This window comes from Coenobita brevimanus, chromosome 65 (assembly GCF_032717465.1).
Source record: "Coenobita brevimanus isolate Jiangsu-jjx chromosome 65, ASM3271746v2, whole genome shotgun sequence".
NCBI classification, from domain to species: Eukaryota; Metazoa; Arthropoda; class Malacostraca; order Decapoda; family Coenobitidae; genus Coenobita; species Coenobita brevimanus.
In genome coordinates, this window is record NC_137018.1 from 19659573 (window position 1) to 19801297 (window position 141725).

The window sequence follows — 141725 nt, forward strand, 5'->3', positions numbered from 1 at the left end:
TTTGTATATAGGGATATGGTTTTTGTACATATGTAAATATGTCAATACACTTTTATAGATTTGTGTGAACCGCAGGAGGAGGTTACATTAATATAATTGTGTATTATTTTTTCTTTTGTTCAGGACCAGTAAATTTGTATTTGTTCTTTTTACGTTTTTTTTTTTTTACATAAATTTGATAATTATTTGATTATTTTGTAGTAGTATAGTAATGAGTCTACATGTGATGTATAGATGGAAGTATTTGTCCTGGTACTATCCATGTATACTGATGTATTCTTTATTACTTATTGTTTCATAATCATGAATAATAACTTAATATTGGTATGAAATAGATGCAAATATTTCATATCATTATTTTGGCTTTCATGATTATCGATTCTTGCTGGCCGAATGCCCCTTCAGGGTGATGGAAAAAAAAAAAAAAAAAAAGAGAGAGAGAGCTGATAACTGGCGACAAGAGCAGACCAGCCAGACCCCGGTGCAATAGGGAGTTACCGCCGTCTCACCTAGTCAGGGACACCAGATGATGACGCCGTATAGGAGGACCTGACGGTGGGGATGCAGAGCCTTCTTGACTTAAGCGATCTATACGACGGCCCTGTGCAAGAATCTGATGTTACTGTATGCATACCGTCTGGTGCTTGTGTCAGGTCAGCTAGGAGGGACCAGCAACTCCAACATTTTTCCATCAGACAACGTCGCCATAACTATGAAAGTCATTTACTTCTACCCGTGTCGGGAACGAGAAATGAGACAGGAGACTACTACAACCTCTAGGAGGCCATGCAGAAGCGCGGTAAGATCCATTTTTGTGTTTTCTTTGTTTGGCCATAGAGTTTTTGTATAATTTTTAAGCATAATGATTAATACTTAATCACCTCATTTCCTGACATCCTTGACTTTCAATCTGTACCTCTATGCCACTCCTTCCCGTATCCCACGAACCTAAACCACAACCACCAACATTACCAACACTACTACCACTGCCATACTACCGCTACAGCCACTACCACAACCAATGAAGCTACTAATACCACCACTACTACTATGACCACAACCGTCACCACGAATACCACCACCAACGCTGCAATTACCACCACCAACACTAGCTCTACTACCACCACCACAATACCACTAGCACTATCATCACTACCATTACTACCACGACCACTACTACAACTACAGCTACAACTACAACAGCTGCAGCAGTACTAAGTACAACTACAATACAAAATACAATGAAACTACATTTCCCACTGCAGCTACCCCACTTACTACTGTTGCACCTGTAGTTACTACGACGAATACTGCCGTAACTGTTAATTATGATGTTGATAATAATAATAATAATAATAATAATAATAATAATTATTATTATTATTATTATTATTATTATTATACTTATTAATAATGATAATAATGATAATATTTATTATTATTATTATTATTATTACTAATTTCTGGAGAGATCAATGTCAATCCTAAGCTTTGAAACACTTGATTACAATTTGCCAAGAATCAGATGATTAATTACACTCGTCAAGGTAAGCCCAGTTAAATCATTAATCTGCTCTGTAATTCTCCCAACAGTTATGCTGTTGTCTTACTCCCTGTCAGCACCTATTCTTTCCCCGCAGACAGACACCTACACTGACACACTCCTCTTCTCTCCCTCCTGCTTCCAAATGCTTTGAAACCTGCTTAGTGGAGTTCGGGTTCATATCTGAGGGAGAGAGAGGACTGGCAACGCGAAGTGACAAACTCGGGAGTGGAACTAACTGTACGTGAAAGAGAGGGAGGTAGGAAGGTAGACAGGTAGGTAGGTAGGAAGGGTAGGTAACAGGCAACGGGCGGGGAAGGTGGAGAGATAGGCAAGGAGGTAGGTGGGGAGGTCTGTAGAGGGGGGGGTAGGTAGAAATGTAGGAAAGTGATGAGGCAGGTAGTGAGTCGGGTGGTTGGGTAGTTAGGCAGGTAAATAGACAGATAAGTTGGGAAGTAAAAAGGAGGAAAGCAAACAGCAACAGACCTTATGGTCCTTTTGAAGCTGTTTGTTACAGAGTAGACTATGACTACGATATCTAATTCTACATGCTGAAGGATAACGATAGCAAAGCAAGAAGGCTTCCCCCACCTCCAAACCTTCCAACTGAAACAGGCAGGAAAAAGTGAGAAAAACCGCCATGCAGTATGGAAAGACTGACATGGAAATATCATAGGAAAGACTGCAAAGGAAAAGTTACATTCCATAATTCTTTATCAGGTTATTCGACGATATTATCTGAATAACCTGAAAGAGAAAGTAATAAAGTGAAATGAAGAATCAAATAAATAACTCACGCATGACATTATGTACATGTACGTTGAGTTAATGGGGCGTCTGTGGACACAGCATGGAAATTGCACAGTGCACAGTGTGGTTGTTCAGGAGTGGTGCAGCAGCCTTGCTTTTAAGGTAGGCAGCAGTCAGTCAGGCCCCAGCTCTGTTCACTCCACTGAGACAAGGAACTTTCCCATGTGGGACAAGCACACAAGTTACCTTTTGCAGCAGTGACCCCTGGTACATTAAAAAAAATACCGATGGTGGACACTTAACTAACAGGGACCCTCAGTGATCCACAGCCCATCACAGGTCGAAAGTAAGAGTAGTGACCATTAACTCAGGGCTATCTGTGCATATCCTAGTCTGTGCTTATACTATATTTGCATTCAGTAAATTGATCCAGGATTTGGAAAAATATATATATATTCACAAGTTTTTTATTCGGGAGTAAACATATTAAGCTGGGGGTTAGACAACAGATACTTATCCAAGCGACATTTAAAGGTTAGTGCTGTATTACAATTTACTATATTGGTGGGCAATTTGTTCAATATATTTACAGCTCCATGAAAGAAGGAATGCTTAGCCTCATGCGACTAGAATCGTTTGCCAATTAGTTTATGCCCATTGCCTCTAGTAAAATTTGAGTGTTCAACTGTGAAGTATTTATCGACAGCAATGTTATCACGTCCTTTGAATACTTTGAATACTTGAATTAAATCCCCTCATAACCTCCGTTTCGTTAGGGTAAAGAGATTCAGGGCTTCTAAACGTTCCTCGCATCTTTCTTCCCTCAGTCTAGGTATTATCTTTGTCATCCTTCGCTGTACTCTTTCAAGTTTTTCCATATCCTTTTTATAATATGGTGACCAAAATTGAATGCAATACTCCAAGTGCGGGAGTACTAAGGAATTATACAAAGTGAGGACGATATTATCAGATTTATATTCAGATGCACTACCTATGTATCCAATCATTTTATTGGCTTTTTCACAGCTTCTGTACATTGTTTGCTTGGTTTCAAATCGTTTTTTATTATAGTTCTTAAGTCTTTTTCATGGTTTACCCTATCAAGCTGTACATTATTCATGTTACAGCTAGCTGTTACATTTTTACTCCCAATGTTTAGAACATTACATTTAATGATACTGAAATCCATTTGCCATGCTTTGGCCTAGTTAAACAGTTGGCCAGGATCTCTCTGAATTGCCTGCCTTTGCAATGCCATATCTGCTGTGTTACCTATTTTAGTATCGTCAGCAAATTTTGAAATCTTACAGCATAATCTTTCATCAGTATCATTTATATATATCAAAGAAAGAATAGGACCTAACACTGAAGCCTGCAGCAGTCCACTTGTAACGTTTATCAAGTCTAACTCTTTTCCATTTCTTACAACTCTGCTTTCGTCAGGTGAGCCACCCGAGAACAGTGCCACTGAAACAATCTGCCTTTAACTTCTGAAGGTCTTTTGTGTGGAACTTTGTCAAAAGCCTTTTGAAAATCGAGATAGACAACATCATCAACAGATTTAGTCTCATCGTGCATGTTCAGTATATCACTGAAAAAGTCCAACAGATTCATGAGACAAGAGCGATTATTTCGAAAACCAGGTTGCGAATCTTTGATGAGATTGTTTGTTTCTAAGTGTTTCACAAACAATACTGATGCAAAGAAAGTATTAAGAATTTTCGCCATTATAGTTTCATCATCACTGTGCTCTCCATTACCTGTGATTAAGGGACCGATTGTTGGAGTTATTACCTTTTTGCTTCTTATGTAACTGAAAAATTCTTTGGGATTTGATTTTCTGACACTTGCAATGTGCCTCAAGGTTTTTGTTAATGCATTTAATTAATTTTGGCTTCCATCGAAGGGCATAGTATATATTTTTATCACTTTGACTCTTTGTGGTACTGTAATATTTATAGGCGGAAGTAGTGGAAGCGATGAAGAAGATTAAGTTGGGAAAGGCCCCAGGAATTGATGGAGTGTGTGATGAAATGCTTAGGTATGGGGGTGAGATTGTTGTGGAGTGGATATGGAAGTTGTGTAGACTGGCTTGGGAAGAGTGAAGGGTTCCAGAGGACTGGAAATCAGGTATAATTGTTCCTTTATACAAAGGAAAAGGGGAGAGAGAAGTATGTGGTAACCATAGGGGTATTTGCCTTCTTAGTGTGACTGGTAGAATATATGGTAGAATACTCATTGATAGGGTTAGGCATATGACAGAGGAGCTAGTTGGAGAAGAACAAGGGGGATTTAGGAAGGGAAAAGAGTGTGTAGATTAGATATTTGTTCTAAGATGTTTAGTGGAGAAGTATCTAGAGAAGGGAAGGAAAGTGTATGCTGCCTTCATGGACCTGGAGAAAGCTTATGACAGAATAGATAGGCAAGGTATGTGGCAGGTATTAAGAATATATGGAGTGGAGGGGAAATTGTTGAGTGCTGTGAAGATTATGTACGAGGGAGCTAGGGCTATGGTGCGAGTGGATGGTGAGCTGAGTGAGTTCTTTGATCTCAGTGTGGGACTGAAACAGGGTTGTGTGATGTCTCCATGGCTGTTTAATATATACATGGATGGGGTTGTAAAGGAGGTGCAAAGTAGGGCAGTGGATGTGGTGGTGACCCTAATGAAAGAGGGTGAGATTTGGAAGATTCCGGTGTTGCTGTTTGCTGATGATACAGTATTGTTGAGTGAAGATGAATGGGAGTTGCAAGGTTTGGTGAATGAATTTGGGGCAGTGTAGGAGGAGGAATCTGAAAGTTAATGTAAACAAAAGTAAAGTTATGGTGTTTGAGAGGAATGAAGTCACAGAGTGTGCAGTGAGGTTGGATGGTGAGGATATGGAGAATGTGAGTGCATTCAAGTACTTGGGTAGTGTGATGAGTAAGGATGGAACTTTGGGGGATGAAGTGCGTGAAAGGGTACAGCAGGGAAGGAAGGTTGTTGGTACACTGAGAGCAGTGATGAGAAATAGGGAGGTGAGTATGGAAGTTAAGAAGTCACTGCATGATAGTACTGTGATCCCTACCCCGACGTAGGGAAGCGAAGCGTGGACCTTGCAAGAGGGGAACAAGTCAAGAGTGAGAGCAGTGGAAATGAGTTACTTGAGAGGAACATGTGGAGTGACGTGGGGGGACAGGTTGACGAATGAAGAAGTGAAGGAACGCTGTGGGGTGGATGTGGATGTGGTTGAGAAGATTAGGAGAAATACACTGAGGTGGTTTGGACATGTGGAGAGAATGGAGAATGAAAGACTGACTAAGAGGGTGTATGTAGGTGAGGTGGAGGGAGGGAAAGGGAGGGGTAGACCAAGGATGAGGTGAAGGGATGGAGTTGAGAGGTATATGAGGGGGGGGTGAGTTGAGGGGAGGGTAGTCAAATGGTGGGTGACAGAGCGACTTGGAGGCGTTTTGTCTGCGGCCACCCTTTGCGGGATTAGGTCGTTGGGCTATAGATAGATAGATAGAAGATTTTTTTTTTCTTCCAGACAATGTTTACTGTTGGAGTTCCAACATTTGGGTTTAGAATTTCTGGCAGGCCTTCTGTTGCACTTTGGAATACATAACCTGACTGCACTATTGAGAGTTTCTGTAAAAAAAAATTCCATGTGTCATTGATATCTAAAGTTTTGACAATGGGATGCCAGTCACCTGCACCTACAAATGTCTTTATTTTCTTAAAATTTGACCTCTTAAAGTTGGGCACTTTCTCGCAACTGGCCCTGACATTGTCTTCACTGAATATAATATTAAATGTAACTATGCGATGATCACACTTGTACTAAATTCTTCTCCTACAATAATGTTACTCACTAAATTTTTTGATGTGGCAAAGACAAGATCTAGGATGTTAGCTCGACGTGTCGGGTAATTTACAAATTGATACAAAGAACTTTCCTGCAAGTTTGTATATAGGTCTAACCCTGTGTGTGAGGATAGTGCTTCTCCCCACTTGGAACTGGTAAATTAAAATCACCAAATATTACAGTGCCTGAACACAAGAGATGTCGACAATTTGTAGATTACATTGTCAGTGTTGAGTGGCTGACCGGGTGTACAATAGATTAAACCAAGAGTAATTTTATGACAAGATTCATTTCTAAGCTGAATATAAGTAATGTCAATGTTTTCAATACATGGCTTGGTAATTATGACTGGATGAAATCCTGATTTAATATATAACAACACAACGCCTCCTGCTCAGTTCTTCCTTTCACTGGTGAAAATGTGATAGCCTGGTAAATTAAACTCTGCTAGAAAATCTCTTTGCTCAGTAATTATCCACGTTTCTTTTATGCCAATTACATCTTCAGTAAAGACAAGGGCCTCTAAATCAGAAAATTTATTACACAGACTATGTGCATTTACCAGAAGAGCTTTAACCCGCCACGTGCCAGTGCCATTTTAAAATGGTCTGACATAATTCCACGGCCAGTGCCATTTTAAAATGGTCTGACATAATTCCACGGCCAGTGCCAGTGCCGTTTTAAAACTGTTTGAAATAAAAAACTTCACTGTGACTGCATTTTTCAATATTAGCGGGTAAAAATTGGCAGGCATGTAAGGTAACTGTTCATCTACCATCCCTCAGGCTGTCAAGGCCATACACTTACTCGCTCCCCCGCTCATGCTCTCTCTGCCTCACTCTGCCTGTGTGCCTCACCCACTGCTGTACATAGTGAAGGCTTTTTGTAAATATTTTCATGTAAGTGTAAGTTGCAAATATTTTCTTGTAAGTGTAAGGATTATATAGTGAAGTCAAATTGTAAATACCTTGTAAGTGCCAGGACTGTACATAATAAAGTCAGGTTGTACCTATCTTCAAGTATGTGTAAGATAATGCATTCACAGGGAGAAAGACACGCAAATTGTGATAGATGCTGAAGTAATAAGTAATCAGAAAAGTGTACTGAACATTGCTGTACCTTCCCAGCATAAATATCTGAGTATACCTTACATAGAAAACGGCTTTCTCTCACATACGTGGTGAGCGTGTGAGAGCAGCTATACCTGTACGTGAGTATGCAGGACTCGATAAAACTCATTTCCGAGCCTTGGTGAGCATTTTAACCCTTTAACCGCGGGTGTCATCCCAGAATGACATTGCAAAAACTGGACCAAACCGCGGGTGTCATTCTCGAATGTTTGTGAATATTTTGAATACCGCGCGTTTTTTCCGTGCACCAATTGTTTCAAGGGAGAGTAGCTATTAACTTTTCACTCCAGCCGACCCCCACCTCCCTCCTCCCCCCCCCGGGCCCCTACCTCCCACCCCCTGGGCCCCCCACCCCACCCCTGACCAAACACGCATCAGTATCTGTCCAGCTGTGTGAGTGACAACACTGCTGATGTGGCAGTGAAGTGCGGACAATTACAGTGCCTTTTACCTGCCTCATTGAACACAGAGTGGGTGTTTATCATATGTGCAGTGTTCATATATGTTTATAGTATTATTATCAGAATGAGGTTGGCATTTGGTAATGGTGTGTGAGCGATAAATAGTGATTGCAACACCCCTGATGTGGCAGTGAAGTGCGGGCAATTACAGTGCCTTTTACCTGCCTCAGTGAACACAGAGTGGGTGTTTATCATATGTGCAGTGTTCATATATGTTTATAGTATTATTATCAGAATGAGGTTGGCATTTGGTAATGATGTGTGAGCGAAGGTAATGGTGTGTGAGCGAAAAATAGTGATTTTAGATCGCTCACTTCTAATGGCACTGCCCATCCAGTGATAGTTAACGAAATCATGAAACCTACATCATTGCAAAGCCGAAGGTTAGTACTTTCTAATGGTACCTCATTTTTCGCTCTAGATTTATTCTGTGCAGAGTTATAAAGGTTTAAAGTTTGTTTACATTTTGGCTGGAACCCCCGCGGGAGAGGCCATTCGGGGCAAAACAATGCCCGCGGTTAAAGGGTTAATGGCGAATTCGTTGTTTCCACATCAAAATCTATCATTTTAGCCAAAAAAAAGGTAAAAAATGGCCGGCACTGGGGTGACCCAGAAGGCTAAAAATAGCCAGCACGTGGCGGGTTAATATGTTTATGATGATGGGAGCCTCCATTACATACTGATTTATCTGATGCATGATATCTGCATTCGCCTGCCCTGAGGTTTATTTTTTCTCCAGAAAAAAAAACTGCATCACAAAGCAAACGACTGAGACAGGCAGAACCAACGGCTTTCAGGTGTGGTCCATCACTCGCAAATAGTTTTCGCTGCTCGTAGTGAGGAAGTAGCAGAGAGTTAGGTAGGAAACTAGATATGGAGGCACGAAAAGTAAGAGGTAGGTATAGGAAGGCACGGTAGGTAGGGTAGGTAAGCAGTGTCATGAATCAAATTCACGACATTTCCCTTTTGTGAGAAGCCACGAACTATTAGTGGAAAACTCACTGTTTATCGTTCAGTTAACCGCTCATTCGGACGGAAGCTTTGTCAAATCAATTTTTCAGTGTCATACGTTATCATCTTTGCATGAGACATTGGCGCTTCCGCTGAGCGATTTGTTTTGGGCGCATTTCGCTCACTCGACCATTAGAAAAATGCGGCCTACTGCTCCCCCTTTTTTCCCACGACTTACGCAGTCCAGTGTTTGCTCTGACGGAGGAAGGATCTGTGCTCCAACAAGTGAGAAGTCAGCCAGGCTCTACTTAGACCACAGTCTCCAGTGCTCCTACCTTGAATTGGGTGATACAAAGCATTCATCGACCAGTATTTCATTTTTGTATTTTCCTAGTCTTAAGAGTTTAATTAAGGTGTTTTTTTTTTTTTTTAGGTGTAAGTATTTAGCTTTTGCGTGAGTGAGTGAGTGCGATCTCATTAATTTGATTTTGAATTGTAACGTTAAATTTATTTTTGTAATCAATAAATTTAACAGTTTTTTTCCTTGAGCTTAATGTAATGTAAACTCTTGTTTCATTTCTCCATAATTAAGCTTAATTTCTATATAGCTCCTAGCTTGCATAAACGTTTGCCTTTCATAACTGGTACTTAGACCAGTCTTGTATTAAACTTAAAATCCGTTGTGCCTTCTAGGAGTTAAGCATCAGCAAGAACCTGATGTTAGTATTAGTTATTTATTGTCAGGGGTTAAGTAACTTTCTCCAGAGGCTACAGTACTAATGAACAGCAATTGAGTGATTAGTCTCTGCTGTGTACTGTCGAGAAAGTTTATAAATTCTCGTTCTTAGAGAATCGTTGCTTGATTTAGCAAGACAATCATTGTCCCTGCTCTTTAATATCAATTAAATAACATTTAAGCATTTATTTTAATAACCCCGCGATATTTTAAAAACCCCGTGACAATTGGCGACCTCATTCCAGGATATTAGCTCCTAGCTCTAAAGCTATTCACGAGATAGTGCTCACTCGTTCATATTTAGGTATTTATCATTAAAGTTTATAGGCACAAGCTTACTGGTGTTTACCGTTAATTTAGCAAGTGAATTTTTGCTTTATTAATCCATAGAGTATTTAACTCTATTTAGTACTTTATTTTTGGTAACGCCAGACGATTTTATTCGCTCCTGGGTAGCCCCGTACCCATTGTGTTAATTATTGAGTTCTCAGTTATTTGCATTTTTGCTTTAATCTTTGCCAGTTAACTAGATAAGACTGGTCACCACTAGCTTGTGTCTGTATTCTTTATTTGTGTTATTAGCATTCGTTTGCGAAGCAGTCAGTACTCAATTTCGGTTTGCTTAGTAAACTGAGCTAGCATCATGGCAGCCAGTGCTTATGTACAGGAAGCCAAAGATATGGGTCTCACAGACCCAGAGAAAATACAGAGTTACGTTCTCTCACGGTTTAATTACGAGCAAGAACGTGAGAAAGATGCTCGTGAACGTGAGCGAGAACAGCGCGAATACGAGCGAAAATAGCGCGAACACGAGCAAAAACAACGTGAGCTCGAGTTAGAAAAAGAGCGACAACAGCGCGAACACGAGCTAGTACAAGAGCGAGAACAGCGCGAATACGAGCGTGAACAACGAGACAGAGAACGAGAACACGAACGTGCCGAGCGAGAAGCACGCGAAAAACATGAACTTGAAGTGCTGAAGCTCAAGCGAGATTCCTTGGCTTCAGACACGTCTGGTGCAGTTGGTCCAAGCTCCACGAGCGTTCCCCCTGCACATGTCCTGGCGACCCCACGCATCAAGCTTCCTTCATACAAGGAAAGCGAGCGAATCGAGCCATACATAGCTCGTTTTGAGGACATGGCAGACATGTATCAACTGGATGAGGCAGCTAAGCGGCTTCAGTTTCTTAGCCTATTTGAGGGCCCTGCCCTCGATATTCTCCACAGAATTCGTGGAGACAATCTCACATATGAGATGATGAAAGCTGCACTCATTAAGGCGTATGGTCTCACAGTAGACGACGCCAAAGTTCAGTTCATGCGAGCTCGTCTCCAAGACAAGGAGACAGCTGTTCAGTTCCTTGATCGTCTCACAGCTTACTTAAATGAGTGGATGGAGAAAGATGAAACTCCTTCCACACGTGAGGGGATAATTGACCTTATGCTGCGTACACAGCTAGAGAGGTCGTGGCCTGCTGAGCTCATAGCACAGCTTAAGATCTGCCAGGTGAAAGATGCCAGCCAAATGGCAGAAAAGGCTGACGCATTCTTTACAGCATACGGGTATCAAGCTCGTAAGCAAAACACCTGGAACAGAAACCCTGATAAATCTGGGAAATCGTCTCAGACCGAATCCCAGCACCAAGGCCGTTCTCAGAGTAATGGCCAAGGTCCAAGCAAACCGCAGCAGGACCAGGGGCAAAATACACAGCAGCCTGTTTGGAAGCGGTACAACAAGCACCCCAACCAGCAGCAGTTCCCCAAGCAGCAGCAGCAACACAAGGACAAGCCACGTAACCCTCAGTCAGGTCAATTAGTGTATCGGAGGCAGGAGGCAAATGCAGCCTTCATTCCACAACAAGTACCTGGGGGTGCCATCTCTACCAGTACAAGTACTTCCCAACAGTTCACAAGTCCCCCTCCGACCATGAACTCTCCTCAGACACCTAGTTCCCAGGGCGCCACGTTTGCTGCATCGGTTGTTCCGCAGTCTCATGAATGACTGGCTGCTACCTCCTCAGACCCTTCCACCAGCAACACTGCCTTTCTTGTTCAGCCAGGGTCTGTGGGAGGTGTTTCTGTAAATGTTCTGAGGGACAATGGTTCCTCAGGTTGCTCTGTTAAGCAGAGTTTAGTTCGGCCTGATGAGTATACAGGTCGACAGATCCAAGTTAGACTTATTGATAGATCAGTGAGATTGTTCCCTGAGGCACGTATCCAGGTGGCATCTCCATTTTATACTGGTACGACACTTGCAGTTGTCATGCCAGAACCTCTATTTGACGTAATAGTAGGAAACATCACGGAGTCAAAAATAGTTGCACCGAAGATGTCGCTACTCAGACTTCGGCTGCTGCGATAACACGAGCCATGGCCAAGGCTCCAAATCGCGTCACTCCGTTGACTGTCGCAACGCCGCAAGATCTGATTCGTAGTCAAGATGTTGTCCAAGAGCAACAGACTGACTCGACACTTGCCTCAGTGCGCAAGAAGCTGGAGGGTAAAGTGATCAAGTATTCACGGGGAGGACAAGCCAGGTTCCTTCGTAAGCGAGGACGGCTGTACCGTGAGTCACAGACACCCCAGGGTGAGGTTCGACTGCAGTTTGTCGTTCCTGCAAAGTATCGCCGAGCAGTGTTTGAATTAGGTCATTGTTCAGCGATGGGAGGTCACATGGGTCAAAAGAAGACCTCTGACCGCATCCATGCTGACTTTTTCTGGCCAGGAATGGGACGGGAAATAACGAGGCTCGTACGTTCCTGTATGTGTGTCAGCGTACCACTGACCGGGGACGTGTCCGTCCTGCACCATTGAAGCCAATGCCTATAATCTCTGAACCGTTCGAGAGAGTAGCAGTTGACACAGTTGGGCCAATCTCCCCTAGGGCTAGTGATGGATCAAAGTATATCCTCACTATAGTTGATTTCAGCACACGGTGGCCTGAAGCCGTGGCCCTTAAGAATATAGAGGCCGTCACTGTTGCTGAGGCATTAATTGAAGTGTTCTGTCGTGTAGGTATCCCTAAGGAGGTCTTAAGCGACCGGGGTTCGCAGTTCACTTCAGCAATGATGAACGAAGCGTTCAGGTTGCTGTCCATCCGAGGCTTACAAACTACGCCGTATCATCCCATGTGTAACGGGTTGTGTGAGAGGTTCAATGGAACTCTCAAGAAGATGTTGAGGCGCATGACCGCCGAACAGCCAAAGGAATGGCCGCGGTTCATTGCTCCTCTTCTATTTGCTTATCGAGAAGCCCCACAGCATTCACTGAAATTCTCACCCTTTGAACTGGCGTATGGGAGGTCGGTCCGGGGCCCACTTCAAGTCCTTCGTGAGTTATGGGACGATGAAGAACCCGACCCTGACGTCAAGACCACCTACACCTACGTCCTTGATTTGGCTGACCGCCTCCAGTCGACGTGCGAGTTAGCTAAGGAAGAACTGATCAAGGCGCGTGAAGTTCAAAAGGCTTATTACGATAAGAAGGCAAAGCTTCGGAAGTTTAGTCCAGGCGATAAATGCTTGGTATTACTCCCCACTGCACAGAACAAGTTGTTGGCGCAGCGGAAGGGTCCATTCGATGTAGTAGAGCGCATTTCAGACCTCAATTACATAATACAGATGGGGAATCTTCGTAAAAGGTTCCACATTAACATGTTGAAGGCTTATCATGAGTCAGACCCCGAGGAGACTGGCCTACGAGTAGCTGATGATAGTGACCAGCCACTGGAAGAAACCGGGGCAGCTGCGGTGATCCCAGCTGATGACCATGATGACGATCCCTTAACCGCTCAGTCCCGTCAGGAAGAGACTGTCGGAGATGTTTTACTTAACCCTGACTTAGCAGTAGGAGACCAAAATGCCTTATGGTCACTGCTCTGTCAGTATGCTGTTTTCTCAGACCAACCTAGACTTGCAAAGGTTGCGTGTCATAAAATTGAGCTGACCAGCAATGCTACTATAAAGGTTAAGCCATATCCGATTCCCATGCGACTACAGGGTGCAGTAGATAAGGAAATTGCTGACATGGAGACTGCAGGCATTATCGAAAAGTCCTCATGTCCCTACTGTAGTCCGATGGTAGTAGTCCGCAAGAAAGATGGTGGAGTCAGGATTTGTGGCGACTATAGAAGGCTCAATGCAATCACCAAAGTGGATGCTGAGCCAATGGGTGACCATATTGCCATCTTCTCCAAACTGGCAGGGTCACGATATTTCACGAAGCTCGACCTAGCGAAGGGTTTCTTCCAGATTCCCCTTCATCCTGAGAGTCGTCAGTTCACTGCCTTTGCTACTCCTGGGGGGTTGTAACAGTATAAAGTCCTTCCATTTGGACTTACCAATTCCCCAGCAGTAGTCAATCGTGCCATGAGTCAAGTGCTCCATGGTATTGTAGGAGTAGAGATGTTCATTGACGATGTCCTCGTTCATTCCGCCACTTTGGAGGAGCACCTCAGACTCTTGGAAATTGTCTTCAGTAGACTCCAGAGTTTCAACATGACTGTGAAGCCTACCAAATGCAAGATTGCTCACAGTGAGGTGGAGTTCCTCGGTCATATTGTTGGCAACAATCACTGCAGGTGTCAGGGTGACAAGATCAGGAAGGTTAGAGAAGCCCCGAGACCCGTGACCAAGAAACAGGTTAGGGCATTCCTTGGCCTAGTGGGATATTATAGGAGTTTTATCCCCAACTTTGCTCTCATTGCCCAACCGTTGTACGAAGTGCTACGGAAATATGCTCCAAACACCATTGAATGGGGAGAAGCGCAAGAGAGATCTTTTGCCACCCTCAAGAATATGTTGTGCAAGGAGCCTATCTTGCAGTTGCCTGATTCCAGCAAACCTTTCATACTGCGCACTGATGTTTCACAAGATGGAGTAGGTGCCGTATTGATGCAGGAATCGGAAGGTGGAATCTTCCCAGTGGCATACCACAGCCGTAGGCTAAAACCCGCAGAGAGGAATTACAGTACTGTTGAGAAGGAACTCTTGGCTGTGGTTGATGGTGTTAAAAAATATTATTATTATTTATTTGGGGATCATTTGTTCTGGAAACTGACCATATGCCACTCACTAGTCTTAGCACGACCAAGACAGCTAATGCAAGATTGACACGCTGGACACTGTATTTACAGCAGTTTAACCTTGTTGTGAGATACATCAAGGGAAGTGATAACGTAGGTGCAGACCTGATGTCTCGCCTGCTAACTGCTGACTAACATGGGCAGTTGTTGTATGCTGGGTTCCGTGATAGGCATCCTCAGAGATTTGAGTAATCCAAGGACCAGCCTAGTTCCCAGTCAAAAGTGTAGACCTGATGTCTCACTTGTTGGCCCCACAGGACACAGTATGTCCAGGGCCTGTACATACACGTGTACTGTAGGTTAAGGGGGAAGTGAGAACTCCGCAGAGGCGACTTGAGGCTATGGAAGACCCGAGTTTGCACAAGGATTCTCAGCTCCCCGATGCTAATATAAGTACTGTAGGTTAAGGGGGAAGTTCGAGAGAGAACTCTGCAGAGGCGACTCGAGGTTATGGAAGACCCGAGTTCGCACAAGGATTCTCAGCTCCCCGATACTAATATAAGTACTGTAGGTTAAGGGGGAAGTGAGAACTCCGCAGAGGCGACTTGAGGCTATGGAAGACTCGAGTTCGCACATGGATTCTCAGCTCCCCGATACTAATATAAGTACTGTAGGTTAAGAGGGAAGTGAGAACTCCGCAGAGGCGACTCGAGGCTATGGAAGACCCGAGTCTGCACAAGGATTCTCAGCTCCCCGATATTAATATAAGTACTGTAGGTTAAGGGGGAAGTTCGAGAGAGAACTCCGAGAAGCGACTCGAGGCTATGGAAGACCCGAGTTTGCACAAAGATTCTCAGCTTCCCGATACTAATATAAGTACTGTAGGTTAAGGCACAGGTTGAGGACCCGTGTGCAGTTCGAGGCTATGGAAGACCCGAGTTTGCACAAGGATTCTCAACTTGCTGACAGTAATCGTGTGCTATAATTAATGGCGACCTCGAATGTACGAAGCTTAGGCTGTCACTTGTATTTTTCAGCCAGAGCGTACTTTTCGTAGCATGTACTGATTGCTAGGCAGAGAGAGTAATTGTAACTTAATAAGAATTTTGTCTCATTGACACTTTTGATGCTCCACCTTAATTGGTTTTGCAGGTACAGCAATGGGTGTAGCAGTTTTGCTGTGCGGGCCAGCTGATCGTCTGCCGCACGCTGCCGCCTCTTCTTCTCTGCCTTCGTCGTCGCCATATTATTATTTACTATGTCATTTTACACGTAGGTACAGTTACACTACAACTGTCACACCTACACCGTGTATTACATACACCACGCTACACAACAATTAGTTGTCAGTGTAAATGTAGCGAATTTTCGCTCAGTTTGACCTGAGTACAGGATTTTCACCGTCGTCAAGGAGTTTTTCCCTCAAGCTTGCTTCTATTAACGTAAATACGAGGTTTTTTTGCTCACTGGCGACTGCGACTTTCTCCTGTAGCAGGATAGGACACACACCGCAGTGTGAATCTTGTGTGACTGAGTTAGGATGTGTACATATATATATACATATTCCACAAATTTTTTCCCATAAGGAAAAAATTTAATTTTGTAGGGGCGTAATGTCACGAATCAAATTTGCGACATTTTCCTTTTGTGAGAAGCCACGAACTATTAGTGGAAAACTCACTGTTTATCGTTCAGTTAACCGCTCATTCGGACGGAAGCTTTGTCAAATCAATTTTTCAGTGTCATACGTTATCGTCTTTGCGTGAGACATTGGCGCTTCCGCTGAGCGATTTGTTTTGGGTGCGTTTCGCTCATTCGACCGTTAGAAAAATGCGGCCTACTGCTCCCCCTTTTTTCCCACGACTTACGCAGTCCAGTGTTTGCTCTGATGGAGGAAGGATCTGTGCTCCAACAAGTGAGAAGTCAGCCAGGCTCTACTTAGACCACAGTCTCCAGTGCTCCTTCCTTGAATTGGGTGATACAAAGCATTCATCGACCAGTATTTCATTTTTGTATTTTCCTAGTCTTAAGAGTTTAATTAAGGTTTTTTTTTTTTTGGCGTAAGTATTTAGCTTTTGCGTGAGTGAGTGAGTGCGATCTCATTAATTTGATTTTGAATTGTAACGTTAAATTTATTTTTGTAATCAATAAATTTAACAGTTCTTTTTCTTAAGCTTAATGTAATGTAATCTCTTGTTTCATTTCTCCATAATTAAGCTTATTTTCCATATAGCTCCTAGCTTGCATAAACGTTTGCCTTTCATAACTGGTACTTAGACCAGTCTTGTATTAAACTTAAAATCCGTTATGCCTTCTTGGAGTTAAGCATCAGCAAGAACCTGATGTTAGTATTAGTTATTTATTGTCAGGGGTTAAGTAACTTTCTCCAGAGGCTACAGTACTAATGAACAGCAAATGAGTGATTAGTCTCTGCTGTGTACTGTCGAGAAAGTTTATAAATTCTCGTTCTTAGAGAATCGTTGCTTGATTTAGCAAGACAATCATTGTCCCTGCTCTTTAATATCAATTAAATAACATTTAAGCATTTATTTTAAAAACCCCGTGATATTTTAAAAACCCCGTGACAAGCAGGTAGAAGGTTGATAAGTAGGGAAAAGCTCCAAGAAGAAGAGCAAGTTATGCTAAAGGTATAATTTGCAGGTTAATATCTCACTGTTTAAAGGATCTCATTGTCTAACAGAGTGGATGCAAATCCCATGATCATCGTCTTCGGGTCCCTTGCATAGCAACAAGCAGTTGGTATTTATGTATGTAAAATTATATTTGTTTTCACACTCAGGAGCATAAAGAAAACAATGGAGTCCCTTTCAAATACCTGTTTATTAATTTCTTAATTCTTCATAGAGATATACTTTTTTCTTTTTTTATGCAAGGAAGGAGACAGCCCAGGGGCCTGCAAACTATTCTCTCCAAGAAAAGAACAAAAACAAGAAAATAGAGAGCCAGGTTCAAGATCCATTCATCTCGAGATGATCGGACACAGTACATTTGAAAGACTGGAGATCTTAGGCAGTAGAAAAAACAGACAGAGGGAGACAGTTCCAGAGCTGACCTGTTGTATACATGAAAGACTGGGGGTAGAGGTTAACTCTTGCATTAGAGAGCTGGACAGAAAAGGGATGAAAGTTTGCAGCTCGACGGGTGCTACGTGCCCACTGTAATGGTGGGAGGATGCAAACAGACAGTTCAGGGGAACAGTGACCATTGAAGAAGCAATAGAAAAGAGATAAAGGTGCAACAGTGTGGCAAAGAGACAGAGGTTGAAGGGAGCCCACAAGAGGAGGAGAGTTAATGAGATGAAAAGCTTTTGACTCCACCCTGTTGAGAAAAGCTGTGTGTAAGGAGCCTCCCCACACATGAGAGTTGTATTTTACACAGGAGCGAATAAAATGCGTGTATAAAGTCAACAACTGTGCAGGGGTAAAGAAGGTACAGAGTCGGCTTAGCACACGTAAGCTCTTGGAAGCAGATATCACAAGAGAGGTAATATGTTCTATCTAAGATAAATCTCGAGAGAATAAAACTCCAAGTATGTTTTAAAATAATGTAGGATTGAGCTGGATATTGTTAAAAATTAGAGGGTACTCCTGTGGAAGATTTTGTCGGGTTGTAGACGTAAGAATTGAGTTTTAGATGCATTAAAAAAAACAGTGTTATTTTTACCCCAATCAGAGATATGAGCCAAGTCAGACATTAGTTGTGCCATAGCCTCATCACTTGTCTGTTGAAGTAACTGCTGAGATGGGCGCTGCAGGAAGCATTTGGGAAGGTAAAGGGCGTCTGAGTGGATTGGGTTAGATGTACAGCTTAGGTCACTGATGAATGAAAGGAAGAGAGTTGGAGATAGGATAGAGCCCTGAGGAACACCACAGTTGTTTCCTATGCTTTATCGGAATTCTTTTCTTATATGACCTTAAATGTTAGTTTCAGCCGAACACACTGGTCTGGTGGAGGCAAATTGGTTTAATCCAGACAGCTTTTAACCCCTTCATCCTAAAACCGTTAGTCTTACTTCATTCTTACTATTTCCAGATTATTTTATTTAAGTTAGGAGAAACCTTCATGACTCGATAAGTTATAATTATAAGGCTTACAATGAAGCTGTTACCACCAGAGATTCTACCATGAATATAATCGTCCAGTTGAAGCAAGAATAAACAACAAAAATACGTCATCGTGATGAAGGTGTTCGTTGACTGCCAGGAGTTCTCTTAGCTGAGCAATGGCGTTTAGTGTTTGCCTGAATATGTAAAGGTGTCCTTATCAGCAAAAGGATTAATGTAGTGAGAGAGAGAGAGAGAGAGAGAGAGAGAGAGAGAGAGAGAGAGAGATTTAAGGAAGGATGGGGAGAAGAGACCAGAAGTAAGTCTAACAACCGTGACAGAAAGAAGGTGAGAAGGAACGAACGTGAGATAAAGAGAGAAAACAGACGAAGTCCAAGTATCTAAGCAGGGTAAACGCTGTCGATGTAGTCCTGGAGGCGCTGACAGGCCTCGTTGTTGGAGGTATCAGAGGACACCATGTCACAGAGGCGGCTCTTGAGACAGTCCTTGTCACAGCTCCACCCAGACGGCACATCAGCCCAGTCGTTGTGCGTGTTCCTGCAAGAGGGGCAAGGACGTAATTTGCCTTTGGGGCATAGAGGTGATGTGGCTTTGTGAGGCGGAGTTTGGAGTGTGGCTCTTGTGATGTGAGGGGGGGTGCAGGCACGTGAGATGTGGTTCTGTGATGTAACTGTGGAATGTGATAGCATTGTGTGTTTGAGGTTTCCCTGCGGATGAGAACTAGGACATGGGATGTGTCGGTGGAATATGACTTTGTGATATAACTATATGATGTTATGTGAAGCAGTCATCATCATTCATCATCACCTTATTATCCTTTATATCTTAGGACACATATTAGAGGAGATAGGGTTTCCGATATAAAGTTAGCATTATGCTTCAAAATTAAATTGCGAAGGGAATGGAAACCCCCAGTTTCAACGAAAATATCTGAAGAATGTGACGAATACAGAAGAATGTGACGGGCCTCTTTGTTTTGTTACTGACAACCTTTTGCAAAGTAGGATGCAGTCTAATCACATCTCCACAAACTTACACAATACTGTAATTAAAGGCTTATCTTCTTCGCCTTTTGAGTTTAGAACACAGCCCTATGATATCGTTTACAGCACATTGGGCCGTATTTCGAGTGGCATAGGGGACCTTGTAACTCGTCTTCCTTAGCGATTTATTTTTCATATAAAACCTAACTTTCCTCATACATTATATTGAAATCGTGTTAATGTAGACATAAAGTGCATCCAAACCATACAAAGGGGTTGTGTAATGTGCACAACATGTCACTAAGACAGGGAGGGGTGTCACAAAATCTCCAGTGCCAATCAGAATACGACCTATTGTTGCTTCACTATTGATTTTGGAGAGGACGATGATCCCAACACTCGCTCTGGAAACTCATGCTAACCTCCAATGACACTCAGGCAATATGTAGAAAATATAATCTCTACCTCATACTCAGGTATGTGGTGTGTGTGACACTTCCAGACGGCAGTATTCTTAAAATTTAAATGGCGAAGGGGAAGGCAAACTACCTTTTTTACGACAATTCTCAAGCACTTTACGAAAACAGAAAGTTTTAGGATTCTTTGCACTGTACCTGACTGCACTCTGTGATGTGAGATGCACATTAATCAAGTCTAGTAATGACAGGCATCCCATAAATGACCGTCAGAAACTGAGGATTTGCATTCCCTTCCCGAATTAACTCTTAAGAATGTGACCTTGACAATGGGGAAAGCACGTGCACAATTTCTGACAGACCTCCATACAACACCATTGAGTATAAGATTTAATCACCCACCATTCACCATAACAGAGTGTTATTAGCAGTCATATGCAGAAACCAAACAGTTATACTATAAAAGCAGTTCTCTCTCTCTCTCTCTCTCTCTCTCTCTCTCTCTCTCTCTCTCTCTCTCTCTCTCTCTCTCTCTCTCTCTCCTGGGGAAGGGGGTAGGAATACTTTCCATGTAGCACTGCTTGTCTTTGCAGCTAAAAGGGGCCTATTTGTCTCCAATCTTTCTTTCCTCACTGTCCTCTTCTGTTTATCTATCTTCCCTCTCTTCATGATAATTTCCTGTCTCTATCTATCTATCTATCTATCTATCTATTGCCAGACGCCTTAATCCCGTAAAGGGTGGCCACGAGCAAATTGCCTCCATGTCGTCCTGTCCCCCGCCATTTCACTACCCTGCTTCCAGCTCACACACCCCTCTCTCATATACCTCTCCACTCCATCCCTCCACCTCCTCTTTGGTCTCCCTCTCCCTCTCCCCCCTTCCACCTCACTCACATACACTCTCTCGTCAGTCTCTCACTTCATACTCTTCACATGGCCAAACCACCTCAATGTGTTTCTCGTAACGCATCCTATCACGTCTTCCCTTATTTATTTTCCCTTTCCAGCTATCACATCACCAGATAGTTAGGACCTCCTGGTGGTGTTGTTAGTCCTTTTTTGTCATCTAGGGACTGTTGCCTCCCCACGTGTTTGCCGTGCGTGGCGTCCCGCAATACTACGAAACAGGAGTACTGGAGGTTGAGCAATGCTGCACGCTGCGGCCTGCAGCTAGCAACACATCTCTTTGGTTCCTTATTCTGGCTAGACAAGCGGGCTGGTTGGGCCCGACTAGGTCAGTCGGCTGGTCACTTATTGGCTAGGGTCAAGTGGGCACTGGGGGGCCTGGTGGCTCCTATTGCCCTGGAGTCACCCTTGTCCGGGTCCCCCCAGTAGTTACTTGTATATACTCTCTCACTACCTCAGGGGACCCTAGTGGTGTTCTCCCTGGCATCTGACCTCCCTTGTTGGGCTCCATGGTGAGTGGAGGGGTGAGGGAATTAAGTTTTCTTTATATATATATGGCTTCTTTCATCATCCGTACCTCTGCTTCTACCATCTCATCATCCTCTTCCCGCCCCCATCCCTCCACTGTTGCTTTACTTGATGTTTTTAGTCCCCCTTCATGGACTAAATTTTTCAGTGTCCCTGCCTCTGCCCCTATTGCCGATGATGACCCAAAGATTCATATTCGGCTGTTATCCTATGTGGGCCAAGACGTCTCCTTCCACTCCCGGTTTGATGGTTCCCGACTTATCACCGTCCAATATGAGTGTCAGGCTTCCCATATGTCCAGTTTAACAGATTCTTTGGAGGTTTCTATCCCTACCAAAAAGGACAACTGCTTAAATTCTAGTTGTGGCTCTATATTGGTCCCACCTGAAGTCAAGTTTTGTGACTGTCTTTTCTGAGTGTAGTACTCCAAAACATCTTGGAGTTCCTAAACCTTTCCATCACCTTTGTGTCCTGCTTCACACTCCCTGTGACTGCTCGTCGCCAATGGCCGGTGAATACAGCCCGTGTAGGTTTTGCCAGTCGTGCTCTCCCCACTCGTGTTAATGATGGGGATGTCCATCTTTCTATAAAGGAACATATTTCTCCTCTGCGCCAATGTCAGTCATGTTGACGTTTTGGTCACCCAGTGAAGTTCTGTAAGTCTGGCCTCATCTGCCCTCTTTGTGGTCAGGTTGCTCATGCCAGGGATGCTTGCTCTGCTACTACTAGGTGTTGTCCTAATTGCCATGAACCACACTCGGCTTTGTATAGTGGTGCTCAGCCTTTCGTTTTGAGTCTGATGTTGCTAAACCGCGAGCACAGCTGGGCCTTTCCTTGCGTGAAGCCTGTCGCGAGGTTCGTCTTCGTGGTTTTTCCATATCTGACTCACATTCCCAGTGTCTACAACTCTCTTGTCACGTCACTCAGGTATCCGTTGTTTCTTGGTCCTCTGGAGTATCATCCTCTCCCTCTCCTGCCATTCCCTCCACTTCCTCTGCTTCCACTTCTCTTGCTTTTTCCATGTCTCCAACTGTTTCATGTTCTTCTTCCCTCCCTCTCTCTAACTCTTTTTCCATCCTGGATTCTTTTGTCCCTTCCTCTTTCCCCTCCTCCTCGCCTTCACAGTTTCTGTCCTCCACTTTCTCCCTCAGGTCTCTGTGTTGTCTCCACCTCGTCCGAAGTGCCCCAATAGTGAGGTCCATTCTAATCCTCCTTCGCAATCACCTGCACCCTCTTTCAATTTCTTGGACACCTCCTCACAAGCGTTCCTCCTGTACGACCTCCGTTGCTCTTCCTGTCAGTTGGGGTATGGTTGGCCATTCTGTTTCCTTTCTGTCCCCGGAGATTCCCATTCTGCAGTCATGCCCATTAGACTCCGCCATTCCAGAAGGTGGTGATTTAATGGACTTGATCCACGAATATGTCCATGGTTCTGCACAGTCACTCATGCCTGGCTTATCCAGTCCTGAGCTTGTTCCTGCTCCCAGGTCCTCTCTATCTTCGGTTTTCTCCGTAGTTCTCTCTGTGGATGCTCATCCCGTTCCATCTTCCTTACCCCCTTCTTCTGTGTCCTGTTACATCATCTGCTGTTTCCTCCTTACCTTCCCCTTGCATTACCTCTAAGCCATCCTGTGTCTCAGGTTCTTCCCAGGTCCACTTCTACTCTTCCTGTTTCTAAACATCAGTCTGCCTCTCAGCCTAGGGCTAAATTTGGTCTTGGGTCAGTGTCCAGGTCTGTTGGTAAAGATATGCCTGGGGTTACCCTTCTTGGCGGGGTGGCAAGCCCCTCCTTCAGTCGCTATTTAGTTTCAAAATCTCACCCTTCAGTTTCTGCTTCTCGATCTTTTTTTTTGTTTTCCCTATCCACACCATTTTCACAGGCTCTTTATCTTGGGTGGTTTGTCTTTGTTTTCTTGTTTTTTGCCTTCTGAGTTTTCTAGTTGTGTGTATTCTTGTTTAATATTATGTCCATTTTACGAAGTTTTAGTGTTCAACGCAATGATTTCCATTCTTTGTTATTCGTTCACTAATTTGCAGTAGTTTATTTACAGGAAACTCGCCTTACTGAGCCTCCAATCCCAATTCCTGGCTATACTTTTATTAGTTCTCCTCATTCTGTTTTCAATACTTCTATTTTAGTTCCATTATACAGTTCCGTATGATGTCTTGTGCATTTCTGGCTTGCTCCCGTGCACTCTGGCACCTGTGTTCCTCAGTCGTTGGGTACTGGTTGTGTCGTTTTATTTTTCTCCTTTGGTAGCTATTAATTTTTGCATTGATTTGCGGATTTTTTAAATTTCTTCTCCCTCCTCCTTTTCTTTTACTGGGTGATGTTAACTCTTGTAATTTCCTGTGGGATGATACAGTGATCAATCCTCGTGGTCGTTTGCTTGAAGCTTTCATTTCCGCCCATAATCTTTTCATTCTTAATACCGGTGACTACACCCACTTTGATGCTCGGACTCATTCCTTCTCTTGTACCAATCCTTCGTTAAGCTCTCCTTCCCTTGTCTTAGTCTTTGGCTGGTCTGTTTTAAAGGATTGCCAGTGTAGTGACCGTTTTCTGTTGTGAATCCATCTTACTACATACTCTTCCGTTCCCCGTCCCCAACGTTGGTGTTTTGATAAAGCTGATTGGCCAACCTTCATCTCTCTTACAGCCACCTCATCTCCTTTCGTGGTGGGCGATATCAACTGTCTCATTGCTACTTTTCTTGATACCGTGTTTCGAGCTGCCCATGTCATGATTCCTTCACGTCCAGTTGCATCCTTCGGTGGACTCCAGAGTGTTCCATCCTAACTGGAGGAGCTATTGTTGGAAGTGTCATACTGGTGATCGTTTATACCATCTGCCTTCTTTCGCTATACAGTTAAAGAGGCTAAGAAATCAAGTTGGTGCTCTTATGTTTCTACAGTTAACTCCTCTCCCACTCAAGATGTATGTTCACATGCCTGTAAGATTGCTGGGAAACATAAGTCCTCCCTTGCTTCTGTTCTCCACATGAATGGTTTATCTGTTGCTGATTCGCACTGGTTGCTGATGTGTTGGGCTCATTTTAGTCATGTTAGTTGTGGCTCCCACTTGTCTCCAGATTTCCATACTCTTCGCTCAGTTACGGATCAAGTCTTGCTCAGCTTTAGTCTGTCCACTGCAGAATCCTACAAAGCGCTGTTCTCTTTCAGAGTTGGGGGATGCTATCAGCTCTTGTGAGATACGTGTGCAGGCCTTGACGGGATCCATTACAGGATGCTTAAACATCTTTTTTGGCCACTTTACGTTTCCTCTTGTCATTGTATAATAAATTTCAGAATGAGTGAGCATTCACATCAGCTTGGAGCATTGCCATGATTGTTCCTTTCCTTAAACCCTTCAAAGCTGGTCGCCCTCCACAAGATTATCGTCCGATTGCTTTGATGAGTTGTCTTTGCAAAGTGGTGGAATGCACGGTCAGTGTTCACCTGATGTCTATCTATCTATTGCCAGACGCCTCAATCCCGTTTAGGGTGGCCACAAACAAATCGCCTCCGAGTCGCCCTGTCCCCCTCCATTTCACTGCCCTGCTCCCAACTCACATCCCCCTCTCTCATATACCTCTCCACCCCATCCCTCCATCTCATCCTCGGCCTCCCCCTCCCTCTTCCCCTCTTCACCTCACTCACATACACTCTCTTCGTCAGTCTTTCACCCTCCATCCTATCCACATGGCCAAACCACCTCAGTGTGTTCCTCATAACGCTTCCTATCACATCCCCATCCACACCACAACGCTCCTTTATATCCTCATTCGTCAGCCTGTCTCTCCATGTGACTCCACAGGCTCCTCTTTAATAACTCATTTCCACTGCTCTCACTCTTGACTTGTGTCCTTCCAACAACGTCCAAGCTTCACTTCCGTACGTTAGAGTTGGTATCACAATACTGTCATGTAGTAACTTTTTCACTTCCATGCTCACTTCCCTGTTTCTTATCACTGCTTTCAAAGAACCAGCAACCTTTCTTCCCTGCTGTACCCTTTCAAGCACTTCATCCTCCAAACCTCCATCCTTACTCATCACACTACCCAAGTACTTAAACGTACTCACATTTTCCAATTTCTCACCATCCAACCTCGCTGTACATTCACTGACTTCACCTCTCTCAAAGACCATCACCTTACTCTTCCCTACATTCACCTTTAGATTCCGTTTCTTACACACTCTCCCAAACTCATCCACCAAGCCTTGCAGCTCCCCTTCGTCTTCACTCAACAACACAGTATCATCTGCAAACAACAGTACAGGGAGTTTCCAAACACTATCCTCTCTCACCAGGGCCACTCCAACATCCACTACCCTACCTTGTACCTCTTTTATTACCCCATCCATGTACAGATTGAACAATCATGGAGACATGACACATCCCTGTTTCAACCCAACTTTCAAAGAGAAAAATTCACTTAGTTCACCATCCACACGCACTGCAGCCTTCACACCATCGTACATACTCTTCACAGCATTCAACAATTTCCCATCTACTCCATATATTCTTAACACTTTCCACAATCCTTGTCTATCCACCCTGTCATATGCTCTCTCCAAATCCATGAAAGCCGCATACAACTTCTTTCCCTTCTCTAGAAACTTTTCCACTAAAGATCTAAGAATGAATATCTGATCTACACAACCTCTTCCCTTCCTAAAGCCTCCCTGTTCTTCACCAACTAATTTCTCTGTTCTTTCTCTAACTCTGTCAATAAGTATCCTACCATACACTTTTCCTATTATACTAAGAAGACAAATGCCCCTATGATTACCACACACTTCTTTTTCCCCTTTTCCTTTGTACAAGGGAATAATTATACCTGACTTCCAATCCTCCGGGACTCTACCTTCCTCCCAGGCCAATCTGCACATCTTCCACATCCATTCTACTACTATCTCTCCCCCATGCTTCAGCATTTCACCACACACTCTATCAATTCCTGGGGCTTTCCCCGATTTAACTTTCCTCATTGCTTCCACAACTTCTATCCTACTGATTTCTTCCTGTCTTCTCACCTCCTTCCTTCTCCCAGCCATTCCCCAGCCACTTATACTCGCATTACTTCCATCCTCTATGTTCAACAATTCCTTAAAGTGTTCTCTCCATCTGCTCATTTTTTCTCCCTTCTCCATTAGTAATCTACCATTTTTATCTTTCACTCCCCTGCTAACTTCACTTCCACCCTGTCTTACTCTTTTCACCTCTTTCCAGAACATTTTCTTACAGTCCCTCCACTTTACACTCAAATTCCTTCCAAATTCCTCATCCACTCTCTTCTTCCTTTCTCTTACTAATCTTTTCACCTCTCTCTTTCTTTCTACATATAACTCTCTCTTCTGCCTCTCAACTTCTTCCACGCCCCTATTTCTCACCCATTCATTGTATGCTTTCTTCTTTTGTGCCACAGCCTGTTTCACCTCTTCAGTCCACCACGCTGTTCCTTGCACCCCCCTCCATCTTCTCTTCCTTCCACACACCACATAACATGCTGCACATATTTCTTCTGTAAATATCCTACACACACCTTCCACGTCTCCCATCTGCTCCAATTCATATTTGCCCAATCGTTCCTCCACTTCTCTCTTATACTCTGCCTTTTTCTCATCCTCTTGTAACCTTTCCACTCTCCTTGCAACTCCTCCTTCCTCTCGTCTTTCCCTTCTTCTATTCCTCCATCTTACTTGAATTCTAATTCTGGCCACCACCAAGTAGTGGTCAGAAAGTCCATTCCCCCAACCTCTATAAACTCTTGCATCCATTACACATCTTCGCATCCTTTCATCCACACACACATAATCAATCATTGCCTTCCTTTCATTCAGTTCACCACCCACCCTTCTCATCACTCGCCATGTATATCTGTGGATCATTTTATGCCTGAAGAGGGTATTGGCTATCACCAACCCCCTCCCAGCACAAATGTCCATTAACGCACTCCCATTCTCATCTATCTCAGCAGGCACACCCCACTTACCAACTATTCCATCCACCTTCACATTGCCAACTTTACCATTCATATCACCAATCAAAAACACTCTCTCATTCCTTCCAAACTTTTCCATGCACACTTCTACATTTGTCCAGAACTCTTCTCTCACTCTTCTAGCACGATCTTGCGTTGGTGCATACACACACACAATCGCCCACATTTGTATTCCAACTTTCAACTTTACCCACACAATCCTTGACCCAACTGATCCATACTATCTTATGCTCCTCTTCCATCTTTTACTCACAGCTATACATACTCTTTCCTTTGCCCTCTCATTCTCACCTACTCCTGCACATATATCCCATCCATACTCCCATTCTCTCACACTTTCTCCTCTCCATTTTGTTTCAGTTATTCCACATACATCCACTTTCGCACCCTCAGGCACTTGGACAATCTCTCTCTCTTTCACCTCATCATTCGCTCCCCTTACATTCCACGTTCCGATAACCATGTCCTTTGTCTGGCCCTTGGTCGTCATCGTTTGGTCAGTCCTTGTCCGAGGCTTATTGTTTGTTTTTTTAGTTAGTTGTTTACCGGGGAGGGGTACTAACCCTCCGTCAACCCCTTTAGTCGCCTTTTACGACAAGCAGGGATACTGGGGGAGTATTCTTGAAAAAAACCCCTACCCCCAGGAGTAGGGGCAAGTTTTATCACCTGTTCAGTTTGCTTTCCGTAAATCTTGTAACGCTCTGGATCCTCTGGTCCAGTTAGAGACGTTTATTCGGCCTGCATTTTCACGTCGTGAAACCGTCCTTGCAGTTTTCTTTGATCTTGAAAAAGCCTATGATACTACACGGAAGTATCAAATACTCCATACCCTCTGTTCTTTTGGTATTGTTGGTAATTTAGAGGTTTTTATTCAAAACCTTTTAGCCAATCGGACGTTTCATGTCCGAGTTTGTAATACCTTATCTGCTTCTTTTCGGCAGTTTGAAAGTGTTGCTCAGGGTTGTGTTCTAAGTACCACATTTTTCATTGTTGCCAGTAATGGTACTGTTTCATCCTTCCCTTCGGGTTTTTGTTCCTCCTTATATGTTGATGATTTATTCTGCTGGTTCTGATCTGGTTGTCCTTCACCGTCTTCTCCAGTCCACGATTACAGAGGCTGCAGGTTGGGCAACAGTTCAAGGTTTTCAGTTTTTTAGTAACAAGACTTGTTCTGTTTACTCGTTGCAGCACTAACGCTCAGCCACCTCTTTTCCTTTATGGTATGTCCCTCCCTTATAGGCAGGTCATCAGTTGCATTCTTAGGTCTTGTTTTTGACTGTAGGTCGACGTGGAATGCTCACATTTCTTCTTTGAGGGTATCTGCCTTGCAATGTCTTTGCCTTCTACAAACCTTATCGCATGTGTCCCAGGGTGCACATCGTAAGACACTCCGCTGTCTTCATAAGGTTCTTATTTTATCGAAGTTGGATTATGGCTGTCAAGTTTATTCTTCTGCCTATGTTCGTTCACTGTGTCTTCAGATTCTGTTCATCATCTTGGTCTCTGTTTAGCACTTGGTGCTTTTAAATCTTCTACTGAAAGCCTGTATGTTAAATCAGGGATCCCATCTCTGTTTCGTCACCGGACACTTTTCTGCCTCCATTATTTAGTCCGGGTTCATCAGTTTGTAGGTCCGTCAGTTCTCCGCTTGCCTGCCTGTGTTACAGATTACTATTCCATTCACTCCCACCCTAGCCCTTCCTTTTCTGTTCGTGTTCAGTCTCTTCTCGCTTCTTCCCCACTTCAGATAAAGTTTTTTTTTGTTTCATCCAGCAGCCATTCCACCTTGGCTTTTACCCTGTCCATCAGTTTATTCCTCCATTTTGCCGGCTCTACATCCTCTACTTCTTCCTCCGTTCTCAGCTCATCTTTTGGCTCATTTACATGAACATTCTTCTGCTGTCCAGGTCTATACTGATGGTTCTAAATTGTTGGAGGGTACAGGTTTTGCTGTCTCCTTTCCTGGCTGCTCTTACATAATATTTATACAGTTTACCTTCTGTAGTTTCTACTTTAACTGCTAAACTTCATGCCTTGTTAGTTGCCATGCGGCAAGCTTTTATCTATCAATCTATGCCATTTGTCTTGTTTTCTGATTTTCTCTGTCCCCTTCTTCTGTTGCGCTCGGCCTCTCGGTCTCACCCTGTAGTTCTGCAGATCATAGAATGGCTGTTCCAGTTGTCTGCAAAGCACAAGTCTGTCCGGCTTTGTTGGGTGCCTAGTCACGTTGGTGTCCCAGGAAATGAAAGTGTTGAGGCCTTGCCTCCCTTTCCATTTTGCCCCTGTCACTGACTTCTTCCCCGCCTTCTCCAAAGTTTTGTCCCATCGATGCCAGTCTTGCTGGTCCCTTGCTATAAATGCTAAACTTCGTGCTGTTAAGCCCTCCGTTGTTCCTTGGTGCAGCCCTTGTCATCGAAACAGCGGTTGGGAGGCTGCATTTGCCCGTCTACGGATTGGCCATTCCCACTTCATCCATAGCCATTTAATATTCTGGATCCTCCTCTGATCTGTTGGAGTTGTGACACCCCCTTGTCTGTTTGCCATATATTTTAGATTGCCATCTTTATGGGGCTGTTCGTCATCAGTTAATCCCATTTCTATTTGATCTTGGTCACCCCCCCACTTTTGGGAGATGTGTCAAGTGAGTCCCAGCCCTTTTCTGTACCACGTTTGATGTTTTTATCTCGTAATTTTTTTTTTTCATCTTTAGTTTATTCATTTTTGCTTCTCTTCGTTCCTTTTAGAGACACTTCGTATTCTTTTTCTTTTCATTTAGTTTGTGATTTCTTGTTTTTATAATAATTTCCCCTTTTTTTTTGTGGTTTCACATCCCCCGTTTTATTGTATCTTTCTCTTCTAACTGTAGTGCCATATTGTCCTTGCTCCCTTGTGCTAGATTTTTAATTATTCCTATTCTCTCTCTCTCTCTCTCTCTCTCTCTCTCTCTCTCTCTATATATATATATATATATATATATATATATATATATATATATATAAATATATCTGTAAACTTGCTAGATCCGTAATCCTATGGCAGTCAGAGGAATATCATCACAACTTCGCTAAAATCTAATCAATTCAAGCCATATATCCCATAGTACAGCCCACAAAGTTTGGATACAATATGCCCACCTGATTCTGAGATACTCTTGTTACACACATACACACACAGATGCAAGCGATTACATTATCTCCTTGTTAGGCGGGCAATAATAAGCCAATGGAGACAAATGGTCTTTGGGGCAGATAGATCCATGGGGAAAATAGGTCCATGAAAATAGGTTCAAGGAAAATAAAGCTTCGAGTGGGAAAATAAGGCCATGGTGGGAATATTACATGGAGAAAACAGGCTGATATTGAAAACGTCTCCATGCATTTATACTGGTCCATGGGGAACATACTGCAATGCATAAAATAGATCTGTTAGAATCTAGAAAGCACTCAGAGGATGCATATCTTAGCCAATGCCATGCCATTGCAAACGATCCGAATCCAGATCTGTGGAGATACTGTGTGGAATGCATAGAATCCGGATCCACCCACAAATTTAATCAATTGTTCCTTGACCCATGGCCCACTCTTCCACAAAATTTTATTGAAATTCACTGAGAACTTTTGAAGATATTGTGTCGACAAACAAACACACAATCATAGGTGAGTACATAACCTCCTCCAACTTAGTTGGCGGAGTTAAAAACAGGTCAGTTGGAAGAACAGAAGTGTTTGTAAAATATTCCTGTAGGAAAAACAGGACGAACAGGTCCATAGGGGGAAAAGAGGTCTATGGGAGGGAAAAAAGGTCTGTATGGAAATTGAGTCCATTGGGTTAAATATGTCCTTCGGGGGAAAATATGTCAATAAATGAACAGGTGAGTTGATCCTTATGGGACATAGCCGGGGACTTATCTCTGCGCTGTTGCTAGTAAAACAGCTCGTATGCATTTTGTAAGATCTCTAATAAAACCATCTTGCATCATCAAATACACATGTGATACTACTACTACTTTTGTTGCTGCTGCCGCCACTGGTGCTCCAAACGCCAGAACCAGACATACAGTAGAACCAACACCATGACCCACACCACAATGACCACCACTGCCACCTTCCCACCACCACTACCACAAACACTACCACCAGCACTGCCATAATCAACACAACCCTTACCACCACCACAACTACCACCATGACCACCCCTTATCACCATGACCAGTACCATTACAACCACTACTCCATCACCACCAATACCACGACCACTACGACCACCACAGCCACCCCCACCAATACCACTACCACCATCAGTAGCAGCAACAACACCACCACCATCATCACTACCACCAACACCACTACCACCATCCTTACGACTACCACTGCTACCATGACAATCACAACCACCATCACCACCACCATCACCACTACCACCACAACCACTGCTACCACCACCATTATCACCATTGTCACTATCACCACTACCTTTGCCACAACTACCACTGCCATTACCATCACTACCTTTGCCACAACTTCCACTACCACCACCACAACCATTACCACTTACCACCACCACAACCACTACCATCACCATAACCACTACCACTGTCACCACCACAACCACTACCATCACCATAACCACTACCACTGTCACCACCACAACTACTACCTCTACTGCCATCACAATCACAACCACTATCAACACTACCAGTAGCAAAATAACTATCATGGCCACCACCACAACCATAGCCACTACCACTGTCATGACCACCACCACCATGACCACTGCCACCAGCACCACCATGACCACTACCACCACCACCACCATGACCACCGCCACTACCATGACCACCACCATCACCATGGCCACCACCACCACCATGACCACTGCCATCACCACTATCACGACTGCCACCACCACCACCATGACCACCAATACCACCACCATCACCACCACAACAACAACCACCACAACATCACTACCACCATCACCACCACCACCAGCACTACCATCACCACCACCATGGTCACTACTTTACCGTGACATCCACCACCACCATGGCCACCACCACCAGCACCGCCACCACCATCACCACCACCATCATCACTATCACCACCACCACTACCATCATGGCCACCACCACTACCAAGACCACCACCATTACCACGACCACCATCACTACCACAACCACCATGGGCACTATGACCACCATCACCATCCCAACCATCACCGCCACCATAATGACTACCATCACCACCACCATCATGGCCACAACCACCTCCACCACCATCACCACCATCACCACCACCACCACCACGACTGCAGCCATCACCATCGTCATGACCACCACCACCACTACCAATACAACCACCATGACCACCACCACCACCACAACCACCACCATGACTGCAACCACCACCACTACCATCACCATGACCACCACCACCACCATCACCATGACCACCACCACCACCATGACTGCCACCACTACCACCACCATCACCATGACCACCACCACCATCATGACCGCCACCACCACCATGGCCACCACTACAATCATGACCATCACCACCACCATGACTGCCACCACCATCACCACCACCACCATCACCACCACCACCATCACCATGACCACCACCACCACCATGACTGCCACCACCACAACCACCATCACCATAACCATCACCACCACCATGACAGCCACCACCACCACCACCATGACCATCACCACAACCATGGCCATCACCACCACCATGACTGCCACCACCACCACCACCATCACCATGACCATCAACACCAACATGACCATCACCACAACCATGACCATCACCACCACCATGACTGCCACCACCACCACCACCATCACCATAACCATCACCACCACCACCACCACCATGACCATCACCACAACCATGACCATCACCACCACCATGACTGCCACCACCACAACCACCATCACCATAACCATCACCACCACCATGACAGCCACCACCACCACCACCATGACCATCACCACAACCATGGCCATCACCACCACCATGACTGCCACCAACACCACCACCATCACCATGACCATCAACACCAACATGACCATCACCACAACCATGACCATCACCACCACCATGACTGCCACCACCACCACCACCACCATGACTGCCACCACCACCACCACCACCATCACCGTCACCACCATCATCATCACCACCACCATGACTGCCACCACCACCACCACCACCATCACCGTCACCACCATCATCATCACCACCACCATGACTGCCACCACCACCACCACCACCATGACTCCCACCACCACCATCACCATGACCATCACCACCACCATGACAGCCACCATCACCATGACCATCACCACCACCATGACTGCCACCACCACCACCACCACCATCACCGTCACCACCATCATCATCACCACCACCATGACTGCCACCACCACCACCACCACCATGACTCCCACCACCACCACCACCATCACCATCACCACCACCATGACAGCCACCACCACCATCACCATCACCATCACCACCACCATGACAGCCACCACCACCATCACCATCACCATCACCACCACCATGACAGCCACCACCACCATCACCATCACCATGACTGCCACCACCACCACCACCATGACTGCCACCACCACCATCACCATGACCATCACCACCACCATGACTGCCACCACCACCACCACCATGACTGCCACCACCACCATCACCATCACCATGACTGCCACCACCACCAACACCATGACTGCCACCACCACCATCACCATCACCATGACTGCCACCACCACCATCACCATCACCATGACTGCCACCACCACCATCACCATCACCATGACCATCACCACCACCATGACTGCCACCACCACCATCACCATCACCACCACCATGACCATCACCACCACCATGACTGCCACCACCACAACCACCATCACCATCACCACCACCACCACCATGACTGCCACCACCACCACCACCATCACCATCACCACCACAACCACCATGACTGCCACCATCACCATCACCACCACCACCACCATGACTGCCACCACCACCATCACCACCACCATCACCATCACCACCACCATGACTGCCACCACCACCACCACCATCACCATCACCACCACCACCACCATGACTGCCACCACCACCACCACCATCACCATCACCACCACCACCACCATGACTGCCACCACCACCACCACCATCACCATGACCATCACCGCTACCATGACTGCCACCATCACAATCACCACTATGACCATCACCACCACCATGACTGCCACCACCATCACCATCACCACCATGACCATCACCATCACCATGACTGCCACCACCACCACAACCATCACCATGACCATCACCACCACCATGACTGCCACCACTACCACCACCATCACCATGACAATCACCACCACCATGACTGCCACCACAACCATCACCATGACCACCACCACTATCATGGCCACCATCACTACCATGATCAAAACCACCACAATGATCACCATCACCAGTACCATGACCACCACCACCACCATAACGACGGTCACCACCACCATGCCCACTACCACCACCACCATGGCCACCACCACTACCATGATCACCATCACCACCATGACCACCACAACCACCACCATAGCCACCACCACTACCATGATCACCATCACCACCATGACCACCACAACCACCACCACTAATATGGCCACCAGAATCACCAACACTACCATGACCACCACCATCATCACCACCACCACTAATATGGCCACCAGAATCACCTTCACTACCATGACCACCACCATCATCACCACCACCATCACTACCAGTACCACCACTACTACCACCACGGCCACCACCATTACAATGACCACCACGACCACCACCGCTACCACCAACACTGTTGTCAACACTACCACCACCACCACCACTAGCACTACCACTACCACCACACTACTATACCTCATACCAATTAATCTGGCCAGGCATGTATGGCAACACTGTTCCGGCCGAGATTCTGATTGGCTGGAGGTGTTTGTTCGATTTCGTTGTTGCTAAAACTGATACTCTTTTTATTATCAGATGTGATACTGAGTTTGTCGACAATACAATCGTCAAAAGCAATAAGAAATCCGTTATATACTTATCAACAATGAAATTTTCGTAGGAAGACAGATATATTGAGTCAACAAAGTATTATAACAGTCCAAATCAAGGTCAGCATTCGAACAATTCCTTTAAATCTCTGACACTCCGTAATATAACAGAAAATTAAGGAAACCTGCTTAATCTAAGCGTTGGTATAACTCACATTTAAATTTCAAGATCAGTCCGCACCCTTAAATCGTGCCACAACTCTGAATAATTAAAAATTCGAATGAAAAGACGAGTTGTGCGGGGAGGGAGGTTTGAAAAAATCGCGAAAAATCAAAGTAGGCTAAAGGAAAACTGTTTCATTATATATCCTCTATTATCACAGTACGGACTGATCTTAAAATTTAAATGTGTTATACCAACGCTTAGGTTAAGCAGGTTTCCTTAATTTTCTGTTATATTAAGAAGTGTCAGAGATTTAAAGGAATTGTTCGAATGCTGACCTTGACTTGGACTGTTATAATACTTTGTTGACTCAATATCTCTATCTTCCTACTAAAATTTTATTGTTGATAAGTATATAACGGATTTCTTATTCCTTTTGACAATTGTATTGTCGACAAACTCAGTATCACATCTGATAATAAAAAGAGTATCAGTTTTAGCAACAACGAAATCGAACAAACACCTCCAGCCAATCAGAATCTCGGCCGGAACAGTGTTGCCATACATGCCTGGCCAGATTAATTGGTATGAGGTATACCACCACCACCATCACCACCACCACTACAGTTACCACCATCACTATAACACGTTTGAACTACAACTGCAGCTGCAATAACACAAAAATCAACTCTAGTACAAACTGCTATAAAATTAAATTTCCAACTACAACTACCACAGTTACTACTATTGCACCTATAGCTACTACAGCTGCTATTACAGGTACTACAACTAATAATAATAATCATCATCATCATCATCATCATCATAATAATCATAATAATAAAATAATAATATTGTCTGGAGAGAGCAGAGCCAGTCCTACGTTTTGAAACGCTTGATTATAAAATTTTACTAAGAATCAGATGATTATATACACTCATTTTAAGAGAGCCCAGTTAGAGTATGAATCTGATTAGTAATCCCTCCCAATAGATATACTGTTGCCTTACTCCTTGTCAGCACCCTTTCCTTCCTTGCAGACACCCACAATAAAGCCACGGTCACACACAAGTGACTCAAGGTCCAACCGCCGCGTGACTCAAGGTCGTGTCTTAGTTGGCTCCCATGCCTCCCAACTGGCCCCGAATCTGCTCTGCTCACGACTGCCTAACGACCGCGTCACGACTGCCTCACGACCGGTTGTGACGTCCTCAAGAACACGACAAGATTACGAGGCGACCGCGGGGCGATGGAACTACGAGTCTTCAAATTTGAAATTTAACAAAATTTTGTCAGCCACATCTGCGACACGACTGCCCACGAAAGCAAGACGACTGCGTGGTGCATTTGGGGAATGCATGCCGACCCCCCAGTGACCCCCCCACGACTGACCCATGGGGCAGGGCATCACACCTGGACCACCAATGACACCCAGCATGGGGTGGGGCATCACACCTGGACCACCAATGACACCCAGTGTGGGGCAGGGCATCACACCTGAACCACCAATGACACCCAGTGTGGGGCAGGGCATCACACCTGAACCACCAATGACACCCAGTGTGGGGCAGGGCATCACCCCTGAACCACCAGTGACACCCAGTGTGGGGCAGGGCATCACACCTGAACCACCAATGACACCCAGTGTGGGGCAGGGCATCACACCTGAACCACCAGTGACACCCAGTGTGGGGCAGGGCATCACACCTGAACCACCAATGACATCCAGTGTGGGGCAGGCATCACACCTGAACCACCAGTGACACCCAGTGTGGGGTGGGGCATCACACCTGAACCACCAATGACATCAGTGTGGGGTGGGGCATCACACCTGAACCACCAATGACACCCAGTGTGGGGTGGGGCATCACACCTGAACCACCAATGACATCCAGTGTGGGGCAGGCATCACACCTGAACCACCAGTGACACCCAGTGTGGGGTGGGGCATCACACCTGAACCACCAATGACATCCAGTGTGGGGCAGGGCATCACCCCTGAACCACCAATGACACCCAGTGTGGGGCGGGGCATCACACCTGAACCACCAATGACATCCAGTGCACCACCATGGACCTCTCCTGTGTCTAGTCAGTTAATGAGGGACACGCAGTCGTAATGTTTTTTTTTTTGTCAGTGATGGCATCATGACACACATTGACTGCATCACGATGAATCCAATTGAGCTAGGACTGCTTAACGAGTGATGTACGACACTCCTGACAGCGACGAAAGTGTGACACGACTTTTGGCAAGTCATGAGGCCCGACAAGCCGTCCCAGTGGCTCACGAGCACCTAAAAGGGCCAGGGCTTTGCCGGCGAATCAAGGGACGATCAATGAAAAAATGCATTATGACCTTGACTCGCACGGCGGTCGGACCTTGAGTCGCATGTGTGTGACAGGGACTTAACACACTCCACTCCTGTCATCTCCATCTTTCATTGAAATACTTCGAAACGTGCACAGTAGAGTTAAGCCCTGGTCACACACAAGCGACTCAAGGTCTGACCGCCATGCAATTCATGGTTGTAACGCATTTTTCATCAATCATCCCTTGATTCGCCAGCAAAGCCTGGACTCTTTCAGGCGCTCGTGAGCCACTGGGATGACTCGTCAGGCCTCATGATTTTTTAACGCTTCCGATAAAAAATCATGGCCACCTCACGACTTGCCAAAAGTCGTGTCACACTTGCATCGCGGTCGGGAGTGTAGTAGGTCGGTCGTTAAGCAGTCCTAGCTCAATCGGATGCATTGTGATGAATGTCGTGATGCTGCCACCAACAAAAAAAAAAACATTATGACTGCGTGTCCCTCATTAACTGACTAGACACAGGAGAGGTCCATGGTGGTGCACTGGATGTCATTGGTGGTTCAGGTGTGATGCCCCGCCCCGCACTGGGTGTCATTGGTGGTTCAGGTGTGATGCCCCACCCCATGCTGGGTGTCATTGGTGGTTCAGGTGTGATGCTCTGCCCCACACTGGGTGTCATTGGTGGTTCAGGTGTGATGCCCTGCCGCACACTGGGTGTCACTGGTAGTCCAGGTGTGATGCCCCACCCCACACTGGGTGTCATTGGTGGTTCAGGTGTGATCCCCTGCCGCGTGGGTAGGTCGTGAGGGGGTCGTGGGGGGGCCAGGGTGCATTCCCTAAACACGTCATGCAGTCGTCTTGCATTCGTGGGTGGTCGTGTCACGGTTGTGGCTGACAAAAATTCGTTAAATTTCAAATCTGAAGACTCTTAGCTCCGTTGCCTCGCAGTCCCCTCATGATCTTCTTGCGTTCTTGAGGACGTCACAGCCGGTTGTGAGGCAGTCGTGAGCAGAGCAGATCTGGGACAAGTCAGGAGGCGTGGGAGCCAAAGATATGACCTTGAGTCGTGCAGCAGTCGGACCTTGAATTGCTTGTCTGTGACCGTGGCTTTAGGGTTCATACCTCAGAGAGAGGAAAGACTGGGAACGCTAAATGACAAACTCGGGAGTAGAGACCCTATAGTTACAGAGATATGACATCATCATTTTGATTCCTTACAGGGTATGGCATTGCTTCTGCAAATGCCAAACGTTGCTAGAACAAAAAAATAACTGGACGTTAATCTTAATAATTTACATTTCATGGGCATGCTTACCCTCTTAAATATTTCCATATTGATTCTAAAAACATACATAAACTATACATGTTGGTCATATGATCTATTGAAATGGAATGTTTAATTACCCTTATTCTTACTTTCACCATCTCATGGCTAGAACAAAATATCGTTTCCTTGTATTCGATTTTTTCTTTATTATACTCGCATGCAGATTAACATAGACATATGTGCTAGCAAATCATTATAAAGACCTGGCAAGTGGCAACTTCATTCCACGATGGTAAGCACTTCATGGGAGACTTAAATTTCGTATGCTACCTAGCTGGGGAGCCTCACTCGGTCCTGAGCCCGAAATAGTAACTTAACTATCGCGAATGTTAACATGTCTAAGTAAACTTATGAGTTGTGGTAGGTCCATAGACCACCCGCCACTAAAATACTCGTGAAATAAAATATCGCATATATGAATGAGTACTAATAACTGTGCCTTCAATAAGCACGTGCGAGTCTCCTTGCAGTATGTTAAAGGCTCAAATTTATAAAATTTTAACTTCGGAACTGTCGGTAAAAAGAACGATGTTATAATGAATAATAATTAGACCCTAATATAGACCGGCTACAGTGTTCAATAAACCAGATAAGTCAGTGCGAGTCTACAATCATACTGTATATCATAAGATTATAAAAAATAATTAGGTTATTCCTAATAGTTAGGATTCCTCTAAATAACATTTTAGTAATTTCAGTGATGTATGTTATTACTAGATCTCGCAGTTCGACACGGGAATAAAAATAATTACTACAAATATACTAACCAGGTGGACCGCAGTGAGAGGTACACCATGGCATTCAATTCATTAGCCAGTCAGAAACCATCTGTACTGTCGCGTCCCTTACTATTTAGGGTTTCTGCTCAAGAGTGGAGCCAACTCCACTTGCTTGTGGAGTGAAGGAGGGAAGCGGGAGGGGGGGTAGGGAGTTTGAGGTTGGACGTGTGCTTGTTTAAATTCAGTCACGTGATAGAACGGTGACTGCTGATTGGTCGAGCAAAATTTCCCCACCAAATTACCGGGCCGGAGCGAAAGGTAGCGGAAAGGGAATCAAGCACAGCGTTTGTGCATAGCCCTTTCAGAATGGTCATCGGCCTTCCAGCGACATCGTACCATGCTGTCGTTCAGTGGTCGTTAGTGAAACCACCCCCACGAACATTTTAATGGACCACCCTGCATATTATATGGAAACATTACTATTACATTTACAACACCCACATCTCCAGGTCTTACCACTCATAGGTCTGCAAGAGTGAGACATCCTGCACCATGTTAAGGATGGTCTGGTGGATATTGGCAGGGGTCATGGAACTTATACCGTAGGAGTCACGGGCGGAGTACCTGAAACATTAACAAGGACGTGAGTTTATTGTCCAGCATGTGAACACTTAAGTCTTAAAGTTTAATTGCCTTTATTAATATCCTGAGCTTATGAGGACCTATGCCTGAAGCATATAGGAGTCACGAGGGGAGGAGAGTATCTGAAACATTGACGAGGACATAAATGAATACCTGGAGCAAGTATGGATGCCTATATTAGCATGCAGACTTTTAGCTGACTAAAATCGCCAAGTGGTAGATGACATAAATTACTACAGAAGATAAGACCATGAAAGAGTTAACACCTGAAGCATATGTGTCTATAATAATACCTGATGCATACATGGAACATAAACTGCGTGCCAATATTAATATCTGTATATGACTGCCTATATCGATACTTGTAGCATATATTAAATGTCAACATCAATATCTGAAGAGTAAAGAAATATGTGATGAGTACCTGCATCAATATTAATTCCTATAATAATGCCATGGGTCTTAGTTATAAAGAAATGTAACAAATTATTACTATAAACAGGTCTCCAAAACTCTTTTTTATTATCACAAGTCGTTTAGTTACTTTAAGTGTAGAGAAGTGTTTGGTAGCTGTATAGGCGAGGACAAACGTATCTACAAACGGTCTTACACACGACTTAAGTTTAGGACAGCATACAATTACGGTCCCTGGACGATATAATACAACGACCCACCTGATCTTATATTCGGGAGTACCACCTTCTGCATTAGCCTCTGTTAGGTTCATGTTGTAGGACACGGCATCTATCACACTCTGGGGGTGCAGGGGGTAGATATGAGACAGAAAGACAGACAGACAGAGAAAATTGAACTGAACTGAAAAAAGGATTCCTAGCACCAGGTATAAAAGACTATGGCACTAATTCAGAGCAAAGAAATATGACTGGCAATGGAACAGAAGAGGGAAAGGAGATGTAGAAGTGGTTTGGGCGAACAAATTGTTTTGGCGTTGAAGTGGTCTTGCCGATGAAGTGGTCTTGCCGATGAAGTGGTTTTGGCGTTGAAATGGTCTGGAAGTAGGTGTGGTCTTGGCTTAGCTGTGGTCTTGGTACAGAAGTGGTTTTTAGCTTCGAAATGGTTTTGGCGTTGACGTGGTCTTGAGACTGAAGTATTTTGGGTGTTGAGGTGGTCTTGGTGCTGAAGTGGTCTTGGCTTAGAAGCGGCCTTGGCGTTGAGGTGGTTTGGCGTTTAAGTGGCTTAGCGTTGAAATGGCTTGGAGTTGAAGTGGCTTGGCAAGGAAGTGACTTGGTTGGTCAGCTAGAAGATGAGCTTGAAACAGGAAGGGAGAAAGGATTGACAATATTCGTGCCATGAAACCAAATGGCTGATCTGATAGGAGTAGAGGGGAATTAAAAGTAGGAAGAAAATAAAAATAACAAGAAGAGGGGTAGGACGGAAGAGAAGAAGAGGACAGTAAAGACTGAAAAACTGGAGACAAAAAGGCCCCTTTCAGTCACCTCTTACGACAAGTGGGAATGCGGAGGAAATATTCTTTCTACCCCTCCCCAGAGAGAGAGAGAGAGAGGGAGAGAGAGAGATGGTTGACATACCCAGGTAGCTTCAGCGTGTCCCCCATCCACCGTATACACCTTGAAGGCCGGATGATGAAAAGTTTCCGTCGTACCTGCAATAGTTACCCGTCTCAATAACATATACCGCAAATTTCTTTCATGGCGGCCTCTTCCTGTTCTTCTTGATAACCTAAATAAAATTAGTTTTTACACCTGCGATTGAGAAGCAAGAGGAGGTATTATGTTTTGTCTGATGTGTGTGTGTGTGTGTGTGTGTGTGTGTGTGTGTGTGTGTGTGTGTGTGTCAAAGAGTTTCATAAATAGTTTTTAATCTCATTTTAATCAAACTATGTGGAGTGGTTGAGAGATAACCAAGGAGTTCACGTGTATTTTGGGGAACAAGAGTCAAACATTGCCTCAGAGCTCCATCAAAGCTTGACCTAGGAAAACTTAAACAGCTTATAGTCATCTCAGACCTAAATTGTTGGAAAGGTTGAGAGGCAAGAACAAAGGGATTCGAGTCTGAGAACAATCTGTCAGAGGTGAAGGTCACAGAGCGTTATCAAAATTCAACCCATGTGTCTGTGTGTGTACAAACCAGCTAAAACAGTTTTAACCTTGTTTGATCCAGGTTTACTGGAACTGGTGAGAATCACCTAAGGGGTTGACCAACTGTCCCGAGAACAACAGATAATGTCAGGATAAGGTCACATAGCTAGATCACTTTAAAAAGTTTTATCTGATTTAGATCAAACTTTGTGGAAGGGTTAGGGTAAAGGGAAGGATGAAATAATTCGATTTTGAGACCAACTTGTCGAAGGTCGAGGTCACAGGGCAAGGTGGGAGTTCGATCCATGTGCCTGTGTGGCACCAAAATAACTAAAGCAGTGCTGATGTGATTTGGACTAAACTTGATGGAAGGGTTGAGAGTCAGTCATGGGACTGACCTATAATTTTTTTAGAACAATATGTCCAAGTCTTGCAGTGAGGTCAACTTAAACAGTTTTTATCCAGTTTAAACCAAATTTAGTGGAAGGGTTCAGGGTGGGGCGAGAATAAAGGAAATCGGTTTTGAAACCAATCAAATGTCAAGGTCACAGGGAAAGGTCAGAAGTCAAGTTCATATGCCATGGTCAGTTCAGATCATATTAATCCGACCTGAACCAAGCTTAATGAAAGTGTAACGAGTGAGGCAAGAATGAAGTAATTCAGTTTTGAGACCAAATACCTGTCTCATTCCAGTCCCGCCAAGTTTCATTCCAAACTATCTTATACCTGTGAATAATTCCACATCCCGAACCTGTTCCACACCTTTTCCCCCAGGCATATAACACACTTGTCCCCATCCATGCCTCCCCCCAAACCTGTCCTCACCTGTCCTCATCCGTGCCTCCCCCCAAACCTGTCCTTCATCTGTCCCCATCCATGCCTCCCCCCAAACCTGTCCTTCACCTGTCCCCATCCATGCCTCCCCCCAAACCTGTCCTTCACCTGTCCTCATCCATGCCTCCCCCCAAACCTGTCCTTCATCTGTCCCCATCCATGCCTCCCCCCAAACCTGTCCTTCACCTGTCCTCATCCATGCCTCCCCCCAAACCTGTCCTTCACCTGTTCCCCATCCATGTCTCACCCCAAACCTGTCCTTCTCCTGTCCCTCCGACTCCACCCCAAACATTTCCAACCCCTGCATCTCACACACTTCCCCACCCCCTCTTCCTCCTCACATCTAACCCACACCTGGCCCTCATGCCACACCCACCCACCTGCAGGGCATATGAAGGACACAGCGACGGGCCTGGTGTAGTCCTGCGGGTCATACATCACCTCCCATCCGTCCCAGTGAGTGTGACCGAAGAACATGGCGCGAACTGTGGACTCGTACCTAGGGAAAAGACGATTCTGTTTTGTGTTCCTTAGTTGTGATGAAGAACACGAGGCAACAATAGTACATACTGACAACCAGACCTTTGTCACCCTTTTGGCGATCCTGGAGGGCTGGAGCCAAACAAGCCCGGGGCTAGGTAATTCAGATCATAAGCCGTCCTACAAACATGGGCCATGGCGTCATTTAAATAACGAAAAACAACGCTCGTATCTTGGACTCAGACTATGGTAGGTTAGCGCATGCTCTCCTCCAACTTGGAACCGCTTTCAGACAAAAGTATGATAGCGTTAAGACAAGGAGAGTACCTAAGCATTCCTCCTACCTACGACACACAACTGTAGATCTGCGATCGAGGTCACTGTTATTACTCTCGGGTAAAGGAAAAACTATAATAAAGACGATTTTGCCCGAAGTTCTCGTGGTCAGCCTCAAAACAGAACTCGTGATCTTTAGGCAGTGCGCTGTAAGACAGGAAAGTAAACTGAAAGTAAGAAGAGGATTAGTGTGTATCTTGGTATATGACTTCTGTTTACTGTTCTTAGCATAATAATGCGAAAGATCAGTTTTTGTACCTAGATAACACTGCTTCTGTCTACTAGTCTATTGCCACGATTAAGAGCAAAGAACGTGAAGAAGGTCTGCTTAACATGCGAAGCTCATAAATGCAGATGAATAATCCGAGCATCCTACAATAAGCAAAGGATAAGCTGACTCGTATCTGAGGATAAACATTCTGTCAATACTCTGCTATCTCCCGTGCGAATTATTTTACTTGGGACAATGGTGGTTTGCCTGGGCTTAAGGGCACAAACATTGCTTGTTGTGCCATAATGCAGTCTCTAAATGAGCACCAAGATTCATTCACACTGCCTCATTCCGAGAGAGAGAGAGAGAGAGAGAGTTTGACATATTTACCATCTATTATACCTTATGGTTCCTTCTAGGTGACCGGGCCTTAAATTTTTTGAGTCTAATTACATTTCAAGAATAGGCTAGCTTAGCAGAAGATTACGGTAACACTATACATCATCTACACTGACTTTACAAATATTCATCCCTTTGCCGTTTATCTCCCTGGCTCAGCGACAGAATGAGACAATACTTTGGCTTTACATCGTTTCATCCCAAGGTGGAGAGGTAGCAGTTTTCGATCTGAATAAAGTATAACAGCTTCTCAGCCACCTGCCTCACCTGACAATAATCTGATTCAGGACGTGACTCCAGGTGTGTTCGCAGCCACCGCCTATAGGGATGTGACCGAGGATGTGCACCAGCTCCCCCGATGCCTCAGCTGCAGCTAGGGTGTCCACCAGCCACTGCAGTTCACCGGTAGGGTCAGCGTTCTCCAGCAACAGCCACCTGGGGAAGGGACGGAGTGAAGAAGGGAGTGTAGGAAGGACTGTGATGGCATCAACTTATTACCTCCGCCAAGGAGGTTGTTTTACCCTGCGTTGGTTTGTTGGTTTGTTTGTCTGTCTGCTCGTTGGCAGGCCATAGGCCTAGGAACAACTTATTAAATTTGCGGAAGGATTAGGATCCGGATCCAGAGTATCCCGCACAATATCTCCAAAAGTTCTCAATGAATTTAAATAAAATTTTGTGGAAAAGTGGGTCATGGACCAAGAAAGAATTAATTGATTAAATTTGGGGGTGGATCCGGATCCAGATCCTGACCCTATATCCCCGGATCCGGATCCGGATCCTTTTTAATGGCAATGGCATTGGCGGAGGTATGCGCTCTCTGAGCTCTTTCTTATACTGAAATTTTATTAGCAGTACTTGTATAAACGTGCTTGTTTATTGTTAGACTCATTAATACCATTGTACATAAGAAGGTCAGCTAAAAAGTTCTGAGCCTCAGTAGGAATGAAATATGCCACACCATTAAAACTGCAGGTATTAATTTCCCCTTCCTGCTGTTTACCAGATGCATTTGAACCAAATAAATCAATTCATTTGTGCCAGAAAATATTAAGATCAAACGTTGCTCAAAACTCACAAAAGGCATACTGTTCCATCAAGGCAACCCACCAGTTCACAAGTCTGTGGTCGCCATCATGGCAATGCATGTCAGTATCTCTAAGCTCATGAGTTAGTGTCAGTATCTCTGAGCTCATGGGTCATCTAGAAATTGATGGTAACTTGGTAAGCATTATGAAAATGACAATCACTTCGTTTGCTAAGGAAGCGTAGGAGGAAACTTTCTTCGCCAGCAAGATCCCGACACTGAAGCACCCATGGCACAAGCGTGTGAGCCTCAAATGAGACGACAGTGAAAAATAGCAGAAAACCAGCACAGAAGACCAAGTGTGTTCTGATCAGTTTCAAAACTTTTCAGTCGATCCTCGTGCATATATGGAGCTATCGTGGCTCAGTGGTTACCGTGTTCGTTTCCTAGTTTGCAGTGCCATGAGTCTCGGTCTGAATCCAACCATGACGGTCATTAAAGCGGATGTTGGTAGTAAGTTCTTTTCATACGCCAGCATATGTCTGCACTCCGTCATTTCATACCAATGACATTAGTAAACTCTGACATGCACAAACACTGCCATTATAACACTCTAGTTTTTCCAATGCAATGTTTTTTCTACAAATACCCCTTCCCGATTCGTACTTGGCCACCATGAAGAAGGGCAAAATTTTGACTATCTTTATCCCTCTGAGGTGAAGGTTTAGTCCTGCAGTGGACCTCAAATGCACAAACAGACATTATTGTGGATTATGTCATAAGGGAAAAGCCATGAGTGTATGATTGTTCTCTTCCTTTCCCGGTAACAACACCTGAACAGTAGGCATTAATTCTTGACCTCTCCAGTCCGATTAGGTCTCTTTCATTTTATTCCAGTTATCTCTAAACGATTTCATTAAGTTCAGGAGAGATTTCTTTGACCAAAGGGGTTAGCTACAACCTTCATTAATCCATTCAGTGATCTGGGCTTCCCACCCCCCCTTCTAAAGAAATTGTTTATTCATTATCAGGAATGAAAGTAGAAATGACGTCCCCTGATTGAAAATCCCTACTTGCTACGAGAGACATTCTCTAACCTAAATAAGAATCGTCTGATGGTAAGGTATATCTTTAAAAATTTCATACTTTTTCTTTTAGGTCTCCGACTCTGGGTATTGGCTTCACAGCCAGTTCTCAAGGTCCATTAGTCCTCCAACATAGCATACACCTCTACATGCTACTGGCTTGAGAGAACGGAAGCCTGAGGTGTTCTGGGGAGCTGGAAAGGTAATCAATTTTCCGGTACAAGTGTTCTGTGTACATGATTCTATACGAAACTGAACGACTGGCAGACCTGCTGTGGTGGATTTGGCCAGGGGAGTATTTAAAAGCCACTCCAAAGATGGACTAGTTCAGCTTTGTTGTGTAACCCAGTGAAACTATGTATAATGGACGTGGCATAGCTCAGTGTATAACAAATGGTCAATACCAGTAATTTTCAGTGGTGGGGTATCCCTGCCAGTGGCCAATAATTGGCCCCTCTAAGCTGATTTAGATCAACTCCAGCGGTAACCCCTTGGAACCCATTGCAAAATGTTCAGCAAGACCCCAGATACAAGGAATGGCCACTGCCAGTAGTTTCCTGTGGTGTGGTGCCCCTGCCAGTTGGTCCCCAAGTTGCCCCAGCCATGTACTGACCTAGAACAGTTCATGAGGTAACCCGATTGAACCCACAAAATGTTCAGCAGTTCACCAGATAAAATGAATCGCCACTGCCAGTAATTTCCAGTGATGGGGTACCCCTGCAGGTTGCTATAGGCCTAACCTGGTTTCGTGATATATGATACGACAAGCCCTCCACTTAAGAGTTTATTTCTTATTTATTATTGAAGTTCAAATTTTGGACTTATCACGTACACATATCTGTAAATGGATTTTTTTAATGCCTACAGGGAATCCATAAGCCTATCAATGTGAATTATAAAGAATAACTCTCCGTATAATAATGCCTTAAAGATCTCAATCTTCCTGAATATGCTTATAGTTATACTTGTCTTTGGCATTATCATCACAGAAGACATTCTAGTGATATACTTCTTCATATCTGTAAGTATAGGTCAGTTGTGAATTTCAGCCCCACTAAGATAGGCTGGCAATTCTGTTGTATAGATTCACCAAAATCATGCAAAGTTTAATCTTTTTTATTCTTATCTAAGGAATTTACAAAGAACAAGAAATTATAAACCATATACGTAACGCAATCCAATTAAAAAAAAAAAAAAGATGAATGCTTGATGAGCAGCACAACTGAACTGTGATACAGAGTGCTTATAATTCTGTCAGAACATCAGTTGATCTGTGGTTAATTTACAAGGTCCATGACGAAGACCAGGCCACGTATGAGCTGAGCCTGCCCGTCGTCCGATATCAGGATGGTCTCCTTGGAAGCATATAACAATAATTTCAAGTTTATTTTTTCTAAAGAATCTGCTAGCCAATGCGAAGAAGCTTGATTGTGCTGGTGTCCTGCGGAACATTTTGCAATGGGTTCTGAAATATCGACCATGGCAACTGAGCACCACCGAGACATAGCGACACCTCCCCCAAGAGGCGACCACGGAGGGGTTCTGAGGGCACTTGCGTTGCCAAGGCAGTAGGGACCTATGTCCCCGACTACCTTGTGCCCTTATTCCCTGGAACGGACCCAGCAGGAGTGTCGCAGTCCAAGTACATTACCCTCCAACTGAACCAGCCCTAGACAGGTTCAGGGTGGGGCTGAGGAGTCAGTCCAGAGCAGCACCCCCCTGATGGCCTCTAACCGCACAATAAAAGAGACGGCCTCTAGCCATTCAAAACAAGTGATGGCCTCTAGCCACACACAGAACGTGACGACCTCTTACTGCACAATAAAAGAGACAGCCTCTAGCTGCTCCAGTGCTGCCAACCTCTCCCCCTTCTCCTGTAGAAACCGGTGACAGCCTCCAGCCACACTTGGGGAGAGAAAGGTACGCCCCCTCTCCATCTGCAGCTGCCTCTGGGAGTAGGACACCGGTGATGGCCTCCAGCCACACCAGCAGGCAGGTGACGGCCTCCGCCCACACCTCGACTGCACGTCATTCCCCTTGCAGGACGTTGGTGATGGACACCAGCCACATCCGTGGTCAGGTGACGGCCTCCGCCCTCACCTCGCCCATGGTCCTGTTAGGAAGTCGGGCCCCAGTGACGGCCTCTAGCTGCACCGACAGGGAAGGGACAGCTTCTAGCCGTCCTCCCCCTGTTGCCCACGGGACCTCAGCGACGGCCTCCAGCTGCACCAGGGAGAGACACCACCACCAAAGTCTTCACCCCCTGAGACTTCCCCAACGGAGGACAACCCTTGCTCAGATCACCCCTCCTGTACCCGAGCGGGACGTTCCTTCGCTCCTCCTCACAGAGGAAGCCCCCAGGAGGAACCTTCCTGCCTGGAAGAAGTGTGGCAAGGTCCCGTGCTGTCCCCGGGAGTGTGTGCCATCCAGCCAGTACCCAAGGGAGATGACCAGCTGACGGACTCCTGCCAGAGGCGACACTGCGGCCGACCCTGACAGCAGCCTGACGGGAGAAAGACTGCAGATGCCAGACTCCCCATGGCGTCCCTGTAACCCCAGGGCACGACCCCCCCAGCCCTAGACAACATTGACCTCCTCCCCAGGGGGGGCACAGACAAGCGCACCTACTCGCACTGTTTGGCCCGAGCCCCTAGGACCAGACTGCCCAGCCAGGTCCAACAAGTAGAAGGCCTTCCACCACGCCTGACCGCAGCATGCAGCAGACGACGTCACCTTTGAGGGTCATCCCGTGGCTCTTGGGAGAAGGGATTCCAGACAAGGACCCTTCCAACACCTGGCCAACACCCGGGGACCACCTGGCTCCTGCAGCCTAGCTGGATTCCTCCAGCCTACCCAGTGTAACAGTGACTGCTCAGTACATATTGTGACTATAGTGCTCTTGTTGTATACAGTGCCAGACTAATGCTCTAGTGACTACATAGTGCACCGTGTGTCTCTGTACTCATACTGTGTACTTGTGTTTTACTAGTGCTGCTACCACTGCACAGTATACGGTGAGACACTTGTATTCAGATTGGTACTTGAGCCCAAGTAACAAACTGTGTGAAATCTACCATCACTTTGTTACAGTGTCCGCTCAGTGTCCTTACGACTGGATAGTATCCTGCATGATACCAATACCACATAAACCAGTCAGGGTCCTCTAGTCTGTCTAGTACTTTTGATAGTGAATAGTGTATCATGTATAACTCCCATCCCTATTGTATGTTGATGGTTGTAATTTAGATAATACACGTGTAAGGTTGTTGTCCAGAGTTTTTATGTCCTGCACTTCTTGTTGTGTGTTCTAGCCCCGGCTCTCTAGCTGGTGTTTGTAGGACGATAAGTCGACCTAAAAACACCTAAGGCAGTCTTTTTCTTTGTGTGGCTAGAGTCCATCACAGGGGTGCTGCTCGGGACTGACTCATTAGCCCCACCCCGAACCTGTCGAGGGCTGGTCCGGTTGGAGGGTAATGTACTCAGACTGCAACACTCCCGCTGGGTCCGTTCCGGGGAAGGAGGGTGCAAGGTGGTCAGGGACATAGGTCCATACTGCCTTGGCAATGCGCGCACCCTCAGAGCCCCTCCGTGGTCACCTCCTGGGGGGGGTGTCTCTATGTCCCGGTGGTTTTCAGTTGCCACGGTCGATATTTCACCACCGTCTTGGGAGAAAAAGTCACATCCCCGTGGCTGGAGGTAGTACGTGTTGGTGGTGGTGGTGCTGTGAGCGGGTGTCAGGTGCTGGAGGAGGGTGGTCCAGTGTGAGGTGAGTAGGTTCAGGTCCTGGTGAGGGGCATAGGTGACAGAGGGTGAAGGCTTGATGTGTTGTGTGGAGGAGTCAAAGGAGATAGTGGGGCCCAAGGACGCGTTGCTTACCTCTGTAGGTTGGGGCTCAGGTGACATGCCATATCTTCATGGCTTCTGGTGGCCAGTGTTTTGGTGTACCTCAGCTGAATGCTGGGAACCAGTGAGGTGGTGGAGGTTTTATGCAGTCACTGAGGATAGGTGCAGCTGTTTATCCTGGGGATAGGGGTGGGTGGATATTTCCACTGGACTTGGTGTAGCATGAGTGTTATGGGGGCGGTGTTGGGGTTGTGAGGGGTAGGGGTGGTTTGATCTGATGGTGGAGGCGAGGTGGGAGGAGTAGGGGAAGGTGTGGTGGAGTATCTGGCTGGTGGGTGTGAAAGATGGCCAGAGCATGTGATGGTGGTTTTGGGGGTGGGGGTGGGTGGTGAGGTAGGGGTGCGGCCTCATGGTGCCGAGGTTGAGCGTGACATGCGAGTGTTTGGGGAGGGGGTGGGTGGTGAGGGAGGAGTGGGGCCTCGTGGTGTCGGGGATGCGCGTGATCTCTGGGTGTTTGATGACGGGGTGGTGTGGGTAGTGGTGCCAGGCGGTGTTTCGGGTGTAGGATTGGTTGTGGGTGGAGAGTGAGGTGTAGTGGGTGGGGGGGATGATGTGGAGGTGGAGGCAGCAACGGGTGGTGTGCAGGGCTGTGGGTGCGCTATGGAGGGAGGTGGATTTTAGGTCCCCGGATCAGGTGGACGGATTTGCGGCAGCGGTGAGATGGTGGCTGAGGAAGTGTGAGGTGTAGTGAGGGAGTGGGCTGGCGGGGAAGGAGTAGGGGAGGAAGGCAGGGAGGAGGAGGGTGTGAAGTAGCAACTGTATGCGTCAGATGGAGGATCTGGGGTGGTGGGTGGTGGTGAGATGGTGCGGGTGATGGGGGGAGTGGGGTCCTGGCGTCGGGTGGTGGTGGTCAGGAACGGGCGCACATGGCAATTCCAGTATGTACGCTGTGTGTTGTGATAGTCTATGGTGTCCTGGTAGGAGTTCGGGACATGAGTGATGGTGTATGGACCCATAAAGCACGGGGAGATTTTGCTGGGTGTGGGTTGCTTTACCACCACTACTGAGTCACCTGGCCTGTAAGGGCCGGATGGAGCGGCATTCAGCTGAAGATCTAGATTTTTCAGTAGGTGATGCAGTCCCCTCTTGAGGTGGTGGAGAGGGTCAGACGTGGGGGACATGGTTGGGGGCTGCAGGTGCTGTCGTAGTGGTAGGAGGAGGGGGCTCTCCCCACATACCCTTTCAAGGGGAGGTATACCGTCGTCCCGGGGGCATTAAATTTTAACATGGGCCGCCCAGTCCTCATTTTTGGTTTCCTCTATTCGGGTTTGCACCTGGTTCATGAGGGTGTGATGGCTCCTCTCACATATTCCATTCCCTTGGGGCCAGTATGGGAAGGAGTATAAGAGGCAGTAGCCAAAGATGTTTGCGAGTTCTTGCCACATGGTGCTGGTGAACTCGGGGGCACTGTCCAAGTGCATGGCTTGGGGAATCCCAAAATATGGGAAGACGTGGTGGACAAGGGCGTCAGCCACAGCGACTGCATGGTATTCCTTGGCTGGGCAGGCAATGAGGAATTTTGAATGGGTGTCTGTGAAGGTGATGATATACCTGTAGCCAGATTTGGGTGATAGGGGGCCCACTACATCCACAGATAGTAATTACCAGGGGGTGTGAGCAGTGATGCTCCCCAAAAGGCCTGGTGTGTGGGTGGTATCCTTGCCTGGTGCGCAGGCCTGGCAAGACTGGGCAACTTGTTTGGCTAGGTTGGAGGGGTTAGGGGTCCAGGAGGCATCGTTGAATACCTGTAGCAGTTCTTTGATGCCCAACTGAATACCATTGTCAGAGTGGAGGTGCGTCATGGTGTCCAAGGGGGTTTTGAGGTCGAGCACTATATGTCCTGACTGGGTATATAGGTGGTCACCCTGCTGGTGGAGTTTAGAGAACAGGTGTGGTGGCAGCCAGTAGGGGCAGTCTATGTTGCACTATTGTTGGAGGAGTTCAGATTCGCTGTAGATCGAGTTGATTGGCTGTCAAGATAGAGTGTCGGCGTTGGTGTACTCTTCTAATATTTCCCTCCATCTAATAAGTTGGGCATTGTGTGTGTTAGATTGCCGTAGCCATTGGAGTGATTGGTGGTCGGTGATGATAGTGACATTTGTACCCAACAGGTGGTCCCAGAAATGTTCTAGCACCCAGATGATGCCCAGGCACTCTTGTTTGGTGGTGGCGCAGTTTCTTTTGGCCTATTTGACTGTGCGGCTGGCACAGGCAATGATGTGCTTTCGCCTTTCCTGTATCTGGGCGAGGACAGTGCCAATTGCTATCAATGATACATCCTTATATAGGCAGAAGGACAGGGTGTAGTCGGGGAAGGAGACGATCGAGGTGGCGTTGAGTTTGCTCTTTATTTCGTGGAAAGCGGCTCTCCATTCGTTGGTCCAGGTAAAATGCTCACCTTTTTTGGGCAAGTCATGGAGGGGCTTGGCAATGTTGGCAAGCCCTTTCATGAAGCACCAATAGTACAACATGAGGCCCAGAAAGGCGCGGACTTCGTAAATGTCTCGCGGTAGGGGGAGGTCTGTGATGGCACTCAGCTTGTCGGGGTCGGGTGATATTCTGTCCTTAGAGATGCTGTGCCCCAAGAAGGTGATGGTTCATGGGGCCAGGACGCATTTGGAGGGCCTGAGCTTGAGGTTGGCCTGGTGGATGCATAGAAAGACTTTCCTAGGCGTTGGAGGTGATTGGCCCATGTTCGGCTGAAAATAATTACATCGTCCAGGTATTCCAGGCAGATTTCCCAGGTGAAGCCACTCAGGACAGACTCCATTAATCTGGAAAAGGTGGCGGGGGTGTTGCAGTGTCCAAATGGTAGAACACTGAACTCACAGTGTTTTCCATTGCTAGTGGAAAATGCAGTTTTCCCCCCGTCCTCGGGGTGTACAGGGACTTGCCAATACCCTGACTGGAGGTCCAAGAGGCTCCATAGAGGGAGTCGAGGAAGTCGTCTATCCTGGGAAGAGGCATGGCGTCCTTAGTGGTTACGTCGTTCAATCGGCAGTAGTCCATGGAAAAACGCATGGTGCCATCTTTCTTCTTGACGAGGACAATGGGGGAGGACCATGGGCTGATGGAGGGTGATACGACACTGGCATTGAGAATTTCCTGGACCTGCCGGTCTTCCTCAGCCAATTGTTTTAGGTTTTTCGCCAGGATGGTTAGTGAATGGGTGGTCCAGTGACATGTATTTCATGCATCAGGTAGGTGGTGTGGCCGATGTCAGTAGGGCCTGACACAAAGTGGTCTTGGAAGTCCAGGAGAAGGCGGCAGAGGCTGTCCACCTGGTGGGGTGAGGGATGTTCAGGTATGGGGGGCAGGGTGGAGGGAGGGAGTGGGGGGGGTGCAGGGTTCGGCCTCCTCCATCTCTCCTTCCACTAATCCCTTAGGTAGCGTGAGGGGGATGGTGGAGATGCTGGCTATTCTGACTGCTGCAATGTGGGGGGAGAGGAAGGTGGGGGACGGCAGACAGACCGAGAGGGTCCCGGGTGGTAGGTCAGGGGAGAACAGGACGGAGGCACCAGCAGGCCTGTTCAGATGTAGTCAAGCCTCGTGCTGAGGAGGGATCGTTAGGGTGGATGCAATAGTCACTGGGAATGTGGGGTGTGGGTGGTGGGCTGGAGGAGGAGAAAGATGGGGAAGGGGGGCGTTGGAGAGGAGGGGGGTCTGCATGTGCACAGGGGCTGGGGCAGTGGGAAAGGGGTCTGGGGTCTTCTGGAACTGGAGCCTCCACTTGTGGCAATCGATGTTCGTGGATAGCTTCTGCAGGATGTTCAGTCCCAGATAACCATCATCCGCACAGCAGGTCAAGTCGAATACAATAAACTTGTGCTAAGTAGAGACTTATTGGTGGATGTCAGTGCGTAGGGCCTGGGTTTCCCCCTTGGATAGGAAGGGGGCCATCCCCTGTGTCCACAAGATGCTCTGATGCAGGGAAAAGCGGGACAAAAGTCGACTTATGACGGAAGTAAAAGTGACTGTAGAGGCAGGATCTGGCCACTCCCGTGTCGACCAGCAACATCACTTTTACCCTGTTCAGGAGAGATTTCTTTAACCAAAGGGGTTAGCTACAACCTTCATTAATCCGTTCAGTGATCTGGGCTTCCCACCCCCCCTTCTAAAGAAACTGTTTATTCATTATCAGGAATGAAAGTAGAAATGACGTCCCCTGATTGAAAATCCCTACTTGCTACGAGAGACATTCGCTAACCTAAATAAGAATCGTCTGATGGTAAGGTATATCTTTAAAAATTTCATACTTTTTCTTTTAGGTTTCCGACTCTGGGTATTGGCTTCACAGCCAGTTCTCAAGGTCCAGTAGTCCTCCAACATACCATACACCTCTACATGCTACTGGCTTGATTGAACGGAAGCCTGAGGTGTTCTGGGAAGCTGGAAAGGTAATCAATTTTCCTGTACAAGTGTTCTATGTACATGATTGTATACGAAACTGAACGACTGGCAGACCTGCTGTGGTGGATCTGGCCAGGGGAGTGATTTAAAAGCCACTCCATAGATGGACTAGTTCAGCTTTGTTGTGTAACCCAGTGAAACTATGTATAATGGACGTGGCATAGCTCAGTGTATAACAAATGGTCAATACCAGTAATTTTCAGTTGTGGGGTATCCCTGCCAGTGGCCAATAATTGGCCCTTCTAAGCTGATCTAGATCAGCTCTATCGGTAACCCCTTGGAACCCATTGCAAAATGTTCAGCAAGACCCCAGATACAAGGAATGGCCACTGCCAGTAGTTTCCAGTGGTGTGGTGCCCCTGCCAGTTGGTCCCCAAGTTGCCCCAGCCATGTACTGACCTAGAACAGTTCATGAGGTAACCCGATTGAACCCACAAAATGTTCAGCAGTTCACCAGATAAAATGAATCGCCACTGCCAGTAATTTCCAGTGATGGGGTACCCCTGCAGGTTGCTATAGGCCTAACCTGGTTTCGTGATATATGATACGACAAGCCCTCCACTTAAGAGATTATTTCTTATTTATTATTGAAGTTCAAATTTTGGACTTATCACGTACACATATCTGTAAATGGATTTTTTTAATGCCTACAGGGAATCCATATGCCTATCTATGTGAATTATAAAGAATAACTCTCCGTATAATAATGCCTTAAAGATCTCAATCTTCCTGAATATGCTTATAGTTATACTTGTCTTTGGCATTATCATCACAGAAGACATTCTAATGATATACTTCTTCATATCTGTAAGTATAGGTCAGTTGTGAATTTCAGCCCCACTAAGATAGGCTGGCAATTCTGTTGTATAGATTCACCAAAATCATGCAAAGTTTAATCTTTTATATTCTTATCTAAGGATATTACAAACAACAAGAAATTATAACCCATATACGTAACGCAATCTAATTAAGAAAAAAAAAAGATGAATGCTTGATGAGCAGCACAACTGAACTGTGATACAGAGTGCTTATAATTCTGTCAGAACATCAGTTGATCTGTGGTTAATTTACAAGGTCCATGACGAAGACCAGGTCACGTAAGAGCCGAGCCTGCCCGTCGTCCGATATCAGGATGGTCTCCTTGGAAGCATAGAACAATAATTTCAAGTTTATTTTTACAAAAGAATCTGCTAGCTAATGCGAAGAAGCTTGATTGTGCTGGTGTCCTGCGGAACATTTTGCAATGGGTTCTGAAATATCGACCATGGCAACTGAGCACCACCGAGACATAGCGACACCTCCCCCAAGAGGCGACCACGGAGGGGTTCTGAGGGCACGTGCGTAGCCAAGGCAGTATGGACCTATGTCCCCGACTACCTTGTGCCCTTATTCCCTGGAACGGACCCAGCAGGAGTGTCGCAGTCCAAGTACATTACCCTCCAACTGAACCAGTCCTCGACAGGTTCAGGGTGGGGCTGAGGAGTCAGTCTGGAGCAGCACCCCCCTGATGGCCTCTAACCGCACAATAAAAGAGACGGTCTCTAGCCATTCAAAACAAGTGATGGCCTCTAGCCACACACAGAACGTGACGACCTCTTACTGCACAATAAAAGAGACAGCCTCTAGCTGCTCCGGTGCTGCCAACCTCCCCCCCTTCTGCTGTAGAAACCGGTGACAGCCTCCAGCCACACTTGGGGAGAGAAAGGTACGCCCCCTCTCCTTCTGCAGCTGCCTCTGGGAGTAGGACACCGGTGATGGCCTCCAGCCACACCAGCAGGCAGGTGACGGCCTCCGCCCACACCTCGACTGCACGTCATTACCCTTGCAGGACGTTGGTGATGGACACCAGCCGCATCCGTGGTCAGGTGACGGCCTCCGCCCTCACCTCGCCCATGGTCCTGTTAGGAAGTCGGGCCCCAGTGACGGCCTCTGGCTGCACCGACAGGGAAGGGACAGCTTCTAGCCGTCCTCCCCCTGTTGCTCACGGGACCTCAGCGACGGCCTCCAGCTGCACCAGGGAGAGACACCACCACCAAAGTCTTCACCCCCTGAGACTTCCCCAATGGAGGACAACCCTTGCTCAGCTCGCCCCTCCTGTAGCCAAGCGGGACGTTCCTTCGCTCCTCCTCACAGAGGAAGCCCCCAGGAGGAACCTTCCTGCCTGGAAGAAGTGTGGCAAGGTCCCGTGCTGTCCCCAGGAGTGTGTGCCATCCAGCCAGTACCCAAGGGAGATGACCAGCTGACGGACTCCTGCCAGAGGCGACACTGCAGACTGACCCTGACAGTGGCCTGACGGGAGAGAGACCGCAGATGCCAGACTCCCCATGGCGTCCCTGTAACCCCTGGCCACGACCTCCCCAGCCCTAGACAACATTGACCTCCTTCCCAAGGGGGGCACAGACAAGCGCACCTACTCGCACTGTTTGGCCCGAGCCCCTAGGACCAGACTGCCCAGCCAGGTCCAACAAGTAGAAGGCCTTCCACCACGCCTGACCGCAGCATGCAGCAGACGATGTCACCTTTGAGGGTCATCTCGTGGCTCTTGGGAGAAGGGATTCCAGACAGGACCCTTCCAACACCTGGCCAACACCCGGGGACCACCTGGCTCCTGCAGCCTAGTTGGATTCCTCCAGCCTACCCAGTGTAACAGTGACTGCTCAGTACATATTGTGACTAAAGTGCTCTTGTTGTATACAGTGCCAGACTAATGCTCTAGTGACTACATAGTGCACCGTGTGTCTCTATACTCATACTGTGTACTTGTGTTTTACTAGTGCTGCTACCACTGCACAGTATACGGCGAGACACTTGTATTCAGATTGGTACTTGAGCCCAAGTAACAAACTGTGTGAAATCTACCATCACTTTGTGTACAGTGTCCGCTCAGTGTCCTTACGACTGGATAGTATCCTGCATGATACCAATACCACATAAACCAGTCAGGGTCCTCTTGTCTGTCTAGTACTTTTGATAGTGAATAGTGTATCATGTATAACTCCCATCCCTATTGTATGCTGATGGTTGTAATTTAGATAATACACGTGTAAGGATGTTGTCCAGAGTTTTTATGTCCTGCACTTCTTGTTGTGTGTTCTAGCCCCGGCTCTCTAGCCGGTGTTTGTAGGACGAGAAGTCGACCTAAAAACACCTAAGGCCATCTTTTTCTTTGTGTGGCTAGAGGCCATCACAGGGGTGCTGCTCGGGACTGACTCATTAGCCCCACCCCGAACCTGTCGAGGGCTGGTCCGGTTGGAGGGTAATGTACTCGGACTGCAACACTCCCGTAGGGTCCGTTCCGGGGAAGGAGGGTGCAAGGTGGTCAGGGACATAAGTCCATACTGCCTTGGCAATGTGCGCACCCTCAGAGACTCTCCGTGGTCGCCTCCTTGGGGGGGGGTGTCTCTATGTCCCGGTGGTTTTCAGTTGCCACGGTCGATATTTTACCACCGTCTTGGGAGAAAAAGTCACATCCTCGTGGCTGGAGGTAGTACGTGTTGGTGGTTGTGGTGGTGCTGTGGGCGAGTGTTAGGTGCTGGAGGAGGGTGGTCCAGTGTGAGGTGAGTAGGTTCAGGTCCTGGTGAGGGGCATAGGTGACAGAGGGTGAAGGCTTGATGTGTTGAGTGGAGGCGTCGAAGGAGATAGTGGGGCCCAAGGACGTGTTGCTTCCCTCTGTAGGTTGGGGCTCAGGTGACATGCCATATCTTCATGGCTTGTGGTGGCCAGTGTTTGGTGTACCTCAGCTGAATGCTGGGAACCGGTGAAGTGGTGGAGGTTTTATGCAGTCACTGAGGATAGGTGCAGCTGTTGATCCTGGGGATAGGGGTGGGTGGATATTTCCACTGGACTTGGTGTAGCATGAGTGTTATGGGGGCGGTGTTGGGGTTGTGAGGGGTAGGGGTGGTTTGATCTGATGGTGGAGGCGAGGTGGGAGGAGTAGGGGAAGGTGTGGTGGAGTATCTGCCTGGTGGGTGTGAAAGATCGCCGGAGCATGTGATGGTGGTTTTCGGGGTGGGTGTGGGTGGTGAGGTAGGGGTGCGGACTCATGGTGCCGAGGTTGGGCGTGACATGCGAGTGTTTGGTGAGGGAGGAGTGGGGCTTCGTGGTGTCGGGGATGCGCGTGATCTCTGGGTGTTTGATGACGGGGTGGTGTGGGTAGTGGTGCCAGGCGGTGTTTCGGGTGTAGGATTGGTTGTGGGTGGAGAGTGAGGTGTAGCGGGTGGGGAGGATGATGTGGGGGTGGAGGCAGCAACGGGTGGCGTGCAGGGCTGTGGGTGCACTATGGAGGGGGGTGGATTTGAGGTCCCCGGATCAGGTGGATGGATTTGCGGCGGCGGTGAGATGGTGGCTGAGGAGGTGTGAGGTGTAGTGAGGGAGTGGGCTGGCGGGGAAGGAGTAGGGGAGGAGGGCAGGGAGGAGGAGGGTGTGATGTAGCAACTGTATGCGTCAGATGGAGGATCTGGGGTGGTGGGTGGTGGTGAGATGGTGCGGGTGATGGGGGGAGTGGGGTCCTGGCGTCGGGTGGTGGTGGTCAGGAACGGGCGCATATGGCAATTCCAATATGTACGCTGTGTGTTGTGGTAGTCTATGGTGTCCTGGTAGGAGTTCGGGACATGAGTGATGGTGTATGGACCCATAAAGCACGGGGAGATTTTGCTGGGTGTGGGTTGCTTTGCTACCACTGCTGAGTCACCTGGCCTGTAAGGGCTGGATGGAGCGGCAGTCAGCTGAAGATCTAGATTTTTCAGTAGGTGATGCAGTCCCCTCTTGAGGTGGTGGAGAGGGTCAGACGTGGGGGACATGGTTGGGGGCTGCAGGTGCTGTCGTAGTGGTAGGAGGAGGGGGATCTCCCCAAATACCCTTTCTAGGGGAGGTATACCGTCGTCCCGGGGGAATTAAATTTTGACATGAGCCGGCCAGTCCTCATTTTTGGTTTCCTCTATTCGGGTTTGCACCTGGTTCATGAGGGTGTGATGGCTCCTCTCACATATTCCATTCCCTTGGGGCCAGTATGGGAAGGAGTGTAAGAGGTAGTAGCCAGAGATGTTTGCAAGTTCTTGCCACATGGTGCTGGTGAACTCGGGGGCACTGTCCAAGTGCATGGCTTGGGGAATCCCAAAATATGGGAAGACGTGGTACACAAGGGCATCAGCCACAGCGACTGCATGGTGTTCCTTGGCTGGGCAGGCAATGAGGAATTTTGAATGGGTGTCTGTGAAGGTGATGATATACCTGTAGCCAGATTTGGGTGGTAGGGGGCCCACTACATCCACAGATAGTAATGCCAGGGGGCGTGAGCAGTGATGCTCCCCAAAAGGCCTGGTGTGTGGATGGTATCCTTGCCTGGTGCGCAGGCCTGGCAAGACTGGGCAACTTGTTTGGCTAGGTTGGAGGGGTTAGGGGTCCAGGAGGCATCGTTGAATACCTGTAGCAGTTCTTTGATGCCCAACTGAATACCATTGTCAGAGTGGAGATGCGTCATGGTGTCCATAAGGGTTTTAGGGTCGAGCACTATATGTCCCGAATGGGTAAATAGGTGGTCACCCTGCTGGTGGAGTTTAGAGAACAGGTGTGGTGGCAGCCAGTAGGGGCAGCCTATGTTGCACCATATTTGGAGGCTTTCAGATTCGCTGTAGATCGAGTTGATTGGCTGTCAAGATAGAGTGTCGGCATTGGTGTACTCTTCTAATATTTCCCTCCATCTAATAAGTTGGGCATTGTGTGTGTTAGATTGCTGTAGCCATTGGAGTGACTGGTGGTCGGTGATGATAGTGACATTTGTACCCAACAGGTGGTCCCAGAAATGTTCTAGCACCCAGATGATGCCCAGGCACTCCTGTTTGGTGGTGGCGCAGTTTCTTTTGGCCTGGTTGAGGGTGTGGCTCGCACAGGCAATGATGTGCTTTTGCCTATCCTGTATCTGGGCGAGGACAGTGCCAATTGCTATCAATGATACATCCTTATATAGGCAGAAGGACAGGGTGTAGTCGGGGAAGGAGACGATCGTTGTGGCGTTGAGTTTGCTCATTATTTCCTGGAAAGTGGCTCTCCATTCGTTGGTCCAGGTAAAATGCTCGCCTTTTTTGGGCAAATCATGGAGGGGCTTGGCAATGTTGGCAAGCCCTTTCATGAAGCACCAATAGTACAACATGAGGCCCAGGAAGGCGCGGACTTCGTGAACGTCTCGCGGTAGGGGGAGGTCTGTGATGGCACGCAGCTTGTCGGGGTCGGGTGATATTCTATCCTCAGAGATGATGTGCCCCAAGAAGGTGACGGTTCATGGGGCCAGAATGCATTTGGAGGGCCTGAGCTTGAGGTTGGCCTGGTGGATGCGTAGAAAAACTTTCCTAGGCGTTGGAGGTGATCGGCCCATGTTCGGCTGAAAATAATTACATCGTCCAGGTATTCCAGGCAGATTTCCCAGGTGAAGCCACTCAGGACAGACTCCATTAATCTGGAAAAGGTGGCGGGGGTGTTGCAGAGTCCAAATGGTAGAACACTGAACTCACAGTGTTTTCCATTGCTAGTGGAAAATGCAGTTTCCCCCCTGTCCTCGGGGTGTACAGGGACTTGCCAATACCCTGACTGGAGGTCCAAGAGGCTCCATAGAGGGAGTCGAGGAAATCGTCTATCCTGGGAAGGGGCATGGCGTCCTTAGTGGTTACATCGTTCAATCGGCAGTAGTCCATGCAAAAACGCATGGTGCCATCTTTCTTCTTGACAAGGACAATGGGGGAGAACCAAGGGCTGATGGAGGGTGATACGACACTGGCATTGAGCATTTCCTGGACCTGCCGGTTTTCCTCAGCCATTTGTTTTTTTTTTTTTTGCCAGGATGGTTAGTGAATGGGTGGTCCAGTGATATGTATTTCATGCATCAGGTAGGTGGTGTGGCCGATGTCAGTAGGGCTTGACACAAAGTGGTCTTGGAAGTCCAGGAGAAGGCGGCAGAGGCTGTCCACCTGGTGGGGTGAGGGATGTTCAGGAATGGGGGCAGGGTGGAGGGAGGGAGTGGGGGGGTGCAGGACTCGGCCTCCTCCATCTCTCCTTCCACTAATCCCTTAGGTAGCGTGAGGGGGGTGGTGGAGATGCTGGCTATTCTGACTGCTGCAATGTGGGGGGAGAGGAAGGTGGGGGACAGCAGACAGACCGAGAGGGTCCCGGGTGGTAGGTCAGGGGAGAACAGCATGGAGGCTCCAGCAGGCCTGTTCAGATGTAGTCAAGCCTCGTGCTGAGGAGGGATCGTTAGGGCAGATGCAATAGTCACTGGGAATGTGGGGTGTGGGTGGTGGGCTGGAGTAGGAGCTGCAGGAGAAAGAGGAGGAAGGGGGGTGTTGCAGAGGAGGGGGGGTCTGCATGTGCACAGGGGCTGGGGGGCTGGGAAAGGGGCCTGGGGTCTTCTGGAACTGGAGCCTCCGCTTGTGGCAATCGATGTTCGTGCATAGCTTCTGCAGGAGGTTCAGTCCCAGATAACCATCATCCGCACAGCAGGTCAAGTCGAATACAATAAACTTGTGCTAAGTAGAGACTTATTGGTGGATGTTGGTGCGTAGGGCCTGGGGGTTTCCCCCTTGGATAGGAAGGGGGCCATCCCCTGTGTCCACAAGATGCTCTGATGTAGGGAAAAGCGGGACAAAAGCCGACTTATGACGGAAGTAAAAGTGACTGTAGAGGCAGGATCTGGCCACTCCCGTGTCGACCAGCAACATCGCTTTTACCCTGTTCAGGAGAGATTTCTTTAACCAAAGGGGTCAGCTACAACCTTCATTAATCCATTCAGTGATCTGGGCTTCTCCCCCCCCTTCTAAAGAAACTGTTTATTCATTATCAGGAATGAAAGTAGAAATGACGTCCCCTGATTTTGAAAATCCCTACTTGCTACGAGAGACATTCTCTAACCTAAATAAGAATCGTCTGATGGTAAGGTATATGTTTAAAAATTTCATACTTTTTCTTTTAGGTCTCCGACTCTGGGTATTGGCTTCACAGCCAGTTCTCAAGGTCCATTAGTCCTCCAACATAGCATACACCTCTACATGCTACTGCCTTGAGAGAACGGAAGCCTGAGGTGTTCTGGTGAGCTGGAAAGGTAATCAATTTTCCGGTACAAGTGTTCTGTATACATGATTGTATACGAAACTGAACGACTGGCAGACCTGCTGTGGTGGATTTGGCCAGGGGAGTATTTAAAAGCCACTCCAAAGATGGACTAGTTCAGCTTTGTTGTGTAACCCAGTGAAACTATGTATAATGGACGTGGCATAGCTCAGTGTATAACAAATGGTCAATACGAGTAATTTTCAGTGGTGGGGTATCCCTGCCAGTGGCCAATAATTGGCCCCTCTAAGCTGATCTAGATCAGCTCTAGCGGTAACCCCTTGGAACCCATTGCAAAATGTTCAGCAAGACCTCAGATACAAGGAATGGCCACTGCCAGTAGTTTCCAGTGGTGTGGTGCCCCTGCCAGTTGGTCCCCAAGTTGCCCCAGCCATGTACTGACCTAGAACAGTTCATGAGGTAACCCGATTGAACCCACAAAATGTTCAGCAGTTCACCAGATAAAATGAATCGCCACTGCCAGTAATTTCCAGTGATGGGGTACCCCTGCAGGTTGCAATAGGCCTAACCTGGTTTCGTGATATATGATACGACAAGCCCTCCACTTAAGAGTTTATTTCTTATTTATTACTGAAGTTCAAATTTTGGACTTATCACGTACACATATCTGTAAATGGATTTTTTTAATGCCTACAGGGAATCCATATGCCTATCTATGTGAATTATAAAGAATAACTCTCCGTATAATAATGCCTTAAAGATCTCAATCTTCCTGAATATGCTTATAGTTATACTTGTCTTTGGCATTATCATCACAGAAGACATTCTAATGATATACTTCTTCATATCTGTAAGTATAGGTCAGTTGTGAATTTCAGCCCCACTAAGATAGGCTGGCAATTCTGTTGTATAGATTCACCAAAATCATGCAAAGTTTAATCTTTTATATTCTTATCTAAGGATATTACAAACAACAAGAAATTATAACCCATATACGTAACGCAATCTAATTAAGAAAAAAAAATATATATGAATGCTTGATGAGCAGCACAACTGAACTGCGATAGAGAGTGCTTATAATTCTGTCAGAACATCAGTTGATCTGTGGTTAATTTACAAGGTCCATGACGAAGACCAGGCCATGTATGAGCTGAGCCTGCCCGTCGTCCGATATCAGGATGGTCTCCTTGGAAGCATAGAACAATAATGTCAAGTATATTTTTTCAGAAGAATCTGCTAGCCAATGCGAAGAAGCTTGATTGTACTGGTGTCCTACGGAACATTTTGCAATGGGTTCTGAAATATCAACCATGGCAACTGAGCACCACCGGGACATAGTGACACCTCCCCCAAGAGGCGACCACGGAGGGGTTCTGAGGGCACGTGCGTTGCCAAGGCAGTATGGACCTATGTCCCCGACTACCTTGTGCCCTTATTCCCTGGAACGGACCCAGCAGGAGTGTCGCAGTCCAAGTACATTACCCCCCAACTGAACCAGCCCTCGACAGGTTTAGGGTGGGGCTGAGGAGTCAGTCCAGAGCAGCAACCCCCTGATGGCCTCTAACCGCACAATAAAAGAGATGGCCTCTAGCCATTCAAAACAAGTGATGGCCTCTAGCCACACACAGAACGTGACGACCTCTTACTGCACAATAAAAGAGACGGCCTCTAGCTGCTCCAGTGCTGCCAACCTCCCCCCCTTCTCCTGTAGAAACCGGTGACAGCCTCCAGCCACACTCGGGGAGAGAAAGGTACGCCCCCTCTCCTTCTGCAGCTGCCTCTGGGAGTAGGACACCGGTGATGGCCTCCAGCCACACCAGCAGGCAGGTGGCGGCCTCCGCCCACACCTCGACTGCACGTCATTACCCTTGCAGGACGTTGGTGATGGACACCAGCCACATCCGTGGTCAGGTGACGGCCTCCGCCCTCACCTCGCCCATGGTCCTGTTAGGAAGTCGGGCCCCAGTGACGGCCTCTAGCTGCACCGACAGGGAAGGGACAGCTTCTAGCCGTCCTCCCCCTCTTGCTCATGGGACCTCAGCGACGGCCTCCAGCTGCACCAGGGAGAGACACCACCACCAAAGTCTTCACCCCCTGAGACTTCCCCAACGGAGGACAACCCTTGCTCAGCTCGCCCCTCCTGTAGCCAAGCGGGACGTTCCTTCGCTCCTCCTCACAGAGGAAGCCCCCAGGAGGAACCTTCCTGCCTGGAAGAAGTGTGGCAAGGTCCCGTGCTGTCCCCGGGAGTGTGTGCCATCCATCCAGTACCCAAGGGAGATGACCAGCTGACGGACTCCTGCCAGAGGCGACACTGCAGACCGACCCTGACAGCAGCCTGACGGGAGAGAGACTGCAGATGCCAGACTCCCCATGGCGTCCCTGTAACCCCAGGGCACGACCTCCCCAGCCCTAGACAACATTGACCTCCTCCCCAGGGGGGACACAGACAAGCGCACCTACTCGCACTGTTTGGCCCGAGCCCCAAGGACCAGACTGCCCAGCCAGGTCCAACAAGTAGAGGGCCTTCCACCACACCTGACCGCAGCATGCAGCAGACGACATCACCTTTGAGGGTCATCCCGTGGCTCTTGGGAGAAGGGATTCCAGACAGGACCCTTCCAACACCTGCCGACACCTGGGGACCACCTGGCTCCTGCACCTAGCTGGATTCCTCCAGCCTACCCAGTGTAACAGTGACTGCTCAATACATTTTGTGACTATAGTGCTCGTGTTGTATACAGTGCCAGACTAATGCTCTAGTGACTACATAGTGCACTGTGTGTCTCTATACTCATACTGTGTACTTGTGTTTTACTAGTGCTGCTACCACTGCACAGTATACGGTAATACACTTGTATTCAGATTGGTACTTGAGTCCAAGTAACAAACTGTGTGAAATCTACCATCACTTTGTGTAGAGTGTCTGCTCAGTGTCCTTACGACTGGATAGTATCCTGCATGATACCAATACCACATAAACCAGTCAGGGTCCTCTAGTCTGTCTAGTACTTTTGATAGTGAATAGTGTATCACGTATAACTCCCATCCCTATTGTATGCTGATGGTTGTAATTTAGATAATACACGTGTAAGGTTGTTGTCCAGAGTTTTTATGTCCTGCACTTCTTGTTGTGTGTTCTAGCCCCGGCTCTCTAGCTGGTGTTTGTAGGACGATAAGTCGGCCTAAAAACACCTAAGGCCGTCTTTTTCTTTGTGTGGCTAGAGGTCATCACAGGGGTGCTGCTCGGGACTGACTCATTAGCCCCACCCCGAACCTGTCGAGGGCTGGTCCGGTTGGAGGGTAATGTACTCGGACTGCAACACTCCTGCTGGGTCCATTCCGGGGAAGGAGGGTGCAAGGTGGTCAGGGACATAGGTCCATACTGCCCTGGCAATGCGCGCTCCCTCAGAGCCCCTCCGTGGTCACCTCCTGGGGGGGGTGTCTCTATGTCCCGGTGGTTTTCAGTTGCCACGGTCGATATTTCACCACCGTCTTGGGAGAAAAAGTCACATCCCCGTGGCTGGAGGTAGTACGTGTTGGTGGTGGTGGTGCTGTGGGCGGGTGTCAGGTGCTGGAGGAGGGTGGTCCAGTGTGAGGTGAGTAGGTTCAGGTCCTGGTGAGGGGCATAGGTGACAGAGGGTGAAGGCTTGGTGTGTTGTGTGGAGGAGTCGAAGGAGATAGTGGGGCCCAAGGACGAGTTGCTTCCCTCTGTAGGTTGGGGCTCAGGTGACATGCCATATCTTCATGGCTTGTGGTGGCCAGTGTTTGGTGTACCTCAGCTGAATGCTGGGAACCGGTGAGGTGGTGGAGGTTTTATGCAGTCACTGAGGATAGGTGCAGCTGTTTATCCTGGGGATAGGGGTGGGTGGATATTTCCACTGAACTTGGTGTAGCATGAGTGTTATGGGGGCGGTGTTGGGGTTGTGAGGGGTAGGGGTGGTTTGATCTGATGGTGGAGGCGAGGTGGGAGGAATAGGGGAAGGTGTGGTGGAGTATCTGGCTGCTGGGTGTGAAAGATGGCCGGAGCATGTGATGGTGGTTTTCGGGGTGGGTGTGTGGTGCCGAGGTTGGTCGTGACATGCGAGTGTTTGGTGAGGGGGTGGGTGGTGAGGGAGGAGTGGGGCCTCGTGGTGTCGGGGATGCGCGTGATCTCTGGGTGTTTGATGACGGGGTGATGTGGGTAGTGGTGCCAGGCAGTGTTTCGGGTGTAGGATTGGTTGTGGGTGAAGAGCGAGGTGTAGTGGGTGGGGGGGATGATGTGGGAGTGGAGACAGCAACGGGTGGCGTGCAGGGCTGTGGGTGCACTATGGAGGGGGGTGGATTTGAGGTCCCCGGATCAGGTGGATGGATTTGCGGCGGCGGTGAGATGGTCGCTGAGGAGGTGTAAGGTGTAGTGAGGGAGTGGGCTGGCGGGGAGGAGGGCAGGGAGGAGAAGGGTATGATGTAGCAACTGTATGCGTCAGATGGAGGATCTGGGGTGGTGGGTGGTGGTGAGATGGTGCGGGTGATGGGGGGAGTGGGGTCGTGGCGTGGGGTGGTGGTGGTCAGGAACGGGCGCACATGGCAATTCCAATATGTATGCTGTGTGTTGTGATAGTCTATGGTGTCCTGGTAGGAGTTCGGGACATGAGTGATGGTGTATGGACCCATAAAGCACGGGGAGATTTTGCTGGGTGTGGGTTGCTTTGCTACCACTACTGAGTCACCTGGCCTGTAAGGGCTGGATGGAGCGGCATTCAGCTGAAGATCTAGATTTTTCAGTAGGTGGTGCAGTCCCCTCTTGAGGTGGTGGAGAGGGTCAGACGTGGGGGACATGGTTGGGGGCTGCAGGTGCTGTCGTAGTGGTAGGAGGAGGGGGATCTCCCCAAATACCCTTTCGAGGGGAGGTATACCGTCGTCCCGGGGGCATTAAATTTTGACATGGGCCGGCCAGTCCTCATTTTTGGTTTCCTCTAGTCGGGTTTGCACCTGGTTCATGAGGGTGTGATGGCTCCTCTCACACATTCCATTCCCTTGGGGCCAGTATGGGAAGGAGTGTAAGAGGCAGTAGCCAAAGATGTATGCGAGTCCTTGCCACATGTCGCTGGTGAACTCGGGGGCACTGTCCAAGTGCATGGCTTAGGGAATCCCAAAATATGGGAAGACGTGGTGGACAAGGGCGTCAGCCACAGCAACTGCATGGTGTTCCTTGGCTGGGCAGGCAATGAGGAATTTTGAAAGGGTGTCTGTGAAGGTGATGATATACCTGTAGCCAGATTTGGGTGGTAGGGGGCCCACTACATCCACAGATAGTAATTGCCAGGGGGTGTGAGCAGTGATGCTCTCCATAAGGCCTGGTGTGTGGGTGGTATCCTTGCCTGGTGCGCAGGCCTGGCAAGACTGGGCAACTTGTTTGGCTAGGTTGGAGGGGTTAGGGGTCCAGGAGGCATCGTTGAATACCTGTAGCAGTTCTTTGATGCCCAACTGAATACCATTGTCAGAGTGGAGGTGCGTCATGGTATCCAAAGGTGTTTTGGGGTCGAGCACTATATGTCCTGACTGGGTTTATAGGTGGTCACCCTGCTGGTGGAGTTTAGAGAACAGGTGTGGTGGCAGCCAGTAGGGGCAGTCTATGTTGCACCATTGTTGGAGGAGTTCAGATTCGCTGTAGATCGAGTTGACTGGCTGTCAAGATAGAGTGTTGGCGTTGGTGTACTCTTCTAATATTTCCCTCCATCTAATAAGTTGGGCATTATGTGTGTTAGATTGCCGTAGCCATTGGAGTGACTGGTGGTCGGTGATGATAGTGACATTTGTACCCAACAGGTGGTCCCAGAAATGTTCTAGCATGCAGATGATTCCCAAGCACTCTTGTTTGGTGGTGGCGCAGTTTCTTTTGGCCTGGTTGAGGATGCGGCTGGCACAGGCAATGATGTGCTTTTGCCTTTCCTGTATCTGGGCGAGGACAGCGCCAATTGCTATCAATGATACATCCTTATATAGGCAGAAGGACAGGGTGTAGTCGGGGAAGGAGATGATCGGGGTGGCGTTGAGTTTGCTCTTTATTTCGTGGAAAGCGGCTCTCCATTCGTTGGTCCAGGTAAAATGCTCACCTTTTTTGGGCAAGTCATGGAGGGGCTTGGCAATGTTGGCAAGCCCTTTCATGAAGCACCAATAGTACAACATGAGGCCCAGGAAGGCGCGGACTTCGTGAACGTCTCGCGGTAGGGGGAGGTCTGTGATGGCACGCAGCTTGTCGGGATCGGGTGATATTCTGTCCTTAGAGATGATGTGCCCCAAGAAGGTGACGGTTCATGGGGCCAGGACGCATTTGGAGGGCCTAAGCTTGAGGTTGGCCTGGTGGATGCATAGAAAGACTTTCCTAGGCGTTGGAGGTGATCGGCCCATGTTCGGCTGAAAATAATTACATCGTCCAGGTATTCCAGGCAGATTTCCCAGGTGAGGCCACTCAGGACAGACTCCATTAATCTGGAAAAGGTGGCGGGGGTGTTGCAGAGTCCAAATGGTAGAACACTGAACTCACAGTGTTTTCCATTGTTAGTGGAAAATGCAGTTTTCCCCCTGTCCTCGGGGTGTACAGGGACTTGCCAATACCCTGACTGCAGGTCCAAGAGGCTCCATAGAGGGAGTCGAGGAAGTCGTCTATCCTGGGAAGGGGCATGGCGTCCTTAGTGGTTACGTCGTTCAATCGGCAGTAGTCCATGCAAAAACGCATGGTGCCATCTTTCTTCTTGACGAGGACAATGGGGGAGGACAAGGGCTGATGGAGGGTGATACGACACTGGCATTGAGCATTTCCTGGACCTGCCGGTCCTCCTCAGCCGATTGTTTTGGTTTTTTCGCCAGGATGGTTAGTGAATGGGTGGTCCAGTGATATGTATTTCATGCATCAGGTAGGTGGTGTGGCCGATGTCAGTAGGGCCTGACACAAAGTGGTCTTGGAAGTCCAGGAGAAGGCGGCAGAGGCTGTCCACCTGGTGGGGTGAGGGATGTTCAGGTATGGGGGGCAGGGTGGAGGGAGGGAGTGGGGGGGTGCAGGGCTTGGCCTCCTCCATCTCTCCTTCCACTAATCCCTTAGGTAGCGTGAGGGGGATGGTGGAGATGCTGGCTATTCTGACTGCTGCAATGTGGGAGGGGAGGAAGGTGGGGGACGGCAGACAGACCGAGAGGGTCCCGGGTGGTAGGTCAGGGGAGAACAGGACGGAGGCACCAGCAGGCCTGTTCAGATGTAGTCAAGCCTCGTGCTGAGGAGGGATCGTTAGGGTGGATGCAATAGTCACTGGGAATGTGGGGTGTGGGTGGTGGGCTGGAGGAGGAGCTGGAGGAGAAAGAGGGGGAAGGGGGGCGTTGGAGAGGAGGGGGGTCTGTATGTGCACAGGGGCTGGGGGGGTGGGAAGGGGGTCTGGGGTCTTCTGGAACTGGAGCCTCCGCTTGTGGCAATCGATGTTCGTGCATAGCTTCTGCAGGAGGTTCAGTCCCAGATAACCATCATCCGCACAGCAGGTCAAGTCGAATGCAATAAACTTGTGCTTTGTAGAGACTTATTGGTGGATGTTGGTGCATAGGGCCTGGGTTTCCCCCTTGGATAGGTAGGGGGCCATCCCCTGTGTCCACAAGATGCTCTGATGTAGGGAAAAGTGGGACAAAAGCCGACTTATGACGGGAGTAAAAGTGACTGTAGAGGCAGGATCTGGCCGCTCCCGTGTTGACCAGCAACCTTGCTTTTACCCTGTTCAGTCTCATCTTGTCTGTGGCCCCCGCCACCACGAGGAGGTGCGGGGGCAGGCCTAAAAATTCAGCAGCAGTGAAATCTCGTCTTCCTCCGGCTCCATTTCCCTGAGGTCAGTGTCCCCGATTGGTGCAGCGGCGTCCTTGGGGCCCTCGTCATCGAGGGAGGACACCTTTAATTGTCTCTGCATGACTGGTTTATGCCTGGCAGCCTTTAGTTGTTCTCTGATGTGTTGTGGATATCTATGGCTGCAAGCAGTGAATTCCCACAGGTTGATGGAAATTAAATTCTGGTTCTCCTTGGGGTTGGGGGTCTTGTTGGTGGGGTGCGCCCTGGGTAGGTTGGGTGTTTGCATGGGGTTGGTGTGGGTTGAGGGCGGCTGCAGTTTGTTGTGTAGCACTGGTCTTTGGTTGGGGAATTTACTGCCAACGTTGATCTGTTGTGGGGTGGAGCTGGAGGTTAGGAGGCATCATATGAGCTGGATCTCTTGATCTAGGTCTCCTGTAGGGTCGTGTAATGTAAAATGTTCCTTGACCATACTGGGGAGAACTCTTAGCAGTGTGTTGAATGTGTGTTGTTCCCGGATTATTACATCCGTTTCCAGGTACGCGGCAGTGACAAGTTCGCCTGGCCTGGATGAGTGTGTCATCCAGGTTTTTGCCATAGATTAAACTGTCGAGTTCTGAGAGTGCCACAACTCTTCCTAGTGATGGCATGATGGCCTGGATCACTATTTTGGTAAAGTTTGCAGATGTCAGCTCCGGGACAATTTTGGGTGCAATACTGGCCACTGCTTTGCCCAAGAGGAGAAGGGTGGCTGCTATTTTTTGTTTGTCATCCTTGAACCCTATGTCTAGCAGTGGTTTGATTATGGATAGGTGTGTGTGTATGTCATTGTTCCTGGCTGAATTTGGGTAATTGTACATGAGGTTTTGTTACCATTTTTGCTGTTGCCCCTGTTTGCTCCTCCCTGTATTCTGCCCAGATTGAGAACCACCACTGGCCACCAGTGTTATGCTAGGTGTTTTTTAGGCCAACTTCTCATCCTAGAAGCACCAGCTATAGAACCAGGGTCCTCTTTCGAGACTGGAGCTACAACACACAACAAGAAGAGCAGGACATAAAAACTCTGGACCATGGCAACTGAGCACCACCGTGACATAGCAACACCCCCCCCAGGAGGCGACCACGGAGGGGCTCTGAGGGCACGTGCATTGCCAAGGCAGTATGGACCTATGTCCCCAACTGCTTTGCGCCCTTATTCCCTGGAACGGACCCAGCGGGTGTGTCACAGTCCGAGTACGTTACTCTCCAACCGAACCAGCCCTCAACAGGTTCAGGGTGGGGCTGAAGAGTTAGTCCCGAGCAGCACCCCTGAGACAGCCTCTAGCCACACAATAAAAGAGATGGCCTCTAGCTGCTCAAAACAAGTGACGGCCTCTAGCAGCACACACAGCGTGACGGCCTCTAGCCGCATGTACAATGTGATGGCCTCTAGCTGCAAGAGCAAAGTGACGGTCTCTGGCTGCACACACAACGTGACGGCCTCTAGCCGCATGAGCAAAGTCACTGCCTCTGGCCACACACACAACGTGATGGCCTCTAGCCGCATGAACAAAGTAACAGCCTCTAGCCACACACTAAAAGAGATGGCCTCTAGCCGCTCCAGAGCTGCCAACCCCCCCCTCTCCTGCAGAAACCGGTGACGGTCTCCAGCCACACTCAGGGAGAGAAAGGTACGCCCCCTCTCCTTCTGCAGCTGCCTCCTGGAGTAGGACACCGGTGACAGCCTCCAGCTGCACCAGCAGGCAGGTGATGGCCTCCACCCGCACCTCGACTGCATGTCACTCCCCTTGCAGGACACCAGTGACGGCCTCCAGCCGCAACCGTGGTCAGATGATGGCCTCCGCCCACACCTCGCCCACAGTCCTGTTAGGAAGTTGGGCCCCAGTGACATCCTCTAGCCGCACCGACAGGGAAGGGATGGCCTCTAGCCGCCCCCCCCTGTTGCCCACGGGACCTCAGCAACAGCCTCCAGCCATGGCAGGGAAAGACACCACCACCAATGTCTCTCACCCCCTGAGACTTCCCCAGCAGAGAATGACCCTTGCTCAGCTCACCCCTCCTGTAGCCGAGCAGGATGTTCCTCTGCTCCTCCTCACAGAGGCAGCCCCCAGGAAGAACCTTCCTGCCTGGAAGAAGTGTGGCGAGGTCCCATTATGTCCCTGGGAAAGTGTGCCATCCAGCCGGTGCCTGTGGGAGACGACCAGCTGATGGATTCCTGCCGAAGGCAATGCTGCAGCCTGACCCTGACAGCGGCCTGACGGGAGGGAGATCACAGATACTGGACTTCCCACGGCGCCCCTGTAACCCCGGGGCGTGATCTCCCAAGCCCTAGACGATGGCGACCTCCTCCCCAGGGTGGGTGCAGACAAGTGTGCCTACTCTCGCTGTTTGGCCTGAGCCCCTAGGACCAGACTGCCCAGCCAGGCCCCACAAGTAGAGGGCCTTCCACCACGCCCGAACGCAGCATGCAGCAGACGACATCACCTTTGAGGGTCATCCCGTGGCGTTTGGGAGAAGGGACTCCAGACAGGACCCTTCCAACAGCTGGCCGACACCTGGGGACCACCCGGTTCCTGCAGCCTAGCTGGATTCCTCCAGCCTGCCCAGTGTACCAGTGACTGCTCAGTACATATTGTGGCTATAGTGCTCGTGCTGTATACAGTGCCAGACTAATGCTCTAGTGACTACATAGTGCACTGTGTGTCTCTATATTCATATTGTGTACTTGTGTTTTACTAGTGCTGCTACCACTGCATAGTATATGGCGAGACACTTGTATTCAGACTGGTACTCAAGCCCAAGTAACAAACTGTGTGAAATCTACCATCACTTTAAGTACTGCATCCATTAAGTGTCCTTACGACTAGATAGTATCCTGTGTGATACCAATACCAGTCAGGGCCCTCTACTCTATCTAGTACATTTGATAGTGAATAGTGTATCGTGTATAACTCCCATCCATATTGTATGCTGATGGTTGAAATTTAGATAATACAAATGTAAGGTTGTTGTCCAGAGTTTTTATGTCCTGCACTTCTCGTTGTGTGTTCTAGCTCTGGTCTCGAAAGAGGACCCAGGCTCTATAGCTGGTGTTTCTAGGACGAGAAGTCGGCCTAATTCACCTAGCATAACAGGTTCCAATGGGTTACCTCATGAACTGATCTAGGTTGGGACATGGGTGGGGCATATTGGGGACCAACTGGCAGGGGCACCACACCACAGGAAACTACTGGCAGTGGCCATTCCTTGTATCTGGGGTCTTGCTGAACATTTTGCAATGGGTTCCAAGGGGTTACCGCTAGAGCTGATCTAAATCAGCTTAGAGGGGCCAATTATTGGCCACTGGCAGGGATACCCCACCACTGAAAATTACTGGTATTGACCATTTGTTATACACTGAGCTATGCCACGTCCATTATACATAGTTTCACTGGGTTACACAACAAAGCTGAACTAGTCCATCTTTGGAGTGGCTTTTAAATCACTCCCCTGGCCAGATCCACCACAGCAGGTCTGCCAGTCGTTCAGTTTCGTATACAATCATGTACATAGAACACTTGTACAGGAAAATTGATTACCTTTCCAGCTACCCAGAACACTCCGGGCTTCTGCTCTATAAGTGCAGTAACGCATTTTTTATTCTAATCTTGCCAACTTACGATGGTTCTCTAGTATTGAATAACTTCACGGAGGCTGTATCTAACACTTCCAGTTCGATAGGCCTCTCATAAGCAGAATATGTATAGATAGTAAAAATAAATCAGTTCTACGTCCATACTGCATTTGATACCATGAAGTGAAAGAATGAACCTACCAGTTCTCCATATTGCAATAGTTCATGTTGATCGAGATGACCCTGAGTCCAGGCATGGGTGAGTACGTGAAGAAACCGCCGCGACGCACGTCCTCAGCCACCTCTCCCGGCTGCCACTGCGACCACATCTCCAACACACCCTCATACAGCCAATCCATGTTCCACCCGTCAACGTAGCCAGCAGGCACCACAAAACTGTTAATAGATTCCAAACCACGTAATGGTAAGTGAATTTGAATCTATGTAGCTGTAAATTTATTGGAAGCTATTTGACTGCAAAATGGATTGGAACTTTTGTAACGAAATGAATTGGAATCAGTGTAACTGTCAGTGGACTCGAACCAGTTTAATTGTAAATGGATTTGAACCTACATAACTGCAAAGGAATCGGAATATATATAACTGAAAATGGACTGGAACCTAAGTAACTATAAATGAACTAGAACCTGTGTAACTTCTAAATCAATATGAACTTCAAACACACGTGTTTTTCATATCCACTGTACAGGTCACTCGATCAATCAAAACCAAGGACACTTTTGGCAACCGCACCCACTCCTGCGAATGCTGAGACGAAAGAAATAATTCATTAGTGGTTGAGCACTTTGTGCACCCCCTTGGCTCACAGGCCGTTCCAGCACCACTAAATGCTCAGTGCTCTGTCCTGCCACTCTGTGGCATATTTCTGGCTATTTCCTCACGACTCAGGTAAGCAACCGATTAGTATTCTTGTATTGTGTACTTCAGTTTGTATGTTAGTTTGTACAGTATATAAATATATGTAATGCTTTGCCCTCCACCTCTATGTTATGGCTTTCTGCCATGATGCAGGTGCGCTGTCGCCCAATACTCTTGAAGTGTGTATTTCTGTGTATGTATGTATTTTAGTATGCATGTATTCATTCCTCCACCCCTCAACACACCTTCATAAGGCCTGGACCCTATCCTTCAAAACGGCATAGTGATTCAGTTAGTGAATGAGTAAGTGGGTGAGTGACACAGTAAGGGTCGCCCCGGTGGGTGTGGCAAAAAGTATCGGTGTATTGTACATTCTGTGAGAAAATGATGCCACAAACAAAATGGGTAGTGCTTTCATGAGCATCCAGTATATCGTTTGTTATTTTTTTAATCCTATCCATAGGAAGTAGTCTTATAATACATACATTAGCATGAAACCAGATTAATCTTCTTGGAACATCACGAACTGTACTGATATTTACGATATCATCTATTCTCCTCTGAAGGATACTTTTTGGTCCTGTGTATGACCAGTCCATGTTCTCACATGTCGTCGTAAACAACAAGCACCATGAAGCTGCGAGGGAGTGATTTTGAACCTCTTTTCCTCTGAAAAAGACTCGTATCGTTGGCACAAAGTACACTTGCGGTCAATATATATATATATATATATATATATATATATATATATATATATATATATATATATATATATATATAAGCAGGAGCCACTACAGGCCCACTGCTGAACAAAGGAGTGCCCCAACCTTCTCCGCAAATTCCTTGTCTGAGCCAATCTCTACCAGGTTTTGCCTGCAGATTTCTTTATTTCATCTCTCCACCGTCTGCCTGGTCTTTTTCCGCTATGCTTGCAATCTTTTGCGGTCCAGTCAGTCATCCTTTGCTCTACTGGTTATCCCTTATTTTTGTTACATGACCTTTCCTCCTCCATTTCTGTTCTTTTATAACTTCCATAAAATCTTTGACTTTAGTCTTCTCTCTCATCCAAGTTGATCTCTTCCTGTTTCTCAAAGATGTTCCGAACACTGACCTTTCCTTTGCTCATAATGCACAGATTACTTTGTTTTCTAGTCAGTTTTCAGAGTTCAGTCGTACGCCATACCTGGGATTATACATCCGTCATAGGCTTTTCGTTTCACTCATACTAGCAAGCTGATTTCCATCATGTCTCTGTGTTCACCAAAGCTTTCCAGCCAGTGATAATGCGTCTTTTTTTTCGCTTTCGTGGTCTTTCATTAGTTTTGGTGTTTGCCCCAAGTAACTGCACCCCTCAACTTCTCCATGAATTTCTTCATTTATTTTGATCATGCTCTTTGATGTATTTGAATTAAATATTGCCTTAGTTTTACTCCAGTTCATCTTTAGCCCTGCTTTGAGACTTTTTCTGTGTAGGTCATTTAACATTTCTTGTAATGTCTCAGGTGTTTCTGAGATTAGGACAATGTCATCTGCAGATCTTAAATGGTTCAAGATTTCTACATCTATGCTTACTCCTTTATTCCTCCATTCTTGTTTTCTGAAAATGCTTTCAATGCATGGTGTAAATAATTTTGGTGAAACTACCTCCCTGACCTACACTTTCTTAACTGCAATATTTCTCTGAGTCTTTGTGCAATTTAACTGTAGCAGTTCCCTCTTTTTATATCCTCCTACTTTCTCTATACTCATTTCAAAGCCAAAGGTGGCTGTTGTGTATATATACGCAACGACTTATCTTGTTCTCGTGTTCCTGAACTCGATTCTTCTGAATTCTCTACACTCTGGCTTCGGCTTTCCTGTCATTCTCTGACTAAATACATCTGTGCTGTTTACTTATCCCCTAATTCTACTATCAAAAATTCTTCGACTATCTTACTTCTACGATGGAACACATTCTATCCATTTCTCCTTTCTCTGACATCTCCATTCTAGGAGATTTCAATGTTCACCACCACCTTTGGCTCTCCTCTCCTTTCACAGATCCACCCGGTGAACAAGCCTACATCTTTTCTATCCTTAATGACCTAGAGCAGCTTGTACAGCACCCTACCCATATCCCTGACCGCCTTGGAGAGAGCTCCAACATACTTGACCTCTTCCTCACAACTAATCCTTCTGCTTACTCTGTTAATCTTTTCTCTCCGTTGGGCTCCTCCGATCACAACTTTATTACCTTAACCTGTCCTATCACTCCGGTACGGCCTGTGGACCCTCCAGGGAAACGTCGTCTGTGGCATTTTGGAGCCGTGGACTGGGAGGCCCTCAGGCAGTACTTCTTTGATTTTCCCTGGAATGATTATTGCTTCCCTGGCCGGGAGCCATCTGAGTGTGCCTCGCACATTACGGAGGTTATTCTCTCGGGCATGGAAGCATACATTCCTTTCTCATATCCTTTGACTAACGCAAGAAAGCCTTGGTTTAATCACGTTTGTTCTAATGCTGTCCGCAACAAGGAGAGGGCCTACAAAAGGTACTGGAGCCAACCCACCCCTGAATCACATAATCTTTACGTTTCTGCCCGGAATTGTGCTAAGTCTGTTCTTCGCTCTACTAAAAATAATTTCATCCATACTAAATGCTCTCAACTCTCCAACTCGAATTTTTCCCGCTCCTTCTGGCACCTTGCCAAAAATCTTTCTAACAACTTTACCTCATCATCCTTCCCTCCTCTTTTCTACTCTGATGGTTCTGTAGCTATTTCTGCTACTGATAAAGCAGATCTCTTCCCACAGACTTTCTCCTCCAATTCCACCTTAGACGATTCCGGTGCTGTTCCTCCATCACTTCCCCCCTCTGACTTCCTCATGGCTGACATTAAAATTTCTTCAGTTGATGTATTTTCTGCCATCACTGGCCTCTGTACTAACAAGGCATATGCGCCTGATGGGGTCCCTCCTGTTGTTCTCAAGAACTGTGCTTCTGTGCTTACACCCTGCCTAGGCAAACTCTTTCGCCTTTGTCTGTCAACTTGTACCTTTCCTTCTTGCTGGAAGTTTGCTCTCATTCAGCCAGTCCCAAAGAAGGGTGACCACTCCCAATCCTCCAACTATCGTCCAATTGCTTTAATGTCCTGTATTTCAAAAGTTTTCGAGTCAATTCTCAATAGAAAAATATTAAGGCATCTTTCCTATCACAACCTTCTTTCCGATCATCAGTATGGGTTCCGTCAGGGACGCTCCACTGGCAATCTTCTCACCTACCTTTCAGACTCCTGGTCATCCTCCTTTCGGGACTTTGGCGAAAGCTTTGCCATTGCACTTGACATCTCAAAGGCTTTCGATCGAGTCTGGCATAAATCTTTAATTTCCAAACTGCCCTCTTACGGTTTCTATCCTTCTATCTGTGCCTTCATTGCTAGCTTCCTTTCTGGTCGTTCTATAGTTGCTGTTGTAGAGGGCCATCGTTCTTCTCCTAGATCTATCAACAGTGGTGTTCCTCAGGGCTCTGTCCTATCACCAACTCTCTTCCTTTTATTCATCAATGATTTTCTAAGCTGTACATCTAACCCTATCCACTCATACGCTGATGACTCCACCCTTCACCTTTCCATTCGGTTCCCGCAACGCCCATCTCAACAGTTACTTCAACAAACAAGGGATGAGGCTATGGCACACCTAATGTCTGACTTGGCTCGTATCTCTGACTGGGGTAAAAATAATATGGTTGTTTTTAATGCATCTAAGACTCAGTTCTTACACCTATCAACCCGACAAAATCTTCCACAGGTATACCCACTAATGTTTAATAATATTCAGCTTAATCCTGCATCATCCTTGAACATGTTTGGGGTTTTATTTACTCGAGACTTATCTTGGAAAGATCATATTACATCTCTTGTAAAATCTGCTTCCAAGAGATTGGGTGTGCTAAGCCGACTCCGCTCTTTCTTTACCCCTGCACAATTGTTGACTTTATACAGGGGTTTTATCTGCCCCTGTGTGGAGTACAACTCTCATGTGTGGGGAGGCTCCCCACATACAGCTCTTCTCAATAGGGTGGAGTCAAAGGCTTTTCGTCTCATTAACTCTCCTCCTCTTACTGACTCCCTTCAACCTCTGTCTCTTTGCCGCACTGTTGCATCTTTATCTCTTTTCTATCGCTACTTTAACGGTCACTGCTCCTCTGAACTGTCTGCTTGCATTCCTCCACCTCTACGACGGCCGCATAGCGCACGTCTGGCAGCAAACTCTCATCCCTTTTCTGTCCAACTCTCTAATGCAAGAGTTAACCTTTACTCCCAGTCTTTCATTTATGCAACAGGTCAGCTCTGGAACTGTCTCCCTCTGTCTGTATTTCCTGCTGCCTATGATCTCCAGTCTTTCAAACTCAGTGTGTCCAGGCATCTCAAAATGATCGGATATTGAATTTGGCTCTCTATTGTATTTTGTTTTTATCTTGGAGGGAACTTTTGTTACTGCGGGCTCATGGCCTTTGGTTCCTTCTTCCTCGCATTAAAATATATATATATATATATATATATATATATATATATATATATATATATATATATATATATATATATATATATATATATATATATATGTTTTCGAGCAGTTTCGCAGTGTTCTCATTGACTCCTTGTTCCTGCAGTTAAATTTATAATCGCTAGGTGCTCCACTGAAATAAAGCCTTTCCGTAATCAACAAAACCTAAGCACAATGGTTTATTATATTTTGTAGTTTTCTCAGTTAGCTGATTCATTGTGTGTAGATGATCAATAGCCGAACACCCATTTCGGAATCCTGCCTGCTCACGAGGTTGGTTTTCTTACATATTTGTTGTTATTCTGATTGTAAGCACTTTAGTGAATAGTTTGTAAGTAACTGACAATAAGCTAATAAGTCGATGGTTACTAAGATCTTTTGAGTCGCCTTTCTTGTAAAGCAATTGCACTACACCATGTTCTGGAAATTTTCTTTGTCTTTATACATTGAGAAAATAAGTGGGCCAGCATATTTTGAACTTCTAGCCCTGCATCCGGCAGTAAATCTGCTACTATTCCATCTTGTGGGGCCTTCCCTCTTTTCATACTCTCATGAGAAATGTTTATTTCATCCGGTGTTACCTCTGATATTTCGCTTGTGTCAACTAAAAGGTTAGCTGTCGGTACTACAGTATTACCATTGATGCATACAGTTCTTCGTAAAATTCTTTAACCTCTTCATCATCTTCTCTCTGCATTTAATGACTTCACCATTCTTTGTCTTTCAGTAACATAGTTCGTTGCTTTCCTTGTGCTATGTTGCTTCGAACCTGCTTCAGACTTTTTCTTTTTTTGATGACTTCTTTGGTCTGATCCGTGGTTCTCTTTTTTTTTTCTCTCTCTCTCTCTGTCTCTTGTTGATAAGCTTATTTAATTCTGCTCTTTCTATTTTATCTTTCTTTGTTTTAACTTTCATTTCTTTTCTTCTTTTCATGAGCTTGAGGATCTTTTCAGAATACTTGTTGGCTTTGGCTGTATTAGTTTTCCCTACTACATCTGCTGATTCCCTGAACATCTTTATTAGTCTGTCATTCAGCTCATCATTGTCACATTCATTATAATTTAGAAACTGAAGTCTGTTCGTTATTTCTTACTGAATGGCTGCTTTGTTTTCGCTTGTGAGTACCTGAGTGACCGCGGGTACTTACAAGCCCACTTACCCCAGGGAAGCAGCGGCACAGTAGCATCCACCGGATCTACTGTAGGAGGAGTGTCCACCGGATCTCCTTCTTTTGCCACCCACCTTCTGGAGCAGGCGTCTCGGACCGTCAGCCAGACGACCTTCGCCTGTAGCCCCAGGAGGGCGGCGGGCCAGTGGTAGTGTCCGCCGGATCTGCCATCGGGGGAGAGACCACCGGTCGTTTCCCAGCTGCACTTTTTCCTCGACAGCAGGAGGGTGGTAGAGTCCATCGGACCTGCTGCAGAAGCCAGAAAGTCTGCCGGACTTTCCCCTCCTACTGTCCGCAGGACGAGTGGTTCCTGGCAGTGTCCCCCGGACCTCTCAGCCAGAAGGAGTGTCCCTGGAATCTCCTTCAACCACTTCCCCGGTGAGCCTGGGTAGCGTCCCCCAGACATACCAGGCGGAAGGAGTGTCCCCCAGACCTTCTTCTTCTGCTCTGGAGTGGAGCTTCAGAAGAGTCCACCAGGCCCACCAGGCTGAGGGACAGGTCACTGGTCATTCCTCCTGCACTACCCCGGAGGCTTCCTATGAATACGCCGTCTCTGGCTCAGCCTGCTCCTCCAGAGGCCGAGCGAGACGCCTCCCCTGGTCCCCATTTTCTACACAGGGTGGAGACTGCTCTCCAGCAGGGACCCCGTCGGACGGTACATGGAGCAGACCCACTGTGAGCCTAGGTGTCCTGTCCCTGCAGCCCAGCTCCCAAACCCCCCAGCAGTTGACGGACTTCCTCAGGGCGAGCAGCCACAGCCAACCCCTGATGGCCTCTCCCTCCCAACAAGACCGCAGCCCTCGGAACTCAAGGGGCGCCCTGCAGCCGACCCCAGGCCCGTACTAGCCAGGACCTGCCCCCAGGACTCCCACCATAGCCAACAGCAGGCACCATGCCACGCGCCTCTTAGCCCTGTTCGGCCCCAGTCCAGAGGGCCACCACACTCCCAAGGCCCCCACCAGGAAAGGGCCACCCACCACAATGCCCTCCAAGTCACCCCAGACACCTGAGTATGCCGCCCCAAACCTGTGCCCCTATCAGGAATGCAGCCCTGACGGCCCTTCTCCCACACCGGGCCATCGCCTATGTCTACCTGCGACATAGCTCTGGGCGGGCCCCAGCGCCCACCAGCGACCCAATCAACATTGTGCAACACTCACATCCAACCCCCAGTGCTATAGATCCTGTATGAGCCCCACCTCCCTTCTTTCAGAGTGTCGCACCCCCATGTACCACAATAACCCCCTCCCCTAACGTGACCACAACCCCGGGCGTATATCTCCCCTGTGCAATATTCATACTCGACCCCTGTGTACTGTTCTCTATCTCCTCTTGCATCACCCCTATTTGTGATCCACTGTGTATTGTCCGACACCCCTGTGTAACACTGTACCCTGTGTGTAATATCCATACCCCTGTGTAATATTTGTGACCCTTATAATTATGTCTCGCCCGTTCCACTATTGTTATATCACGACCCCTGTGTCATATTTGTGGTAGCTTACAGTGTCATAGATCTATGGGATACCTGTCCCCCTTGATATATATGTACAAAGACTCGTGCAGCATACCCGGTCTGTGATATATCTAGTGTTGTGCCATATACCAAACCTGGGTGGCATACAGTGCTGTTCCCATGTGTAATATACCTCGTTTGGTTATATAACGTCTATCTATCTATTGCCAGATGCTTCAATCCCGTTTGGGGTGGCCACAAACAAATCGCCTCCAAGTCGCCCTGTCCCCCACCATTTCACTGCCCTGCTCCCAACTCACACCCCCCTCTCTCATATACCTCTCCACCCCATCCCTCCATCTCATCCTCGGCCTCCCCCTTCCTCTTCCCCCCTAAACCTCACTCACATACACTCTCTTCGTCAGTCTTTCACCCTCCATCCTCTCCACATGGCCAAACCACCTCAGTGTGTTCCTCATAATGCTTCCTATCACATCCACATCAACACCACAACGCTCCTTTATATCCTCATTCGTCAGCCTGTCTCTCCATGTGACTCCACAGGCTCCTCTTAAATAACTCATTTCCACTGCTCTCACTCTTGATTTGTGTCCCTCCAACAACGTCCAAGCTTCACTTCCATAAGTTAGAGTTGGTATCACAATACTGTCACGTAGTAACTTTTTCACTTCCATGCTCACTTCTTATCACTGCTTTCAAAGAACCAGCAACCTTTCTTCCCTGCTGTACCCTTTCAAGCATTTCACCCTCCAAACCTCCATCCTTACTCATCACACTACCCAAGTACTTAAATGTACTCACATTTTCCGATTCCTCACCATCCAACCTCGCTGTACATTCACTGACTTCACCTCTCTCAAAGACCATCACTTTACTCTTCCCTACAGTCACCTTTAGATTCCGTTTCTTACACATTCTCCCAAACTCATCCACCAAGCCTTGCAGCTCCCCTTCGTCTTCATTCAACAGCACAGTATCATCTGCAAACAACAGCACAGGGAGCTTCCAAACACCACCCCTCCCACCAAAGCCACTCCAACATCCACCACCCTACCCTGTACCTCTTTTATTACCCTATCTATGTACAGATTGAACAACCATGGAAACATAACACATCCCTGTTTCAACCCAACTTTCAAAGAGAAAAATTCACTTAGTTCACCATCTACACGCACTGCAGCCTTCGCACCATCGTACATACTCTTCACAGCATTCAACAACTTCCCATCTATTCCATATATTCTTAACACTTTCCACAATCCTTGTCTATCCACCGTGTCATATGCTTTCTCCAAATCCATGAAAGCCGCATACAACTTCTTTCCCTTCTCTAGAAACTTTTCCACTAAAGATATAAGAATGAATATCTGATCTACACAACCTCTTCCCTTCCTAAAGCCTCCCTGTTCTTCACCAACTAATTTCTCTGTTCTTTCTCTAACTCTGTCAATAAGTATCCTACCATACACTTTTCCTATTATACTAAGAAGACAAATGCCCCTATGATTACCACACACTTCTTTTTCCCCTTTTCCTTTGTACAAGGGAATAATTATACCTGACTTCCAATCCTCCGGGACTCTACCTTCCTCCCAGGCCAATCTGCACATCTTCCACATCCATTCTACTACTATCTCTCCCCCATGCTTCAGCATTTCACCACACACTCCATCAATTCCTGGGTCTTTCCCCGATTTAACTTTCTTCATTGCTTCCACAACTTCTATCCTACTGATTTCTTCCTGTCTTCTCACCTCCCTCCTTCTCCCAGCCATTCCCCAGCCACTTATACTCGCATTACTTCCATCCCTCTACGTTCAAGAATTCCTTAAAGTGTTCTCTCCATCTGCTCACTTTTTCTCCCTTCTCCACTAGTAATCTACTATTTTTATTTTTCACTCCCCTGCTAACTTCACTTCCACCCTGTCTTACTCTTTTCACCTCTTTCCAGAACATTTTCTTACAGTCCCTCCACTTTACACTCAAATTCCTTCCAAATTCCCCATCCACTCTCTTCTTACTCTCTCTTACTAATCTTTTCACCTCTCTCTTTCTTTCTACATATAACTCTCTCTTCCGCCTCTCAACTTCTTCCACGCCCCTATTTCTCATCCATTCATTGTATGCTTTCTTCTTTTGTGCCACAGCCTGTTTCACCTCTTCAGTCCACCACGCTGTTCCTTGCACCCCCCTCCGTCTTCTCTTCCTTCCACACACCACATCACATGCTGCACATATTTCTTCTGTAAGTATCCTACACACACCTTCCACGTCTCCCATCTGCTCCAATTCATATTTGCCCCATCGTTCCTCCACTTCTCTCTTATACTCTGCCTTTTTCTCATCCTCTTGTAACCTTTCCACTCTCCTTGCAACTACTCCTTCCTCTCGTCTTTCCCTTCTTCTATTCCTCCATCTTACTTGAATTCTAATTCTGGCCACCACCAAGTAGTGGTCAGAAAGTCCACTCCCCCAGCCTCTATAAACTCTTGCATCCATTACACATCTTCGCATCCTTCCATCCACACACACATAATCAATCATTGCCTTCCTTTCATTCAGTTCACCACCCACCCTTCTCATCACTCGCCATGTTTGCCTGTGGATCATTTTATGCCTGAAGAGGGTATTGGCTATCACCAACCCCCTCCCAGCACAAATGTCCACTAATGCACTCCCATTCTCATCTATCTCAGCAGGCTATTCCATCCACCTTCACATTGCCAACTTTACCATTCATATCACCAATCAAAAACACTCTCTCATTCCTTCCAAACTTTTCCATGCACAATTCTACATTTGTCCAGAACTCTTCTCTCACTCTTCTAGCACGATCTTGCGTTGGCGCATACACACACACAATCGCCCACATTTGTGTTCCAACTTTCAACTTTACCCACACAATCCTTGACCCAACTGATCCATACTATCTTATGCCCCTCTTCCATCTTTTACTCACAACTATACATACTCCTTCCTTTGCCCTCTCATTCTCACCTACTCCTGCACATATACCCCATCCATACTCCCATTCTCTCACACTTTCTCCTCTCCATTTTGTTTCAGTTATTCTACAAACATCCACTTTCGCACCCTCAAGCACCTGGACAATCTCTCTCTCTTTCACCTCATCATTCGCTCCCCTTACATTCCACGTTCCGATAACCATGTCCTTTATCCAGTCCTTGGTTGTCATCGTTTGGTCAGTCCTTGTCCGAGGCTTATTGTTTGTTTTTTTAGTTAGTTGTTTTCCAGGGAGGGGCACTAACCCTCCGCCAACCCTTTTAGTCGCCTTTTAAGACAAGCAGGGATACTGGGGGAGTATTCTTGAAAAAAAAACCCTACCCCCAGGGGTAATTATATAACGTATTGTGTTTTATATTTGTGTGATTATATATATATATATATATATATATATATATTGTTACATAGCCTATGATTCCATCATCATTTGTATAATTCTAATGTACAGTATGCTGAATGTTTGATCACGATTCGCCATGTGGCTTCCATAGTGACCAGGCTTGCGTGTTCTACCTCACTCCCCCCTTCTCCCCCTTATAGTAGAGTAAGTCGTTCTTTCTGTTGTTCAGAGCAGGACTGTCAACTCTTCGTCCTCTGTGCCTTCATTTGCACGTCCTTCTTACAAGTTGAATCAAGCTCTGCCGGCCCCCTATATAATGAGCTCAGTCTCTGCATTAGTTGCCACTTAGATCTACTCCTCATTTTGTTCACATCTCTGTCCTCCCCTGTATAGTGTATTATTATTTTTGTGAGTGCTCAGGAAGTCTCCAGCCATCTAGCTGCTGTATAATTTGAGTATAAGTGTTATTACCATTTTTCTTGTACTGTATAGCATAAGGCGTTAATTCGTAGGCCTGGTAAAGTTTTTACTGTCAGCCAGTGTTAGTAATATTTTGTTCGTTCGTTCGTTCGAAGATTTCCTGCACATATAGTGCAGGCCCGGCCATATATTAGCCCGGTCAGTGGTATATGGGCTTGTTAAAAATAGTAAGTGGGGAGGACAGGACCTGGGGGTTGCCCAGCACACACATCCTGTCTCCTGGCGGGCTTTGTGGTGTGTGTGAATATTTTGTATCTGTAATAATTTTATATCTTGCATTAACTGAGCATTATCCGGTTTTCTCATTTTATCAGGGCTGACTTAGATAAATTTGCTCTTGCTAAATTCGTGTTAATAGAGGCTATTGCAGTTAACCATATATGTAACCTTGTTTGCCATTACATTATCCTTATGAGTCCTGGATGTTTAATTATTAGTTTGAGCATTAAACTTTAACTTGTAATTTTACCTAACTCTTTTGTTTTGAACCTGGAACTTTGCGGGACAGTAGTGATTTTAGTATTCTCACTTGAAGTGTTCATTATCTCTCTCTGTTCGGTAACATAAATTTGGCGACCTCTTATCAGGATATTCAGGGTATTATCATAAGGATATTGCTTGATATTTTGTGACTGATTTATTCATGATGTCTACTATTACTACTCTTGATGAAGCCAAAGATTTTTTGTCAAATGTGCAAACAGTATATGATGCAGAAAACAGAACAAAGAATGAACTTAAGCTTGTTGCTCAACAATTGGGAATTGCTGTTCGCTCTCATCATTCTAAAGATCAAATTGTTGGCATGATTAATAAAAGCTTGTTTAATGTAACTCCTCCAGATAAGGAAAAGCAGATTGAAAGAGCTAAGTTACAGCTAGCCCTGCAGGAGGCTCGTGCTAAGGAGGCTGAGTTTCAGGCTCGTGCTAAGAAGGCTGAGTTTCAGGCACGTGCTAAGAAGGCTGAGTCTCAGGCTCGTATTCAGGAGGCACAGGCACAGGCACAGGCTCAGGTACAAATTGAACTTGCTAGGATTCAGGCAGACCATGAGTATCGCATGAAACAAGGTGGAACTGGATCATCTAGCTCTGATGATTTTGATGTGGCTAAAAATGTTAAACTTGTCCCTCCTTTTAATGAATCTGATTTAACAAAGTATTTTCAGTTGTTTGAGAGGGTAGCTACAGGTTTCAATTGGCCCAAAAAGTATTGGCCAATGCTCCTTCAGAGTGTTCTCACCGGTAAAGCTTAAGTAACTTATGCATCTTTGCCTCAGGATTAATCTGATAATTATGATGTAGTTAAAAGCTTGATTCTTAAGGCCTATGAGCTTGTTCCTGAAGCTTATAGAGTAAAATTTAGGACAACTTATAAGCAAGATAAGCAATCCCATGTTGAGTATGCAAAAATCAAAGAAGATCTGTTAGAGCAGTGGTTAAATTCTAAGAATGTAAATTCTGATTTTGATAAATTTAAGCAGATGATTTTGCTGGAGGACTTCAAAAGGTGTATTAATAAAGATGTAAGCCTATATCTTGATGAGAAAAAGAATAGATAATTTGTCTGATGCTGCAGTTTTAGCTGATGAATATGTTCTCACTCACAAGAGATATTCTAGAGAAAAAAGGAAAGCTGAGATTAAGTACGTTGCCTCTACTCAGAGTACAGGTAACAGGAAAGAGAATAAAGATGATGTTTCTCAGGACGTAAATACCAACTCCACCTCTAGATTTCAGAAAAGTAAATGTTCCTATTGTAGTAAGCTTCGTCATACTACGGAGAAATGTTTCAGGAGACAGCGTGATGTGAACAAAAAGGAGTCTTTAAATATTCAGTCAATTGGTCTAGTGTCCACCCTTGAGAGTTCCCAGAATTCTTTAACCGAGTTAACTGAACCTGCTCTGAGGGGTAAATTAAATTCTAATGATGAAGCTCCTCTTTTGAGCAGTAATGTGGGTGACACTCTCAAGAGTTCATGTGCTAATTTCCTGTCTGATGGTTTTGTCAGTCCTCTGAACAGTAATGACAGGAAATCAGTTAAAATATATCGTGATACAGGTGCTTGCCAATCCCTTATGCTGACCAGTGTTCTAGGCTCTAATAGTAATTCCTCTGATGAAACTGTAATCTTACAAGGTGTAGGGAATAATCACTTCTCTGTCCCTCTGTGCAGAGTGAATTTAGAGTCTGGTTTTGTTAATGGTTCCGTTATGGTTGGGTTGGTTGAGACACTCCCAATGTCAGGGGTAACTTTCTTACTTGGAAATGATATTGGTGGAAGTCAACTGTGTCCAGCTCCTCAGTTGTCTAGTAAACCAGTGACTGCGACCCATGATTGTGATATCCCTGAGGTGTTCTCTGCATGTGCTGTCACTAGGGCTAAGTCTAAGTTACTGGTGACTTAGAGGATAATGATGATGATGATGTTATCCTAGCTGACACTTTTCTTGCTAATTTGGACCACTCACCAGATCAGGCAGTACCGCGTAGTGTTGATAATTTGTCTCGTCAAGAGTTGGTTGAGTTGCAGGTTGCTGACCCTGAGTTGAAGGGTCTAGCTAACTCTGCTTGCAGTGAGGAAGAGTCAGCCGGTGCTTCTACTTGTTATTATATAAAGTCAGGAGTACTTATGAGGAAGTGGAGACCCCCAACAGCATCAGCCGACTGTGAATGGGAGGTTGTACATCAAGTTGTCATCCCTCGTGTTTGTAGGCAGGATATCATTCAAGTGGCTCATGATTCCAGTTTGGCAGGACACCTTGGAGTGAGGAAGACTGTGGCATGCATTTTGAAACACTTCTACTGGCCAGGTATCTTCAGGGATGTTTCCTGGTATTGTAAGTCTTGTCACACCTGTCAAGTTGTGGGGAAGTGTAATCAGACCGAAAAGGTTGCACCTCTAGTTCCCATTCCTCCTTTTGAGGCGCCTTTCACCCGTGTGTTGGTGGATATTGTGGGCCCTCTTCCTAAGACTTCTTCAGGATTTTCTTATGTGTTGACCATGATTGATATGGCTACTCGTTATCCTGAAGCCATTCCACTTAGAAACATCTCAGCAAAGAACGTGGTTAAGGAAATGCTAGGGTTCTTCACAAAGTTTGGTTTGCCCAAGGAGGTACAGTCAGACCGGGGAAGTAATTTCATGTCAAACGTTTTCAAGCAGTCTCTGAAAGAGTTGGGCATCACCCAGATCACGTCTTCAGCTTACCATCCCCAGACTCAAGGAGCGTTGGAGAGATATCATCAAACACTCAAATCGATGCTCAAGAAATACTGTTTGGAACATCAGAAAGACTGGGATAAAGGTCTTCCATTTGTTGTGTTTGCTGCAAGAGAATCTCCAAATGAATCACTGGGCTTCTCACCTTTTGAACTACTGTTTGGCCATGAAGTAAGAGGACCCCTTAAGTTACTCAAGGAATGCTGGCTGTCGGAGGAAGATGACGTCAACCTGCTGGAGTATGTGATGAAGTTCAAAGAACGGCTGTCCACTGCTTTACAGCTGGCGAGAGAGAATTTAGGAGCTGCTCAGGAGAAGATGAAGACTTGGTATGATAAGAAGTCCAGGTTACGCCACTTTCAGCCAGGAGATCAGGTTTTGATTCTGCTACCAGTTCATGGGCAACCTCTTCAAGCCAAGTTTAGTGGTCCTTATTTCGTGGAGAAGAAACTCAGTGATGTCAACTATGTCATCGCCACACCAGATCGTAGAAAGAGCAAGCAACTATGTCACATCAACATGCTAAAGTTATATCACAGGCGGGACGAAAATAATCCAGTCTGCACTGTAGCTGTTCCACCCGAGTCTGCAAGTGAAGCTCTCCCATGCAGTATGAGCCTGAGTGATAGTTTGGGGAAGAATCCTGATATCATGAATGATCTCCAGACTAAGCTTCCTCATCTACCTCCCAAGGAAAGGCAGGAGTTTTCGGCATTACTGCAGGAGTACCCGCAAGTGTTCCGTGCTACTCCAGGAAGAACCACTGTGTTGATGCATGATGTCGATGTTGGAGACGCAAAGCCAATTAAATTGCCTCCTTACCGTGTGAACCCAGTGAAAGTTCCTCTCATCCAGAAGGAGCTTAGCTACCTGTTGGACCACAAGATGATTGAGCCCTGTCAGAGCGAGTGGAGTTCTCCTGTCACTCTGGTCCCTAAGCCAGGTGGGTCACAGCGGCTTTGCATTGACTGCAGACGTGTTAATCAGATAACCAAAACAGACACTTACCCTCTCCCTCGTGTGGAAGATTGCATAGACAAGATCGGAAAGGCTAGGTACATAAGTAAGTTTGATTTGTTAAAGGGATACTGGCAAGTACCTATGACTGAACGTGCTAGGGAGATCTCATGTTTTGTAACACTAGGAAAGGCTTTTGCATGTTCGGTAATGCCATATGGTATGAAGAATGCACCAGCCACATTTCAGAAGCTCATGAATGTTGTAACAGAGGGTTTGGCAGGGTGTGTTGTTTATATTGATGATGTATTAATCTTCAGTGACAACTGGAAAGATCACCTATGCCATGTCAGTAAATTTCTTGACCGTTTGGTTCATGCTAATCTTGTAGCTAATTTATCAAAGTGTGAGTTTGGTCAAGCTAAAGTTCAGTACCTTGGGTATGTAATTGGTGATGGACATGTTGCACCACCAGGAGCTAAGGTTCAGGTTATAAGTGATCTTCCCAGACCTAAAAGTAGGAAGGAGCTACAAAGATTTTTGGGAATGGTAGGTTATTACAGGAGATTTGGTCTAGGAGATTTGTTCTTAACTTTTCAATTCTTGTATCACCACTTACAGACCTACTGAAAAAGGGAGTTAAATTTGTCTGGACCGATAACTGTGAATCCTCTTTCAACAAACTTAAAGCTATTCTATTAAGTCAGCCAGTGCTCGCTACTCCAAATTTTGCTAAGCCTTTTAAGATGGCTGTTGATGCAAGTGATACAGGAGCTGGGGCTGTTTTGCTGCAAGAGGATGATCAGGGTATTGAACATCCTGTATCTTATTACAGTAAGAAGTTCACTCCACCTCAAAAGAACTACTCGACTATTGAGAAAGAGCTATTGGCCTTGATTTTGGGTTTACAGCATTTTTCATTTTATTTGTGTTCTGGTTTTGACCCCATAGTCATTTATACCGATCATAACCCACTGAAATTCCTTAGTAAGTTTAAAGATAAAAATCAGAGATTGACAAGATGGAGTCTACTTCTTCAGGAGTATTCATTAGACATACAACATGTCAAGGGGAAAGAAAATGTTATTGCAGATTGCTTATCTAGACTTTAGACAGATTGTTTTAGAGTAATAAGAAATTTCCTTTGTAAATTTCTTTTTCTTTGTGGGGAGGTGTTACATAGCCTATGATTTCAGCATCCTTTGTGTAATTTTAACGCACAGTATGCTGCATGTTTGATCACGATTCGCCTCGTGGCTTCCATAGTGACTAGGCTTGCGTTTTCTACCTCAGTCCCCCCCTTCTACCGTTATAGTAGAGTAAGTCGACATTTCTGTTATTCAGTGCGGGATTGTCATCTCTTTGTCCCCATGGCTTCATTTGCGCGTCCTTATTACAAGTTGTATCAAGCTCTGCCGGCCCCTATATAATGAGCTCAGTCTCTGCATCATTGCCACTTAGATCTGCTCCTCATTTTGTTCACATCTCTGTCCTCCCCTGTACAGATATTATTATTGTGAGTGCTCAAGAAATCTCCAAACATCTAGCAGCTGTGTGTAATTTGAGTATTACTGTTATTGCATTTTTCTTGTACTGTATAGCATAAGTTTAATTTGTAGGCCTAGTGAAGTTTTTACTGTCAGCCAGTGTTAGTAATATTTTGTTCGTTCGTTCGTTCGAAGATTTCCTGCACATACAGTATAGTGCAGGCCGGGCCATATATTAGCCCGGTCAGTGGTGTATGGGCTTGTTAAAAATAGTAAGTGGGGAGGACAGGACCTGGGGGTTGCCCAGCACACACGTCCTGTCTCCTGGCGGGCTTTGTGGTGTGTGTGAAATATTTTGTATCTGTAATAATTTTATATCTTGCATTAACTGAGCATTATCCGGTTTTCTCATTTTATCAGGGCTGACTTAGATAAATTTGCTCTTGCTAATTTCGTGTTAATAGAGGCTATTGCAGTTAACCATATATTTAACCTGTTTATTTGCCATTACATTATCCTTATGAGTTCTGAATGTTTTGTTGTTAGTTTAAGCATTAAACTTTAACTTGTAATTTTACCTAACTCTTTTGTTTTGAACCTGGAACTTTACGGGACAGTAGTGATTTTTAGTATTCTCACTTTAAGTGTACATTATCTTTCTCTGTTCCGTAACAATATATATATATATATATATATATATATATATATATATATATATATATATATATATATATATATATATAGTGGTGTGTCATATGCCAAACTTGTACCCCATATAGTGCTGTCCATGCACTAGTGTGTAAGGTCTTCTGTGTTTATAAGGTAATACACGTGTGGAACTGGTTACCCGTGTTTTAGACCTATCCCTTGCTTGCATGCTCTGGCCCGGTCCAGAACAAAAAAACCCTAGTCTGTACCCGTATCTGAGCCAGGGAGTTGGACCCAGAATACGCTGCATAACAATACTATTATTATTATTATTATTATTATTATTATTATTATTATTATTATCATTATATTTATTATTATTATTAATATTATTATTATTATTATTATTATTATTATTATTATTATTATCATCATCATCATCATCATCATTATATTTATTATTATTATTATTATTATTATTATTACTATTTATTATAATTATAATTATTATTATTATTATTATTATTATTATTATCACTTTTTTAAGACTGCAGTATATTTAAAGGCTATTTGGCCAAGGACTTCCAGACTTAGTCAACTCAGCCAGACACTTGTCCGCCTCTTTTGGTCAAATATGGTGGCATTCCGTCAACTGGATCTCCAGATATTATCCGGAACAGAAAAGTGAGTCAGCCACGCTGTCTCAAGTATCGCCTATGCTAGGAAACTAAAATTTTACCACAAAACAGCCTTTAGGCGGAGGTAGGCAGGAAGAGAATATGCTGCCAACCTGTTCATTATTCTCAGATCACCTGAGGGCAAAAATTGGGACTTTGCCAGATATTCCCGATGTCACCTAATTGTCTATGAAGGATTAAAGCTAGAGCAATCAAACTTGGTGGACTTATAAACTGTGACAGCCTCAGGTGACATGCAAAAGACCAGTGACCACAGCCTCACCTGGGGTAAGAAATTGGGACTTCTCCCAGTATTTCGGTTGTCACCTAATTTTCCATGAAGGATTAAAGCTAGATCAACCAAAGTTGGTGGACTTATAAACTCTGATGACCTAAGGTGACCTGCTCAAGATCAGTGACCCTGACCTCGCCTAGGGTCTAACATTGGGATTTTTCCAGACATTCCGGATGTCACCAAATTTTCCATGAAGGATTCAAGCTAGAGCCACCGAACTTGGTGAACTTATAGACTGTGATGATCAAAGGTGACATGCACAAGATCATTGACCTTGACCTCAAGATCCCTTTATAGTTCGGCTTCTAGTAGGCAATGGCTGTGAGATGTTTTCTTTAATGAAAATTGTCCTTGGACAATTTTACGATGTTCTAGGTAATAATAATAATAATATTAATAATAATAATAATAGTACTAGTAGTAGTAGTAGTAGTAGTAGCAGTAGCAGTAGTACTTTGTGCACTAATACTTTTTGAGCAAGTGCACGGTAATTAATGATACATTGTTGTTAACTGTTCACTGTTATTCACTTTAAGGAATTATCAGTAACTTTATTTATTATTGTTTCTGAAAATATTGTTTACTATTTATTATTCAGAAATCTTTCACACCCTTTTTATTCATTATTCACATTCACAAATTGGTGGTAGGTGGTGGCGACCAACATCCACTCACGTAATGTAGTGCTGCCCACTTCTTCCTTAACCTTTATCATTCTTTTTCTGTATCTGCCCCAATCTCTTCCTATTTCTATCGTCTTTCAAGTCATTTTTATTACTGTTCTTTCTTTTTCAGGTGGCTTTACATTGAGTGACAGGACTAATGGTTTCCAAGAAAGCATTTACAGCCCTGGGTGGTAACCATACCACCAACCGATAAGTGTTCCCTACGTGTCAACAAATGGTTGGCAGAGAGTTAGTGCCCCTCTCCGTTAAACAATTAACTCAAAGACAAACTGCCACCCCTTACAGGATTATGGCGTCTGTGTATAGATACAGTAGATAGAACTGTAATGGAATAAAAGTGTGTGTGTGTGTAGGGGGGGGGGGGTGAAGGTATGAGCCATTCGCAAAAGGAGGCGCAACCGCAGTGAGGTTAAGAACCCCTGCTGTCGCAGGTACCTTAGCAACTTAACTCGAACCTCCATCCCAATGAACACAATACAAAATAACCAGCCCCTCGGACAAAGAACACAGATACCTGTTTCAGAAACCTTTTGTACAGCCAAGGTATAAATGCCATGCTCCATCTGTCATCATAGGGAACAAACACCATAAAGTTCTACAAGTAACCATACCCTCACCTGTCAACCACTCCCACACCGGTTAACACCTTCAATGTGATGACGTCACATTCATATAGTTTATTATTGCAAAATCCAGTCATTTTTACTCATCTTTTTAGATATTTTTCAAACTAAACGGATTAGACATGGCCTACTCTGACCCCTTTACTAGGGCAATCCCCTACCTTGAATATAATCGTTTAAGAACAACAAGAATGAAATACGTGAAGACGCCATGGTCGTGACCATACTTGTTAATCATCCCTTCATCTGCTGAATCTGTTAACTATCCCCTCACCTGTTAACGGGAGCAGAGGCATGGTTCCCGAGTGTGTTGACAACGGGTATGTTCGGGAAGTGCTGCTTGAGAATCTCCAAGGTGATGTTGATGCTGAGAAGATTACTCTCGTGGGTTTGAGCCCATACGTCGTGCCCAGGCAGGTCACCTGTCACGTACCTGCAGTAATTAACACCTTGAATTAACTGACGTAGTCTGTCGGTTTATTCTTCACACTTCCAGGCGATCCTATCGGTTTCCGGGACACTTTTTGAGCTGGAGGGTTAGATATAGACTTCACTAACCCCCAAACAACAAGAGGCCTTCTTTAGGTTGACTTAAACAGACTGATGGTAGTTTTATTTTTTGAAAATAACCATCGAAGAAATTAACCCCTTGAATCTGATAGAGCACTTTTGATTTTATTTTTGCTGTCTGCAGACGATTTTATTTATCTTACAACGGACGTTTCGAACTGCTGGGGTTAGATACTTGCCCTCATTCAAACCCTCACTGATAGATGCTAAAGCTAAAGCAAAATAAAATCTTGTGGCAGCAACAAAAAAATAATATTGACTTTCTTTTGGGGGAGGAAGGCTGAAAAAACAAGGATGTTTTAAAACAGAAGGCTTATTTATTTATTCATTTACTTATTCATTTATTTATTTATTTACTTTTACGTAAATGATTAGGTGAGAGGGACATCCATTACCTACGCACTCGAAGCAGTGCTGCCTTCAGGTGACTGTACAGTGGGTGACAAGTTAAATGTATTTTCTGGAGCCCAGGAAATGATTTACTACACTGGATGATAATCATATAGCCACATGACGCCTGGTGGTCCGGTGGGTTACGTCCCTCCAACTGGATGGGGACCGCAAGGGTTTACATGCTAGGAACGGTTGAGGTTTACTCACACAACGCCACTCAAAGGCCAGTGAGTGTGGTTACAATCGCCTTAAATGTCAGGATTGAGTAGCCAAGCCCCGGGCCCCTACGCTGTGATGGGGCAGGAAAGGATTGGTTGATGGGTAGATTGGTGGTATTTGGCGCTGAACACTGACTAGATCTAAGTTACACAGTTCTTTCTATGATGCCCAACAGCTAAATAGGTAAGACATGTTTTATTAAAACTGAGAATGTAAAGTTGTAGTCAAACCTTCCAATTTCTGACGATAATTTCTGAAGCATGTGATGGTGTTAGAACATGTCTAATCTTTCTGTATCGTTGCTGGCTATACTCTGTAACATGAGTTGCAGGCTGATTACGTCTAATAAATATGGGTATTCTATAAATGACCGTATATTTATATAATAATGGCTTTCTAACACCTTTGCCCACCCAGTTCATATTAGACAGCCCTTTACAAAGGGACGTATTATTCAACCTTTGATCGCTAAAGGGAAGGCAAACCCCTAATATTTAACAGTATACCTGCATCACCCATTAATTCGCCTACATCCAGTGTATCCCTGTGTCGCTAATTTGCTGAACCACTGTGCTTTTCTCTATAATGAAATCTGACAAGTTGCAACCGTAGAGTTTTATGGGTGCCATAATTTTACTTCCACCTATTTTTGCCACACCTAAAGTGGCGTGTCTGTGGCGTGTGTGTGTGCATCTAGGGTGTTACTCAGGTGTGTGTGGTGTGCATCTGGGGTGTTACTCAGGTATGTATGGTGTACATCTGGGGTGTCAGGTGTGTGTAATGTGCATCAGTGATGTTACTGAGGTATGTGTGGTGTGCATCTGGGATTTCAGTGTGTGTGATGTGCATCTGAAGTGTGACTGAGGTGTGTGTGGTGTGCATCTGAGGTGTGAGTGTGTCAGGCGTATGTGGTGTGCATTTAGGGGGGTGTCAGGTGTGTGTAGTGTTTTTGGGATGGCAACAGTCACATGTTGGATGACGTCAACCACCCTGACGGGTTTTAGGGCGACGCCACCAATGATGATGTAATTTATGATGTCATTAAGAAAATGAACAGACCAGGCTTCCACTCCACGTGCACGTCTTATCCGCCCGGTAACCTCGGCCAGAGGCCTGGACTGAGAACGGGTATGGAGGAAGATGGGAATGGAGAAGAAGAAAAGGATGGAGGAGAGGATGAGGTTGCTATGGAGAGAGAACGTCGCAGACTTCTTAAAGAAGTATATAAGACCCTCTGACATAAGTACTGAAGGGAGATTAAAACAAAAGTGCAGGAAGCGTGGGAAGCTGCAGAAATGGCCCAGGGATGGCGGGAGATAAAGAAAATCGCAGAAGGAGAAGGAAGTTGGGAATAATAAGAGGTGGAAACATAAGAAAACCCTCGAGAATACCTGGCACATAATGAGATTAATAGACTGGTGCCTTACCCTCGACGGACTACCAAGGATCCTTTGTGGGGCGTCAAGTGAGAGAAAATAGTTACAAAAGAGGGTACGTGAGTTTATCAATGTGTTTATCAGTGATTCAAGCACAGCGCAAAACAGTGCGCCAGAAAGTGCATATAAGGATATTCATACGGGGTGACAGAGTTAGAAGAAGACTTGAATTAGATCAGAGGGGATGGACGAGAGCTGTGTCCGAGAGACACAGCCATTCTGCTGAGGGAGACAGTCACGATCATAGGCAATGCGGTGTTGGTAAGTAGAAGTTAGTGAGATCAGGGGAGACGTGACTCTGCAAGGCAACGACATCACATGCCCTAAGTGTCAATGATGCCAATCAGTGTCTGTTATGAATAGAGCAATAATGTATTACCGTCGCGTTTGTCCCTGGACGAGGGGGTAATCAATGGCAGAAATAGCTCGGTGGTTGTCATTATAGGAATAAGCCTTTAAGTGAAGATACAAAACTCAGCAAGTGAGCAGTTAGTTAGCTGACTGAGTTGCATTTAATATACGAGTATTTGTTACTTTAATGTAATTAGCGAGTCGTCAGATAAATGAATGAGTTGCAAGTGGTGTCTTTGTTATTTTGCGTATAATTGAATCAAATCTCCATGTACTGAGTGACCTGTCTCCATTGGTGTTGCAAAACTAATGCAACTGTCTTGTATAACTTGCTAATTTGCACACACATTTGCTAAAATAATGTAACTGTCTTGTACAGAGTGAGTAGTAGTAAAGCAGAAAGTCACTTTGTGTTTTGGAACGTCAGTATGTGGAACAGTTTTTCCTAGTACAAGTAGTCCGGGAGGGAATTGGGCCAGAAAGAGACACACAGCATCTTGCCCTAACTTATTTGTTATAGATTCTCTCTGGACCTCTCTCCTCATTCCCTACTGCTGTTGTTCTCACGCTACCAATCCCTATTAACAGCAATCAGTTATCGTGTTCTTTAAGAATGGGTGCGAAGCAAGTAAATGGTTACTGAGGGATTGAAGGGTATGACAGTGTGCATCTGAGGTGTGTGTAGTAGGCATCTGGGGTTGGTCAGGTGTGTGTAGTGCATCTTCGGTGAGCCTGAGGTATGTCTGGTGTGTATCAGGGGTGTTTACCGAGGTGTGTGTGTTGTACATCTGGGGGGGGGGGGTGTCAGGTGTGTGCATCTCGAGTTCTATTAAGGTGTGTGTGGTGTGTATCTGGGGTGTGTGTGTGTGGTGTGTGCATCTAAGGTGTGTCAGGTGTGTGTGTTGTGCATCTTGGGTTCTACTAAGATGTGTGTGTGTGGGGGGGGGGCAGGTGTGTGTGTGGTGTGCATCTGGGGTGTGTCGGGTGTGTGTGGTGTACATCTGGGTTGTGTTAGGTGTGTGTGGTGTGCATCTGGGTTGTGTTAGGTGTGTGTGGTGTACATCTGGGTTGTGTCAGGTGTGTGTGGTGTACATCTGGGTTGTGTCAGGTGTGTGTGGTGTACATCTGGGTTGTGTCAGGTGTGTGTGGTGTGCATCTGGGTTGTATTAGGTGTGTGTGGTGTGCATATGAAGTGTGTCTGGAGTGTGTCAAGTGTGTACGGTGTACATCTGATGTATGTCGTGTCAGGTGTGTGTAGTGTGGATATGGGATGCTACTAAGGTGTGTGCTGTGTGCATCTGGGGTGTGTGGGTCAGGTATATTTGGTATGCATCTGAGGTGTGTCAGGTGTGTGTGATGAGCATCTGGGGTGTGTGTGTCAAGTGTGTGTGTAGTGTACTTCTGGGGTGCGTCAGGTGTGTATGGTATGCATCTGGGGTGTGTGTGTCAGGTGTGTGTGGTGTGCTTCTGGAGTGTGTCAGGTGTGTATGGTATGTATCTGGGGTGTGAGTGTCGGGTGTGTGGAGTGTTTGTGTCAAGTGTATGTAGTCTGAATCTGGGGTGTGTCAGGTGTGTGTGGTGTGCATCTTGGGTGTGTGTGTCAGGTGTGTGTGGTGTGCATCTTGGGTGTGTGTGTCAGGTGTGTGTGGTGTGCATCTTGGGTGTGTGTGTCAGGTGTGTGTGGTGTGCATCTTGGGTGTGTGTGTCAGGTGTGTGTGGTGTGCATCTGGGTTGTGTGTGGGCGGCCTTACGCGAGTGTTTGTAGTAGCAGTAGCTATACTAGTGGTAGCAGTAGCAAGGAGTGTAGAGAAAGATAAGAGGGGACAGTCGCACCATCCCCTTGTAACTCTGGGTGACAGTGGCGCCCCAAGCGGCGGGAGCGGAAACAGAGCTGGAGAATGTAAACATCCCGGGCAGTCAGTTCTAACTTCTGTGCTGCTATTAACTGCAGAAATTGTAGGCTAATAAGCCCGGGATTATATTTTCGATTCCCAAAGGACTAGGAAAGGTGAGTGATATATTGACAATCACATCTTATCTAAACATAATTCACGCTGATGAAATTATCATGTTGATCTGGTTGGTTTTCTCTCATTGTTGCTTTGTATATAACTCACCGTGACTTATCTAGACACTACCTAGGATATCAGGTTCTTTTTATGTTGCTCATGCTATGTAATGGCTCAGTGTTTTATGTATAGACTGCTATGGTCACTGGGTGTTGTTAACTTAGAGATCAAGGAGATGGGTACAGAATTCGAGGAAGGCAGATCTCCTGGGGAGAACGTCCGAGTCTGTGTTTAGAAGTTGTGTTTTTTTGTGCTGAGCACTTCGAAGACAACCAGTTCATAAACTCGGACATAAAAAAGTGAAAATAAGGTTCCTGATTTAGTCTAAAAGCAAGCTTTTATCAGCCAGCTACACTTGTTTCACATGTTTTTATCAGCTTTTATCAGCCATCTACATTTGTCTCTCATGCTTTTATCAGCCAGGTACATTTGTCTCACATACTTTTATCAGCCAGGTACATTTGTCTCACATACTTTTATCAGCCAGCTACATTTGTCTCACATGGTTTTATCAGCCAGCTACATTTGTCTCACATGGTTTTATCAGCCAGCTACATTTGTCTCACATGCTTTTATCTGCCAGCTACATTTGTCTCACATGCTTTTATCAGCCAGCTACATTTGTCTCACATGCTTTTATCAGCCAGCTACATTTGTCTCACATGCTTTTATCAACTTTTATCAGTCAGCTACACCTGTCTCACATGCTTTTATCAGCCAGCCTTTTATCAGCCAGCTACATTTGTCTCACATGCTTTTATCGGCCAGCTTTTATCAGCCAGCTACATTTGTCTCACATGCTTTTATCAACTTTTATCAGTCAGCTATTCTTGTCTCACATGCTTTCTAATCACTAAGGTAAGGCTTAGTAAAACATAGAAAACCTCTTTTACTTTTGCTTTTGAAAATTTTTAAAATTTTGTTGTAGGTGAGAGAGAGAGAGAGAGAGAGAGAGAGAGAGAGAGAGAGGAGGGGAATTTGGTTTTAAAATATTGCATGGTTTAAACCATTGATTTAAAGCCACCAACCCTGTATATACATTTATAAGGTCTGGCATTACACCCCTCCACCAAAAAGTTGCAGTTATTTTTTTCTAATGTAAAGAAATACATTGTTGGTACGGTACAATAATTCCTTATATGCAGCAGAAGTGCTTTGATTAATATTGACACTGACATTATCATTATTCCATGTTAATATGGAGAGGTTGTAATATTTAACAGAATAATATGAACCAAGAGATAATCTTCAACTACCGGTATGTTGTTGTTGTTGTTGTTGAAAGATTCCCTGCACATAGAGTGCAGGCCGGGCCATACATTAGCCCAGTCAGTGGTGTAAGGGTTGATTAAAAAACAGTAAGTGGGGGAGGACAGGACCTGGGGATTGCCCAGCACACACGTCCTGTCTCCTGACTGGCTTTGTGGTGTGTGACTACCGGTATATATTCATCACTATTATATATTTCTTTTCTGATAATTTACTGGTAACTCTCTCTCTCTCTCTCTCTCTCTCTCTCTCTCTCTCTCTCTCTCTCTCTCTCTCTGGGGGTCATCCCTGTGTTCCCAGGATCCTATGTTTCCAAGGATAGGTTCGGTTAGTTTAGGATAGGTTAAGTAAGGTTTGGTTGGGTTAGAAGGATAGGTTAAGTTAGGATGTAAAACTGGGGAACATATATATGCTCGCTCTGCATTCATAGCTATACATGCAGACAGAACATTTTCTTAAAATCATACTTTAGCTGCTCCAGATATCGTTATTATTTATTTGCAGTGGAGAGTTTCAATTTCTTAATAGACTGGCCTGATATATCCATTTATTTACTCCCTACGTCTCAACCTTTTGATATGACAGTTTAGTGCCAGGAGTTGTAAATGAAGATGTAAACTAGTTAGACGCCAGTGTGTCAAGTCGAGAGGTATGAGCACAGAGTTATACATATAGAGTGCGCCACCCTGGTTTGAAAGTGACGCAACCGGAAGTGGCTCAGCGGCCATATTGGGATGCCCAGTCTCACGCTCAATTCAAAACAGGTAAGATGTTCTCGTTTCTCTGTGATCAGGAAATAAAATAGAATGGAAATATATTCAAGCACTGCATCAACTTCAAGAAGAGGAGGGCCTTCATTTAGGAAATAAACTCAGGGATATCCATCTTTCATGGCACACTCAAAAGATGAAAGTAAAACTTGCTGCGCAAACACTGAGTTCTAGTGTAGCAGATGCATTAATCTTCTGTCGGGATTCATTACATCTCCCACAGTTTAAGGATTGTCAGGGTACAGTTAAATTTCTGCAAATGGCTGATAAACTTTTTGATGTACTGAACTCGAGAAACAAATTTGCTAGAGGAATGAAAGCAGCACTTCAACCTGAGACAGAAGTAGTTTCAATGTCATTCTTAGATCAAGCATTTGCTTATCTAATGACTATCACTAATTCTGATGACATCCTCATGTACAAAACTTCTAGAAAGACACCTTTCATTGTTTTTTGGCTGCCATTAAGAGTGCTCAGGCACTTTATAAACAGTTTGTAGGTGTAAATAAGCCACTCCAGTACTTTCTAACTTATAAGCTGTCACAGGATAACTTAGAACTCTTTTTCTGTGCAATTCGAGCATCTGGTGGCTTTCGAAATAACCCTTCTGCGTTAAACCTCATGGCAGCATACAAGAGACTCCTTCTGAGGCATGAAATAAAAACGTCAAACGGGAATGTCTCTGCACAAGACCTCACTGAAGTGCTCACATCTGCAACATCTAGCAGTGTCATGAAGAAAACTTTAGAGGATAAAACTGAAGATATTATGATGGCAAGAAGATATGATATCATTCCTCGCAGTCCTGCCCAAGAAGATCATGATTATGTAGACTGTCCAAACTTTACAGATGTGTCAGATTATAAGGAAGCTGCAGTAGGTTACATTGCCGGATATGGTAAAGAGAAATATTTCATGTCCAGACTGCTTGTCTGCACTTACAGCAACAGAAATTAAGAACAATGATAAAAGTTGTGCATTGATACTGGTTAAGGACAAAGGCGGCTTGATAAAGCCCTCTATGAGTGCTGTGTCTGTCTGCAGATCAACAGAGAAAATATTTCAGAAAATGTTGAAAAGTCATGACAAAGAGCTACGTAACATTCCCAGAATTTCCTCTCTAGTTGCATATTCTGTATTGAAAGAGACTGGTAGCACTGCATTTAAAACACATGATTCCCATATGTTTGAATGTTCAGTTGATAATCACATTTTTTCTTATTAAAGCAGTGGTGCTTGCATATTGCAAGATACGTTTGCATCATCTTGCAAAAGCAACCACTGCTAAAGTAAGAGGCTGTTATGTTAGGAAAACACTAAGTTAGTATTATTTAAGAACCAGTAAGTGAGGGCACTCACCATCCACTCAATTAATGTAATGCTATTAATAAATTGGTATATGTTCGCTTCTAATCGTTGATTTTTGTGTATCCAAAGTAAAATGGTGCGTAGAGACAAGGTAAGGGGACCGGGAATAACTTTTCTTCTCACTTCATTCAGAGCGCAAGAGTAATGGAGAAAAGGCTTAAAATAGCTAAAGTAATTATATTGATAACTGCTCTATCTATTTACATCAGGATATAATGCAAAAAAACACTCGGGAAAGGTTAGTATTTGCGAATTATGATGAGCTGTACGGGAAGGTCGGGACTCGGTAGAGTGGGCATCCTAAGATGGCCGCCGCGCCGGGCCCGCTGGCTTCACTTATCGCCCATACCACAACACAGGGACGCGCGCTCTATATGTATAACTCTGTGGGTATGAGCTGTCAGTGACGAGCGCCACTCATGTATATTTATTTACTAATTTTTCCCTACAGAATATTTAGTAAGATTTCCAAATTAGTACATCGTTTTATATATATAGGCTATAATGGAGCTGTTACAACCCACATAAGTGCTAACATTCGCCTTAAACACTGGTGTGGTGTGAGCCAGCACAAACGACTGCTATCACAATTTCCGCGCCCGCCGTCGGGCGGCGCCACCGTTCCCGGAGTTACACTTTTCCCATAGAGACCCTCGCGACTGTCCCCTCTTATCTATCTCTATACTCTTTGATAGTAGTAGGAGTAGTAGTAGGAGTAATAGTAGTGATAACAAGAAGAGGAAGAAGAAGAAGAAAATAATAATAATAATAATAATAATAATGTCTGTCTATTGCCAGACGCCTTAATCCCGTAGGGGATGGCCCTGTGAGGGGTCGCCTTCATGTCGCCCTGTCCAACGCCATTTCACTGCCCTGCTCCCAGCTCACATCCCCCATCTCATATACCTCTCCACTCCATCCCTCCATCTCATCCTCGGCCTCCCCCGTCCCTCTCCCCCACTCCACCTAACTCACATACATACTCCTCGTTAGTCTTTCGCTCTCCATCCTCGCCACATGGCCAAACCACCTCAACGTATTTCTCCTAACTCTTACCATCACATCAACATCCACACCACAACGCTCCTTCACTGCCTCATTTGTCAGTGTGTCTCCATGTAACTCCACAGGCTCCTAACAAATATATAACTCATTTCCACTGTTCTCAGTCTTGACTTGTGTCCTACCAACAAATTCCAAGCTTCACTTCCATACGTTAGAAATAATAATAATATTAATAATAATAATAATAATTCACTCTCATCTTAAATGTCAGGACCAACTTGCCTAGCTCCGGGCTCCTACGCTCCTCACTGGGCAACGTAGGGTTGGATGATGGATGGATGAATGAAAAATCTATCTATCTATATACCTAGGCTGCTTCCCCCAAGGAAAGGGAGGTAGCCGAGACAGGACGACTCACTCTCCATTTACTCATCCATTCAAACACATTCATTCGCATCTTAGCCCCAAAGGGGAGAACGGACAGATCCTCACCACATCACACCGCACAAGGGTCAACTGCGCAATGCAATCAGTGACATTCACAGCAGGGCCCGACAGCAGAACTGGTTTACCCCTGCCACATCATAACAGACCCATCCCCTTACCCGCACCTGACCTGACTAGCTGATCAGACCAAATGCGGGAGAATATCCCCTCAGGGCTGCGTCATCACTTATTCATTCACAATTTCTCTCCATTTATTTCTGTCACGCACAGCCACTCTTCCTTGCTCAACAGACATCCCTCTCGCATTCAGCGCTCTCTTCACACTGTCCATCCATCCTATTCGTGGTCTTCCTCTCAGTCTTACACCTCTCACATCAGATCTAGTTATCTTTTTCACCAATCGCTCATTATCCATTCTCTCCATATGCCCAAACCATTGCAACACCCTCTGCTCAACTCTACCAGCCATCTCCCGAACAACTCCAGTTCTACTTCGCACTTCATCATTTCGCACTCGATCCATATGCGTCACTCCACACATACTCCTCAGACATCTCATCTCCATTACATTCAAACTTTTCCTCTCTGCTACACCCATATTCCATGTTTCAGCCCCATATAATGCAGTCGGTACCACAACACCCTCATACAGCCTTCTCTTTACATCCATTCTAAGCGAACGACATTTAAACACTTTTTTCATTCCTCCCAGCACCTTTCCTACTTCATTTATTCTAAACTTCACTTCTGCATCTATTCTTCCATCCACAGCAACATGTGACCCTAGATATTTAAAACAATCTACCTCCTCAAGCAACTCACCATTCAAAACTATATTCATCCCTCTACCATCTATCAACCTCGTACACTTCATCACTTTACTCTTATTCTCATTTACTTTCAATTTCCTCCTTTCACACACCCTTCCAAACTCCTCTGAATCAGTCACCAGAGCAGTATCATCTGCAAACAGCAGCTGCTTCAGATTCCACTCTCCACCATCAATATTTACCAGACTCAAACCACCTAAAACTCTTGCATTCACCTCCCTTACAACACCATCCATGTAAATATTAAACAACCAAGGCGACATCACACATCCCTGTCGCAGCCCCACTCTCACGGGAAACCAATCACTCACAGCATTTCCCACTCTTACACACGCTCTACTATTTACATAAAAACTTTTCACCCCTTTTAGTAACCTACCATCAAGTCCATACAATCTTAAAACAGTCCACAAAGCCTCCCTATCAATTCTATCATACGCTTTCTCTAAATCCATAAATGCCCAAAACACATCCTTGCCTTTCGCTAAATACTTTTCACACACTTGTCTCACAGCAAACACCTGATCATCGCATCCCCTCCCTCTCCTAAAGCCACACTGCTCATCACTAATCACTCCCTCTGTACCCTCTCTAACTCTCATAATTAACACTCTACCATACACTTTACCTACAACACTCAACAGACTTATACCCCTAAAGCTAGTACATTCATACTTATCACCCTTGCCTTTATACAACGGGACCACACAAGCACTTGCCCAGTCAATTGGCACCATACCTTTCTCAAAGCACACATTCAATAATCTTACTAACCAGTCAACAATAGTCACTCCACCACCCTTCAGGCATTCCACAGCACACCCATCCATACCTGCAGCTTTCCCTGTTTTCATCTCCTTTACTGCCTTCTCCACTTCCTCCTTCGTGATCAAAGAATCATTCAACTCTCCCAACACATTTATTCCTTGCACCCTTCTATCTGCCACAATCTCAGCCACCCTTTTCTCCTCTACATTTAACAATCTTTCAAAATACTGTGCCCATCTCTTCCTTACTGCATCCATCTCAATTAACATCCTTCCATCCTCTGCTTTTACTCGTTCTTCCTTCCCAGACTCTCCCTTTCGCACCCTTTTCACCTCCTTCCAAAACATTTTCTTATTCTGTTGAAAATTCTCTGTCAGCCGGCTACCCCACCTCTCATCTGCTGCCACTTTAGCATCACGCACAGCCCTTCTCGCTCTATTCCTCTTTTCCTTATACCTTTCATATGACATCTCATCCTTCCTCTGCAGCCACACTTCATATGCACGTCTCTTCTCAGCCACAGCCATACTTACTTCCTCGCACCACCATTCACTTCCTTTTCTTACACCACCACCCACACGTCTCACACCACACACCTCTTCTGCATGCCCCACAACAGCACTCTTAAACAACTGCCATTCCTCCTCCACGCTGCCATTTTCCCGATCTTTCACTGCGTTCCACTCATCTTTCAATTTCTCCTGATACTCTATCTTTTTCTCTCTTTTATCCAACTCACTCACTTTCAAAACCTCCCTGCCACACCTAACCCTCCTAGCTCTCACCCATCTCTTACCTACTCTTAACTCTCCCTCCACCAGGTAGTGGTCAGACATACCTCCACCCTCCCCTCTCAGAACTCTCACATCCAACAATCTTCCTATTACATTCCTAGACACAACCACATAGTCCATCAAGGCTCTATCAACAACCCTTCCACCCTCCTGTCTCACCCATGTATACTTATAAATATCTTTCTTCTCAAACAGCGTATTCCCAATCACCATCTCTCACTCAACACACATCGCTATCATTCGTTCCCCATTTTCATTTCTTCCAGGCACACCATGCATACCAACTACGCCTTCAACTGCTACATTTCCCATTCTAGCATTCAGATCTCCCATCATTACCACATTCACATTCGCTCCCCTGTGGCGGGGGGGACACAACCTGGCCGCACTATGGGGTGGTACTACTACTCTGCGGCCAGGTTGTGTTAGGAAGAATACTGCCACCGTATTCCCTGCGTGTCGTAAAAGGCGACTAAAAGGGGCGGGGTGAGGGGACTAGGGACCCCCTCCCCTTTTTTTTAGTTTCCTAAAAAGAGACAGGCCAGAGGAAGGGATGGGGGATGGAGTTATCCCCGTACCCTGAAGATTGGGTCTATGAATGTGCGTGGATGTAGTACAATTGAGGCTAAAAGGGAGGAGATTGGGAGAATGTTTGTGAGAAGAAAGTTGGATGTGTTAGCTTTGAGTGAAACGATGATAAAAGGGAAGGGGGAATCTATGTTTGGAAGTGTGAATGGAAGATTGTCAGGTGTTGATAGAGGAAGGGCAAGAGAAGGTGTGGCCTTGTTAGTGAGTCCGGAAGTACAGCAGTGTGTGATTGAATGGAAGGAGGTGTCATCGAGACTGATGTGGGTGAAAGCGAAATTTGAACGTGAGTTGTGGGTGTTTGTGAGTGCATATGGGCCTGGTAGTGAAAGGGATGAACAAGAGAGGGAGTCTTTCTGGAATGATGTTGATGAATAATAATAATAATAATAATAATAATATGGTGGTTGGTGGGGGCGCTCACCATCCACTCACTCGATGTAGTGCTGCTCTCGGGTGTCTGCCCTTTCATCTCCTCCATCCTTCTTGCCTTCCATCCTCTTCTGTCTTTCTTTCCTTGTCCTTCTGCCTACGGGTGACTTTACACTCCCTCTTCTGTCTTTCTTTCCTTCATTTTTTCTTCTTCCTTCTGCCTGTGCCTGACTCAAAAACTTAAAACATAATAAGTTCTTTCTTTGTTCATGGCCCACCTTCCCACAAACTTTCATTGAAATTCATTGAGAACTTTTGGAGATACTGTGCGAGATACTCCGGACCCTGATCCGTCCCCCAAACTGAATAATTTCTTCCTTGGCCCATGACCCACCCTTGCAAAAAATTTCATCAAAATCCGTTCATCACTTTTTTAGTAATCCTGGATCCGGATCCAGATCTGCCCCCAAATTTAATCAATTCATTCTTGGTCCATGGCCCACCTTTCCACAAAATTTCATTGAATTTCATTAAGAACTTTTGAAGATACTGTGCGGGATACACCGGATCCGGATCCGGATCCGGATCTGGATCCGGATCCGCCCCGAAATTTAAATATTTCTTCCTTGGCCCATAGCCCACCCTTCCACAAAATTTCACGACAATCCGTTAATAACTTTTTGGGTAATCCTGCTAACAAACAGATAAACAAACCAACGGAGGCTAAAACCTAACCTCCTTGGTGGAGGCAATAATAATAATTTAAATCATGGAAGATCGGAGTCAATAGCACACACACACACACACACACACACACACACACACACACCCACTTTGTTTCCCTGCAACACTTACACAAGGTCAGGCTGCACAATAGCTGCTGCCTGTGCAATGAGGTCCTCAGTGGTGCGCAGGGGTACGTCACAGCTGGCCAGTGACCCCCAGTGGCCGGCGCCTTCCTCCCCGGGCCCAGGCATGCCGGTGTAATGGCGGCAGCAGTTGGGGTGGTCACAGGTGGTGGCGCTGCCCTCCTCGTAATTCAGATCCACATGCAGGTCAGACAGGTGCAGGATCTTTAGCGTTGAGGCTGGGGGCTGGCCAAGGACAAAAATCATAATGGGACCTTATTTATAAGCTATCCTAGACTTTGACTGTGTATAAGACTGACTCTACATACATTGTGTCTTCATTCATACGATGCTAGTATCAAATATTGCCCATTCAAATTAAAATAATAATCATTTTTATTATTATCATTATTATTATTATTAAGATTATTATTATCACCGTCATCACCACCACGATCATCATTATCACCATCATTAAGAACATCACTATGTAATGGAGTCATGTTTGCACAAGAAGTGGTTAGGATCCTCTACAGATATGACCCATGGTGAGCAAGTTAATTGGTAAGAGTACAACTACGTCACTACGATCTGCTACAGTAAATAATAGGATGGACTAGAACATGACTTTGTAAGACTTAGGGGCTGTGTGTGTGTGTGTGTGTGTGTGTGTGTGTGTGGATGGATGGACAGACGGATAGATGGATAGACGGATAGATGATTGGATGGACAGATGAACTGACAGACGGATGTATAGATGGATAGACAGATAGATAGATAGACAGATACACAGACAGACAGACAGATAGATAGATATCAACACAATGGCCTATTTTACATTTTTCTAGGTATATCCAGACAATTATTATTCGGCACTAACCTCCTGCGGCTCTGGGTGTGACGCGGGGGGTTTGTTGTCGGGAATATCAAGCGTCCAGGTGTCCAGTTCGGTGCTTTCACATCCGGCGCTCAGTAACCACCCGCAGATGGTGTCGTAGTCGTAGTGAGTGTTGTTCAGCACGTAAAGCACCTCACCCTACAGTATATCACCATCATTATGACATATTCTCCAGCTAAGGGTGGGGTGAGGGAAAAAAAGAAAAAAAGGAAAAGAAAAATCACACCACATACAAGTCATTATTTTGTAGCAATGTGCTGAAAAGTATAAGTGGATATATTACATGACTCTCTCTCTCTCTCTCTCTCTCTCTCTCTCTCTCTCTCTCTCTCTCACACACACACACACACACACACACACACACAGGACATACCCCTGCAAGCCTGACCATCCCCTCACAAACGTCAGGTGGGAACAGCTCCAGGTTGATGCATTCGAGAATAACGAAATCCTCAATCTCTTCCACAGTTGCCCCCACAGCCAGCATCCCATCCACCGCCGCCACCAGTGCCTTGCACTCCAGACACGTGTACCTGCACAAGAAGGGCAAAGCTGAGGGTTGAATTTTAAGAAGCATAATAGGATTCGTAGCCTCTCCTCTTCAGCAATTTATTTCACAATTTGCGCTTTAACGTTCTCTTGAATGTTATTGATATCGTTCTGGTATTGACATAGTGTGCATCAATTGCATACAAGAGGATGTTAAGGTGCAATGTGAGGGAAAAAATCGGTAAGGCAAATACGCTACCAAGTCTGTGCTACTAAAATATACGATCCTTAAATTAATTCCTGTCGGCTGCATTACGGTCAAGAAGGAACACAGACAAGTATTACAAGTTCCAGTCTTTCACATGAACACGAGCTGCACATCTGTCTTGTGACTTAAAATATAACAGTTTGTGGAGTGCGTTCTACTATTACGGTGCATTCCTGTATCTTCAGCCAACCTCCCACCAAGCGATGTCACAACCGCCTGTACATGAGGGTCGTGCACTGGGACTGTCGAAGAAGGCTTAATTTAATATTCTGTCTTTCCGGTACACGAGGGTCATTAACTCCTTCAGTCAGAAGACGTCCTTTTCTTTTTTATTCTTGTCGCTGCCACACGATTTCATTCAGTTTAGGAGGGCTTGTAAAATCTTTTCTCAGTTGAATTATAACTGGTGGTGGCAAGAATATAACAAACACGTGAACTGTTGAAGGATCAATGTGGGAATCAGTTTTTGTCAAGTCCCAATGGAGAGAGAAGAATGCTAAACCATAATCACCAACGTTTTCAGTGACAAGGCACACCGTAGAGGAGAAGGTTAAGACCCAGTGGTTCTTAAAATTTTTAGGGTGGCTCCCCCACTGACAGTTGTTCCTCATCTCCACCCTCTCCACCTCTCTTTTCCTTCCTCTTCCTTATCTTCCTTCATCAGAGTTTATATTTTCATTTATAATGCAGTCAGATACAATTATATGAACAATAGAAATATAGCTTCTCTACAGTGTAAACATCCAGATAAGATATAAATGGATGTATAGTTATTTTTCTTTTACCCTCCCAACCGGGAATCAAACCCGAGACTTCTAGATAAAAGTCAGGCACTGATACCACTACACCTGGAGTAATAAGAGCTGAGCTACCTGAATTTGTTGACGAAACAGGTAAAATCCAATATGGGAGGATGTTCAGTCACAACACATCAGGATTATTGCTCAGTTCCACGCAACTCAGCAAGTGACAGAGCAGTTTTATCTAGTCCAGCCACAACACGAGCGCCATTATATGTTGGAGACACACATTACACGCATGAGTACAAATGTTTTTTATGCTCCTGACCGGGAATCGAACCAGAGACTTATAGATAGATAGATAGATCCATCCATCTATCCATCGTCCAGTGCTACATTGCCCCATGAGGAGCGTAGGAGCCCGGGGCTAGGCAGTTAGTCCCGACAAGATGAGAGTGACCAGCCTCACTCATCCCTGAGTGGCATTACATGAGCAATCAACCCCAACCATCCCTTGGATATAAACCTTCACTGGCTCAATCCGATTGGAGCGCAATAATTACCCACTAAACCACTAGGCGCCAAAATTTGGTTATATGGTTACCACCCACACTGATGGCAGGAAGGCACAAAAATGAAGTCAACTGGGGGAAGAAATAGGGGAGGAAGACCTAATCAAGGAATTATTACATGGAGTGCCGACACTGAAGCCGGGAAAATGAATGAAATGGGTAGTTGAAATAGGGACTGGAAGGTGAAGAAACTCAAGAATGGCAGAAATCTGACATGGAAACTGAAGAAATGGATGACGGGTTGGGTAGTTGAAATTGGGAATGGAAGCTGACGAAACTCAAGAATGGCAGCAATCTGACATGGAAACTGAAGAAATGGATGACTGGTGGGAGGAAGAGGGAAGGGATAACGAACTGATGAAGGAATCTCTAGTGTGAATGGGCCGGCTCAATCCGATTGGAGTGCAATATTTACCCACAAAACCATCAGGCGCCAAAATTTGGTTATGTGGTTACCACACAGCGAAGTATATGGTTTCCTGGTGTACAGGAAACCATTTGGCTTGTCACTCAGTGTAGTCACCCACAGGCAGAAGGAAGGGTAAAGAATGAAGGAAAGAAGGACAGAAGAGGAAGTGTAAAAGTTACCCGCAGGCAGAAGGACAAGGAAAGAATGAAGGAAAGGAAAACAGAAGAGGATGGAAGGAAAGAAGGATGGAGGAGAGGAAAGGGCAGACACCCGACAGCAGCACTACATCGAGTATATATATATATATATATATATATATATATATATATATATATATATATATATATATATATATATATATATATATATATATATATATATATATATATATATATATATATATATATATATATATGGAGCCTCTGTGGTAATGTGGTAAAGTGTGCGTTTTTGTACATGGAAGAATGAGGGTTCGAGCCCCAACAGGGTAATAAACTTTGGGAGCTTCTGGCCACGTACTGCTTTGGCGGACATAAGGGATGCTGTGGCTGAACCAGTGTCTCATGCTATAAAGAACGCTTGCACCCAGTCAGCTTGCGCGGGCCGATTACGCTTGGTTCAGAGACTACACACACATCCAAAGCCACTCCAACACTACAGTTACACTTACATGCACTTCTCACCCTACATACAGTCTCTGTGAGACAGCTTAAGCCACTGAGTAGAGATACATAGGCTGTATCGTCTCCACTTCGGTCGGGATATATATATATATATATATATATATATATATATATATATATATATATATATATATCACAGCTGTAGATATGTGTAGGTGAGACCTGGACACAGACAAAACCGATGGAAAACCATCCATTCTCAAAGAGCAATGGAAAGATCATTGTTGGGAATATCCTTGACAGATAGGAAGAGATCAACTTGGATGAGACAGCAGAATAAAGTCAAAGACATTAGTAACGTTATAAAAGAACAGAACTGAAAATGGGCACGTCTTATACCAAGAATAATGGATAACTGATGGAGCAAAAGGCTGACTGACTAAACTCCAAGAGATTGTAAGCGTACCAGAAAAAGGCCAGACAGGAGGTGAAGAGATGGGATAGAGAAATTTGCAGGAAAAACGTGACAGTGATTGGCTCAGTCAAAGAATTCGTGGTAAGGGTTAGGAGAGGTCTTTGTTCAGCAGTGAACTTGCAATGGCTGGTGATGGAAGAGTTGAGAGGAAGGATGGGACTAGAGTGTATTGGTGTTGTGATGAGGCTAGGTAGATTGTAATTGTTTGGAGAGGTGGAGAGAATGGAAGACGATAAAAAGGTGCAGAAAGTGAGAAGTACTAACGTTAGGAGTAGGGTTACTAGAGGCAGACCAAAAAAGACCTGGGACGTAGTCACTGAGTGTGACCTCAGCTGTAAGGGACTGAATAGGGAAGCTGCCAGAGGTCGAGCAGCATGGAGAGCAGCCATTAGGTGACCAAGGCCAATGCATGCAAGCATGTTGGTGCCTTTAATAACGATATATATATATATATATATATATCTATATATATATATATATATATATATATATATATATATATATATATATATATATATATATATATAGGTGCCTTTAATAACGATATATATATATATATATATATATATATATATATATATATATATATATATATATATATATATATATATATATATATATATATATATATATATACGGTCTGTGTGTGTGTAATTTTTATTCACTGGGTCGGTCAGGATCACTAGATGGTCGTGATCGTCAGCTTTTACCCTCCCAGAAGGGAGCTGAGAGCTCATGTAGTCCGATCTAAGGGCAAGGCTGTGACCTTCACACACCCACACACCCGTCCCCTTGCTCAAGGGGGACAGTAACCACCCACTTCGTCAATGAAACTTTTCGCAACCTGAGCGAGGCACGAACTCCCGTCTACCAGATGGCAAGCGAGAATGTTACCACTGCACCAGCGAGCGGTGTGTGTGTGTGTGTGTGTGTGTGTGTGTGTGTGTGTGTGTGTGTGTGTGTGTGTGTGTGTGTGTGTGTGTGTGTGTGTTCTTACCTAATTGTATCTTTATAGGAATGAGTCAAGCTCGTACTGTCCCGTGTCTTAAACCATTTTTATCGTACATATCCTTAATTTTATTAATTGTATTGGCACACACTATTTCATTCGATAGTGCATTGCACTGATCAAATACTCTATTTGGGAGACAGAATTTCATTACGTCTTTATCTCCTCACTTTTTATGCAGTCTTTTGCAGTGTCCTCTTGCTGATGTATCCCCATAGGTTATGAAATCAATTATGTCTATTTTCTCCTTCCCTGATATGCATTTATATATCATAATCATGTCTCCTCATTTCCTTCTCTCCTGTAGTGTAGGCAGATTCAGTTTTTCTAGTCTTTCTTCGTAGCTTAGATCCCTTAAGCTTGGTACCCATCTTGTAGCAGCCCTTTGAACTTTTTCAATCTTATCTATTTGTTTTTTGAGATTAAGACTCCAGACTTCTGATGTATACTCCAGGGTTGGTCTGATGAATGTTATTATCTTTCTTGGCATGTCTTCATTTATGTATGTGAATGCTATTCTCATATTTGCAAGCAGTGTATACATGTTCCGTACCTTCTCACTGATGTGGTCAGCCGGAGATAGTCTGTTATTAATAATCTCACATTGGTCCTTCTCTCTTTCTGTTGTGTGTAGGGTTTTATTTCCTAACTTATAATCCCAATCAGGTCTTTTTCCACTTTTACCAAACTTGATTACATGGCACCTGTCCACACTGAATTCCATTTGCCATGTATTGCTCCATTCATGAAGTTTATTTAATTCTTCTTGTAGCTCTTTACAAAAGTCTACATTAGTAATTGACCTTTGTATTTTTGCATCATTGGCAAACACATTTAGATAGCTTTCATTCCAAGCGTTGCTATCTTTATCACTTATATATACTAAAAACATGACTGGTTCCAGCACTGAGCCCTGTGGAATTCCGCTAGTCACTTCTCTCCATGATGAGTAATTTCCCCTTAGTACTGTTCTCATTTCTCTTTTTTTGAGAAAATCTTGCATCCAACAATACAGTTTGCCTCGGATTCCTCCTTGATGGTACAGTTTCCATAAAAGCCTTTGGTGCGGTACACTGTCAAATGCTTTCTTAAGCTCTAAATAGATACTGTCCACCCATCCTTCTCTTTTCTGCAATGTTTCTGTTACTCAGTCATGGTAGCTCAACAGATTAGTAACAAAAGATTTTCCTTTTCTGAAACCAAACTGCCTTTCTGTTATCATATTGTGTTCTTCTAGATGATTTACCTAAGCTTTTCTTATCAGCTTTTATAATACCTTGCTTACAACACTGGTTAGTGATACTGGTCGGTAGTTGAGTGGATTTTGTCTATTTCCTTTCTTGAATAAGGAAACAATGTATTCTTTCTTCCAAATATCAAGTAGTTTACCTTGTCCCGAGGATTCCTTGAAAATTAAAAATAATGGTTTACTTAACTCCTTTCCACATTCATGTAGCACCCAACATGAAATTTCATTAGGACCATTTGCTTTTCCCTTGTCTAATACTTAGCTCCTCCTGTATTTCTTTTTCTGATATTTGTATATCTGGTAATATGTGTGGGCATGCATGTTCCATATCATCCCTCTCAAAAGTATTTTTTTCTGTAAAAACTGACTGGAAATTCTTGTTTAGTGTTTCACAAATATCTTTCTCTTGTGTATAGGTGATCCCTTTATCCGTAATGGATTGTACTTTATCTTTTACTTTGGTTTTGCTTCTGATGTAACTGTAAAATAGCTTCGGTTTATCATTACTTTTGTTTATGATATCCTCCTCAAACTGTTTTTCGCCTTCCCTCCTTATTCTTGTATAATCGTTTATTGCCTATTTATATGTTATATGCCCTTTCACTATTGTGTCTTCTGTATCTGTTCCACAACAAATATCTTTTTTCTTTTTATTTTTTACATTCTCTAATGAACCATTTCTTTATTTTCTTTTCTGCTTCTTTGTGCTGTGGAATGTACTTCTGGACTCCTACTTCATAAAGTTCACAGAATTTTTTATATATAGCATTTAAATCTTGTCCTCTAAGCTCCTTTTCCCAATCAGTTTCTAAGAAGTACTTCTTTAGGTCATGGTAGTTTCCCTTTTTATAATTTAGGCTCTTTTTGTATCTTTCATTGCTGTTAACTATGTCATATGCAATCCTGAAGTGGCAGTTTAGTACTGCATGGTGGCTTTTGCCAAATGGAGGGTGATACATTAAATTGTCAATATCGTTTTCTTGCCTAGTAAATATAAGATCTAGCACTGTGGATACATCGAGTCCTCTTTTTCTGGTGCATTCCCTTACATGTTGCGTTAGGAAAAACTCCTGCACGAGATCCAGGAGCTTTTGGTCCCAACAGCTTTCTTGGTTTATTGTATCTAGAATATTCCAATTTATATTTGTATTAAAATCTCCCGTTGGTATAATTATTTCCGATTTCTCTTCCATTCTATGTAGCAATGCTCTTAAACTCTGAATTGTACTCTCTGCCAGATCCTCATATTCGCCTTTTTCCCGTGTATTTGATCTGGGTGGCATGTACAAATTGGCTACAATCACTTTCCCTTCAGATGTATTGATCTCTACTGCAGTCAGTTTTACTTGTGAGGGTGTATCTAGTTCTATCTCTTTGACTTTTAGATTTTTCTTTGTTAATATTATAATTTCTTCTCCTTTTTTTAAGTTCCTATCTCTTCTCCATATATTGTATTCCTCTAAGTTTAGGATGTCATTTGATATCCTTGGTGTTAATTTTGTTTCAGTTAGACATATTATATGTGGTTCATTTTCTCTGATAGAATCATTCATCTCTAATAATTTAGATACGATTCCATCCACATTTGAATACATCAACTTAACCATCTTATTTACATACTTCTCATGACTTGGTTTTACTACCTTCCTCCTTTTTATTCCTTCCTGTTTATGTATCACTTTCGAACCTGCAATCCAATTACTTTGTAAAAAAAAAAAAAAAAAGTATTCTCCTCCTCTGATCTTCCCTTGTTCTTTGTTTTTGCTTCCTCATTTCTTTTAGTAATTCCAGCTCTTCTTGAGTTAGACATTTTTTTATCCACACATTTTTGAAATCCTCTTTTTCCATGAGTTTCTTTGCATTTTTTTGTATCTTCTCCACAGTGTTTACACTCTGGAAGGTTACCTTTAGAGGCCTTGACTTATTTCTCTCGTATTTCCATTCCCTTTTGTGTTCCTCTATGTCTTTAATTCAGATTTCCTCTGATACTTCCTTCAATATGCTCATTACATTTGCCATCTCCTTTTTGTCTCTCGAGATCTTGTTTCTTATTTCTTCCTCTTCTGTACCAGTGTGTGTGTGTGTGTGTGTGTGTGTGTGTGTGTGTGTGTGTTTATCATGTTGGAAATCAGTGCTTGTCTTCCTGTTTACTTGATTTGTGTTTATTAGTTTATGAAAATTTAATTTTGGACTACAATTTGTTCTTTCTCTTGTGGGTGATCCTTCTGTAATTACACTATATGTCTTACTTTTCATTTTGATCTATGTATTACACATTTGTAAGCTGTGGTCAATAAACTGTCTGTCTATCTATCTACGTATCTATCTATCTGTGTGTGTGTGTGTGTGTTTTAATGACTCTGATGGCTCACATACTGCAGAAGAAGGGGTGATGTCACGCTATCACGATACAGAAGTACTGATTCACGTTTTAGAAACTGAGAAGAGGCCTTCATTACGGGATTCTTCCACAGAGGATTACGAAAATAAAATAAAGGGATGGATCCACCATTTACATTTTTTAAAGACCTCAGTCACTAGATAACCATGCACAGCTCTTCCTCACGTCCTTCATCATGAAAACATGCCGGCACACTACCACAGCACAATACTGCTGCCAACAAACAACGCTTGTGTGAAGAGGGTGACAAAAAAACGCACGTCCGAACGCACAAAAAATACTGCGCATCAAAAAACACTCGTGTGAAAGGGTCCTGAGGGAGGAGAGGGCACTGGGGAGGACGGCAGCGCCACCTCATCCCCCACCTTCTCCGAGACCCTCATGAGCGGAGCCCCAGTTGATGATGGCCCTTTTGGGGTAGGGACAAGGAAGGCACAGAGGAGGATGGACGGCCACCTCACCCCCCCCCCACCACCACCACATCTGAGACCTTACTGAGCCAGAGCCCGGCCGGGAAATGTGGTGATGGTTTTTTAAAGGTAGGGACAGGGGAGACACGGAGAAGGTCTGGCAGGCCACATCATACTTCATCCCCCTTCAGGGGTGGAGGTGAGCCTACTAGGGGAGTGCTACCAAATACTGGGGAACAGAAGTACTGCTTGGACCTAGCAGGGCCAGCCTAGATGGGTGCAATCCATGCTAGAAGAGTATGGTAGCAGCTGACAAACTAAAAGCACTCACTCCATTTGAGTCAAAGATCTACCAGAAGACCCGCCATGTTGTAAAAATACCCCTGCTAATAGCAATACACCAGTCCAGTATGAGACAGCCTTAGCATGTATTCAATATGGACAGTGGGTGTTAGCGTTAAAGTGGTGACATGTACTGTAGAGGTGTATGATATGTAGGAGGACTACTGGGCCTTGGGAGCAGGCTGTGAAGGCTATGCCCAGAGTCGAGCACATAAAAAAAAAAAAAAAAGGCCCCAGTACCTGGCAGCAAGAGAACTAGTGGTTACGGTGGTGATCAGAATAGCTCTGGAGCAGGGAGTAGTGAGAATCTCTTGAGTAAAGGACTAGGCCACTAAGGGTTAATGAATATCTGCACTTACACTGTAGGGACTATGAAAACGGAAGGTGACCTATTGGTATTGCTTGAAGAAATATGCACTGTCAGATGGGACTTTGTGAAATTAGATCAGGTGAAGAGCAGAAAGTATTAAACAGAGGACATGTATTATAATGAAGAGGCAAATCTGAGGGTTGTATGAAAGAGAATGGAGTAGCATTCCTAATTACCAGGCATCTTAAAAAAAAAAATTGCAGAATATGTCAGAATAAATGAAAGAGTAGCTGTGGTCATGATAGATACAAATTAAAGGTAGTCCAAGAGTATGAATCAACAAGTAGCTATAGCAATGAAGAGGCAAAGGAAATATTAGAAATATCAAAAATAGATCAGTCGGAAGCAGGAACTATTCAAATACGTCAGCTGTCAACCCTAATTAACGGTACAATATATACATATATACATTCGATAGAAACCATAACCATATAGTAGAAAAGTCACATCACTCTGATCAGTCCGGTCTCTGTCAAGAAAGCCATCAATTTATCAGTCATAACAATATCCCCATCACCCAGGATGGTGGAAAGGGTGAAGGGGACGTCTGCTGCACCGCAGTAATTTATAACTGAAGCTCGTTCACGAATAAATCGCCGACAGCACAGGATGATATGACTGATAGATAACACAGCATCACAGATGTCACAGTGCGGCTGGAATCGTCATTCCATATATGTTTTCATGTGTGTTATGATGGTGGCAATATGCCATAATCTCGCCAACACTTTTTCTTCAAGGCGACTGGGTCGGTTGGCAGTATCCCAGTCGCCCAGGTATGGCTTACATGTCGGAATATTTAGTCTGGTCCACTGACCTTGCCACAGAAGATTTATTGATTTCTTTCCTTGACAGAGACTCGACCGTAGATCACAAGGAACGCCCCAAGTCTCCTCGAGCCCTACAGCCGACTTTGCAGGTAAGTCAGCCTGCAAATTACCGTAGATACGACAATGACCAGACACCCAGATCAGCGTGAACGACTTGATGCATGAGCGCAATTTATTAACGATGCCGCCCTGGATCTCGCGTGAGTCCGTAGTGCAAGATGCATTTGCCTGAAGGGCTGATTTTGAATCTGAAAATATGACAAATAAACCATGCCAAGAATTTAGAGCATAGTCTATGGCTTTGTCAATTGTAAAAAGTTCGGAGGTAAACACAGATGTACGAGTCGGCAACCGATACCTGAGGGCACATGCAGTCGACCACACACTAGCACCTACACATTCACTTGACTTGGAGCCATCGGTGTGCAGTTGGTGGGACCCCAAGTAATGAATGATGATGTAACAAAACAAGTGGTGGACCTTCGCCTCTGGCGCCGTGGTCTTTGGTGCTGGGAGCTACGACACATCAACAGTAAAGCCGGGTGGCTTCCACTGCGCTATATTTTTAGTCACCAACTTGTCACAGTCACTGAGGTCCTCACCAAGCTCCTGCGTAAGTAAGTGGAGGTAAACAGCAAGTGGTCGACACCCCCCCCCACAGAAGATGTTGATATTAATGCAGGGGGTACAGGCCATGTTGCCGATATTGTTTTTTCTAGTTGTCCTTACCCCATAGGATAATGCCAGGTGGTTTCAATGAATATGGAGGGGAGGCACATTCACCTCCACTTCCATTCAAGCTAAACATGTACACCGGACGGCTCCAAGATACATTTGCAAACATTTATTCTGCAACACATCCAACCTCCTCAGTGTGGCATTGGATGCCGAGCCATACACCTGTGCGCCATAGTCTAGCTTGGATCTAATAAGGGATTTATACACCATTAATAAAGATTTTCTGTCGGCACCGCATGTAGTACCTGCTAGGTACTTGAGAACATTTAATGATTTGTCACAATGAGCAAACAAGTTATTAACATGAAGTTTAAAATTCAATCTGTGATCACAATATATTCCTAAAAACTTTATAGTATTTTGAAAAGGTATCGCCTGATTATCCAATTTGAAGCAAAAATTAGGTATGTTACAATTAATGAAAACTACAGCGGCACACTTAGGGACGGAAAACTTAACTCCCTACTGCAAGGCCCATTGGTGGACGGAGTCAAGGGCTGCTTGAATCCGCCCAGCTGAAAATTGTGCATTACGGGAGGAGTGCCATATTGCGCAATCGTCAGCGTAAAGCGAGTATTTAAGATTCCTCGGGATGGGAGCTGATAACAGAATATCATTGATCATAATACTAAATAAAGTGGGACTAAGCACACTTCCCTGTGGCACCCCACTTTCCTGGATAAATATATCTGATGTTACGTTACGGGGCAATTTGACAGAGAAAATCCTGTCCCTTAAGAAATTTGAATTAAAAATAGGCAAATTTCCTCTTAACCCGAGACATCCCGTCGACGTATTGGTACGTTGCAACATTTTGCATTTGCCAGTCCCGTCGACGTACTGGTATATCATGCAATTGCAAGGTCCCTAAGTTGCACAATTTTCAATTTTCATGTGTGATTTTTCGTACGTATACACGGGACACCTTCCTCTATTCCTCTACAAGATGCCAAGCAGGGACAATGCCTTACACCGCATAACCTCCCCCCCCATTGTCTCGGCAATTCACCTGTTACCAGTGACCTGGCCAATAAAGACATTCAGGGCCAGAGTGATTCCCCAATCAATGACAGTGTGGAGGACAAAGTTTACATATTATTAGAGGAAGAAACAGTCAGAAATGATCAGGTAATGTGGCAAAAGAAGGTCAGGAATGGTGATGAGTTAGTGAGTGAAACAATGCTTATAATGCCTATATTACTGTTTGAAAACCAATATACTCTCATACTACATATAAATTCATACCAAATAAATAAATAAATACCGTTTATGAGTGGTGTGGAATAGTTATCCTCCCATAGAACTCGTTTTCTTTGCAGCCAGCCTGATAGAAAACCCTGTAAGATAAGGAGGTACTCCTACCTGTATCGAGTATTTTAAACCTCAGGTGAGCGATTTCTCTATGAATTTTCGATGTTTTTCACCAAAAGCGGAGGTTTTAGCCAAAAAAAAAATTTCCAAAAATGCTCGGGACTGGGGGGTGTCGGAGGTGCGAAAGTGCTCGGGACGTGACAGGTTAAACAATAAGCATAGAGTCTCATTAGTATACCATGTCGCCATGTCGTGTCATACGCTTTATGGATGTCCAAGAACACCCCTATCATGAATTCTTTATGGCAAATGCCTCTGCAATACAATGCTCCAAATTCATTAAATGATCTAGTGAATTTCTGTATTTACGGAAGCTACATTGTTGATTATTGAACAATTCTTTGAGTCTAAAACAAAAGAAGCCTATTATTAACCATTCGTTCCATGACCTTACACAGACAAGAAGTCAACACAATAGGACGAAATGACGACCAGCCTCTTTGCATATCGGTATGACGTGCACAAAGTGCCATGAGTCTGGGAACGTTCAAGACGCCCAAATCTCATTGAACAATGCTAACATCTTAAACAGGTTATCCTGATTAAGATGCTGGATCATAATGTATGTGATGGTGTCTGGTCCAGGGCTGGTGTCTTTACAGAATTTAAGAGCAAGGAGCAGTTCATCTAGCGTAAACTCTTGGTTTTATGGAGAGTCTATGTCTTCTGTGGCAAAGTCTATTATCCGTAGCTCAGCTGTGCAATTATTATGTTGGAAATGCGGATCATAATTGGCTGAGCTACTTACATGAGAAAACCCCTGACGAGGACATTAGCAACGCCCACAGGATCGTCATAGATGTTATTATTGACCTGCAGTGTGGTCACAGGGAAGTATGGGCCTTTATTATTTAATATTCTTATACAGAACTAGACTTTACTTAATGGTGTAGTACGAGTCACAGTGGACACAAAGGACCGCCAGGAGTCACCTTTGGCCCTTCTTATCATTCTCCTTGCCTCAGCCCGTGCCTGTTCGTATGCAATAAAATTGTCCTCAGTAGGCTGACTATAAAAAATCCTGTATCTGCTTTTACATTTCTTTAATGCTTGTCGGCAATCCGGCGTCCACCAATGTGTTCTATGCTTCGCATGAACTGTAGAAGTCTTGGGAATAGCAGCCTCAGCTGCATGTAATATGGAATTGGTTAAATTTTCGACCTTATCATCTGTGGTCTCCCCAGGTATATCAAAATTGGTGATCCTTGAGAAGGATCCCTAATCTGCTTTTTTATAGTTAAATTTTTTTGGGGGAGGGTCTGAAACAATGTCGCGTGTATAAGAATGACAGATGGGTAAATGATCACTTCCCAAGGAGTCGTCATAAGGGTCCCATGAGAAATCTTGATGTATACCAGGGGAGGCCAGAGATAAGTCAATGACCGAAAAGTTATCAGTACGATCACCTACACGAGTCACTCTACCATCGCTCAGAAGACAGAGGTTACATAGGAACATAAGAAGAGAGGATAACTGCAGTAGGCTGGCTGGCCCATGCTAGGCAGCTCCATTAGAACATAAGAAGAGAGGATAACTGCAGTAGGCCGGCTGGCCCATGCTAGGCAGCTCCATAAGAACATAAGGAGAGGATAATTGCAGTAGACCGGCTGGCCCATACAGTATTAGGTCGGCTACTTGCTCCTCATGACCATCGATCCCCAAGCTACCCCACTGATAGTGATGGGCATTAAAGTCATTAAACACTAACTTATTTCCAGGCAGATATTAAGATAGTGAATTTAAAGCATCACTATCAATGGGGCCATGTGGAGGACAGTACAGAGAGCAAATAGATATGTGTTATTAAATTTTACTCCACATGCGACCGCTTCTAGAGTAGAATTTAGAATCAATTCCGTTTGTGGCTGTAATTTGTGTGTGTGTATGGTGACTCCTGGACCTTCATATCTCCTATAAGAGAGATAGTGTTTGAACTGTGGAGGATCAGGATGATCCTCCAGGCGTGTCTCCTGTAAACAAACAACGTCTGTCCTGTATATGGAAAGCAAGATTGCTATATTATGTAATTTATTCCCAAGAGCCCTACAATTCCACTGTAACACAGTGACTGCAGAAAATTTAAGATTTACAAGGGTGGCCAGTGCTCTTAGTTCTTTTATGCTCTCCTGCCAGCAGGTGAGCAACTACCGGGGGACCTATCCCGGTGCTTGCTGATGGAAACCTCCATTTTTCCGTCAATAACAAGGCTCCCAGACTCAACCAAGAAAGAGCTACCCTTTCTTTCCCTCGCTGGACCAGGAGCAGGAAGAACATGAGGACGTGACTGTTTTGTGAGGGTGGTCGTATTACTCTTACTTGAGTTGTCTGACTTCAGTTTAGGCTTGACTGACTGAGAGGCAGCAGCAGCTGAGAGTAGGAAGTTGCAACAGGGACGTCAGCTTGAGAGTTGGATTGGACAAGATGCTCAGATGGGGAAGTAAAGTGCATGGCAGGAGGAACAGGTTCAGGGTCAGTCTGTGTTTCAACAGAGCACATCACGGGACGGGACATCACCGCCGAAGCAGAGAACCTATTCAGCGTGGGAGTTGCATGAAACTCTCTCACCTTTTTTCCTAGCTTCATAGTGGGAAATGCCCTCAGTTGCTTTCACTATGCAGACCTCTTTCTCCTCCTTCCACTTGGGACAATCCCTAGATGAAGTGGAGTGTGTGCCCTTGCAGTGAAAACAACATACCATCTCCGATGTGCAGTGTTCAGCATCATGTCCCTGTGTTGCACATTTGCCACACACTGACTGGGAAGCCTGACAAGTCTTATCACTGACTGGGAAGCCCGACAAGTCTTATCATTGTGCCCATATAACTGACACCTTAAACAACGAAGTGGATTAGGGATGTATGGCCTTACATTAACAATTTCGTAGCCAATTTTGACATGTCTGGGAGTGAAACTTTGCCAAAGGTCAAGACAATAGTGGCAATCTTCGTCCTCACGCCTTCAGAATATTTAGTAATGAACAGGGCATCGATTACGTCCTGCTGAGCAAGTTCCTGTATGATCTTGTTCTCTTCCATAACCATGAGATCCATGCAGGTGATGACACCTTTGCAGGAATTCATGGTGTGTGGGATCCTTGGCTCGACATCATATTCATGGAACTTATGCAGTTTCATCAAGTCTTTTACCTGGGGGGAGTTGACAGTTTTTACCAGGAGGTCTCCATTTGCAAGTTTTTTTTTACCTGTTCCACCTCCCCAGCACTGTAATCAATCACTTTCTTGATGAGGAAAGGATTGAGACTGCATAAGGGAATGGAACCTAGAGCATGTAGGGTTACAAATTGAGAATAGGTACAAGGATGTCCATGGGGATACATGTCTGAGGCCATTCAGTCTGCATGCGGTGAGTCCGTCTATCGGTCGGGGTTTCATCAGGACCACCTCCCCCCCTGAAGGTGGGGGAGGCAGCAGGGGCATCCGACATAGTAACCACTTCCCCCTCTAACGGGGGATGTGGGAAGAAGGAGAAAAGACGAGCAAGGGACAACACACACCGGGACCAAACACCTATGGCTGAAATTGCCCTCTCAAACCACTCCAGGGAGGCCCGACCGTGTTAATTCACGCCACAGAGCGATCAGTTGGGGGGACCCTCCTTGGGCAGCAAGCAAACGTAATCTCAGTGTATAGGAACAGACACCTACTGTTCCAAACTAATGGGGAAGGGAAGGAAATGAGTACTAACTACCCTATCGTCACCAGAAGGGTGAAAAAAAAAAAAAAAGCTAATGCTGGTGAGGCAGTCCTACAAATGTAGAGGAGAGAGTAGAGTGAAACACGTCTACATCCTCCACGACCATGCATCAAAGTCTTTAGAATTAGTCGATGGATTTGTATATCTAGGGCAACTTCTGCAGACTAACCCGTCATGAGAACCTGAAGTAAGGAGACACACAACTGGGTTGGAGCACGTTTGTTAGACAAATTTAGCCGCGCTTTTGTCGTCCAAGCTGAGGGATCGGATTCAAAGCCATCTTCGGAGAAACCAGGCTGCCCCGTTTTGTCGGCCAAAGTGATACAAAGCCGGCCCAAGCGTCTGTCATTGAAACCAGGACCGTCTTCGTATCTCACCCAAGCGTGGTCGGGAGCAGTCTTGGTGTAGCTTGGGGAGAGTGAGATTGGCCAGCAAGGACATATAAATGATAAATATAATGAAATTAGCATTATGTACATAAAATTAGGGTACAGGTGGTTAATATTAACGACATATAGAGCCAGTTCAGCACAAATAACGGCTACATGTATGTTGCATATTCGTCAAAAGATCTTCGGCGAACCCCTCTGTTTATTTGGCGATTGGCACGTAATTTTCCGGTTCTACGTATCCTGGACTGTTTTTGCGGACAGAAACCAAGCGCCCCAAGACGCGCTTCGAATCCCAAGCTTCAGCTTGGACAACAAAAACACGCCTTTTGTAGCATATTGAAGAGCACTTTACTATTGTGTTTAAAGGATGAAATTTTTAATCAGTACGTTAGTTCTCCCTGTAATGCTTTAATACTCAGAGACATGGACAATGACCGGTCCACTGGAAAGAAAATTAAGAAGTACCCAGAGACGTATTGAAGACCGATGCTAGGAATCACTTTAAGAGATAAGACACAATCAGCTTGGATGAGCAAACAGACTGAGTGGATGACGTAGTAAAATCAATAAAAATTAAGAAATGACGGGGAACGGACCATATTTGTAGAAGACACGACAAGAGAAGGACAAGGAAAGCCGCAGACTGGATAATAACTGATTCAAAAGGCTGTCACTCTTGACTTGTCTACTTCCAACAAGGTCTAAGCTTCACTTCCATATGTTAGAGTTGGTATCACAATACTATCGTGCAGCGGCTTTTTTACTTCCATGCTCATTATTCCTTGCCACTGCTTTCAAAAAGCCAGCAACATTTCTTCCTTGTTGTACCCATTCAAGCACGTCATCCTCCAAACTTCCATCCTTACTCATCACACAGCCCAAATACTTAAATGCACTCACATTTTCAATTTCATCATCCAGTCACAGTGTACATTCAGTGACTTCATTTCTCTCGAAGACTATAACTTAACTCTTCCCTACATTCACCTTTAGATTCCGTTTCTTACACACACTCGGAAATTCATTCACCAAGCCTTGCACCTTCCCTTCATCTTCACTTAACAATACAGTATCATCTGCAAACAACAGGATAGGAAGTTTCCAGACGCTGCCCTCTCATTAGGACCGCTCCAACATCCATTGTCCTACCTTGCATATCTTTTATAACCCCATCCATATATAAAGATTGAACAACCATTGAGACATGACACATCCCTGTTTCAATCCAACATTCAGATAGAAAAATTCACTCAGTTCACCATCCACCCATACTGCAGCCTTAGCTTAGCACCCTGTACATACTCTGCACAGCATTCGACAATTTCCCATTTACTCCATAATTATTCTTAATATTTTCCACATTCCTTGTCTATCCACTTTGTCATATGCTTTCTCCAAATTCATGAAGGTCGTATACAACTTCTTTCCCATCTGTAGAAATTTTTTCATTAAAGACCTAAGGATGAATATCTGATCTATACAAGCTCATCCCTTCCTAAAACCTCCCTATTCTTCTCCAGCTAATTCCTCTGTTACTTCCCTAACTCTGACAGTAAGTATTCTACCATAGACTTTTTCTATTACGCTAAGAAGACAAGTACCCCTATGATTACCACACATATCGTTTTACCCATTTCCTTTGTACAGGGGAATAATTATACCTGACATCCAATCCTCCGGGACTCTACCTTCCTCCCAAGTCAATCTGCATACCTTCCATATCCATTCTACTACTGTCTCTCCCCCATGCTTCATCATTTCACCACATGCATCATCAATTCCTGGGGCTTTCCCGATTTTCACTTCCTTCATTGTTTCCACTACTTAATTCCACTACTTCATTCATACTGATCTCTTCCTCTCTTCTCACCTCCCATTGGGGAGCGCGGTAGCTCGGTGGTAGGGTGTCGGGCTCGTAATCGTGAAGTTGTGAGTTCGGGCCCCGCCCGATGGCTACTGTGCTGGGAGGGGTAGCGCTCTCCTGTAACCCTAGCAGGGCTATATGATCTGATGAGGTCTAGGTCGGGGATTAATCCCTTTTTTTTTCTCACCTCCCTCCTTCTCCCAGCCATTCCCGAACCACTTACACTCACATTACTTTCATTCTCTTTGTTTAACAGTTCCTTAAAGTGTAATCTCCATCTGCTCACTTTTCTCATCGCCACTATCAATCTACCATTTTTATCTTTCACTTTCCTACAAACTTCTTTATCACCCTGTCTAACTCTCTTTACCTCCTGCCAGAACATTTTCTTACAATCCCTCCATTTTACACTCATATTCCTTCCTAATTCCTCATACACTCTTTTCTTGCTCTCGCTTACTAATCTTTTCACCTTTCTCACCCTCTCTGCCTATAACTCTCTCTTGAGTCTCCCAACTTTCTCCATGCCTCTGCTCCTCATCCAGCATAATATACTTTCTTTTTTTGTTCCACAACTTGTCTCACCTCTTCATTCCACCAAGTTGTTCCTTGAACCTCCTGTCATCTTCTCTTCACACCACACACCTCACATGCTGCACAGATTTTTTCTGTGAATATCGTGCACACGCCTTCCACGTCCCCTGTCTGCTCCAAATCATGTTTGTTCAATCGCTTCTCCACCTCACTCTTATATTCTGCTTTTCTTTTTTTGAATCCTCTTGCAGCCTTTCTGCCTTCACTGTGTGGACTACCTCCTGTCATTGCCTCCTTCTATTCCTCCATTACTTCTAAACCTCGACTTTCACCATCACCAAGTGGTGGTCGGATAGCCTACTCCCTCAACCTCTGTATGTTCTTGCATACATTACACTCCTCATTCTCTCATCCACACACACATAATCAGTCATTGCATTCCGTTCATTCAGTTCACCACCCACCCTTCTCATAACTCGCCACATATACATGTGGATCATTTTGTGCCTAAAGAGGGTATTGGCTATCACCTACCCTCTCCCAGCACAAATGCCCACTAGAGCACTGCCATTCTCATCCTCTTCTGCAGGCACACCAAGGTCACCAACTAATCTATCCACCTCCCCATTCCCAACTTTACCATTCATATCTCCCGTCAAAAACACTCTCTCATACCTCTCAAACTTATCCATGCACTCTTCCACATTGGCGCAGAACTCTTTCACTCTGCTTGTACAGTCTTGTGTTGCAGCACACACACACACACACACACACACACACACACACACACAAAGAAGCAGATAAGAAAATACAGAAATGGTTCAATACAGAAAGTAAAAAATCAAAAGAAAGAAGAGATTTGTTGTGGAATAGATACAGAAGACACAATAGTGAAAGGGCGTATAATAATTACAAACAGGCAAGAAACGACTATACACGAATAAGGAGGGAAGCCCAAAAACAGTTTGAGGAGGATATAATAAATAAAAGTAGTGATCAACCAAAGCTGTTTTACAGCTATATCAGAAGCAAAACCAAAGTAAAAGATATAATACAATCCATTACGGACGAGGGAATCACTTATACACAAGAGAAAGATATTTGTGAAGCACTAAATAAGAATTTTCAATTAGTTTTTACAGAAGAAAAAAATTTCGAGAGGGACTATGTGGAACACGCATGTCCACACATACTACCAGATATACAAATAGCAGAAAAAGTAATACAGGAGGAGTTAAGTAGATTAGACAGAGGAAAAGCAAGTGGTCCTGATGAAATTTCATGTTGGGTATTACGAGAATGTGCAAAGGAGTTAAGTAAACCATTATTTATAATTTTCAAGAAATCCTTGAGTCAAGGTAAACTACCTGATATTTGGAAAAAAGCAAATATTGTCCCCTTATTCAAGAAAGGAAATAGACAAAATCCACTCAACTACCGACCAGTATCACTCACCAGTGTTGTAAGCAAGGTATTAGAAAAACTTATAAGAAAAGCTTGGGTAAATCATCTAGAAGAACACAGTATGATAACAGAAAGACAGTTTGGTTTCAGAAAAGGAAAATCATGTGTTACTAATCTGTTGAGCTACTAAGACAGAGTAACAAACACAATACAGGAAAGGGAAGGATGGGTGGACAGTATCTATTTAGATTTCAAGAAAGCTTTTGACACAGTACCACACCAAAGACTTTTATGGAAACTGTACCATCAAGGAGGAATTCGAGGCAAACTGTTTTGTTGGATGCAAGACTTTCTCACAAAAAGAGAAATGAGGACAGTACTAAGAGGAAACTACTCATCATGGAAAGAAGTGACTAGTGGAGTAGCACAGGGTTCAGTGCTGGCACCAATCATGTTTTTAGTGTGTATAAATGATATAAACAGTAACACTGGAAATGAGAGCTATCTGAATATGTTTGCAGATGATGCAAAAATACAAAGGCGAATTACTAACACAGACTCTTGTAAAGAGCTACAAGAAGAATTAAATAAACTTCATGAATGGAGTAGTACATAGCAAATGGAATTCAATGTGGACAAATGTCATGTAATCAAGTTTGGTAAAAGTGGAAAAAGACCTGATTGGGATTATAAGTTAGGAAATAAAACTCTATACACATCAGAAAGAGAGAAAGACCTAGGTGTGATTATCAATAACAGACTATCTCCGGCTGACCACATCAGTGAGAAGGTACGGAACATGTATACACTGCTTGCAAATGTGAGAATAGAATAGCATTCATATACATAAATGAAGACATGCTAAGAAGGATAATAACATCATTCATTAGACCAACCCTGGAATATGCATCAGTAGTCTGGAGTCCTCATCTCAAAAAGCATATAGACAAGATTGAAAAAGTTCAAAGGGCCACTACAAGATGGATACCAATCTTAAGGGACTTTAGCTACGAAGAAAGACTAAATAAACTGAATCTACCAACTTTACAGGAGAGAAGGAAAAGAGGTGACATGATAATGCTATATAAGTGCATATCAGGAAAGGAGAAAATAGACATAAATGATTACTTAACATATGGAGAAGCATCAGCAAGAGGACACTGCAAAAAACTGCATAAGAAGAGAGGTGATAAAGACGTAAGGAAATTCAGTTTCCCAAACAGAGCAATTGATCAATGGGATGCACTACCGAATGAAATAGTGTGTGCCAAAACAATTCACAAATTTAAGGATATGTACGATAAATATGGTTTAAGACACGGGACAGTACGAGCTTGACTCATTCCTGAAAAGATACAATTAGGTAAGAACATACACACACACACACACACACACAGCAGCTACCAAGGAAAACAGACGTGGTCCAACAGCGCTCCATACCGAGCCAGCACGGCCAGTGGCATTACCAAAATTAGTATCTTTATATGAGTCAAGCTGTGTACCAGGTTAGACTAAATGTTTTTTTATTATTTAAAAAAAATAAGAAGATTAAACAAGACTTCTTCAAATATAAAAGAGAACCAAGTAGCGAAAGAATGCACTCAGTCAGCTGATGTTTGTTTAGACTACAACTGCCCCAGGGATTGTAAGTACTCTGTGCTTTTAGTATTGCAAAATGGCCACATACTTTAGTAAAGCAAATTTGGAAAAGAAAAGGGATAAAGATAGAAAGCAAGATGATGATTTCTACCAAGAACTGGTTGAAATGGAGACTCACAATTGACTGGTTTAACGTGTACACAAACTGGAGATGGCTTTCCAGAATGAAATTGATGAAATAAAGAAGCAGATGCACTTGCAAAAGGAAGAAATAGAAAAACTAGGAAGGGAGGTCAATAAAAAAGACACAACCATATGTGAACTAACAGTGGAATTGAGTACACTTAGCAGGAAAATGAGTGAAATGGCAAGTACTGTAGTCAACTACGAGAGTACTATGGAAGAGTTCAAAAATGATACAGAGACAATTAGGCAAGTAAGCAGTCTGATAGATCAGAGCAGTGATATTGAGGAGAAGATAACACAGGTGAATGAAGCTGTGTAAAGCTACAAAAATGATGTGGAAACCACGTATGCTGAAATGGTGAAAGTAAAGAAAGACTTAGAAACAAGGGTGGAAGAAAAAAGCATTAAAAAGGAAGTGAAAAGGATAATCCAAAACAATCCAAAGTTAGTCAGAGATTCAGTAGATATCAACAAATCTATAGTAATCACTAGTATAGAATAGAAAGAAGTAAAAAAAAAGATCTCAAGAGACAAAAAGGAAATGGCAAATGTAATGAGCTTATTGAAAGAAGTATCAGAGGAAATCTGTAGTAAAGACATAGAGGAACACAAAAGGTTAGGGAAATACGAGAAAAACAAATCAAGACCTCTAAAGGTAACTTTCCAGAGTGTAAACACCGTGGAGGAGATATTAAGAAATGCAAAGAATCTTATGGAAAAAGAGGAGTTCAAAAATGTATGGATAAAAAGATGCCTAACTCAAGAGGAACTGGAATTACTTAAAGAGAAGAGGGAGGAAGCGAAAACAAAAAATGAGGGAAGATCAGAAGAGGAGAAGAACACATTTTTTTTACAAAGTAATAGGATTGCAGGTACGAAAGAGGTACATAAACAGGAGGGAATAAAAAGGAGGAAGGTAGAAGAACCATGTCATGCCAAGTATATAAACAAGATGATAAAGTTGATGTAATCAAATGTGGATGGAATGGTATCTAAATTATTAGAGATGAATGATTATGTCAGAGAAAATGAACCACATATAATATGCCTAACTGAAACAAAATTAACACCAAGGATATCCAATGACATACTAAACTTAGAGGAATACAATATATGGAGAAGAGATAGGAACTTAAAAAAAGGAGGAGGAATTATAATATTAACTAAGAAAAATCTAAAAGTCAATGAAATAAAAGTAGATATACCATCAAAAGTAGAACTGATTGCAGTAGAGATCAACACATCTGAAGGGAAAGTAATTGTAGCCAATTTGTACATGCCACCTAGATCAAACACATGGGAAAGAGACGAATATGAGGACCTGGCAGAGAGTACAATTCAGAGTTTAAAAGCATTGCTACATAAAATGGAAGAGAAATCGGAAAGAATTATACTAACTGGAGATTTTAATACAAATATAAATTGGAATACTCTAGATATAATTAGCCAAGAAAGCAGTTGGGACCAAAAGCTCCTGGATCTCGTGCAAGAGTTTTTCCTAACGCAACATGTGAGGGAAACCACCAGAAAAAGAGGACTCGATGTACCTTCAATGCTAGATCTCATATTTACTAGGCAAGAAAATGATATTGACAGTTTAATATATCACCCTCCACTCGTAAAAGCGATCATGCAGTACTAAATTGCAACTTCAGGATAGCATATGACATACTTACAGCAATGAAAGTTACAAAAAGAGCCTAAACTATAAAAAGGGAAATTATCAAGGCCTAAAGAAGTATTTCTTAGAAGTTGATTGGGAAAATGAGCTTAGAGGACAAGATTTAAATGCTGTATATAAAAAATTCTGTGAATTTTATGAAATAGGAGTCCAGAAGTACATCCCACAGCACAAAGAAGCAGATAAGAAAATACAGAAATGGTTCAATACAGAATGTAAAAAATCAAAAGAAAGAAGTGATTTGTTGTGGAATAGATACAGAAGACACAATAGTGAAAAGGCATATAATAATTACAAACAGGCAAGGAACGATTTTACAAGAATAAGGAGGGAAGCCCAAAAACAGTTTCAGGAGGATATAATAAATAAAAGTAGTGATCAACCGAAACTATTTTACAGCTACATCAGAAGCAAAACCAAAGTAAAAGATATAATACAATTCATTACGGACGAGGGAATCACCTATACACAAGAGAAAGATATTTGTGAAGCACTAAATAAGAATTTGCAATCAGTTTTTACAGAAGAAAAAAATTTTGAGAGGGAGTATGTGGAACATGCATGTCCACACATACTACCAGATATACAAATATCAGAAAAAGTAATACAGGAGGAGTTAAGTAGATTAGACAGGGGAAAAGCAAATGTTCCTGATGAAATTTCATGTTGGGTGCTACGAGAATGTGCCAAGGAGTTAAGTAAACCATTATTTTTAATTTTCAAGAAATCCTTGAGTCAAGGTAAACTACCTGATATTTGGAAGAAAGCAAATATTGTTCCCTTATTCAGGAAAGGGAATAGACAAAATCCACTCAACTACCGACCAGTATCACTGACCAGTGTTGTAAGCAAGGTATTAGAAAAGCTTGGGTAAATCATCTAGAAGAACACAATATGATAACAGAAAGACAGTTTGGCGTCAGAAAAGGAAAATCATGTGTTACTAATCTGTTGAGCTACTGTGACAGAGTAACAGACACAATACAGGAAAGAGAAGGATGGGTGGACAGTATCTATTTAGATTTCAAGAAAGCATTTGACACAGTACCACACCAAAGACTTTTATGGAAACTGTACCATCAAGGAGGAATTCGAGGCAAACTGTTTTGTTGGATGCAAGATTTTCTCAAAAAAAGAGAAATGAGAACAGTACTAAGGGGAAACTACTCATCATGGAAAGAAGTGACTAGTGGAGTACCACAGGGTTCAGTGCTGGCACCAATCATGTTTTTAGTGTATATAAATGACAAAAACAGTAACACTGGAAATGAGAGCTATCTAAATATGTTTGCAGATGATGCAAAAATACAAAGGAGAATTACTAACACAGACTCTTGTAAAGAGCTACAAGAAGAATTAAATAAACTTCATGAATGGAGTAATACATGGCAAATGGAATTCAATGTAGACAAGTGTCATGTAATCAAGTTTGGTAAAAGTGGAAAAAGATCTGATTGGGATTATACATTAGGAAATAAAACCCTACACACATCAGAAAGAGAGAAGGACCTAGGTGTGATTATCAATAACAGACTATCTCCGGCTGACCACATCAGTGAGAAGGTACGGAACATGTATACACTGCTTGCAAATAGGAGAATAGCATTCACATACATAAATGAAGACATGCTAAGAAGGATAATAACATCATTCATCAGACCAACCCTGGAGTATGCATCAGTAGTCTGGAGTCCTCATCTCAAAAAACACATAGACAAGATTGAAAAAGTTCAAAGGGCCGCTACAAGATGGATACCAAGCTTAGGGGATCTAAGCTACGAAGAAAGACTAAATAAACTGAATCTACCAACACTACAGGAGAGAAGGAAAAGAGGTGACATGATAATGCTATATAAATGCATATCAGGGAAGGAGAAAATAGACATAAATGATTACTTAACACATGGAAAAGCATCAGCAAGAGGACACTGCAAAAAACTGCATAAGAAGAGAGGTGATAAAGACGTAAGGAAATTCAGTTTCCCAAACAGAGCAAGTGATCAGTGGAATGCACTACCGAATGAAATAGTGTGTGCCAAAACAATTCACAAATTTAAGGATATGTACGATAAATATGGCTTAAGATACGGGACAGTACGAGCTTGACTCATTCCTGTAAAGATACAATTAGGTGAGAACAATTAGGTAAGAACTCACACACACACACACACACACACACACACACACACACACACACACACACACACACACACTTGTATTTCTACTTTCAGTCTTACTCACACTATCCTTGAACTAACTGATCCATATCCTCTTATATTCTCCTTCCATCTCTTGCACACAATAATACATACACCCTCTTTTTCCCTCTCATTCTCACCTACGCCCATGCATATATCCCGTCCTTACTCCCACTCTCTTGCACTCTCACCTCTCATTTAGTTTCAGTCAGTCCACATATGTCCACTTTTGCACCCTCAAGCACCTGGACGATCTCTTTCTCTCTTTAACCTCATCATTCGCTCCCATTACATTCCATGTTGCAATCCATACCATGTCCTTTGTCAGGTCCTTGGTCGTCACCTGTTGGTCTGTCCTGGTCCGCGGCCTTTTGTTAGTATTTTTAGTTAGTTGTTTTCAGAGGAGAGGCACTAACCCTTCGCCAACCCACTTATTGATACGTAAGGAACACGTGTTGGTTGGTTATACAGTTACCACCCAGAGTATTAAATGATTTCCTGGTTGACAGGAAGTCAATTGGCTTGTTACTCACTGCAGAGTTACCCTGAAATAGAGTATCACTACAATGAGTGAGTGGATGATTGGCACCCCCACCAACCATAATCCCCCGTGGTGATGAAAATAGTTCTACGACTATAGTCACGAACTACCAATATATCTACTGCCAGATGCTTTAGTTTCTTAAGGGGTACCACAAACAAATCACTTACACGTCGCCCATCTTCTACCATTTGCTTACCCTTCCTCCAACTCACACCCTGTTCTCAATTATATCTCCCTCCACTCCATCCCTGAGTTTTATCCCTAGTCTTCCCCTCCTCTCCCCTCCATCTCACTCACCTGTACTCTGCTAGTCAGTCCCCCATTCTCCCTCCTCTCCATATGACCAAATCATCTCAAAGAATTTCACTTAACACTTTCAACCATATCCACACCACTACAGCACTCCTTTACTTCCTCATTTGTCTGTCTGTCTCTCCATGTAACTCCACATGCTCTTTCATTTAACTCATTTCCACTGCTTTCACTGTTCACTTGTGTCCATCCAACCAGATCCAAGCTACAGTTCCATATGTTAGAGTGGGGATCATATTACTATCATGCTGCAACTTATTTTTACTTACATGTACACTTTCCTAATCCTTATCATTGCTTTCATTGAACCAGCAACATTTCTACCCCGCTGTACCCTTTCAGTTAATTATTCATCATCTAAACATCCATCCTAACTCATCACACTACCTGTGTACTGGAATGCACTCACAGTCTCCATAACCTCACCAGTCAGCCTCACTGTGCAAGCTGTGACTTCATTTCTCTCAAAGACCATAACTTTACATTTACCTTCATTCATTATTAGATTCCGATTCCTCCATACACCCCCAAATTCATTCTCCAAGCTTTGCAACTCACATTCATTTCCTTTTAATAACAGAGTATCATCAGGAAACAACAGTACAGGAAGTTTCTTAACCCCATCCTCTCATTAGAGACACTCCATTATCCACTGTCCTACCTAGTATTTCTTTTGTGATTCCATCCGTATACAAACTGAACAACCAAGGAGATATGACACACACTTGCTTCAGTCCAACACACACGCGTATTCCCTACGTGACTGAGTTCGCGGTGGGTTTGTGCCCTGCCCTGTAAAATCACCTAAATAAAAATGCAACAAAGAACCCTTGCATCAAGATGGATCTATAGTTCACACAGAGGACTAGACAAAGGGCACGATCAGGATGACGACCTGGAATGTGAGAGGTGCAAATGATGAGGTGAAAGAAAGAGATATTGTTCAGGTGCTTCAGGGTTTAAAAAAAAAAAAAAAAAAAAAGTGACGTGTGGGCTCAGACCAAACGGAGAGGTGAATATGTGAGGGAGTAGGAGTTGGATTGGGTGTATGTGGAGGAGTAGATGTGAATGAGAGGGCAAAGGAGGGTATATGTATTGCTGTATGCAAAAGGTGAAGGGAAACTATAAGGGAGAACAGATCAGTCGGATCTCAGCTTGTAGGAGTTTAAATGAAAGTAGCAATACATGTGTGGACACCTGTATGTGTCCCAAAGGAAGACCGAGCGACTAGTGTGAAAGAAGAATTTTGGGTGAAAGCGGAAGGTGCATGGAAAAGTTTTGACATGAATGGAAAAGTGGGGAATGTCAGGGTAAATGGGATGGTTGGTGAGTAGGGAGTAGCGTGCCTGCTAACGTGAATGGGAATGGTAGTGGTCTGGTGGACATTTGTGGGGAAGGGCTTGGCAATAACCAATACCTTCATTAGACACAAAATGATCCACAAGTATAATATAGCGAGTAGCGAGTGATAAGGAGGATGGCTGGTGAGATGGATGAACGGAAGGCAACTCTTTTCTTACTCTTTCTTACTAGTGTTTTCATCTCCCTTCTATTCTTTACATACAGTTCTCTTTTCCATCTCTCCACATCCATCCAGCCATTATATGTTTTTCTTCTCTGCCACAGCTTGTTTCACTTCTTCATTTCACCATGCTGGTCCCTTCATACCCTCATGAGCGTAAATCCTGGGTGGATGGAGGAGATACAGTAATCCTCCTTAACTGGGCCAGAAGGGATGTACTCTATAATCACCTCCCCCTCAACAATTCAGGCAGTGCAGAAGAAAGGTAAGTTTATATTTTTTGCCTGTCTTAATAAAGTTCATATAAAAGCTCACCTCCCTCAGCGGTGGCCGTCTCTTCTCTTTGCATCTAAGTAGCCTACTCTTGCGCCTCGGAAGTCATTCGCCTCGGGAATCTGAATAAACCTACGCCAGAGCACCCCCTCTTGCATCTCCACTTCATCCTATATACTACCTCCCATGCTGTACAGATTTCTTCTTTGAATGTCTTACACACGCCTTTCACCTCCATCTGCTCCAATCATATCTACCCAGTCACTCCTCTTCTGTTTTGTATTCCGACTTTTTTTCTAACCTCCTACAGCATTTCTACCCTGTATGCAAGAACTGCTTCCCCCTGTCTTTCTCCTCTTCTGTCCATCCAACGCTTTTGCGCCTCTGTCTTGGATGATACTATGTGGTAATCAGACAGTTCACTCCCCAAACCTTTGTACGAGTACACTCTCGTATCCAATACAAATCTTCTTCGCTTATCCACGCGTACAAATTTTATCATTACCATCAGTTCATCCATCTCACCAGCCATCCTCCTTATCACTCACCATATTATACTTATGGATCATTTTGTGTTTAATGAAGGTATTGGTTATTGCCAAGCCCTTCCCCACACAAATGTTCGCCAGACCACTACCATTCCCATCCATGTCAGCAGGTAGGTTACTCCCCACTCACCAACCATCCATTACCCTGACATTCCCCACTTTTCCATTCATGACTCCAATCAGAAACAATTCTCTCACTCTTTTGCATGCACATTCCACCTTTCGACCAAAATTCGTCATAAGCACCACCACATAAACAATAACACATGATTATGAACAGTACCACAGAACACCACTGTAGCTCAAAATTACGTGCTTATAAACACCAACACTTAAGCATTACTTAAACATCATAGACTTATAAACACGACCGTACTGTTTATACACGAACAACTTTTTAAACCACCACATGATCGAGACGAGTACCACATGGTCATTACGTCACATGTGCATAAACACTACCATATGATCATAAACAACCTGCTACAGTCATAAGCAGCATTAAAAATAAACGCTCATGCATAGTCGTAATCCCCATCTGATGTCGAATTTCCTTCTCGTTATGAAAAATGAATACAGTTGTTTCAGTAGGTCTATGAAGAATTGCTACTTTATTATTCGGTTTAGATCACTAAAGAATACCTCTACAGAAGAAAGAATGCAAGAGACAGGAAGTATTCAAGAGCAGATGTAGAGCCAATGGGCACCCTAAGTCATTGCAGTGTATAAATTTAAGTATCAAAGTAAACAGACATAATTTTTTTCCTAACTGGTAGGCGAAAATCATGTCTGACCATATTGCATTTTTTTCTTTTCTATAATGTTCAGATAACTGAGTTTTGATTCATTTTTATGTACAGACTTTCTGGGATCTTCATCTGACTCCTCTCATGACTGTCAGAGCAGGAAAGAGGATGCAGGGTAGCAATCAGGCGACACTCAGAGAGAAGAAATTTACTCACCTAAAGATACACAGAAAACTAGAAAGCATTCACAAAGGACATACCTCCGCCAATGTCACTGCCATTAAAAAAGGATCCGGATCTGTGGAGATATTGTGTGGAATACATAGGATCCGGATCCTCCCCCAAATTTAATCAATTGAGCCTTGACCCATGACCCACCCTTCCACAAAATTTCATTGAAATTCATTAAGAAATTTGGAGATATTGTGCGGGATACTCCGGATCCAGATGAGCCCTAAAATTTAATCAATTCTTTCTTGGCCCATGGTCCACCCTTCCACAAAATTTCATTGAAATGCATTGAGAACTTTCGGAGATATCGTGTGGACAAACAAACAAACAGACAAACATAGGTGAATATTATACCCTCCTCCAACTTAGTTGGCGGAGGTAAACATGCGTCAGTGACAGTAGTAAAGTACACAGAGTGAATGTAAAGCAAAGGATAGTCAATGCATATGCCTATTTGTTTATGCCCTTTTTTTCACTTCGGGTTTGCGCCCCCTTACCCTCACCCGCTCCCGCCCCAGGCTGCGAATCACTGCCAGGACCCCACACAACTTATCGCCTGTCCTTACCTCCATTGGTGGGCTGTTGGGAGGATGGTCTGCAGGAAGGTCGGGGAAGGTGAGGCGAGGGGTAAGGGTGAGCTCCAGCCTTCTCTCACACTCACACCTGCAAATCAAGTTAACACTGGGGTTGTGCTCTGACTGGCTTTGGAGATTTCGTAACACCTCTCCCTTAGTTATTCATTCTGCACATAACACCACTATAACCTCTGGTATGAAACAGACGCCAACTACCCCGCTGTGAAAACAATATCAGTAATGTACAAGAGCAAGTTAAATCATAACATGCTAAGGAAGAGGTAATACAAATCCTCCTATCGCACACAGAACACAGCCTCTGGATATAAGAATTATTCCCTTTTATGAGTGCCAATTTATCGAATTCATATCTAGCTCTAAGATATTTATTTCCACTTATCAACAATGCTTTAGCGAAGTTTACCCAGTACCCTACTCAGGTAATGTGGGGTCTGACAGACCCCCACCAATTTTTATCTTTAGTTTTTCATATATTAAAATAAGCCCTAGCGATCTGTCCTCCCCTCTACCTTCCTGACTAGTTGAGTAGTTTAGGGTGGTGATGGGGTCATTTCTGGATCTGGCTCTATCTTTGCTCTATAGAGCTGTTGGGGTCCAACAGACCCCACATTACCTGAGGTGTACCTGAGGCGAAACACATTTATTATTCATTTGCTGTGGTTCTACTTTTCCTTACAGATAGTTGGGGCATTGGTCTCCACAAGAGGATGTTGGTCATCTGCATCATTAATATTAGTTCGAGTCATGTAACTGCTAAAATCAGC

The 141725-nt window shown here is 44.9% G+C and overlaps 1 protein-coding gene across 1 annotated transcript; it reads right to left on the reverse strand.

Annotated features, from left to right (window-relative positions):
* Nucleotides 1-18901: 18901 nt before the first annotated feature.
* On the reverse strand, nt 18902-121204 carry LOC145404943 (sphingomyelin phosphodiesterase-like). Its single transcript, XM_080276447.1, has 12 exons — nt 121086-121204; nt 110695-110854; nt 110304-110459; nt 109431-109669; nt 95604-95762; nt 75026-75220; nt 45207-45374; nt 43894-44012; nt 42170-42243; nt 41294-41373; nt 40494-40601; nt 18902-19058 (listed from the first exon to the last, which is right to left on the reverse strand). Exons 1-12 carry the CDS (start codon nt 121202-121204, stop codon nt 18902-18904), a joined length of 1734 nt encoding a protein of 577 aa, XP_080132573.1.
* Nucleotides 121205-141725: the final 20521 nt, after the last annotated feature.

Excerpts from the sequence above, each read along its gene's own strand:
- LOC145404943 (XM_080276447.1), bottom strand. The coding sequence starts at position 121,204 with ATGGCCTGTACCCCCTGCATTAATATCAACATCTTCTGTGGGGGGGGG. Across the intron at positions 110,855-121,085 it reads GACCTCAGTGACTGTGACAA|GTACACGTGTCTGGAGTGCA; the intron begins GTTGGTGACTAA and ends CTTCTTGTGCAG. Across the intron at positions 44,013-45,206 it reads CTGAATCAGATTATTGTCAG|GTACGAGTCCACAGTTCGCG; the intron begins GTGAGGCAGGTG and ends TCTTTTCCCTAG.